Genomic DNA, 121,681 nt, shown 5'->3' with positions numbered 1-121,681 from the left:
GGTATCTCATTCCCTTTATATTGATTATTTATTTAATCCCACATGACAAAATCAACTATAAATGCCATTCTTCAATCTATCAGAAACTGTGTTCCCATCTAAATTTATGTTTCTCATTTTCAGTAATGCATACTGCAATAACATAATTATTTTATTTACCATATTTTCAATAATGTGAAAATTACAAATATTAATTTAAATTGTATTTGTTCAAAAGGAGACATGTTGTGGAGTTTCCTTCATATTTTGGATAAAATAGGGTTGATGTCGGAACGAAGAAGAGCCAATCAAGAGGGTTGATGTCGGAACGAAGAAGAGCCAACATCTTGATGACACGACACCTACATCATGACAAGAGGATTTTCCATGTCTCGACGACATGATGAAGGGCGCCTCGCATGCCACGTCACGACGTGACGACATATTCCATACTTAATCTGATTTCTTCTCTTAGTTAAACTTTGTTATATTTTTTCTATTTAACTCTGATTATTCCAGAGATATTTTAGTCATATTTGTACACGAAATTCAACCTATAAATAAGCCTATTAAGAATAACAACAACAAAATTAAGGGAGAATTTATGAGAATTTCGAGAAATTTTTGTATTTTGATTTTTGCTGTCAAGTTTTCTTTACCCGTGATTTGTTTTATCCAATAGATATTTATATCTAATTTTCTCGATTTTCGTTTGTGTTTGTTGCATAATTCGGGTTCGACTTAACACATGCTCTACTTGATTTTTTGGTATTATTTCTTTTAAAAGTACTTTCTATTTTAACACTTTTATTTTCGTCTTAAATAATATTCAATAAAATAGTAAAATAACTTCTAATTCAAAAACAAATATTTTCAAAAAATAACCACAAATAAATTTAAGAGTGTTAACGGTTGGACTTGAATTTTAAAATCTAAAAAGTAAAAAAAAACTATAATTCTTATAAATAAAAATATAAAAAACTAAATTTCAAATTTATGAATAGTACCCTATCATACAGGGGCAAAGCCAAACAAAATTTTTTGGGGGACACAACTAAATTGTATATTTTTACGATAGTAGAAATACAATTTTATCATTTTAATAACTTATATATTTATAAAATTTAAATGATTAAATCAATTTTTTATCATTTTTTGGAGTGCCTAAAGTTTAATTTTATCATTACTAATTTAAAATTTTTTAAACTGAAAACTTTCCATTTTAGAACTTAGTGGATTCGCCACTGCTCTCATACATGGATAATCTAAAAAAATTATACTTATTTCTTAAATAATATATTATTAAAAATGTATTAAACATTGATTAAAAAATCAATACCTTTTAAACATATTTTGATTTTTTTAATTATTGCTTTTATCATAGAACTCCAATTTATATTAGAACTATTAATTATTCATTCACAACCTCGCCATAATCTTATAAACATTTATTAAAAAATGAAATTAAATAAATATTAGTTAAAGACTCAAATTGCGTAAATGTTTATTAAAAATTTGATAATTTTAAGCACTTTTTAAAATTGTTAAATAACTATATTTACAAATATAAAATTAATTCATGTTTTAAAACTAACTTAAAATATTGTTTTATGTATTAATTTAAAATTATTTTAGTTATTAATTTCTTTTTGGTTTTTAATTTATATTGACAATGCATTTATATTGTTTTAAAAACTATCAAGATTCTACATACTATATATTTATATTGTTATGTTTTTAATTTCTCAATATCATAATATTTTTGAAAGGTTACAGTTTTTGTAACCATTTTTTGACAAATATATATAATATATTTTAATTAATATATATAACTAAAAGGACGAAATTACCAATTATAAAATATATTTTAAGATTACATGTTATAATTATACGAAATCTTATAATTAAAATTAATTATTACATTCATAAACAATAGCAATAATAGAAATTTAAATAATCTGATTTTCGATTGCATCTTAGCTTAGTTGATATTGACATTGTTGCTAGTGAAAAAGGATGGGGTTTGAGCATGTTAAAACACATTTATCCTCTTATTTAAGAGTTAGGAATTAATTATAGATAATTTTAGGCATTATATACTGCACTTTTAACAAGTGTGGGGGGCAATTTGATTTTGTTAAATCAAATACCATTTAGGAAAGCTATATAATGATTCGTCCTACAAAATTAAAAGTTCGGAAGTTGGTTCGGTTTAAGCTCCATTGAGTTTTAGTTTTAAGGGCAAACTATATTCAATCACTAAATTATTAGTCAGCTTACATTATGATTATTTAACTTTAAAAGTTACAAAATAACCATTAAATTATTCAAAAGTTTTCATTTAAGTCACTGGACTATTAAAAATCGTTGTTGTACAACCTTCTCCGTTCAATTGTCCGCACCAATTGAGAGCTCTTTTTCTTCTTCTCTTTTACAATAATTCGAGTCTTTTTTTTCATGAAATAGTTTTGAACATCATGAATCTCCGAGCTAAAATCCAAACAACTTTATTCTCCGATCTTTGACACCAATTGATGGGTTGACTTGGATTTAAAATATATTCTTTTACTCGTCAATAGGTATTGATCTATCGTACCAGTCATCGAATTATAGCTTGAAACTCACTAGCCGGACTTTAAAAAAAAATTAACAACTTAATGATTTAAATAAAAACTTTTGAGTAATTAAGTGATGATTTTGTAATTGTTTTAAATACTAATAATAGTTTATTTAATGTTGCCTTAGTTTCAATGCGTGAGATCAGTTGGGAATAAAGATTAAACTGCTTGATTATGTTGAATTAAACTCTTTAGTTAATAAAGAATGAATTTGGTTCCCATGATAGTGGGATACTCGAATGAGACTCCACTAATGCCCAACCTGAATTCAAATATTTTGCATAAATGTCTGGCTTACACCTGATCCATGTTATAGCATACTCCAATCATCTCCCTGCAGTTTTCATCTAATTCTCCATTTCAACTTTTTCGTCTTCTTCCAATAGCTTATATACATAGACTTTGGCAACACTGTGAAGTCAAGTTTCCAAGATGTTAATCTAGAAATTCCATGTATCCGCTTGCAATTTCCTGTATATTTCCAGACTTGAAGTATCACTCTCATTTACTTTAATAAAATAGTTTCAACACTGTAAGTTCACGCTTAATAATATATTATTGCCATGGTAGGCAACCTAAATTTCCTTTGACTGGCACTTAATGGTGGCATATAACAGAAGTTTCCTATAGAGAAATTTCAACTTTGAATTAGTCAAATACCGACTATTTGATCATGAAGATCAATCAATACCAATTCATTTTCAGATGCTCATTTTATATTCAACTACTCTCAGTTTCTTCCACTAATGCTCTCCATCCTCTCCGAAAATGCCATCCAAGTTTTTGTTCTTCATCAACATCATCATAAGCTTGGTCCTGATTCTTTCTCCAAAACCAGTGTTTTCGAATAATTATTTGAGCTGCAGTGTTCGGTCCAGTTGCGGAAATATTTCGGATATCGGTTACCCTTTCTGGGGATTGGATCGGCCGGAAAGTTGTGGATATCCTGGATTCAAGCTCAGCTGCAGTGAAAGTGAGCTAGAAATCACAATCAGCTCTGCAACATACCGAGTTCTTGCAATAAACAAGGAATCACAAACCCTTCATGTCTCTAGAACGGATTACAGTGAGAATCTTTGTCCCACTCATCTCATCAACTCCACTTTTGAAAGTGAAACCAGTCCTTTTCAACAAAACGGGGATAGTCAGGATATAAGGCTGTATTATGGTTGTCAGCCTCTCACAGCTCCACAAAATCTCACATCAATTCTCGGGATTTCCAATCAATTCGACTGCACAATAAACAATACAAATATCGTAGGTTATTATGTGACAAGGGAATTCGCGGGAACTGTCACCGGCAATTTCCTGAGATCTTGCAGTAACAGTGTGATTATTCCAGTCCCGAATTCCCAAGTTCCGTCACTGGAGGAAGGCCGGGATCCAGATGATTTGGAAGAAGCGGCTAAAATTGGGTTTCAGCTGTGGTGGTCTGCAGATGATACCCGTTGTAATAATTGTGTAAACAAAGGTGGGCAGTGCGGGCGTAACCTCGTCTCAGGTGGATTTGAATGTTACTGCTCAGATGGCGACGTTTGTTCCCCAGGTACAATCTTTGTTCTTTGCTGTACCTGTTCAAATATCTCTTGGAGTGGGATTTAAGTGGTACGATTTCGGTTCCCAGAACCCAGTGTTTTGGGGAAACCCCAAGCCAGAAACTTGGGAATTGGATGCCATTAAAGTTGACCCATTTCCCATTTGTTTTTCCCTACCCATTGACCTACTCCAAAAATACCACCTTCACTTCTTACTCATCAAGCTATATTTCATAAATGTTGTTTATTCATCAACCAATAATAAGTGTATTGCATATTTCATTTACAGACTCCAAATCCAAATTCAAATTCAAGTGGAAGCTATTCATAGGTATGAAACAATTTGCTGGATTTTTACTTTCTCTCTCTTACGTACACAAAACTTGAAATTACAAAAATATTACTAATTACATATAACAAACTTCAAGATTTTAATTGATGCGCTCTGAATAAAGAGATTTGTTAAAAAAAGGATGAGTGCATGCAACAGTTGTAATCAATACGTATTCTGTCCCCATATATTTTTATAGACACTCATGCTTTACTTACATTTGAATATTAGATAATTTTAGGATATTAAATTGAAAAATCAAAATAGAAGAAATGGATGAAACAATCTGGATGTTTTTAAATATCCATGCCATCATAGGGCGGAGGTTAATGACACAATCTCCCCTTCATTATCATTTCATATGTTAGCCATTATTAAAATTATAGGATTATTGTTTATTTTACTCTCTTTTTTTTTTTCAAAATTCCAAAGTAATCTTTTTCTTCGGATAATATTAACTCATTTTTACTATAGTTTAACTGGATTTCAAAGTAATAATGAAAATATGTATCATTGATTGAATAACTTATATTTTTCCTTATAAATTACTAGCGATTTTTTATTTGTTACAATTAGCATCTATTAATACTCGTTATTGTGGTTTTGAGTACCAAGGTTCGAGATTCATCATGTGTAATTGTATATGCGGGTATCTGAGTTTCATTACATGCGATTGCCATGTGTGTGTTTTAATTCAGTTTGTTAGCTTTAGTTTAAATTGTACAAGTTCTTAGTCCATTTGTACTTATAAATATTTGATTTAATTTTGTGGTTACTCGACAGTCTGTGTTGAAATAGTTTGATACTCATGATTACTTAGACATATATTTATATTGTACTTGTAACACTTTAAAAAAAAATTACCCTATTTGAATTTAGTATTATTTATCAAGTAACATTAGTTCAACAAAAAATAATACATAAAAACCCATTAAAACAAATAATAAATCTTTATGAGACTACTTTGGTGTTTTAGTTTTTTTTTTTAAATAATAATTTATCTAATTATTTATTAACATTTTTCTAGATTTCTAACAAACTATGCATGTTGTTATTATTTCAGTGTTTTCCACTGCTCTATTATTTTTCTCTTATCTTAAATGTTTCACTTACTTTCTCTATATATTATATCTCCAATTGATTGTTTATTTGACCCAATTCCATGAGCAGGATTGGCAGCGGCTATAACCATTGCCATATGCTTCGTTGTCTTGTGGCTCAAAAGAAAATGGTTACCGAATCAAGGAAACAAGAATCAGGATGGTAGGATTGAGGCATTCATCAAAAAGTTTGGTTCTCTTACACCAAGGCGGTATTCTTATGCAGAAATAAAAAAAATGACAAATAAGTTTAATGATAAACTAGGTCAAGGAGGATATGGCAGTGTATACAAAGGGAAATTGTCTGAAGATCGTTTTGTGGCAGTCAAAATTTTAAGTGAATCAAAAGGAAACGGGGAGGATTTCATGAATGAAGTGGCTAGCATTAGTAGAACTTCTCATGTTAATATCGTGAGTCTACTTGGCTTTTGTTTTGAGAGATCAAAGAGAGCTTTAGTTTATGAATTTATGCCCCATGGATCCTTAGACAGGTTTATTTATGATAGAAGATTGCATCATCAAAGTTGCCAATTGGAGTGGAGAACTTTGTATGACATTGCACTTGGCATCGCTAGAGGACTCGAATACTTGCATCAAGGTTGCAACACAAGGATCTTACATTTCGACATAAAACCTCACAACATCCTTTTAGATGAGAACTTTTGTCCCAAAATCTCTGATTTCGGTTTGTCTAAATTATGTGAAAGAAAGGAGAGTATCATTTCCATGACTTGTGCTAGGGGAACAATAGGTTATATTGCTCCAGAAGTGGTTTGTCGAAACTTTGGTGGAGTTTCTTATAAATCTGATGTCTATAGCTATGGAATGATGGTCCTTGAAATGGTGGGAGGAAGAAAAAATATTGATGTTGGAGTGTCTCAAACTAGTGAAGTATATTTTCCGTCTTGGATTTATAAGCATCTTGATCAGTCTATGAACTTGAATCTTAATGGAGTAATACTTGAAGAAGAAGAAGAAGAAATAGCAAGGAAGTTGATTATTGTGAGCCTTTGGTGCATTCAATCTTATCCATCTGATCGACCAATGATGACTAAAGTGATAGAAATGTTACAAGAAAATCTTCAATCATTGATAATTCCACCTAGACCTTTTGTATCTTCTCCTCTAAGATCTCCTAAAAGTTTAGAACATCAACAGTAATTTAGGCTTAGTAAAAAAGGTTGCAACAATTCAAAATGTGCTGACAATTTTAGATGATGAAATAATCCTCTCTTTTTTTTATCGTATGAATTAAATTGATTTTAATCAATACATTTTGTTTCATATAAAATTATATAAAGCATTATGATAGATTATCAGTTGGAACAATGATTATTGATAAATAAATAATAACGATGAATTTGAATAATTTTTTTGTATTAATTTGAGAGAGATTAAGAAATCATTGATTTGCTTGCTAGAGTGAGAAAAACGACAAAATAAAAAAGAGCATAATAAAATATGAAAGGAATATAAATTTTAAATAAAAAATGATTATTTCTAAAAAAATAATCACTTTAACTTAGAATAAAATAGGAGAGGAAACGATAAGGTAAAAGTTAAGTGTCTATTTTATAAAATTATGTATTTTTTTAAAACTTATTATTTCTCTTATTTTTCAATTTCACTAAACATTGAAAGGAAAAACAACATTTTTTTTTATTAGTTTTTCCTACGGAGCTAATATAGGAAAGAAATATGTAAAGATTCACAAAGTGGAATAAAGTTGAAATGCAAAAAAAATTCCCAAATTTAAGATCTTTGGATAAAAATTGCAACTTAGACCTGATAAATGTCTAGCAATAGCAAATGATAGCAATATCCATCAACATGAAAATTCATATATTGTCAATGTTTCAATTCTTCAAACTTCCTTGGAAGGACTTTGCAATCTATCATTGGATTTGAAAGGAGCCTGGGAAACAATGAAGGAAGGAGGATGTAGAAGTATATGGGGAGTGCATTTCTTCCTGCAAAGCCTATGGTTTTAAAGATCAAACATTCCTTTACTACTACCCACATGGATATTGGAGTTGGTCGGTGTAACATCCTAAAAATCATGTTAGAAGAAATTGAATTAGTGAAACCCAGAATGGTTACGTCCTGAGTTGAGTTAAAATATTGAAATTTATGACAAATGATTGTTTTGGTTGTGGCTTGGTGCTATGTTTGTATGTGTGAGGTTCTAGGTTCAAATCCTTTCTTTGAATTTTAGCAATTTTAGTCTAAACCCCTATTCTTGAACATCTGACATAAGTATTATTTTCGCTCAACTGTTGATAATGATGAGCCTAGTGGTTTAATGGTTATGCTTCTGTATACTCTCTGATCTTGTGTTTGAATCTTTGTGAAAGCAATATAAAAATGTTTTTATTTTGCTGACTCGTGAGATAGTTTCATTTTGTTTTTAAATTAATCAAAATTCTTTCAACTTCCCATTCGCATGTTGTGTTTCTTTCTGTTTCTTTTTATTTTTTACTACCATTTTTTTCATTTCTTTTTATTTGTTGAATCTCTGTAGCATTTGCTCTTCTAACTTCCTTGCACGGTTAATCTGTAATCAATTGTGTAAGTATTCTCTGTCCAATACTTGCATAAGTTTTGTTGTTGGGCGGGGTTATTTTTCGTTTTGTGTAACGTAAACGTTGACTTGTGAAAATCTTTGTTAGGTGAAGGTCTCATGTTTAACGTTCTCCTGACAACTTAAGGTCTACGTAATTTTTGTTTGGTTATTGCTAAGTGTGGTCTCATTTGGGGTTTTTGAGTTGAAGGTCTTTGACATAGTTTCGGTTGGTATGCTAGTTAGTAATTTGGTTTAATTATTTCGTCTAAATAGTCAATTGAATGTTGTTTTTAGGTTTCGAGATCATTTCGGTTACTTTTACGTCAAAACTGTATTATGTGGGTAATAAAAACCCAAATTTCTAAAATTTACGAATGTCAAAAAACATCGCTTTTGATGCTATACGACTGTGTGTCAGGCCGTGTGGTAGACCATGTAAGGCACTGTTTGGGTCACATGGGGTTCAGGCCGTGCTCGAAACTGTTTTACTTTAAAGTCACACGAGCTCGGGAAACGGACGTGTGTTCAGACCATGTGAGAGATATTTTTGGTCTTAGGTCATACGAGCGTGTATAAGGCTGTATGCTAGACCATGTAACTCATTATTTTGAGCCACACGACCATGTGCTAGACTATGTGATGTATCGTGTACGAAATTAAGAGGGTCACACAGGAATATGTTAGGTCGTGCAGGCCACATGGGCCAGACACCCAGGTCGTTTGGATCCACACGAGCGTGTGGGTCAACATTTTGAAATTTTCCCTAAGACCATGAACATTGTCCAGATCGAACGTAGGCTTTTTGTAGGGTCTGTATGATCTGTAATAAGCTATAAAACTCACTAATTATTAATCTATTAGTGTATAATTTGCTATTTGTACGTATGTATGTTTTGATATAAACTAAAGATGGATGTGTTAAGGTATGTGATTTATCCCGATACAACCTGTATTCTGTTAAGTTTGATGGTATGCCTCTGTGTTACTCTGTTGATTAAAAATATGTGATATCCGAATATGTTGAATTGATTGGTACTGATTTTGATTTGTAACTATGCATGTGTCTTCATGGCGAATTTGATATGACTTGTTGAGGTTTGATAACTTTATTTTACAAAGCATGGACTCCCATGCCTATTGATTCTGTTATTGTACGATAGCATGACCAACATGTTTATCACTCTGATTCAGTATATGTCTGACATGACGCATTGCATGAGATTTGGGATGATGTGAAAGGAGGAAGTTTCTAGTAGTTAATGATCTGTATTATCTGGTGGTTTATCCACAATTCTATTATGGTAGCTTGGCTACAATATAGTGGCTTAACCACATGAATCTAATTTGGCAGTTTAAACTGCAAATTCCAGTGAAACTGCCATAGTTATCTGCTGGTGTAATCTAGTTGGACGAGTGCTGAGAAACTCTATTTTGGTATGTAGCGAAATTGGGTAAGATATTTTTTGATAAATTTGCATTCTGATTTGTTTTGGAAAGTACTGCATTGACATAACATATACCCCCTGTTTTGTTTTGGTTTGTTCTATTGTATGATTGCTATAAGGGTTTTGTGATACTCCGATCTGTTCCGTTCTGGTTATATGATTGCTATTAAATTCTCTGTGTTACTCTGATTTATATAAATTGTATCATGTAAATTTGTACTTGAGGTTGGTTATACAAAGTGTTTTGTAGCTCACCCCTTTGTCTTATATTTATTTGTTTAGGTAAACCTCCGACTTAGGACCGAACGACGTGTGGGAGCTCAGATTATTTTTGCACTGATGTAAATATGTTTGATCTTTTGGGTTTGTAATTTGTTTCTGAACTCGTCTTGGTTTTTACTAAACTACAAAATCACTTAAGTCAACAAAATAGATTTCGGCTTTCAACACTAAAACTCTGAAAAAGTTTTTCACAGCAAGATAAGTAATTTCTTAAGTGTTTTCTGAAAGTGAACAAATAGTTTTCTATTGACTGTTGCGAAAATCGTATTTTCTAAATATTTACTGAATCAATTTTCATTACGTTGGTGTAACTCCTCCAGATTCGACTTAAACTTTTAGGCTGGGTGCGGGGTGTTACAGCTAGAAGGCAAAGAATATCATCCTCTACCAGATATGTATTATCCCTTTTTACAACTAAACAAAATTTTCTATTATTATTATTATTATTATTTTCCCATTGGATTAAAATTTTTTGAACTCAAAAGTTGACCTCTTAATTGATGAATAGAGCAAAGAAAAAAGACGAATAAATAAACCAACAACTAAAAAGAAAACACGAAAAAGAACCCTCAGCCATGGGATTCCGATCGGCAGTTGCTCAACAAAAACATTAACAATACTGAATATAGAGCAACCAAAACAAGAAATGGAGTTTTCAAAAAGTAAATCCTCACAACCCTTCAAAGCCGAAAGCCTTTACCATAAACTAAGAAAGGATACGGACTCAAATGATCTCCTTGCTTAAGACCCCGAGATGGCGTAAACTTATCCCCCACCCTTCTATTAACCACAACTAAGTAAGTAACTGACGTGATGAACAACATAATCTGTTCCATCCAATTGACCGAGAAAGCCATTTTTAATAACATCTCCTTAATGAACCGCCATTCAACACGATCATATACCTTGCTTATATCCAACTTAAGAGCAAATGACCCTTCTTTACCAAAATTTTTATTTTTCATAGAATGAAGAATCTCATAAATGACCACATTATAATCAGAAATAAGATGCCCTGATACAAATTGTCTTTGTGCCTCAGCAATGCAAAATCGAAGAACTTCTTGAAACCTATTCACTAAATTCTTTGAAGCAATCATATAAAGTACGTTGCAAAGGCTTATGGGACGAAAATTCATCATATTGCGAGGACTCTTTACTTTTGGAATTAAAACAATATGCGTATGATTAATAAGGTTTATAGGAACCTCACCGTTTAAAAGACCAATGAAATAATAGCCACAACATCTCCCAAAATATGCTAAAAACACTGATAGAAAATCGTTCCTAGACCATCCTCACCCGAAGCTTTTAGAGGCGACATTGACAACAAAGCACTGAAAATTTTCTCTTTAGTGAATGGTCTATCTAAATCGGCATTCATAGAGTCTGTAATTCACTTATCAACGCCCAAGAGAATATCCTCCTCATCAATGGCACATTGCATTGAACACAAATTAACAAAATAATCATGTGCAATCCTTCCCATTCTCACATCCCCTTCAACAATCTGGCCATCACTATCTTTAAGGCAATTAATTTGATTTAACCGCTTCCTGCAAACTTGTGAAAAAATATAGTATTCATGTCCTCATTTTTTTAACCAATTTGCTCGTGCCCGTTGTTTCCAATAGATTTCTTCTCTATCAACCTCCATATTTATCTGTAATTTAGCATTCACCACCTCTTTCAACACAGTATCTGACGAGGTTAATGAACCCAAATGAACAATACAAGAGCGCAAAAAGGACACCTTAATTCTTTTTTCTCTACAAACCCGTTTAAACCACTTATCAAGACTAAGACAAACATAGCTCAATCTTTTAGATGTGCCACCTCAGTTTCACATGTTTCCTCAAGAAGCCAAGCTGTCTCAAATTTGAAATGTTACATCTGATTTCTATGGCCATCATCCTCCGTATCTACAATAATTGGACAATGATCTGAAAAAGAATGTGTAAATTGAGATACCTTGTAAAGCTGGAAAGTTGTACTCCACACGCCATTAGCAATAGCCCTATCCAACCTCTCCATAATGTTATTGCTAGCAAACCACCCACGTTCCTATGTATACCATACACCCTCATACCCCATATCCTCAAGCTCACAATCCTCAGGGGCAGCACTGAAAGCTCTCATCTGTCTATCACTACGTAGCAAGCCACCTTTCTTTTCGAATGAAAATAATATTTCATTGAAATCCCTGAATACAAGCTACGGAATAGTAGGACAATCATTTAATTACCGTAATAGTTACCATGATTCTTCTCTACGAGTCTTTTGTGGCACTCCATACAATCCAGTGCATTGCCAACACTTCCCACTAGTATCTTCATTAATCAAGACATCAATATGACTATTAGAAAACGACCTCAAAGTAATATAAATACTCGATTTCCATCCAAGAGATAGCCCCCCACTGTTCCCCACCGAAGGCATATCAATACCATTCAAATAACCATGTGGTCTACAAACTTCCTCCATCCACCTACTCTGTAATTTCATTTCTACCAGAAAAATTACAAAGGGGTTAATGTCATTCAGCATGTGCCAAAGACAACGAACCGTCCTGGGGTTACCCAAGCCCTAGACGTTCCATCTAATGAGCCTTATTACTTTCGGCTGGCCCATTTAGCGAGACCTGTCGATATTTTATTTTAGTATTCATCACCATTTCCATTGTTATTTCCTTCACTATTAGCCAAGTAAAGGTGAGGCCGCTTCAAGCCTTCCCTATTAAATGTTGGATCCTCCTCCTCCATAGTATCATCAAAACCACCACCTAAAAGCCCATTTGATGGCCCATCTTACGCTATAACCAAATCTATTTTACTCATCCGAATTAAACCCCGATTCTGACCATTTAGATTCAAATTTTCCTCATCTACCTCCCCCAAGATTTGGCCTTAATTGCCCATTACTAGGTCACACCAGTCTCTCCTACATATTACCCATTACAAGGGTGTTCCCCCTAAATTCCTCCATTCTATACCTGGCGCACCAGCACCCTCCTCTCTCAACCACCTGCTGGAAAGGGCTGTCGCATGCCTAAATAGAGCCTTCAAAGAAACATCCTAGCCAAAAGAAAGCTCCTGATCATCCTGCAAAACATGTAGCAGACAAAAGCTCTCTCCGTGGCCTAATTTTCCACAAAGGAAACAAAATGGGGATAGCTTTTCATAAACAAATTTCACATATCTCATCGTTCCATTCAATAAAACTATTTTCTTTTTATGTTTTAGCGATTTCTCTACATCCACCCTAACCCTTACCCTCAAAACCCCGATATAGCCAAGATTAATAGCTTTACAATCATAATTGATAAACTGCCCAATGAAATTCCCCATTTGTCTAGCCACCAATTTCGAACTAAATCCATGAGGAAGATCTTGCACTAGAACCTAAAAATCAACAGTGTTTAATGGAATAGTCTTAGGATCATCTCTATCATGTAGCCTTCGTAGAATCAAAAGATGTGAATTAAAATTCCATGGTCCTTCCGCTTCTATACGATCAGCATCTACCTTAAGAAATAGTTTATACAGAAATCTCCCATCAAATAAATCAAAAATCATGATCCCTCCTATAAGATGCCAAACATTCACCAAAGTGGCTCTCATTGACGGAAAATTAATCACGTTATATGTTAGAAATGTTCCGATGAGGCAAGTCTCCAACGATTCTTTGGTACTAAAAACAGATGCTTCCAATCTAACAGCTTCCTCTTCTTCAGCATCTTCCAGCGATTGCCCTTGAAAGTCCCCTTCCACATCAACCATCTAAGAACCCAAAACCCAGACCACCAATAATAAAAAAAACAAAACAAAACCCTAGAAAACGTGCTATAGTAGCAGAGGACTCTTGTGAATTAAATCAATAATTAATTTTCCATTGGATTAAACTTGAATACATAATTAAAATCTAACATCAGTTTTTTAAAATAACTTTTAAACAAAATAAGCATTTGATAGATGTAGACTTGCATTGCAGACATGTCTATTATTTTGATGGAATATTTAATATATATCAGACCAAATACCTGTGCTTATCTTAGTATTAGTAAAGTATATATTACGTTGTTTTAAAATTAAAGTAATTTTTATACTTTTTTAAATATTAATATTTTAGAATTTCAATTGATAAATCTAATAGCATAATCATATTTACAATACATGTATAAATTTTTAATCAATTTAATATCTCTATTTAACATCTTTATTATATCTAACAAAAATATCGTATTCAAGCAACATCATTTTCAAATTTAATAAAGAAAATCACGTGAGTTTGGAGTTGAGTGAAATTAAGAAATCTTTTGTTGAAACCTACACACCCTAACAAAGAATGAGTAAGATGATGAGTTTGTATATAAGTATAGAAGAAATGGAGTTTGGGAAAGTTTTTAATGGAAAATAGTTGAAGTGAATGGGTTAATTTGATGTATCATGTTATCTTTTTTAGATAAGAATTGGATAACAGCATCACTCTAATACTCTCATCCTTTTATTATTATTATTATTATTATTATTATTATTAAGAGTAGCATACATTTTATGGATAACTTTTATTATCTAAATAAAACAATTTCACAGCTTTAAACAAAATATTTCTGCTCCAATTTAGTTTTATTATTGTTCACTCAACTCAAACCACAAATAATTAAAAGCTTGAATTTAGGAGTTTACTTTAACAATTGAGTTCAATTACATTTTCAACAAACTTTTGAGATTTTGAAGATTATAATATTAATTAAGATTCACAATATTTTTTATAATCTCTCTATCCTTATAATTGACATTTTTTAGGTCAAGATTTTTAAACTTTGAGATCAATTATTTTAAATTATATATATAACTATTTCATTGAAATTTTTTTATAATATATTTTTTGAAATTTTATCTATAAAAAATTTTAGAGAATAATAGCTCAATTATTTTTTCACTATAAGTCAAAATTATAAATTTAGTCACTATGTATAGTTTAAAAAAAATACATTTTGGTCACTAAATTTGAAAAAAAAAATTATGATAGGATTACTAATGTTATCAATATGTTACATTTTAGTTATTGAGTTATTAATTACTGTTAATGGTGTAACGATAACTTATATGACATGTTATATCATCATTTCAGACGAAAATTTTAGGTCAAATTATGCAATTTATCTCTATTCTTTTTTATTTGAAAAAAATAAAATTAAAAATAATTAAATTTGCTCTAAAAAAAAGTATAGAGATTAGTTGTTTAGTTTGGTGTAATTTTTTTTTGTCTAAAATGACAATATAATGTGCCATATTAGCTTGCTGCTACAATGTTAATGATAGTGACTGAATGACCAAAATGTAATTTTTTTTTAAAATACAAAAAATTAAAGCATATATTTTTAAAAAAAAATCACTTTTAAACCCTACTACAAACAAGGCCTATGAGTGGCGTATCGACACAGCAATTTCCAAGTGATGAGAAAGTTGAGGGCAAGGAGCGAAAGCTTGTTAAAGTGTCTCCATCTCTTGTTTCTATTTTGAACTCTTGCATTTCCATTTACTCACTGCTACACCCACACCCACACGACACGACACGACTTATGGATGCTCAAAGTCTTTGCAAGTCAACTCTCCTACTCTATATTCCAAGTCTTTCTTTCAGCTTGGTTTTAATTGTATTTCATTAGAGCTGAGGCAGGCAATCAACCCTTTCTTCCTCCATCTCTCTGCCCTCAAAATGATTTCTCCTTCTTTCTCATCATCTCTGCCTCTGCCTCTGCCTCTTCCTCTTCCTCTTCCTCTGTTTTGTTTATTATTTATCATGCTTGGGACCCCTGTTTCACTAACCACTGCCTGGTTTGAGCCTGAGTTCGAGAACTGCCGTGATAGCAAGTTCAAATGTGGGAATATCACTGCTGGATTTCCTTTCCATGGAGGTGATCGAGAAAAGAATGCGGACATCCAGATTTAGAGCTTGAGTGTGGCGGTGACATTACCACGATGAAAATTCGCGATGTACGGTATCGCGTGCTTGAGATCCTACCTGATCGTCAAATCCTAAGAATTTTGAGTGAGAAGGTGATCAACAAAGGCATTTGTCCGCCTCCATTTCCAGATGAAGATTGGATCCAAGATTCTCCGGTGTTTACTCCTGGTCCCGGCTTTGCCAGTGTTACACTGTTTTATGACTGCCTCTCTCGCATCTCACCAGATCTTCTATTCTTTACTTGCAATAAAAATTATGATCATAGTAATGTTTCGGTAGCAATAGCAAATAATACTAATATCCATCCAGAGGCATGCTTATATCGTGCCAATGTTATGATTCCTGAAACTTCCTTGGAAAGCCTCCGCAATCATTCCCCGGATTGGAAAGGAGCCTTGGAAACAGGATTCGAGGTGCAATGGAGGAAGAACTATGCAGATGAATGCTGGAAATGCAATTCTTCCGGTGGAGCCTGCGGCTTCATCTACGATGATGAATGCTGGAAATGCAATTCTTCCGGTGGAGCCTGCGGCTTCATCTACGATCAAGCCTACTGCTACTGCCCACCTGGAAAATGGAGTGGGCCGGAAGGCAAAGAATGTCGGCCCCATACAGGTAAGTACTATCCCTTTTTACAACTAAACAAAGCTTTCTATTATTAGTAGTAGTATGATTTCCCAGTGGATTAAACTTCAATACATAATTAAAATAACTGAAGTTGAGGATTTGATAGTTGTAGACTTGCATTGCAGTAAAACCCAGACACCAAAACAAATACATAGAAATGAGGTGACTAACAAACTGGGATAGGGCTTATGAATTATGAGATTGAAGAAATGGAGGTTGGGAAACTCTCTTGTTTTGAGTTAATAGAAAATAGGTTAATTTGATGTATAGAAGCTACAAGCATGAGTATCATGTTATCTTTTTTAGGTAAGAATTGGATAACAGCATCACTCTAATACTCTCATCTTTTTTATTATCTAATTTATATATTAATAAAACAATTTCACAATATTGATTTAGTTTTATTATTCTTTAACTCAACTCAAACCACCAATAATTAATTTCAAACATGAATTTAAGTGGTTGGTAATAGAGTTTAATCAATTTCAACTTTTAACAATTGAGTTCAATTAGATTTTTAATAATTTATAAGATTTCGAGGGTTATAATCTTAATTCAGATTTACAATATTCTTTATAATCTCTCTATAGTTATGGATGACAATTTTTAAGTTAAAATTTTTAAATTTTGAGGTCAATTATTTTAAATATTTAAATTCTTTAAATTTATAAAAAATATAAAAAAAATATTTCATTGAAACTTTTTTATAATATATATTTTTTTTAAATTTTATCTATAATAAATTTTAGAGAATAATAGCTCAAATTTTTTCACTAAAAGTCAAAATTATAAATTTAGTCACTTCGTACAGTTTAAATTACATTTTATATAGTTTAAATTATATAGAAGTCAGGTTCCATTTCATTGCTTTGATCTCCATTTAGTCCAACATAAAGAAATTTCTTAATAGAAGTGGGGACTTGGCACCCAATTTCCAAATTATTTTGGTTTAAGTCTCCACTGATTCTTAATTTCAGTTCTTGGATTTGGAATTAGGGTGTTTTTAATGTTGTCAATTTATGTTATATCCAAAGCATTTCCTGCCAGTTTCCTTCAAATTCTGCCATCGAAGCTTTGGTCTTCTTCCCCGTCATAGATGCCTCCATAGACTTCTGCAGCACTCTAGAACCAATTTTCCAACTCCTGACGTAATTTCCAGATTAGAAAAGGATTAAACGTGTATACTAATATTGTAGAATTCAACATTGACCATTCCATAATTCATAAATATATTCAACCCATCATCCTTGTAACATCAACAAGATGTCTTCGCTTTCTCTTCCGATATCTTCCCTTCTGGCCCTCTTCTTTCTCGTTTTCTTAACCAGAGTTCTGACGATTTTATCCGAGAACGATCCGCGGGCCTGCAGGGAAACGCTAACATGCGGAAGCGTATCAAGTATCGGTTACCCTTTCTGGGGAATGAACCGTCCGAGTTATTGTGGGCAACCAGGATTTGAACTGAGGTGCGAGAATAATGTAACGGAAATCCTGATGAATGAAAACACCTTACGAGTTCTTGACATAAACCCTGAACGACAGGTTCTTAAGGTAGCTAGGGAGGATTACTGGAATGGTTATTGTTCCACGGAATTTATCAACACTTCAATCGACTTCGACCACTTCAATTACGGCTCAAACCTTAGGAACCTCACCCTATTCTACGGATGCTACCCGCTGGCAACCTCGACATTTCTTCCTAACTGCACCATAAATAGTACACTTATTGATGTGTCATATGCTGTTACAAACATGTTGGGTGATCCTCGCTATGGCATATGCCGTGAAATTGTCGTAGTTCCGGTTTATGAAGCTGCAGCAAAGGAGCTGGAGGTGAATCCTATGAGTATGCAGGCTGCTTTAAGTGGAGGTTTCAAATTGCAATGGGGAGCGGATAATGATCAGTGCAGAAGATGCAGAGATTCAGATGGGATTTGTGGATATAATCACACTTCAAATAGTTTCATTTGCTTTTGCAGCGATAAACCTAGTTTAACCACATGTTTTCCAAGAACTGAAGGTACGTTATAGCTCTTCTTCCGTATAAGTTTGCTCAGCTGTTTGTTGTTGCAGAACTTACTGTTTCATTGAATATCTCTAGTCTTAACTCTTTAAGTAACCTTCACGGTTTGACGCATTCTGATGTTCAATCTTCATTAGCAGTAGCAGCAAATTGGCCTTTGTTACTTCAGATCGAATACTAATCTCCCCAAGAAGCCAATGGCTTCATTAACTCTAACCATTTTGATTGGTAAAAACCAGTTCATCTTCAAATTCCATGGTCGCTTGTTCTCTTTCCCATCACAGCTGCATCAGCTAGCAGATAAAACGTAGGGTCTTACCAGTTGTTTATAGATTCGACCTAGAAATACTTTCAGCCAAAGTAGTACTATTATTGATTTATTCAATCATTAAAATCAGATGATATTTTCCAGTTACAGCTTTCTTCAAGTTTTCACCAAACTCGAACTGAGTTTATACCTTTATGAGTTGCGAGTCCTGAGAGCCCTATTATAATGAACTGGGTTATTCACACTTAATAATATATTATTGCCATGGTAGGCTACCTAAATTTCCTTTGACTGGCACTTAATGGTGGCATATAACTGAAGCTGAGAAATTTCAACTTTGAATTAGCCAAATACCGACTATTTTTTTTGGTAAATAAAGTCCCAAAAAGATTACATTATTGTTTCAGTGTCATCATCCATAAACCTACTATCAAACGTAAATGATCAATTATCGCTTCCGGGGTTCTTGGAAAACTATCGGGACATAAGAGAACGCCTTCATCTTTCCCGTCAATGTATGTGCAGTTGCATTAACTTCTCTTAGAATCTTCCTAATGGTCACCCTCCATTGCCTTCTACAAAGCTCTTGAATTCTTGAAATTAGGTCCCTGTACAATTGCCCACAAGACCAACCTAAAATGACTTCCACAGCTTGTGCACAGTCTGTTTCAACTATAATATTGATCCAATTATTATCTCACGCCAAATAGAGTCCATCATAGATTGCCCAAAGTTCTGCCTGCATAACACTGCATTTCTCAATGTTTCTTCAACTCCATACCATAAACCAATATCATCTCTAGTCACAGCCGCTGCTGAAGCATCCCCCGAAGCAGGATCCCTTGCTCCATCTATATTTAACTTAATGAACCCCACTGGAGGAGGATTCCAAGCTTGATCGCTTCGTTGCTTCATAATACCACCCACGGATATTGCAGGATGATATTTAATGGAATTCACCCAACACCACGTTAAATGAAGAATGTGGAAGCTATTTGAGCTTACCCTTTGAAACACCCACAAATTCCTTTGCTTCCAAAGATTCCAGCAAATAATTCCAAAGAAAGACTGCCATTTAACTTCCGTAAAGGCCAAGCCAGAGTCATTTTTTAAATTCAACAAGGTCCACTCCACCAATGGAGCAAAACGAAAATCTCCCCAAATCCTTGAAGGGATTACCTGCCTCCACACTTCTTGTGCAAAGACACAATCTCGCAGGACATGAATAGTAGGCTCTTCAACCTTTCCTTAAGAACCAACCAAAGAAATCGTCTTACTCTTTGCTAGTAAAGGACCAAACGAGCTTCCATCAGTTGTCTTCTGGATTGAGAGACTCATGCGTAAGAAAGTGATAAGCAGATTTGATAGTAAGTTGACCATGGTCAGACCATCTACAGATCAGTTCATCATTGCCTACTAAATGATTAGGAGGTTGAATGACCGCAATATAGGACAATATGCTATTATCCATAAAAAAGCTTAGAAAATTCCAATCCCAACTACAGTCAGTTAATGGAATCTCTTTTAAGGTTGTATTCAAATCAATATTCTCCATATCGTGACGAAATTTATTAATGGCCTAATCTCTGGGACACAATTATCAGTGCAAACCCTTATAAGACTTCCATCCTCTCAACTGACCAAGCCAGGTTTTGACAAAGGATTGACCATACTTTGGACAAAGATTTCCAAACAAAAGAGCACGATCTTCTCGAAAAATCTTCAGGGCAAACCTCCATTACCTTTTATTTGGCTCTAAGGATCTTAACCCACAATGCTTGCTTACTAGTGAGAAAATTAAATCCCAGCTTAAGCAAAAATGATTCATTTTGCTCCTTAAGATTCCGAATGCTAAGACCACCGTTGATGAGAGGTTGACAGTAGTCTGACCATTTAACAAAAGATATCCTATGCCTTCCTGTGTCTCTTCCCCAAATAAAATCCTATGCAATTCTTTCAATCTTGGCACAAATACTAACAGGAATTTTGACAGTTTGCATAAAGTAATTGGGTATCGCCATAAGAACCAAACGTGCCAGAGTAACTCTCCCTGCCATGGACAACATTTTAGCATTCCAATTGTCCAACTTCCTCCTGATTTTTCCTACTATAAACTTGAACGTGCTAGTTGTAACCCTTTGATGCAACAATGGCATGCCCAAAAAAAGCCCAAATCATTCGTCTCAATAAATCTCAGGATACTACAAATACCATCTTTTTCAAGTGGCCGAACATTTTTAGAGAATAAAACCTCTATCTTGTTAGCATTCACTTTGTGACCCGAAACTGCTCCGAAAACATCAAGAACTTTCCTCACCATTCGTGTTTGATTCACATCCACTTCCATAAACAAGAAAAGGTCATTAGCAAAGAACAGATGCAATGAGGACGGGCCATTTTTTGTAATCGATATAGGCCTCTAAGAATTATCCTCGACTTCTTTGTGAACAAGATGACCCAATCTCTCCATGCATGGAACAAAAAGATACGGGGAGAGAGGGCACCCTTGACGAATTCCTCTCCTCGGCTTAAACCCCTCTGTAAGGCTTCCATTCCAAACAATCTACATCAAAACAATAGAAATACATTCCATGATGATTCTAGCAAAAGAGAAAGGGATACCTGCATCAACCAATGTGTCTTCGATGAAGTCCCATCTCAGTCTATCGTAAGCCTTTTCTAAATCCACTTTGATTGCCATTCACCCTTTCCTATCCCTCTTGTTTCTCATTGAATGATTGACCTCTTGGGCAATAATAATATTGTTAGTAATTTGCCTCCTTACAACAAAACTGACTTGGTTCTGAGCAATGAGTCTAGGACACACAAGCTTAAAATGTTTTGCAATGATCTTTGTAATAATATTATACAAAATATTGCAAAGGCTTATGGGTCGAAATTGGGATAAGGACTCTGGACTTTTGACTTTAGGGATAAAGACCAACAAGGTTTTGTTGACATTACAATCAACCGAACCACCTGCAACTATTTCCTTAATCCAAGAGCACACATCTTGGCCAACCGTCTTTCACTGGTTCTGGTAGAATAAGGCATGAAAACCATCTGATCTCAGGGCCTTTAGCGGACCCATACTAAAAAGAGGAATACGAATCTCATCAACGGTTACAACCCTAGCCATATCCTCCAACCCCTCCATATCTAACCTTGGAAAAATCTCACGCATAGCAAACAACACATTCCTTTGGTCAATTAGAGAGTACAATGATTTGAAAAATGAAATAGCTTCATGTTGAAGAACTTCGTCATCAAAACACCAATCACCATCAACCTTTAAAGCATAAATTTTATTGAAGTTCCTCCTTCTCAAAGTCTTGGTGTGAAAATATTTCATATCACGATCCCTTTGTTGGATCCATTCTATTCTAGATTTCTGTCATCATAAAGATTCTTCTTCATCAAGGACCTTTTCATACTCAATTCTCAGCTTCAATTCTAGATCCAAAAGAAATCTAGAAGTAGAACACTTTCTATTAAGCGCGGCTTGGATTTTCCCAATATGACGGGCTAGGCCCATACACTTCCTTATTCCATTTTTGAAGCTCCACGGAAAGATTGCCGACACAGGTAGAGATCTCCTGTCCACAATTCCAATTCTCACGAACAAAATTTCTGAATGATGGATGTTGAACCCAATAGGCCAAAAAGCGGAAAGGCCGACTTGGCCTATTGACCATAGAGGAATCCTTTGAAAGCAAAAGCGACTTGTGATCTGATTTCAAACGAGGAAGGTGAAAGACTAAAATATCTGGAAAATTTCGAAGCCAATCAAAGTTTCCAATAGCCGTATCCAATCTCTCAAATGTAGTCCCCCTTCTCCAAGTAAATTGAGGCCCCTTAAATCCAAGATCTTTAAGACCATCCACCTGGATAAAACTTTGGAACATTTTACGTCCCGAAGACACTGATCGACCCCCTCTTTTTTCACCCGAAGATAAGTAGGCATTAAAGTCTTCCACCAATAACCAAGGGCGATTAACAGGACGAGCAATTAAAATTAAACAATTCTACAAATCCCTACGCTTTCGCTTATCCGGACTACCATATACGAAAGTCACAAAAGCACCCTGAACCTCCATTTCCTTCTTAATGTAACTATGAATAAATTGGGGGTTATTGTTCAGCACTTGAATCTGAATTCCACTCTTCCAACAGACCCAAACTCCCCCAGAAAATCCCTCAGGACTCTGTGAGAAAAGTCAAGACCAAGCTTGGGAATAATTTTTTCCGCCTTAGGACCACTAACCCAAGTTTCAAGGAAAACTGCTATCACAACTTCATGTTCCACAAAATAGTCATTAACCACCTTGACGAATTTGGGACTTGCACAATCTTGGCAGTTCCAAACAAAAATCTTAGGCAATAACATAGAGAAGAATGGTAAGAAAAGCAACCCCACCTCACAGAGTGGTTATATACCATCCATTACCAGCTTGCTACCCCCCTTTGCCTCCGAAATGGAATTGGTAGCCACTCTTTCAATATTATCAACAATACGGCTCATTGCCTCCGAAATAGGTAGTCGCCCAGACCCTCGGCTCTTAAATTTGTTGCTCTTGCCCCTTAAGGAGATTGGAAATTTTTTACCACATTTGGGTATCCCATCCATATTAAGAGTTATCCCAGACACGCTCCCCGACACCACCTCCAGCTTATTATTATTCCTCCATGCATCTTCGAGTCAGTTAGGGTCTTGATTTTCAACAAAAATCACAGCCAAATGATTATCCATGTTGAGCTTGGTTTTCAAAGCTTTTTCCACCAGCAAATTAAAACCCCCACTTAATGTCGATGGATTGCGCTGGTCGGTAGACTTATCCTATGGAAGTTCAATAGCAGCAGGTTGTGTGAACGATTCCAAGTTAATCATGGGAATCGAGTCATTCCTATTAGAACCCATTTCACCATCTAAACTTGAGGCTCTTATGGGCCCACCAGAATTAGTTGAAGAAATACCCATGACCGAGCCTCCCAATTGACAAACCCTGACCCTTTAACTATTCCACGCGGCCCAGCATCTTTCCCAGTCCCCATGATCCAAAATTAAATTATCAACACCTAAAGGGTTATCGTAAATGGTCAGTCCCTTTCCCTTTGATTTAGCATTGAAACCTGATATAATATTTTGCACAGCATCTATCCATTGTTCCTTAAATTAAGCAGAACATTAAAATGAGATCCCTTAAGGTTAGCACTTTCCTTAAAACCCTTGCCAGAACCTTTACTCCGATCAGCCTCTTTAACCGTCGGTCAACTAACATCCAAGGGCCAAATTCCTTAGCTTCTTCGTGATTAACCTTAGAACCACTGGAGCGTGTACCCAAATTCAAGTCAACATAATCTCCTATTTTTTTCCTGAACATGCAATGTCGGGCATGACTCTTTCATATGTCCATAGTGGCCACACGCAAAGCAAACATTTGGAAGGGATTCATACTCTACCCTCTACACCCAACCATCCACTTTAATTTTAGAGACTAAAGGTTTATAGAGGTCAACCATAACAGCCAGGCGAACAAACCTACCCCGTAGCTCACTTCCTGTGTTATCATCCAACTTGATGACTCTACCCACCTTCTCCCCAATGATTTTGATAACACTTTTCCTATGGATAGACCCTGGCACACTTGGGAAAACACTATGCATAGATTTTATTAAATTTTTAATGAAGAGTAGCATAGATTTTATGCATAATTTTATTATCTAATTAATATAAATAAAATAAATTCAGAATATTGATTTAGGGTTTAAACAAAATATTTGTATTTGAATTTGGTTTTATTATTGTTGACTCAACTCAAACTTAAATTATTCTTTACTTGGTAAACGAGTTTAATATGTAAATTTGAGCAGTTCAATTTTTATCTTAAAGCTTAAACTTTTTTTTTTTTTAAATAGAATGGTTGGATTTTAATCAAAATAAAACAGAGCCCAAAGATCTGTAAAGGTCCAAAACACACAACAATAAACTTTAGACATTAAATTTTAATCAGATTATAATCTTAGTTTGAGTTTTTCGATTTGGAATTAGGGTGTTTTTAGTGTTGTCAATTTATGTTATATCCAAAGCATTTCCTGCCAGTTTCCTTCAAGTTCTGCCATTGAAGCTTTGGTCTTCTTCCCCATAATAGATGCCTCCATAGAGTTCTGGAGCAGTCTAGAACCAATTTTCCAACTCCTGATGTAATTTCCAGATTAGAAAAGGATTAAACGTGTACACTAATATTGTAGAATTCAACATTGACCATTCAATATTTCATAAATATATTCAACCTTTCATCCTTGTAACATCAACAAGATGTCTTCGCATTCTCTTCCGATATCTTCCCTTCTGGCCTCTTCTTTCTCGTTGTCTTAACTAGAGTTCCGACGGTTTTATCCGTCGACGATCTGCAGTACTGGGCATGCAGGAACCTCACCCTATGCTACGGAATAACTAAATGTTTATTTATTTTTATTTGTTTTAGGGTAGCATAGATAGTCAATGTATATATTCTTCTTCTAAACCTCATAATCTTGGTTTCAGTTGAATATTTTAACTTCAAAAAACAGATTTAATGATTAAAATTGAAGAGTATCCTCTTTATTGATTTTTGCTGTATATTGTATTCACAGGGTCGAATTCCAAGTTGCAGCTGAACCTAATCATAGGTATGAAACAATTTAATGGGTCATAATTAACAAAAGGAAATTTTTAAAAAAATCGCAAGTAATGGGGTTATTATATAATTTATTAACAACGTGCAAATTTTATTCACTAACAACATATGAAATATAAATATAATTATATTAATTGATTTTTGTTTTTGTGAAATTAATTGATGTGGAGACTGTATTAATCTGCATTCATATATATAACAGGATTGACAGTTGGTGTAACCGTTGCTACTATTGTATTAGTAAGCTTCATTGTCTTGAGGTTCAAAAGAAAATCATTGTCAAATCATCCCCGCCAAGGAGACAAAGCAACAATTGAGGCCTTTATAAAAAATTTTGGTTCATCTGCACCAAAGCGATATTCTTATAGAGAAATCAAGAAAATAACAAATAAATTTCAGGATAATTTAGGTCAAGGAGGATTTGGCAAAGTATACAAAGGAAAAATGTCTGATGGTCGTTTCGTGGCGGTTAAAGTCCTAAATGAATTTAAGGGAAATGGAGAAGATTTCATGAATGAAGTAGCTAGTATTAGTAGAACTTCTCACGTTAATATAGTGACTTTACTTGGTTTTTGTTTCGAGAGATCGAAGAGAGCTTTGATTTATGAATTCATGCCTCATGGATCTTTGGACAAGTTCATTTATAGTCAAGGATCAAATAATCAAAGTCGTCGATTGGAGTGGAAAACTTTGTACGACATTGTACTCGGCATTGCTAGAGGGCTCGAATACTTGCATCAAGGTTGCAACACAAGGATCTTGCACTTCGACATAAAACCTCACAATATCCTTTTAGACAAGAACTTTTGTCCCAAAATATCAGATTTCGGTCTATCTAAATTATGTGAAAGAAAGGAGAGTATAATTTCCATGGCTTGTCCAAGGGGAACAGTTGGATATATTGCTCCAGAAGTGTATTGTCGAAACTTTGGCGGAGTTTCTAATAAATCTGATGTCTATAGCTATGGAATGATGGTCCTTGAAATGGTGGGAGGAAGAAAAAATATTGATGTTGGAGTGTCTCAAACTAGTGAAGTGTATTTTCCGTCATGGATTTATGAGCATATTGATCAATCTATGAACTTGAATCTCAAAAGAGTAATAGCTAAAGAAGAAGAAGAAATAACAAGGAAGTTGATTATAGTGAGCCTTTGGTGCATTCAGCATGACCCATGTGATCGGCCTTCAATGACTAAAGTGCTAGAAATGTTGCAAGGAAGCCTTCAATCATTGGTAATTCCACCTAAACCTTTTGTATCTTCTCTTTTACGATCCCCTGTAATCAATGAATAAAAAGAGACTTGGACTAGATTGGTTGAATCAAAATCTAATGATTAGTATGATGGATATAGAAAAGTGACTGTTAGGATCGTCCCGATTAAGCAACGAACAAGTAAAAATAGTAGAAGAAATTGTGAAGATGAACACACAAATTTAACGTGGAAAAACCCCTCCAAAGAGGATAAAAAATCACGGGCTAAGATAATTTTACTATAATGGCAAAAGAACGAAAAGTACAAAAGATGGAGATAACAACTAAACCTCAAAAACCCGAAAACAAAGAACCCTCAAAACGTAAACACAAAATTCTCTGAATGTGTTATGAGTTCTAATCTAATGGGTGTGTTTACTAAGGTTGTAAAAAAGCCTATTTATAGGCTAAATTCATATGTCAAATAATAATAAAATAATCTAAACTAATCAGTGTTTGACTGAAACAAATAAACAGAGTTTAACTAAAAGATTATTTCTCAAATTTGACTGAAAATAGGAGTCATACTTAACAAATCTCCATCTTGACTCATATTTCTACAACGCCATCTTTGCCAAAGCTCGCCATGAGCCTATCTTGAACTATGCAGGGAATTAACTGAGTCGAATCTGTGCTTAGAAACTGGAAGACTTCTAGCCTTCGACTTGTACACTGCCAAATCAAAACTAACCCGGGTCTGATTTTCACGAACACAGTGCCCTAACTTTTGAAAACCTGCATCCAAAAGAGAACCTCTCTTCATCGAAACGGTCATACATTTTTCCCTCCTATGACCAAGTTACCTCCGCTCCAAACGAGTTGACTTCGACTCTGTAACGGACGAGGGACGTCTGATTTCACCGGTCACTGTAGAACCTTCCAGAATATAAAGACTGTCATTTTTTTACCTTTTAACAAAACGAGAGCTCTATGAGATACTTTAACACCGCTCGACTTGATGTTGATTTTGCATCCTTTCAAGTCTAAAATACTCAAGGAGATGAGATTCTTTCGTAAATCAGGTACATACCTGACATCTAAGAGTGTCCTAATTGTCCCATCGTGTGTCCTGATTTTAACAGTTCTAATACCAACTACCTTACTAGATGAATCGTTTCCCATGCGCACAACTCCACCTGTAACACCCCATAACCCGAATTCGTCGCCAGATTAGAGTTACAAGGCATTACCGATCAAAACCTAACTCAGAATTTTTTTTTACCTAATCAACTCAAGATAGACAGCATATAAAACACTTATATATATTTTATACATATACAAAGCACCACTTAGCATATAAATTACAGCCTGATACGTACAAACTTCATAAATTTTATTACATCTAAAATCATATATCATACCAATCAAAATGAATCAAGTACAAAGCTGTATAAGTATAATTACAAACATCATATTATACAAATTGTTAACAAAAGCATAAAGATTATGTATAACTAGTATAGATGTGCCATTATTAATAACTAGAACGAAATCATAAAAATGGATTATTTTCGTATGATTACTTAGGTTCATAACTTTTAAACTAATCAAAATTACAAGCAACCTAAAACACATTTAATTTAATAACATTAAATTCATGTACCATACACATTCGAATATATATATAACATGCTCTTTTTATAGTCTTAACATTAAACCAAATCCATTTGTATCACATTGTATTATCTATCACAAGTTTCTACCATATCCGAATACACATAGCCTACTATACAAATCTAAAATCAAACATGCATTAATCAAATTTCATATACTAATCATATTTCAAAAATCCAACTATATATTTATCATTTACCAAATCAAATCTTAATATCATAACTCAAGCATATATCCAACATTTATTTCATTTCAATTTACTAACAATACTAAATATTACAACATAGGTAATCTACCCTATTTGGACAGCTTTTATTCATGAATTTGGTCAGCATATATAAAACAGTTTGGGCAGCATTTAAGCATTAAAATTGGACAGCATATATGTAACAAATTGGGCAGCATTTAAGCATCAAAATTGGACAGCATTATGTAACAAATTGGGCAGCTTTTATGCATCAAAATTGGACAGCATATATGTAATAAATTGGGCAGCATTTAAGCATCAAAATTGGACAGCATTATGTAACAAATTGGGCAGCTTTTATGCATCAAAATTGGACAGCATTATGTAACAAATTGGGCAGCATTTAAGCATCAAAATTGGACAACATTATGTAACAAATTGGGCAGCATTTATGCATCAAAATTGGACAGCATTATGTAACAAATTGGTTCAACTCATAATCAAATCAATCCATCATCCAATGCATAACTATTATACATATACTAATCACTTAATCAAATTTAACATGTCCAAACTATATATATATATCACATTTATTATCATATCACAAACTTATACCATAATTCAATACGCAAAATTGTAAACCTCATTTTCATGACCATTAAAACCATATGCATAAACGCCAAACTCGATCAAAATAAGATGAGCCATTTTCACATGGCCATTTATATACATGTTCCAAAACTAACCAAAAACATAAGCAAGCCTATACATGCCATAATATCGAGTTTAAAAATTTATCAAAGTACCCAAAAAATGTCGATAGTGTGATAGACTTTGTTGACGGTCCCCGAGCTCATAACCAACCTCCAAAATCTAAAAAAAAATTGAAAAGCAATATACACACAGTAAGCTATTTAAGCTTAGTAAGTCATAAGCAAACCTTATTCATTTTCATTTTTACGTTAATATCAAACTACTTTACTAAGCCAACCAAATCAAATATAAGTAAACATTGAACTTTATAAAAACTCAAGGCACAAATACTCAAATTCTTGTATACTTAGCATTTTATAATTAAAAAATATGATAATAGGCCGATTTCCCTATACCACCAAATCACTTATAAATATGAACATGCTCACACATTATTCATATATCAATCAACTTTGAATCATCAATTCAATATACAACTTACCTTAAATTTCATAGCATGATATAAATACATACCTGAACATTATTAATTCGACTTCACATTCGGTCATCACTTAACATTGCCCGTTGAACCACTCGGAATTAAAAAGGATACACGGATAGTCGAAAACTCGTACAATGCCAACGTCCCAGACGTGGTCTTACATGTAATCACATATCGATGCCACTGTCCCAGACAGGGTCTTACACGTAAACACAAGTCGATGCCAACGTCCCAGACGTGGTCTTACACGATAACACATATCGGAAATCCTATGTCATGACATATGTATCCTATTTATTCCTAAGGTTCGTACGGGACTTTCGGACAATGTATCTCGATCGAATCAAACTCGAATATAGCTCATTTGCTCAATATACATTCGGCCATACACAAATATATTCACAAAAATTCCACCCAACATGTAACATATATATTATCAAATTTAATGACATTTATATGCTTATAGACTTACCTCGGATGTTGTCGACTGCTAAATCGGCTACTCGACCACTTTTGTCTTTCCCCGATCCAAATTCGATTTCTTTAATTCTTAATCTAAACATATTCAAATTAAGTTTATTTAAACACCATTCTATTCAATTTAGCCTAAAAACACATGAATGGGAAAATTACAATTTTGTCCCTAACATTTCACACTTTTTACAATTTAATCCTTTTTGCTCAAACACAAAATACACAAATTTTGACTACACTCCTTAAGGGCCGAATATTCCTATTGTCTATACAAGCTCATGCATTTCATTTATTTCATATTATAGTCCTTCAAAAATTTATTTTCACAATTTTACCCTAATTACTCAATTTCACCAAAAATTCAAAAACAAATCATGTTAATCTAACAAATATATTTCATATTTCACCTACTAACATCATAAAGCTCAAGCATTCATCAATGGCACATTTCAAAATCATCCACAATTCACAAAATTAAGACATGGGTTTTGAAGAACACGAAGCAACGATCTCAAAAACGTAAAAATTATCAAAAACTGAAGTAAAACATACCTTTAATCAAGCTAGTTTTGTGCTGAAACCTTAACAAGCATGGATGACTTCTTTCTTTGCTATATTCGGCCAAGAAAGATGAAAAATGACCCTTTTTTATGTTTTATTATAACATATATTAGCATAAATTTTAGTTTACAAATTTAACCTTAAATAAATAAATAAATTATAAAACATATAATATAAGGGCAATGTTGACCATTGCCACCCACTATAATCTAAATGGCTTAATTGTCATTTAAAACCCCCATTTTTGAAAGACAACAACAATTGGGTGCTTTTAGATTTGACCCCTAATTTTTTTATTTTACGCGATTAAGTTATTTTCTTTAGTCGGACACTCAAACGACAAAATTAAATCATGAAATTTTCACATAAGTAAATTCAAAAATAATAAACACAGAAAATAATATTAAAATATTTTTAAGACTCGGATTTGTGGTCCCGAAACCACTATTCCGATTAGGGTCAAAATCAGACTGTTACACCACCTTCAACCGAACTGTATGTAGAGAACCATTTTCTATTGGGACACATGTGGAAAGAACATCCCGAACCTAGGATCCACTTGGACGTGAGCTTGGAGTTATCACTCGTTGACACTAACAAGAAATCATCACCGGTTTCATCGGCCAAATTAGCACCAGCTACATCTTTCTCATTACTCTCAGCAGCTCTTTTATTTCGCAGTTTATAACAATCTGCTTTGACGTGACCTAACTTTTTACAATAGCGACACCTTTTGTCTCATTTCTTTGATTCTACTAAAACGGAAGCTTGCCTATCTGCCTTGTTATCCAAATGAAGCTCATTGTCGAGTTTGTCTCTACTCAACAAATGACCCTTCACATCTTCGAACGAGATTTTGTCTCTGCCATAAATCAGGGTCTCCCTGAAAGACTTGTATGAAGGGGGTAAAGAGCATAATAATAGCATAGCTTGATCTTCATCATCAATATGAACCTCAACGTTCTTTAAATCATTTAAAAGAGTAATGAATTGACTGATGTGATCTCTAAGAAGCTCACCTTCGTTCATGCGAAACGTAAATAGATGTTGTTTCAACACTAAACGGTTAGCCAAAGACTTAGTTGCATAAAGAGTTTCTAACCTTTTCCACAAGGCGGATGAGGTCTTCTCCATCAATACCTCCTGCAATACCGTATTCGCGAGGCACAACTGGATTGCAGTAACAGGCTTTTTCCCAGTAACAACCTTTTTCAAACCGGATTGAACTAGAATTGCCATCATTCAAACTTGCCACAGATTGAAATTTGTCTCACCATCGAACTTCTCAATTTCAAACCTTGTTGTTGACATATCTGAATGGGCTAATCTATGAAAATTAAACTAGCTCTTATACCACTTGTTAGGATCGTCCCGATTAAGCAACGAACAAGTAAAAATAGTAGAAGAAATTGAGAAGATGGACACACAAATTTAACGTGGAAAAACCCCTCCAAAGAGGATAAAAAACCACGGGCAAAGATAATTTTACTATAATGGCAAAAGAACAAAGAGTATAAAAGATGGAGATAACAACTAAACCCCGAAAACCCGAAAACAAAGAACCCTCAAAACATAAACACAAAATTCTCTGAATGTGTTATGAGTTCTAATCTAATGGGTGTGTTTACTAAGGTTGTAAAAGAGCCTATTTATAAGCTAAATTCATATGTCAAATAATAATAAAATAATCTAAACTAATCAGTGTTTGACTGAAACAAATAAACAAAGTTTAACTAAAAGATTATTTCTCAAATTTGACTAAAAATAGGAGTCATACTTAACAGTGACTAATCATTGAATCGATCAAAAAGCGATTCAACTGCTAAAACCTATATTGGACCAATAAAAATATTTTTTTTATATTTTCTTTTCAAAGGTGTGACCAACTTGATACTTGATTCAGTTAAACATAGTTCAATCCATTAAGTTCAACTTTTAACATTTATTATATATATTTGTATTCTTCATGTCTATTTTATGAACTATTTTTGGGAATTATAACTATCCCTTCCAACAATGTTGCCTTCAAGGTTTGAACATGTGTCTCTGTTGGTACGGAGGGATAAAAATAAACATATGAGAAATTAACAAAAGTTTTAAGATGTGTATCAGTGTCACTTTCTTTAAGGTTCTATCACCCACCTATATTATGGTATGCAAAACACATACTAACAAATAAACATCAATGATGCAATAAAGCCCAATGACTATCTACGTTTTGCACTGACGGAAACAGTCCACTAAGTAAAGCATAGCGAGGATATTAATGTTTGTAAAGAATTTCTACAGTAATTCTTTATAGAATAATCTAGAAATAAAAACAATGGTTGGAGAATAGGAAGAAACTTTGTTTTCTATGTTTTGGGTGTGTTATGCAAAAGAAATTTCGCTCCTATTTATAGGAGGTCTCATGTCTCTTCATATGGACATAATTACCCAAATAGATAGTCAATCTTTAGCAATAAACATAATTATTTAATAGATATTTACTTGAATAATTATAACTATTTATTAAAAACCAAGTGATATAACTTTTGGTTACTTATAATTTTTCATTTGCAACTACTGGAACACTATATATTTTAAAAATGTTCCAACAGTCTTCTCTTAAAATGTAATGTGTTTTACCATTACACCATCACTTATTGATATTGTCTTTATCATTTTCGTATGATTAAATAAAATTGACTTAATTTGGTTGATTTCCCTTAGTTTATTCGGAACTTTTACATAATGTATTGTCATGAGTTATAATTCGAATTTGATGGTTTGTAACAGAATGTTGAATTCAGAGGATTTTTTTTGCATTATTTTCAAAAAAAAAAGATTAAAGGATAAATTGGAGGGAAATATGAAAAGAAAACATTTTTAAAGAAAAGATTGGATATTATAATGGTTTCAAATGGATCAGTTAATCAAACAAATCGTATTAGGAACTGATCGAAATATCTATCTAGAGAGAGGCATCAAATTGATTGACTTACGAGTTAGCATCGATCAATTGAATCAATTTTTTTAAATTTTTATAATTTTTTAATAATTTATTTAATCGAATTAATTAAATAAGCGATTCATCTCACTTAAGGATTGGGTTAACAGATTAGCCTAATGACCTTAATTCACTTGGATCATAAGACAACTTCATCCACAATACAAGTTAATCTAAAACAAATTATTATTTTAGTAAATAAATAATATTTTATTTAAATTTAATTACAAAAATATGATTATAGATAAATATTTTTAATATCTTATCATTTTTTTAAAACGCTCACTTGAGCCAACACAAATGAATTTAAATAGAATTTTAAAAAATAGAGTTAGAACCCAATGGTAGAGAACTTGACTAAAGGTGGTGGCACCAGAGGAAATTTCCTAATTAAAGAGCTTTGCAGAAAAATTGCAACTAAAACTTGACTGAAAAGATAATCAAAATCAAGAGCCGGCAATGAAGAAAATGGCAAAGTTTTGGGTCCTCCGCATGTGTATTGACCAAACTTGATAATTTTAATTACTACGTCAAAAGAATTTGCAATATTACATAGATGTCCTTTTTCGTCAATAATAATGACATAGTCAAGTGTTGCATTTACACACTCCAAATCCAAATGGAAGCAAAATTTAGTATTCATTGGTATGAAACAATTTACTGGATATGTATGTCATCTCATTTAACAAGAAATTACAACAATTAAATGAAAAATATTACTAATTCCGTAATTAATATTAGTAAAATTTCTCATGAGTCTATTTAACTTTTCTCTAAAAAGTTAGAGAAAATTTTGGTTTAGATAAGTTGATTTATGATAGATGACTGCACCGTCAAAATTCTCAAGGTCTTGATATTGACTAATAAACTGCCTGTCAAAATCTAGTCATATTCCAAGGGCAGGTAACGAGGAAAACAACAAAGCAGACAATGAGCATAAAAATAATTAAAATATAACATAATTGTAGGAAATTGGATAATATTTTACATAATTCTAGTTTCAATATTGAACACCCAAATTAAAACTACTCATAAATGTAGCAAATAACACTACTAAAAATTAAAAAGAGATGGAAAATATATCAAGTGCAAATAAAACCAAGTCAAAATGTTTTCAAATTTTTTTTTATTTAATTAATCACACTCTTGTATTTTCTCCAATATATTATTTTTGTCCTATAAATAGATATTATTAAGTTAAGGCTCGAGGGATTGAAACTTAGTTATTTTTAGTTTCATTTTGTTCTTTATTTTATGGATTTTTAAACCCTCTTTTCTAGTCAAAAGTTTTGTCGAAGTTTGATTTAATAATTTGTGAGATTTATTTGCACTTTAAATATTCTTTGTTCTTTGGTATTCATGTATCTTCTATTTTAATTACACCTGCTTAGGTTGAATACTCAGTCGGTGTTTGATAGTTTAGTATGGTTGCCTTATCAATTAAAATAATTAAATCTATAATTGTTTAATCCATTCTAATGCTAGCGACAAACTGCATAACTTGTTTATGTTGTAATTTACGTTTATGTGGTGTGGATGTATGATCTAGCTTAAATAAACATTGTTGAGGTGAGTTTGATGGTTAAAATTAAATCTCTCATTCTTAATGTTGCCAGTAAGTTAAATCTTGAGTGTTGAGTTACAAGGTTATTTATCCATTAAGGAAGTAATTTCAAACAAGCAACCTCTTTGTTACCGAACAGGTAATGAGAGATTGGTTGCCCGATGCTGAGTCAATTACTAGAACTAATTTATCAAAGGCATTGAAATCATCATTGGGTCGATAATCGAATCTATGAATCAAATGGAGATTTTACCTTTGGCTAGAGTTTTTTGTTGTTGATTTTATTTTACTTCAAAAAAAACTATTTCATTGAAAAAAAATTATAATATATATTTTGAAAATTTACCTATAATAAATTTTAGAGAATAATAGCTCAATTTTTTTCACTAAAAGTCAAAATTATAAATTGAGTCACTATATATAGTTTAAAATACATTTTGGTCACTAAATTTTAAAAAGTTATAATATGGTCACTAATGTTATCAATATCTTACATTTGGATTACTAAGTTGTTAATTACTGTTGATGGTGTAATGGTAACTGACATGGCATATTATATCATCATTTCAGATGAAAATTTTAAGTCAAATTATACAGTTAAATTTCTATACTATTTTATTTGAAAAAATAAAATTAAAAAAAAATTAAATTCTCTCTAAAAGAAAATGTGTAGGGACTAGTTGTTCAAATTGATGCAAAGTTTTGTCTAAAATAACAATATAATGTGCCATATTAACTTATTGTTATAATGTTAATTAATGATAGTTAATAATTAAATGAGAAATATATTGTTTGTTATAGGTAGGTACAAATCAAGTTGAAGCTTACATTAATAGGTATGAAGCAATTGTTTGGATAATAAGGTGGTTTGATTTAACTATATATCTTCTAATCACACACAAAATACATAATTAAATTAATTAAATTAATTTTAAATAAATATATACACTCTTTGTATAACTTGTAATGCTTTTCTTTTAAATTAACAATCATACTTTTAACCAAACTTTTTTCTTTAATTTTATTCGCTGCTTTCTAATGTTTTTATTTTAATTGAATCTTTCCTATCGAGTTAGCAAAAATTGATTAATAATTCATAAACTGGATTTGTATTGGTTTCTACTATATGCTTCATTGTCCTAGGGTTTAACGAAAAATCATTATCTCTCCATCAAAAAATATGAATGACCATGCTAGGATTGAGTCATTCAACAAAAGTTTCATCATTTTGCTTCAAGGCGATACTCTTACAAAGAAATCAAGAAAATTACAAGTAAATTCAATGATTAATTAGGTCAAGGAGATTTCAGAAGCGTATATAAAAGAAAATTACCCGAAGGTACTTTTGTGGCAGTTAAATTCCTAAATGAAACCAAGGGAAATGGAGAGGATTTTATGAATGAAGTAGCTAGCATTAGCAGAATTTCCCATATTAATATAGTAACTTTATTTGGTTTTTGCTTTGAAAGATCAAAAAGAGTTTTGATTTATGAATTCATGCCGAAAGGATTATTGGAAAGGTTTATTTATAGTCATGGATCGGATAATCAAAATCGTCAATTGGAATGGATAACTCGACATCATTAGAGGACTCTAGTACTTGCATCAATGTTTGTAACACTAGGATCTCGCACTTTGACATAAAGCCTCACAATATCCTTTTAAATTAGATTTTTTGCCCAAAGATCTTCGATTTTGGCTTGTCTAAATTATGCAAAAGGAATAAGAGTATTGTATCAAGGATAGGTGCTAGAAGAACTGCTACATATATTGCTCCAAAAGTGTTTTTTCGAAATCCTGGAGGAGTTTCTCATAATTCAATGTCTATAGCTACAGAATGATAGTACTTGAAATGGTTGGAGCTAGAAAAAAATATTAATGTTTAAGCGTCCCGAACCAATGAAATATATTTCCCGTCATGAATTTATAATCATCTTGGTCAGTCTATGAACTTGAATATTAATGAAGAAATAACAGAAGAAGAAAAAGAAGAAGTATCAAAAAATTTGATTGCAATGAACCTTTGGCGCATTCAAACCAATCCATTAGAAAGGTCATCAATGACTAAAGTATTAGAAATGTTGTAAGGTAACCTTCAATCATTGGAACTTCCTCCACGGCCCACTTAAGATGTTACAAACATTTGTTAACTTGAATAATTTGTTCATGTTGAATCAATCATACGTAAATCTAACAAGTTATTTATAGTGATCGCATAACTTTTTTTAATATTTTTTTAAATATATCTTAAATGTTAATTGTGTAAACATAAATGTAACATAAATGATTAAACGTGTCAAAATTTTAAATATATATGTGTTTATTAATATTAACTTTGTGTTCATTAAATGTCTCATGTTTGGATATTTAATAGAGGGTAAAAGTATTATGGAGCTACCTATATTAAGAGTTGGGTTGTATTTTGTTTCTCTTATTCAAAAAATGGACAAACTAGTCCCTGTAAATTAGATTAAAAAGTAATTGGTCCTTCCTATTAAAAATTTTATTTATTTGTACAATTAAAAATTAGTATGGTTGATGGAATAATCAGACAATAGCATATGACATGTCACGTGTACCTCATGTTACAATTAATCTCGGATTCTATGTATCTAATAGTTATGCTACTATGAATTGCAATTAAGTTGGTTGAGACTTGGTTATTATATTATCATATTTTGATTTAATTAGGAGAAATTTAGCTAAGGAATGATAATCAGAAGTTATCTGATATGACTTTGTTTTATTCAGACATGAAATCAAGAAGTTCAAAAACAATTAATTGTGATGAAATTGTAGAAGTCTACTTCCATCCTGTTAACTTGATTTAAGAACTGCTTGATTAGGTTGAATTAAGCTCTTTTAGTCAATAAAAAATGAACTTGGTTCCCATGATAGTGGGATACTCGAATGAGACTCCACTAATGCCCAACCTGAATTCAAATATTTAGCATAAAGGTCTGGCTTACACCTGATCCATGTTATAGCATACTCCAATCATCTCCCTGCAGTTTCCATCTAATTCTCCATTTCAACTTTTTGTCTTCTTCCAATTTCCTGTACATATTTCCAGACTTGAAATATCACTATCATTTACTTTAATAAAATGGTTTCAACATAGACCAATGAAAGTTCCAAAATTCTATCTCTCTGATTGCAATTCACTGCAATACCCGCTTTGAACATCCTTTCATAAACTTACTCCACCCTGCATTTCTGTAACATCAACAACATGCCTCTCTTCTTCTTTCTTTTTGCAATACCTTTAGTTTCATACTTAGACATATATTTATATTGTACTTGTAACACTTTAAAAAAAAATTTATATCAAGTAACATTAATTCAACAAAAAATAATACATAAAAACCAAATAAAAACAAATAACAAATCTTTATGAGACTATTTTGGTGTTTTAATTTTTTAAAATAAAAATTTATCTAATTATTTATCTAACAAACTATGCATGTTGTTATTATTTCGGTGTTTTCCACTGCTCTATTATTTTACTTTCTCCAATTAATTGTTTATTTGACCCCATTCATACTCCATGAGCAGAATTGGCAGTAGCTATAATCATTGCCATATGCTTCCTTGGTTCATCAAAAAGTTCTGGGTTCCTATTGTGTTCTTACTTAAAACTTATATGTACCCTTAAATGGGTTAAGCTAGCCCAATTACTAAATTTTATTTAAATAGGATAAATATAAAATTATACATTATTTTTTATTTAATGTGTAATTTGATATTTGAACTTTGATTCGATACGATTATACACATGAAATTTTTAATTACAATTCAAGTGTATAAATGAAACTTTAATTTTAATTCAACTGTACACATTTGAAATAAATGAATACATCAATTTATTTTTATATTCAAATAAATATAATTATTTGTGTATGCAATATGTTAACTTATATTGATAATTGTGTTAGTACTTTTTGAAAATTGAATCAACTTGACATTTATGTATAAAATTATAAAATTTATAGATTTTCCCTTAGTGTAAATCCATTCACATCGGACGCTCAAGCTTCTCCCTTAAATGTGGATAATATTTTTTTGTCAAATTTAGGTGAATTCTTTTTATTATATATATTAGAAACTCTATCGCACATCTATACGTGTGGAAATAATATATTTAAAACACAAATATGTGTTTAAATTGTAAACAAAATTAAAATAAAATACATGAATACATCAAATTTATAAGAATATTAAATGGATACAATTATTTATCATAGTGTTGCCATCAATCCTAAGTAGATGTCGAGTTAATTCGTAATACTATCTCAAATCTCAATCAACAACATTATCAATATACACAACTGATAGAGGTAATAAAGTTTGCATAATAAATTTAAAATGTATAAATAATTAAAATAAAGTATTATTGAGTGGTAGTTTTAAATTTTTTTCCAATATAATTGGCATGGGTTCAAATCCCACCATATGTATATCTTTATTGTTTTTAAATTAAAACGATTAAAATACCCTCAAATAATATTATTTATTTTAAATACAAAAAGACATTTTCGTAATTTCTCTAATCGAGTTGGTGCTTGCCTGCCTGATTAGCCCATGACACCAATTCAGTCCAGAGTTTAAATAATAGTAAGTGTATATATATACAATTGATGGAGGCAATAAAGTATACATAATAAAATTAGAATATAAAAAAATAAAGAAAATAAAGTTTTAGTTGAGTTGTAAATTAAAATTTTTACTAATACAATTTGCATGTGTTCAAATCCTACCAAATACATAATTTTTTTGTTTGTTTTTTAAAGTAAAAATATTAAAATACCCTCAAAGAATATAACTTAATTTAATAATGAAAGGACATTTCTATAATTTTCCTAACCAAGTAGGTGCCCAGTTGACTTGTGATACTAACTCAGTCAAGAGTTTTAATTTTTAACGAAAACACTAACTAAAATATTCATTTTTAATGTTGTTGGCGTGACAACTCGCATGACAGTCCATGTACACATCATGCTGACATAGCGCCATTTATCTTATATGTCACACCAACAAATAATTCAAAAATTATAAAATTTAAAAATGTAAAAATTCAAAAAAAAAATTAGCATGAAGTACATGTGAACTGTCATACAAGCTGCTGTGCTTAAAAATTTAACATTTTAGTTAATATTTTCACTAAAAAAACATTATTTCAGCTTTTTTTCAAAAGGTTAATGATGAAATTTGATTTTATTTTTTTAAAGTTTAGGATCAAATTTAGCTAAAAGAAAGAAATAAAAGTCAAATTGATAAAAGATATAAAGATTAAGGATTAAATTTGATATTATGGATAATTTAAAAGTGAATTGGAAAGAGGATGAGTGATTATTGGTGAACAAATAACGTTGAATCCGGAGAATTTCTTTGTATAACTTTGAGGAAAGATTAAAGTATGATATGATTTGGAAACAGGATTTATGATACTAACAAATATAATAACTTTATGTCTCACTTTGTGGCTTCATTTTCAACACTCTTTAAAATATCAATACCAAAAATATATGCAAATAATTGATAAAATTGAAATAAAATAAAAAAAGTTTAAAGTATCAGTGGAAATTTCTTATAGCTTTGAGTTACTCAAGCTTATATTCTCGCTTCTACTTTGTCTATTCTCGCTTACACGGGTGCTTCCCCTTAAGGTGGAATGTTCCTCTACCGATGTATTTTTACATCCCACAACTTCGGCATATCACTTAGTCTCGTTCATCATTTGCTTAATTTTATTCATCGGAAATAAAAGAAAAAGAAAGAAATAATCTACATAACTCTGTAAAAGTTTGGAAATAGAAAAAAATTATTTTGAATATAAAGAATTCAATTTATGTTTAGATTTGATTAAGAATATGATTTTTTATATTGATTAGTTAGATCCAATTTAAGTTTCAAAATTAGGTTTTGTTTTTGTGAAATTAATCGATGTGGAGAAGTTAATTTACCCTATTAATCTTCATTCATGTATATAACAGGATTGACGGTTGGTGCAACCGTTGTTGCTATTGTATCACTAAGCTTCATTGTCTTGAGGTTCAAAACAAAATTATTGTCAAATCATTCCCAAGGAGACAAAGCAACAATTGAGGCATTTATGAAAATATTTGGTACATTTGCACCAAAGCCATATTCTTACAGAGAAATCAAGAAAATGACAAATAAATTTCTTGATAATTTAGGTCAAAGAAAGTATATAGAGGAAAAATGTCTGAACACCGTTTCGTCACGGTTAAACTCCTAAATGATTTTAGGGAAATGGAGAAGATTTTATGAATGAAATAGCTACTATTAGTAGAACTTCTCACGTTAATATAGTGACTTTACTTGGTTTTTGTTTCGAGAAATCGAAGAGAACTTTGATTTATGAATTCATGCCTCATGAATCTTTGGACAAGTTCATTTATAGTCAAGGATCAAATAATCAAAGTCGTCAATTGGAGTGGAAAACTTTGTACGGCATTGCACTTGGGATTGCTAGAGGGCTCGAATACTTGCATCAACGTTGCAACACAAGGATCTTGCACTTCGACATAAAACCCCACAATATCCTTTTAGACAAGAACTTTTGTCCTAAAATATCTGATTTCGGTTTGTCTAAATTATGTGAAAGAAAAGAGAGTATAATTTCCATGGCTTGTGCAAGAGGAACAATCGGATATATTGCTCCAAAAGTGTTTTGTCGAAACTTTGGCGGAGTTTTTTATAAATCAGATGTCTACTGCTATGAAATGATGGTCCTTGAAATGGTGGGAGGAAGAAAAAATATTGATGTTGGAGTGTCTCAAACCAGTGAAGTGTATTTTCCATCATGGATTTATGAGCATCTTGATCAATCTATAAACTTGAATCTCAAAGGGGTAATAGTTGAAGAGGAAGAAGAAATAACAAGGAAGTTGATTATAGTGAGCCTTTGGTGCATTCAATGTGACCCATCTGATTAACCTTCAATGACTAAAGTGCTAGAAATGTTGCACGGAAGCCTTCAATCATTGGTAATTCCACCTAAACCTTTTATATCTTCTCCTTTACGATCCCCTAAAATCAAGGAATAAAAAGAGACTTAGACTAGATTGGTTGAATAAAAATCTAGTGATTAGTCTGATAGATATAGAAAAGTGAATAAACATTGAATCAGTCAAAAAGCGATTCAACTGCATGAACTCATATTGGACCAATAAAAATCGCTTTTTTATATATATATATTTTTTCAAAGGTGCAACTAATTCGATCTTTGATTTTGTTCAACATAGTTCAATCTAGAGGTGTTCAAATTTCGATTAAAATTGAATTAACAGACCAAACTGATCTAATTTGGTTAATCGGTTGGTTAACCGATCTAATTCGGTCGGAGGTCGATTAATGATTTTTTGGAAGTTCGGTTGTTGGTTAATTCGGTTCGAAATCGGGTAATTTACTGAATTAATAATTAATAATGCAAATTATATGTAGTTTTAATTCGGATAATTTGGTCAAATGAACACTATCAATTTATTTTTTGATATATTTTATACTTGTTTTAATAAAAAATATATATAAATTTAAGTTAATTCGGTTAATCGATTGAATCAACCAAAATATTTCAATTCGGTTAATTTTTTAAAAAAATTTGGTTTCGGTTAATAGTTAAAGGATTAAAAAATACGGTTAATTCGATTAATACTAGTTCGGTTTGGTTAACCATTTGAACACCCCTAATTCAATCCATTAAGTTTAGCTTTAAACATTTATTATGTACTTTTTTATATTCTTCATGTCCGTTTTATAAACTATGTTTGAGATTTATAACTATCCCTCTCAACAATGTTATTTCCAAAGTGTACCATAACAACCATGATAACATTTATTATATACTTTGTTGGCTTATCATCTTCCTATGATTAAAAAAATTGACTTAATTTGGTTAATTGCCAATGCCCTGTCATGAGTTATAACTTGGATTTGATGGTTTATAACATAATGTTGAATTCAGAGGATTTTTTTGCATTACTTTCAAAAAGATTAAAGGATTAATTGGAGGGAAACATGAAAAACATTTTTAATGAAAGGAGAGGAAATTATAATTGTTTGAATCTAATTAATTAATTCGTCAACATGAAACAATTGAACTAATTTTTTTTATATTTTTTTATAAATTATTTAATTGAATTGATCAAATAGTAACCCGACCAATTAATTATTAATTTAGTTTTAAAAACTTAGAACATAATAAATTTTTAAATGATATTTGGGTTAACAGTTATCATAAGAAAATTTCATTCACAATACAAGTTCATCTAAAGCAAATTATTATTTTAATAAATAAATAATATTATAAAAATATATTCATAGGTATTTTTAATGTCTTATTCTTTTTTAAAATATTAAATTTGAGCTGACTCGAGCCAACGCAAATGAAATTAACTAGAATTTTCAAAAATCGAGTTACAACCCAGTGGTGGACCTGATAACTCCAGAGGAAATTTCCTAATTTAAGAGCTGAGCAGAAAAAATTGCAACTTAAACTTGACTAAAAAGATATAATCAAAATTTAGTCATAATCCAAGAGCCGGCGATGAAGAAAATGGCTAAGTTTTGGGTCCTCGGCATTGTGTATTGACCAAACTTGATAATTTGAGTTACCACTCAAATATAATATCAAAAAATAATTAAAATATGATAGGATACTTTAAGAGCATGACTATAATATGTGAAAATATACATACAATATGAGTGTGAGTATGCGACTTCCCAAATCTAGCCTCCAACTAAAACTAGAGACTGAAACTTCGACTAACTGCTAAGGCTTGGAGTATTATTCCCAGTTATGGTTAGAAATATACAGAGCAAGAATGTGCAACAAAGACTAATAATAAATCATAAATATGGGAATTTTCTTCATATCAACAAATTCATACACCCATTTCTAGTAGGACCATAGCCGAAATGTTTGAGGTCTGTACCTGCAATTGTTTGTTAAACTCCGTGTTTTGTTGTTTTCCTTGCTCACTATTTGATGCCACTGAATGTTGACGTTGTACTCTTGCACTAAAGGCATCCCAAATTAGACATGTTTCAAAACTTTTGAAATAGTTTGCTGCAAATGATACCGTCATGACGACTTAGTGGCTTCCATCAAGGGGGCTTATGTGCTAGAGAACCTGAAAATCAGAAAAGGCCGAATACAGTCCTCTCAAGCATGGCATTATAACACAAACTATGCAATTCAAAACCTGCAAATCTACACATGCTCGTCCATAACAGTTATAGTTGAACCAAAGGATAACTTGGTGACATTAACCCAGTAAGAAAAACCTATTGGTTGGGTGACCTTCAAGGATACATGACTGATATTCAGGGCTCAAGAACTCCTGCCATGGATTCAGGATAATGTTGTAGGTCATCATCACAGTAGCATTCAGCACGGTTTTTCATGTGTAGCAACTAGCATCCCAAGCTTAAACTGTCTGAATCATACTTGCAGAAGTAATAAGCTATCTCATTTAAGTTTCCCCACATTGCAGTCAAAAGCTTGGATAACTTGCCATACAGTTCTGACATCAATGCACAAAGGGACGCTCATTCTTTTGGCTCGTGCAACTGCCTCATCTAGAATTCACTCCTTATTTTTGCCTGTATACATGGTAAACTTGAATCAAAACCCTAGCAATAGAAAGTTCCATGATTTCAAGATTTTCAGTTTGCAAGATACCATGAGCCACAGTCATATAATATGATGATTGACTAAAGAGGGAACTTCCAGGAGATCTCATGATCCATAGAACATAAGTCAGTGGCTTATCACCCTTGTGGACTAGCAACTCCTTGTTCCTCCAACTTGGCCTAAAGTTTCAATAAATCAGTTAGTCTAATAGGAAAACATATATAAGCTTTGCTTTAATGGAGTCTAGAGAGTATCACAAACTATTTTAAGAAAACATAGGCATATGACTGGTGAGAATAAAATTTGTTTGGAAGCCAGAGTTTAGCTAGGTTGGTTCATGCAGTTATCATTTACAGGTGCATCAAGCAGGTTTGGATTCAAATCGTGACATTTCTATCCCTTCCCTTACCCCCACTCTACGGCCTCCTTTATAGTTTATACCAAAAGAAAGGAACAAATATTATTTTCTTACCAGTTTGAGTTTCAAATCTAAGATTGCCTGTCGTCGCTGATATGCAAAAAACTTCAATGACTGTTAACCAAGAACACCGAAAAGAAATCATGGTTAAGCCTAGAAATATACAACAGAATAAAGTGGAAATTTTCAACAAAAGGGTAAGAACAGAAAAGTTGTGATTAGCAAGCAAAAACAAAGAGCTTACTCCGATTCTCTGTAATTCAATAGACCTTTGTAATGCTTCCCTCTTAGTTAGGAGATGATCAGTCATTAGCTTCGAAGGGCGTCGATAGTTTTTTCCTCGGTAGATGATTATGGCATGACCTTCTTTTAGCTTCTCCACTGAAACCAAAATCCCACCACTCTCCGCTACAAGCATTTTTGCAGTATAGATAACTCGTAGGAACGCTCTCTGCATTGTGATTACCTTGACAACTTCTCTGTGCTTCCAGTGTTGATGTACTCCTTCTATGACGCCATTAAAGACCCCACGCCTACCTGAACCATATTAAAACAAAAACAAAACAGAGATATTTAGATCCAGCCAAGGATGCTGAAGGAAAACCAGCAGAAAAGCTATCTAAAATTTGAAAAACCAAGGATCTGCAAGATAAAGGATTGATTGGGAACTAGGAGAGCTTCACAGTCTTTCCCTCACCAAGCAATAAGCAACTACTTAGCTTCAGTCCGATCTTCCGCAAGCATTCTCTCTCCTCTTCAGTAATGGTTTCGAGATCCAAATCTGGCTCAGCAGTTTGCCATGAAGAATTCAACTTTGCTAGCTTTGTAGCTGACTTCTCTATCTTTCCATTGAGCTGCAGAGAGAGAATTAAGATTGTGTCAACAAACGGCAGTCCAAAGGATATAATATGATCATACGCAGGAAATGATGCGTTTGAAACGATATGATGTTGGCCAACACCAATGCTAAACAAATGGTTTTGCGAAGGGATATTTGAAGGGAAATCCCTCCAAATACATGGAAATCTACCAAAATTTGAACATACCTTCGTCAGACTAACACCCGATTCTAACATGGGTTTAAAAACAGAAATATAATTGGAAAGGGATCTTACAATTGCAAGTTTGCGTTCTTGGTTTCTCAATTCCCTCTCTAAGTTTTCCTTTTGAGCTTCTATTTGAATTTCGAGTTCATTATTTTCTTTTTCCAGGACTCCATATTTGGTCTGAATATCCTGAAATTCTGCTAAAGTTCCTACAGTGCTAGTCTTCGCCAAAGGTTCATTAGCAACCTGAAAGGTTTCAGCTACTTTGACTCGAGCATCTTCTTCAATAAGTTGGCATCTCCTGAGTGCCATTTCTCTCTCCATTACAGAATTAGCAACACCTTGAGGAAGGAAGTCCTTCCCCCGGTAGAATATTATAAGGAACTTATTCCTTAGTAACAAAACTCCCCCCGTGAGATCCTGCAGAGTCAAGACTTATTAGTCATAGTAAATATACAGTTGTTGATAATCATAAACGCGCATGCATGTCATGCGGAAAAACGTATACAGAATTCCAGGCTTGGTAGGCTACGCAGTGATCCTTCTGAACTAAGTTAGTCGGACTAGAGTATGAGCAAGGTTGAAGCCGGAAATATTGATTTGGGAGCTGGACCAACTTCGAACAAGGTCTTTTCAAATTCCGAATAGTTTGACCCAACCCAAATTAATATTTAGAAAACAGAAAAATAAATTAAATACTCAATTTGGATTACATACCATAATTATTTAACTTCTTTATTTTTTTACCTTTTTAACTATAGAATAAAAAAGGCTTAACACAATTATTAGTAAAAATGTATTCATTTAATTGATTGAAAAGATTAATAGAGAGAATCAAGCTAATAATAATGAATGGATTTAACATAAAAGTGTTACCAAATTAGTTATATCAAACAAATTCTACAAATGAAATCAATTATTTTTTCAAAAAAAAAAGATAATTTTACTTTGTTTTAAAATGATAATGTAAAATATTTCAAATTACTTAAATTTAAGGGGAGCAAACATAATTTTTCCTTTTTTTACTTAATAGTATTTAGAATACTTAGAAATTTTGAAAGGGGGAAAGGTACCTGCCTGCCCCAGGTAGGAGTGACAGATGATTATATTCTAACACAGGTATGGTCTGATTATTAAGTTTTTCCATGTATTTGGAGGGCCTTGAAGGTCATATCCTTATATCTATGTGTTGGACACATGCGTAGAACATGGATACTTCAAGATAATTTTTTCCTTAAATCGAGTTAAGTGTAATGCTAACAACGAGGTGTCTCATGCTGTTCCCTTAGTTTAGACATTTATACAAGCCTGATACAACTTAGATATGTCATATATGATGCTTCTTGACAAAATAAAAACAGAACTACCCTATGTTTCTCCGACTCTTCATTTGTTTTGAAGTACCCATGTTTAACACCCATGCCTAGTACATATTCAAACATGAGGATAAAGATACGATTCTCCAAGAACCCTCCAAATAAATAGAAAAACTTGGAAATTTTTTAACATGCCCATGTCAGACACACATGTATCAGACACTCGCATCCAAGTCCGAGAAACCTAGGATCTGCCCATGGTTATAAACAGAGCAAATTTCAGCGCAATGTGTTCATAACAACTTAAAAGAATTACAGGCTTACCTTGAGCTCATTAGCCATTTGCTCATTGTCAGTATTTTGTGCCCCCCACTTTATAGCAATCTTTGCTATGAGACTCTTTTCCCATAATTTCAAGATAGCATTAGCCAAGCCTTGAAGGTTCCTATTCCTCCCTGCAGCAAGAAGAATAAACCGGTATCAAGAATTCTGAAAATTGCAAACACAAGTGGAACACAAAGCGACTAAGCATACCCCAGTATATGTTTTGTTATGCAAGATTTAGAACATCAAATTCTTCATGTTAATACTAATGTTGAATGCAGATTTACCCTTGAAATAATTTCTCAATAATTAACAAGCACATTTTTCAGTTAGACTAGAATAGATTACCTCCCTGTCCCTTAGTTACTTAAAATGGTAAGGATACTACATGCATATGCCACAAGCCTAAAGTACTGCACGTATGCCATGCAAATGTGTGTGTAAGTTCTAGCCGATAAGTTTATAATAGGTAAGGTGGTACCAAGAGCAAAGTGAAAAGGTAAAGGATGAGCGAGCTTCCTCAAATTCGTCAACTCCTCATCTGTCAATTTTGGTCTAGTTTTAGGAGGAGAAAGTCTTGCTGGAGGCCTAAAGCCAGGAACCACTTCTGGAAGCAAGTCAGCATCAACTGGTAATGGCTTTCGCATCCACCAGTCAATAAAGCGAGGTCCTAAACCATCCAATAATCTATCAGTTTCCCTCTCATACAGTGATCCAACTACTGGTTGGTTATTCTCATCTCTGTCTTCTCCATTCAAACTTCTCCCCCAAGTACTTGCATTAGATTTTTCTTGAGACATAGTAGTATTATTGTCTGAGACCAAGTTATTGAATACTCTTCGACCATTTGAAGTCAGCCAGTGGTTCTGTCCTCTATAAACAACAAGAACATCTTTCTTGCACCATACAACCAAGCCCCCAGTCTTCATCTGTCATGTAACGATATAACAGTCAGAAATTTCGACAAAGTTAAATCCTGAATGTGTTGATGTTCTAGACCTAACAAACAATAATGTTAAATGAATATTTATAATCTTTAACAACAACATCAAAAACAATATAATTTGTATACGAACAGAATAGCATGGAACCTTTCATCACACATTCCAAATATTATGAAATTGAATTCTATAGTTTAATAATTAGAAGGCCAAATATGAGAGTTCTTAAACGAATTCTACCCTGAAATCATTTGTCTGCATAAATTTATTCATAAAAATACAAAAACATGATTAACAATAAACATCCTTGAAACTTCTTATATAAAATGCAAAAGGAAATTAGCAGAAAAACAAACCTCAACAATTTCACTTGCTCTATCCATATTTCTACACAAAGGAACACCAAATTTAAGCATAACAAGCTCATTGTTCCTCCAAACCAACCTTATCTCATCAACAACAGCCTGAGTTACACCAGCTTTCATCACCTTAACCCATTTCCTCATCCTCATAGCCTTTTTTCTCAGTCTCTCAAGCAAATCGTTATCAAGAATAATCTCAGCCTGTGTCAAAACTTTCTCCTTTTTCATCCTCCTAAACACAACTTTCTCTTCTTCTCTCACCCACGGCATTTTCCTATCAAATTTTTTCACTTCCCCATCACTTCCAATTTCCTCCAACCAATTCCCGATCTCAAATTCTTCAAATTTCCCAATCTGGTTATCGTCTAAAACTCCATTCCCTTGTAGCTTTTCCACGTCTCTGATGATCTTTTTCATCACTTTCTTCCCTCTCACCCCGCTTTCCTTTCCAAACAATGCATTTTCAGGTGCCTTTGAATTGTTGTTTGAGCTCCTTTTAGTAGTGGGTTTTGAAGCATTTAGCACTTCATCGGGTTGGAGAAGGAGAGGACCCTTCATCCATGGAGGTGTAGGCATCTTAATGGGGCCATTCCTGTGGGTTTTTGAGACTGAGAATTTGGAATTTTTGTTGAAAGAGTGATTTCCTTTCTGGGTTTTGGAAGGGTTTTGGGTTGAGTTGAAGGAAGAAGAGAAAGGAATGGGAGATTTTAAGAGAGTGGTGAACATGAGTGGTGGATGGTGATTCAATAACAAGTTAGCAGAACTTGGACAGCTCTGTATTTTGGTTCATTGGTTCTGTTTTTTTATATCTTTAGAATTTCAATATATAAAAAAAAAAGTTAAACTACACTTAAAAAGTTCACTAAATTATTACTAAACTATTTAAATGTTATTATTTAAGTGACTGGGCTATTAAAATTATTATTGTATGGCTTAGACCAACTGATAACTCTCTTTTCCCTTCTCTTCTACAGTTTCCCCCTCTCTACTACAGGTCATTTTTTTATATAAAACAACTTTCATGAATATGTGAACCAAAATTCATATAGTCGTTTTCTTCGATCTCTAATATTAATCATCAAATTGACTTGAATTTATGGTATGTTCTTTAACTTACCAATGGGGATTGATCCGCCGTACCAATCATCAAGTTGCCGCTTGGAACTCAATAATCAAGACTTAAAAAAACAAACCTTAACAGCTTAATGACTTAAATGAAAATTTTCAAATGGTTCAATTACTATTTTATAACTTTTTGAAATTGAGTGACCAAAACATAAATTTCCTAACAGTTTAGTAATATTAAGTGTAATTTACCTAATAAAAAAAGCTTCAACTTGAGGCTGCTATATTTATTAAAAGGTTATATCCATATTTATCTGAATTTGTTAATTTATACTTATTTGATAATTGTTTTGTTGGTACTTAACTAACACTGTTAAAATATATTGATATGGCATTGATGATTAATAGTAAAGTGATTATGGTAACACCACATTTTAAACAATTTCTATAAAATTTAGTTGATGAATTTTTATTTTTAATTTTAGTATTTTAGGTGAAAAAATCACAACTAAAAGAAAAAGTACAAAAAAATTTAAATTATACAATATGTAAATATTGAAGGTTAGAAATTTTAAAATAAAAATTAAATTAACATAATATATTTTTAAATTATCACACAATTAAATTATTAAGTGATAATTTTATAATTTTTGATAGATAACTTTTCATAATTTGTGAGGAAAACATGTTTAGTGGTATATCAGCCCGAATTGAAGATTATATATTTTGTCCAAAAACCGGCCTGGACAAGCCGAGTTTCAACCCAAACGCCTTGCGGTTCTAATAGTTGGGCATAGCGGAAAGGCAGGAGAGAAGACATGGGAAATCAAAAGCAGGAAGAAGAAGACAATAGAAGAGAAACAGCGATCGCTTCTACCGGTTCTTTGCAACCCAACTTCAAGCCTGTTGGTGTTACTCCTCAACAGCTTTCTAAATTCCAAGTAATTTCTTAATATTGATTTTCACATGATTTTGCAGCAACCATTTATCTTTTAGCAGATTGTTTTTTTAATGGAATCGAGATTAGGGGTAGTGAAATCTTGGGTTTTGTTTATGATTGAAGGAACTGAACCCTAGACACTTCTCATGGATTTAAATTGCAGTGGCACGTTTTTAATCTTTCGAACTTATCTTAATTTGTTGCGGGTGTGATGAATTGTATTTCAGTAAATATTGGTAATGAATATCAGTGGCGGAAAGAAGCAAAACCTTGACCATTGTGCCTAATATTACATTACGATTGCTATACGAGTCCCCAACCCTTTTACCATCTTTGGCAGATACGTCATGCGTTTTTAGTTCATCTTGATTTCGGGTGTAATAAATGTAAATTTTGTAGATAGCAATGATAATCCATAAAAAGCAACCATAGAATTGCATTACGATTACTTTTCAAGTCCCTGTAACTTTTTATGGAATTTAGATGATGGGCAGTGAAATCTTTGGCTTACTTGAGATGATGGCTATATTGCTCTGACTCTTCGTTTTTCTTGTAGATGAAGACAGAACTTTGACATTGATAGGCTTTAAAACCTGTTAATTTGGTATGTTTGTTTAGGAGTTGAATGGGCAATGTTGTTTAAAGTTAATATGCTTTGGGATATGTTTGCTTCCTTTTCATGTCCGATACATATCCAGGATATAACCCTTTAAGAATTTCCTAAATACTTGGAAAAGCTTTTAAAAAGTTAAAACATTCGTATCGAACACTCATCCATACTCGACACTCACTCAAATCCGAGTAATCTAGGATAGAAGGATGTCTTCTGGTTTTTGAATGTTCCATTTATTAGTTATCTCTGATATTCTCTTAATCTTTCTTTCCACTGCATAAATTACTTCTAACCACCTGAACATTGCATGTAATAGGAGCTTCACAGGAGGCGTCTACAAATAAAAGCGAAATCAAAGATTCACAAGAAACCAAAAGGTACCCGTTGTTGTTTATATCATCCATGTTGCTTGTCTCCATTTTTCTTGGAAGTATTTGTATTCTACACCCATGTTCAATGGATATCTGAACATAGTCTCTAAGAACCCTGTAAATGCATGGAAAAACTTGAAATTTTTTTGAATAGATCTGTTTCAGATCCATACTTGTGTTCGACTCTTCTGTAATCACGAAAATAGTATACTATAATCAATAACTTTCTATTGTTGGATTTTTGGTTCATCACCCATAATCTCTTGTTCTATTCGTAGATCAAACCAAAAATTTTCATGCTGAATACCTGAATAACTCATCATCTGCAATTGTTTCTTCTAATTATAGATCAAGCCAAAAGATTTTGTGCCAAATACATGAATTCTGCATGTTCTCAAGAATCAGATTCAAACACCAAAGTTGAAGATGAAAGTGTTCCAAACTCAAAGAGCCATAGTGAAGATGATAATCCCTTTACACTGCAAGACAATGATGTTGTGCAACTTGCAACAAAAAAGCGGCAGAAACTGCATTGGGGGTATGTTTCAAACTTTCACCTTAGACTGATCCTTAGCATCAACTCATTCATTAATCAAAAAGCTATGTCACCTGGACATTCTTTTTAACTTTCTACTTTCCAAACATGAGTATAGGGGTATGATCCTCCAATTATATGAAAAAACTCAAAGTTGAGCATAGCGTGTTGGATGCATATCATATCTGATATTTAGGCCCCGAATCTAGACAACATTGCAGAGAAATATATTCATAAGCAAGAATTGCTGCTCCACCTAATGTGCTTATATCCTATTTACTTACCTGAATTAATTTTCAAAAATACTCGTGTTTGACGCTGCATCCAATATTTATTCAGATATGGATATGAATATAGAGATATGATCAAATATATAAAAAAAATGTAAATTAAGTACACTCGTGTCAGACATATGTCCATATCAAAAATTCATTCTTGAGTACGGATAACATAACTCTTATGTAGCATCATGAATTGCTACTCCATTTGACATATTGTCTAGTATATTAACAATTTCCTATGTTATGGTTTGTTCACAGGCTTGATACAAAGGAAAGATGGGAAAGGAAAGCCAACATGTAGATTTATTTCTGAAGAAAGTACAGCTTCTTTGAGTAATTATTGTTGCGACTCTTATTTCCTTTTCGGATTATGGCACCTCTGAGGCATATGATAGTTGTGCATCCGAAAATTCTTAATTTGATGAATGTAAATAGCGCTAGGACTATGAAACAAAGGATAACGTAGCACAAGTAAATCCTTTTATTCTAACTCAAGTAAAAGGTTAAAATCAAACTTGAAATATATCAAGTCTAATTTCAGAATGAATCAACCATCTCAAGATTTGAACGTGTTTTCTTGATTATTGAAAAGTTACTACAATGTGTATTATATTGCTTAAAATTGTAAGGAGCAGCAACCTTCAAAATATAGAGATATAACCTTGCAAGAATTTTCCAACTACATTAAAAAAATACTTCAAAATGGAACATTTACATACTCATATCCAACATTTCTGAAATCAAGTACTGAAATGAGATTAAAAGGGATGAAGATTTTACAAAGCAGGAAAATTAATCTCGACAACTTCTTGGAAATGACGATTTCTTGGAGGAAACTAAATAACATATGCTTGCATCTGAATTCAATTTATTTATATAATCAACCTTACGAGGTAAAGTCCAACAGGTTTCCCATTCTCTTATTCCCAAGTCAATACCACTTTTTGTAAAACAAAACCATAAGCTTGCATATTCTTATTACTGAGAGACCAAACCAAGAAAAATCCTGTTCCTAAATCTCAGTCAGCTTCTACCAAGCGCTAGAAGCCTAGAACACCAATGCAGGTTACTATCAGAGCGTACCCAAAGATCTGTGGAAAAAAAGTCTTACCAAGATAACGGAAACAATCCATGTGACTGCACTTCATGGGATGAACATTAACAAGTCGCGGAGATTATTCTCTGAATCAAGTTGTCGGATTAAGAGCAAGCTCAATTTCTTCCAATGATCGCCCCTTAGTTTCTACAACATTACCAGCCATAAACAAGACAGCAAGAAGACAGACGGCGGCGAATACCAAATACACTACACTGATTCCGAACCTGTCCACAACACTCAGGAAATACAGGCCGATGACAAAGTTTGATATCTGTTACATTAGAAAATAAAAAAAAGGTTCCAACATGAAAGCGAGAAATACCCAATTGAAAGATGAATGCAGCCATAACATCAAGAATACTTGATAAAATCGGCAAAAAATTTCATATCATGTTCTTTTAAAGGAAATCTATGCAATGGAGAAAGTCATATTTAGAAAGAACCATTGTCACATTATGATTATCGTCTCATATCAAAGTATCTATATGTGAATTTGCTTGCAGGGATATACATGCCAATGTACATATGTCTCAAAATGTTTGGGCCAATTTTTTATCGCAACTTACCCAATGCATGCAAAGCGATAAAGCCACTGCTTTTGCTCTAATTCTGGAAGCAAATATTTCCGGAAGAAGAAGAGCAGGCACAGGACCAGCGCCAAGTGAAAACGATAAGACATAACTGTGTAAAAGAAAAGGAAGCCAGCTTTAATTCTCGCTGGTCATTTGGAGGTATCAAAACAATTAGAAGCTTTGAGGAGATTCATTAATTGCAAGAAAAGGTGTTAACTCACAGAACAGTCCCAACAACGGCTAGAATGCCAGAGTAGGGGGCAAGAACCTTCCAAGTGAATGACAATGAAAGCAGCAACATTGAAGCACCCTTCACAAGCCAAATGGAAACCGAAGAACATGACAAGGAAAAAAGAAAAGATTTGTTAGTTATAAGAGAATCTGATGAGAAAACCATGCATCATATCATTTTGTAATTGTGAGCTTCACATTTCATCTCAACCAAATTAATATCCCCATCATGTTTTAAAATTTAATGCCATCAATATTGGCAGAAACAACATCAATAATAACAACACTGTGTGCTAGGATCTCTAGCCCAAAACTTGATTACATCAAGGTAAAATTACTTGCAGTTTAAGAAACTTGGTTATAATGTAGAAGAAAAAGAACCATAAGCAATTTAAGAGTTTAACAATAGAACCCATACTCTCCGATTTGAAAGAATGAACCTTTACAAAAAAATGAAAAGCCTACCATTCCAGAAAAACTTCTGATTAGAAGACTTTTCCTTCCTTGTCTGTCCATCAGAGAGGATGCAATAACTGTGCCTGCAAGAATTTCACATGTCCAGATATGTTTTAAATAGAGGTGTCAAACATGGGTACTTCAAGAGAATAAAGAGTCGAAGTGACATACATTAAATGTCCTACATGAATGTCGGTCCCCCCTCCCCCAAATAACATATGCTTTTTAAAATGTTAAAAGACTTACCAAAGACATTTGATGCACCAACAAGAGCACTTGCGGCAACATCAGATGCAATTCCAGCACTACGAAAGACAGCTGTAGAATAATAAACTACAGCATTTATCCCAGCAAACTGTTGGAAGAAGAAAAGTGCAGCGCCAACACTCACAACTGCAGCAGGAAATAAAGTTGAGAATGAAAATTACCACGATACAATAGAAAGTATATGAGCTGTGATTCAATAACCAGAAGAAATCCATACTATTTCAATTTAAGAAGACATAAGGTTCAAATAAAAGAAATTATATTACCTCCTCAGCCCTTAAGTTCATCATTATAAATCATCACGGCATTAAGACAACACTACGGTAGGACAAGGAAGGTGGTGATGATGATTAAACAGAACCTACGCCCATTAAGGCATTAAGACAAAACTATGGTAAGGCAAGGAAAGTGGTGATGGTGATTGAACAAAATCTATTATTTTTCAATAAAGTTTTAAACAAAACCCAAGCCCTGACATTAATTATTCATCATCATTCGGTAACCAAAAAGAACTAGATTGACTGGTGCTGTAACAACTCTTCAGAAACAAAGAGTATACTAATTGCCAGTATGTTTTGAGAACATAGACCCTTCAAGTTCATTTTTTATGTGCTACAATATTTTTAAAATGAAATACTATAATTTTCAGAGATTACCATCTGATCCTACTGGTAGTGTCCATTAGCAATACTATTAGGGACATAGTTATCTATGGGCCTTATAGCACTACAAATATTCGATATTCAGTTACAGTTAGCTTTCAATATTCACGCATACCTTTCCAGTATCGCTTACTAAATAGATCAATCCATCCTGCCTCTGGTTCTGTAGAACCCTGACCTGCAGTCCTTAACTCATACATAACCTCAGGAACTCTTTCTTTCCCATATAGTGTTCCTATAGATTTTTCTGCTTCAGAAATTTTCCCTTGCTGCAAAGTTGATGTATTTAATCAATAATAGTCGATATTATAAAAATATATATAGATATCAATGTGAGATGAACAAAATTGTAAAATAGACTGAATAGCTCAATAAGAAACCTGGAACAGCCACCGAGGACTTTCTGGGGAATATGTCATTCCTAGAGCCAATAAAATTGAAGGGATAACAGCAAGACCAAACATTCCCCTCCACCTATAGGAAAATAACTAAAAAAGATCAAAACAGTTATGGTAAATGCTTAAGCAGACACAAATTTTAATTGCAAAAGAAATCCAATGCACATAATACATAAAATTAATGCGTATAGTGATGAAGGCATTACGTTGACCTATTAACTCAATCTCATGAAGACAGAAACAGATAGAAAATAAAGATTGATCGGAAAGAATATGAAAAAACTAGACATTCCAACTAGTAGGATGGAGCTTTCTTTTATTACAACTTTTTTGGGGAAGGGGGATTTGGGCCAAGCAGTTTTGAGGTATGCACGCACCTATCATGGATACAAATGCTCAGGGTCGCACAACTATTATGGTATAATGACAGTAAATGATGGAAGACGAAGAAGCCTAATCCCACACCATAGACCACATGAATCATATTACACCATTGTGTTTTTTTTTTCCTTTTACCAGATTACCAAAAGAAATATTACTTTTTATCCTTTCCACCCATGACTTATTGGTCAGGCATCATGCCTTTGCACCAACAAAACATACGAAGGAAACAAATTTAATATATATATACATATATATATAAATGCAGCAAAGCAAGTAAATCCTCCATAATTTTCCATCAACAGGTGCAAATGATAGGGAGAAAGGTATTCAAGACTAGAAAGGGAAAATTTACAACCAAATATGGTTATGTAAAAGAAAGAACTTTCAAGTGTCTCTGCATTTGTACCAAATTGAAGCACGGATTTTAGACACTTCACTAAAATTCTTAATAAAAGTTAGAAGAGGCAATCTCTCAGGATGCACATGATATTGCATGCTCAGCAGTTTTTAGACATATAGTGAAAGAAACAATTTAACATAGCAAATGCCAAATGACATGATATGTTCATAGCAAACATGTTATAGAAGTGCTAGGATAATATACCATACTGGGCTCCGTGATAAAGGTAATCCAGCCACCAATGCTGCAAGAATCCCAATACATATAAAAAGTTGGTTTACAGATCCAAGTGCACCACGGATATCAGTTGGTGAGATCTGACAAATAGAAAGAATGTAAGCAGCTGTTTCCAGAAAGCTAGAAAATCAAAGCAATTAAGCAAACAATAAAGATCAGAAAATGTTACCTCAGATATGTAAAGTGGCACAATAGCAGATGTTATACCAATACCTATACCAGCCAGTAAGCGGCCAATTATCATAGTCTGGACATTCTGTGCTATAGCACTGAACATTCACGTCATTTTGAAATATTAGTTTGCAGCAAAGTTGTGAGAGTTAAGAAGCTAATAGTTAATGAAATGACACGAACGTAAGAACTGCTCCAATGATTAGTGGAATGGCATCTAATTGAAAAGTCCTTGTCCGGCCAAACTTATCTGCCAGTGCTCCTCCAGTAAATGAACCAACTGCAGCAGCAGCAAGGAGGGTGCTGACAACCCATCCTATCCAAATTAACGTAACAGCATTATATGCTAGTTGGTCATTACAAAAGTTGGACAACTTAAAGAGTAGGCATATAATCAAAATAATCAAAAGTGAAAAGAAGAGGGAAAAACAGCAAGCCAACAACTTGTGACATTGCATGAATGATTACATGTGAAGCCACTTCACTGTTATAAACAAAGGACACCAGAAGAGATGGATGGAATGTGTTAGTTGAATGACCTTTATTTCACTTAAATTTCACTAAATGATCTTCGGCACTAAATGTGCTATGGGAATTTGACTTATCAGACACCAGAATACACACGTAAAATATTTCAGGAAAAAAAAAACAACCAACAACAACAAAGAAATGTAACGGAAAAGAAAGCAGAGATTGAAGCATGGTAACTAAAGATCATGATGCATGCCTTGCATGACAGCATTTTGAGCAATTCCCAGATCCTTAGATAGATAATCAAGAGCACCATTTACCACCCTGTAGAAAGAAAAACAAAGGGGCAAGATTACACAAGTGTAGCATTATCAAAAGCCATGCACAAATCCACAAACATATAAGCATAAAAAATGTAGCGGGCCACCTGCCAAAATATTGATTATGAATTCTTTGCTTAAATTCCAGTACAAGTATTATTTTCTAGAATATAACCAATGGAAGGAGTCAACTGCAGTGTTCAAATATTTACAAAATACCGGAACATTCACAACCATCCATCATTGCAGGCACCACAGAGTTTTTGGGACTCGCATAAATAAACCATAATCAACCTCTGTGAAGCTTTGATATTTCTGGAGAGCATACTATATGTCTCCACAGCACAGATTGCTGAAGTATATCACTTAGATGCTAACAACAGTAAAATGACAAGTTTAGAACCCAAAAGAAAAAAGAGGATGTTCCTTCTCAATTTAACTGGAACATACCCTAGATGGTAACCAAATAATATAGCTCCCAAGCAAGCAACGCCAACAAATGGTAAAACCGTCCCAGTAGATGTCTCATGAGGGTTGATTGGTGCCAAATCCTCAACATCTCCACCTGCATTTTAGTGTTCCATTTGACATTTGTACAGATGCAGAGAAGCAATTGTAAAGACTAACTTCTTTTGCAATTATTATAAAGAGTCTCAGATGCATAGAAAATGACCCATGCATGGGTGATAAATTTTAATAGGAAGTACAGTACGTCTTCTTCCAACAACAGACAAACACGCCAGTTAATCATATCTAGCAGGAAGCATCTAACTAGTATACATCCATCAATACCAATATAACCAAGCACAGATTAATGTATTTTAGTGGAAAGAATAGCATTGGACATAAGAACAAGTCAGTTAATACATCTGCAAGATAAAAAAATCTAACTAGCTATCCCCTACAGGCCTACACCATCTTCATGGTGCTATAGAAAATATATGGCCACCTCCAACCTCATGAAATAAAAATTTGTACGATTTACTCATCACCAGCAAAAGAAACAAAATTCCCTTTGGCTTTTCTTTGGCCATTGTTTTTGCGACTTCAATTTTATGTTCCGAATCACCAAGCACTTTTTGATGCAAAACAAAGTAATACTCCAAAAATGTCAAAGTTAAAATTTGGCTAAATACTCAAAGGGGAGCCAAACCTTTTAGGGGTTGCTCAAATAAGGACCAAACTTGCGTCCAAAGTTCATTTTTCATATGCATAAAATATTTTGAATATGTGATTAATAACATTTTTTAAAATGTGGGGAATTCTCGGGAGCAAATTAGAATATTCTAAATATGTGATTAATAACATTATAAAAAAGAGAGAAAGAAACCTGAAGCTTGAGCTTTGACAGATCGAAATTTGATCAAAGAGCGAGCGACGGTTTCAACATTATCTCTAGCACGTGCGAGCTCAGCTCCCATTGAAACGGCACCAGAGGTTAAACCACTGCAAATAGAACCCCTTCGGATGCAAAGATTACGAGTCAAAGTTGACTTCCTTTCCTTAAATTCACGAAAACAAGGCAGATCTCTCCGTTTTGAAATCTTAACCTCTAAATTTCCTTTGATTAAATGTGTTGATGCCTGCATTCTGAATTAGCTAATTCACCAAACGATAAAGACTGTTCAACCGACAAGTAAAAAACAGTCCGAAAAGGCGAAAAGGAAGAGCATTAAATCCAGAAATAAATATAAAAAAAACCGAATAAGTGAGAAATGAGGATGAGATTTACCGAATCCAAAGACGAGCCAATTTCTGAGTTCTGTTTGGATGGTGGAATTCTGATGGAAACCCTCGGAAAAATCCGTCGAACAAATTTGGTGGAAAATTCAATTGATTATTATTCTCTTTCTTTTACTTTTCATTTTTTTCCTTTCCATTTCTAGAAAGCTAAATTAATTTGAATTTATATTCCAGAGAATCGAAGTGTAAAAATTGAAGAAAAGAAAAAAATGCAGATGGAAACTGAGATCAGTGGATGTTTGTTTGCTTCCATTGAACTGTGATTACGTGGCAGGGATTTTGGATTTAGATTTTCAGTTGCGTTGGCGACGGCTTTGGCGCACGTGGGGCCCCTTCCTTCGGTGACCGTCTATGTATTTTTTTTCTCTTTTATTTAACTTTAGAATAAATATTAAAACTACATATTTTTATTTAATATGTAATTTAATACTAAACTTTTATTTTATGTAATTATATACTTCAAACTTTAATTATGATTTAAATGTATATGTAAAATTTTAATTTTAATTTAATTTTATATAATTAAAGAAATAAATGCATTATATTTTGTATGTTGAATAAATATATTTATATATGCAATATATAAATATAAAATTATATTATATAAATATTTATTTTGATAATTAATGAAAATTAAATTAAATCAAAATATTATGTATAAAAAAAATTTATATATAATATTATACGTTTTTTTTCTAACTTTTCTTTATTTAAATTGAACTTAATTAAAAAAAAAATTTCAAACATGAAATTCCATAGATGAAACACAGAAAAATAAACACACATACAAAAGGGCATACGTTGGACGAAACACCAAATCAATCAACAAGACTCTAAGTGATATTGTAAATAAGAGTTAATATATATTTGGTCCTTGAATTGTTTATTTATATTTAGTTGGCTTTTTATTTTTTATTTTGGATCTAATTAATTCTTGAACTTGTATTCCATTAATTAAGTTAGTACTTTAACACTAATATTGTTAGTTGTGCTTACGTGATATTACCCAAAGGTCCATGTGACAAACATAAATTAAAATATATATATATTATGTTTGCCACGTTACATTTTAAGAGATTGTTATATGCCACAATCAGATTGACTAAAAATGTCACATCAATATAAATTAACGATGTTAGTGTGAATGGACCAACCTAGTTGACGAAATACAAGTTCACAGACTAACTAGATAAAAAAAAATTTAAAAACCAACTAGGTACAAATAAACAAATTCAAAGGCGAAATTATATATCATCCCTTTAAATAATAAGCCCCCAACCTATTCAATCGTGAAGGTGAACGAGAGAACGACGCCTTATAAGGGCTTGAACTATTAATGAATAAGTCTCGAAAATACACATAAACCCTTTACCAAGAATGTTTTCTAACTTTCAAATGGAAGAGAGAGCAAATGGGCAACACCAGTAGAGGCTTGAGTTCAATCCTCTTGTCTTCCTTACTTTCATATAAAGACTCGAACTATTTGAAATCCATGATGCAAAGTCTCACTTCCTTTCTCAAAATAAACTTGAACAATCCTTTCGTCTTCCTTATTTTCATACAAAAATTAGAACTATTTGGGATTCATGATGCAAAATCTCACTTCCTTTCTCAAAACAAAATTGAACAATAAAAGGACGAAGACCTCAAACCTATGTTTTATGTCAAATTAATATGTATATATATAAAAACTTCAAATTTGAATATAATGACAAACAAAAATTTGATTAAAAAAATTTATTTATTTACCCATGCGACAGCCAAATTGATTATATAATATGATATTGGAAATGTAAATATGATGAAAAAAACTAAAATAAAAAATTTATAATGTGAAATAATTTGAAATGTTTTTATTATCTGTAAAAATAAAATATATTATACTTATTAATTAATGAATAATAATATTGTATAAACGTAACTTTGTACGTAAGATTATCATACAATAACATAACCTTATATAAAGTTAATTTATAAAACAATACAACCCTCTGAAAGGGTATCTCGTTAAAAGATACATTATATTTTACAAAAAGATGCATCTATATGGTATTTATATAAATGATTTTTCTGATCTTCATTTTCACAATTCTACTTGGATTTCGTTGCATCTTGGAGGCATATTAAAGCTTTAAGGAATGTATTCTACACGTTTCAAAGGCATTCATATTTTACTAACATTATTTTCATTTGTCTTATTTTATTTTTTTTCTAACAGAAAAATGTCATATCATCAAAGAGGAATGTCATCTCGTCAAAGAGGGAATCGTCGACCAAGTTACTACAGACAAAGAATCACTCATCCCAAACCCGAACCATTGCCTACATGGGAGAAAAAATTCTACATAGAAGTGGGTGCAATGCCATGTGAAAGATTTGTTGAAGCAAAAAAGAACTTGTATGAAAATGACAAAGTGTTCGAATGGGAGGATTCGGCTGGTTTAACAGCTTTCCAAGAAGCTAAACAAAGATTTTGGGAAATTTATCATGGTTTTCCTTGCGAGAACAAGTTGCCAAGTAACGTAGCAGATTTGTATATAGATAATATTAACTGGAATTCTGAAATTGACTCTGAACTTTTCTCGGAAATAAAGTCCCTTACAGATAATGAAAATGAAGAAAAAGACAATACTAAGGAGATTGATTGGTTTTCGATTCCGCTAGAAGAAATCCAAGCCACTGGATGAGATGAATATGAAGAACCCTCACCCCGCTTACCTAGTATAGTTGGATCACCATAGTTGGATCAAAGAAGAATAAGATCACAATAAAATTGGCAAACTTTGGCTAAGAAATTTATTATTAATATTCAATATCTTCATCTTATTCTTAAGGACTTATTATTATTTTTGAAGCAGATACTTTTTTTTTTGAGTTTATTATGATTGATTGAATAATATTATGCATGGTGGTGACTAGTTTGAACACTAATGACCATTATCATGTGATTGAATAATATTATGCATGGTAAATCAATATATATTAATTTTAATTTGTTTTGGCCGGTAATACTATATATAAATATAAAATAGAAAAGTAAATATAAGATAAATAATAAATAAAAGGTCACTCCATTTCGGCAAAAGACCCACGCCCAAGTTCCATAGTATTGGGTCCGCTATCCCGATCATGATTTTCCTACCCCCAGAGGGAAAGGTCCTTCCCTTTTGGGCCGGTTGTGGGCGAGGAGGGATTCGAACCCCCGACACCGTGGTTCGTAGCCACGTGCTCTAATCCTTTGAGCTACAGGCGCCACCTCGTCTCCATTGGTTCTGTTCTCAGGAGTACCTTAAAAAAAAGGAACATTTCCTCGCGTTCCGAGGTGTGAAGTGGGAGAGAAGGGATTTCATAATTGGAGTTTTGAATAAGACGACCTTTTTATTTTTCATTCTTATGACTTAATGATCATTACCATGTGTATAAATTAGTTTTGTTTTACTTTGCTCATGCTTGGTGTTCCTCGTGCTCGACGGCTCTACAATGACAAGAAGGTATAAATTTAGTAGGTTGAAGAAGCACGGGAGACTATCATCGCATACATTCACCAGTTGATTAGAATGTTCTTGTTCCACGGCATTTTTCAGGTAACTTTGATTTTATAGTTGCATACTATGCCAGAGAGTTCTTTTGTACAATGATAGTATCAAATGATATCATTTGATGTAGGTTGCTTGTTTCCTGTGATTGAACATGCCGCAAGAACAACCAGAAACCTTTATGCGGTCTACATAGTACATACTGTATAGATTTTCTTTGTTGGATTAAAAGATCCGTCATTGTAAATAAAAGAAAATGATTCATTATAGAAAAGAAAAAAAGAAAAAACCAACAGGTGTTAGGCATGTATAAATGAAGCAATGAAATGTAACGGCTGATTAATATTCCCTAACCCCAATTGGGACCCACGTCAAAATCAGAACGTTGGAGACCATGTTAATAAAATCACTCTTAACATTACAATCAATAAATCCTCTTTGTTTTTCTTCCTTCTCTTTTTATTTGACCGTTGCAAACTCAAAATCTCTCTTCATTTCATTTCTGCAAAAAACAGGAGAAAGAAAAAACCTTCAAGTTCATCAAAAATGGCCGACACAATCGATTCTCTGCACCAAACCCATCTTTCAAATCCTTCTTTTCAACCAATTTTCTATTCCCTGGATCCTATTTCTCTCATTCACTCACTGAATCATGTTATGGAAAGAGGTCCCAGATACCAAGCATATGCAGATTTGAGAGAAAGCAAGCTCAGAATGAAGTTTGAGAAGCTACAAGAATGGGAAGAAATGGAAGTTAAACAAGCCCCAGTGAAGAAACAAGTGAAATTCAGTTCAAATTCGGGGGTTTCCACGAAAAGGTCCTCTGTTTTGATTCAATCGGTGCCTGATTTTTCATCCGCTTTACGAAAAGAAAACAGGAAGCCGCCGGTTAACGGTGGGGTTGAATCGACGCCGCCTAAAACGGAAAAGAGTTGGTCGAAAGCGAATGGGGTGTTTTCGAATTCGAAGCAACTACAATGGGAAGAAACTGAAATGAAGCGAACCCCAACGAAGAAACAAGTGAAGTTCAGTTCAAATTCAGGGGTTTCTAGTAAAGATCCCTCTTTTTTGGCTCAATCAGTGCCGGATTTTGCCGCCGTGTTAAGGAAAGAGAACCGGAAGCCGCCTGTTACCGGCGGGAATGAACTGACACCGCCGGCTAGTGGAAAGTATTGGTCAAATTCGAAAGGGAGTCAGTCTGCAAATGCAGGGGAGAAGAAGAAGGCACGGTTGGCGATGGCGAGGAAGAGTTATGCAAGTATTGAAGAATTGAACGCCATTAATGGCGTAAACAGGGGAGGGAAGAGTAGAGCCAGATTAATGTAGGGAAGAAAGGAAACAAGAAAAAAAGCTCTGAATTTCAAGGTTTATTGGTACTTAGTTTCCACGTTTTAGAGAGATTCGAGGTTAAAAAAAATTCTTTCATTGCTTGGTTTGTTATGTTTACATGTTGAGTGCAAATATAAGAATAGCTTTTCTATTCGGTATTATATTGCTGATATTTCTTTGTGGATTATTAAATCCGGGTTTAGTCCATTTGATTTATGTAATCTTTTTTTTTTTTTGAGAAATCCCGACAAGATATATACTTGAGGCTCGCAAGCTACTAAAATACCACACAAATCATATAGTCCTTAACAAATAGACCATTAAATGAAGGGATCTTTACCTTCCAATTTAGGCAACAACTATTAATGAGTAGTTCTTCAAGCTAATCATTTGTTACAGAAGAGTTATAAGTTACATTGAAGATGAAAGATTATACAGGTACAAATGCTCATACAATACTCTCCAATGGCCCCAAGCAAAAATACCATCCTCCATCCGTTCCTATGTTACTCGGACACAGATAATTCGTGGGAAATGAAAAAGTCAGAGTAACATGGTTCCCATCTATGACCCATTTTTACAAATTTACCAGCTTGTTTCTTTATCAGAAATGGAAAATATAATTCAGTGAGATAGCATGTCAACATGATTTACAAAAGATACTCACAGATCATGCGGCATGTATGCAATTCAAGAGGAAACCAGGTCGTCTACCATTCCATCAACTAAAGTTTGAACAATATCCCAGCCCATTTCAGCACCAGTTTCGTATGCCTCGATATCAAAATCTGTCCATTTCCCAAGTGAATAACTCATCTCCCATTCTATTAGTTCATCAGGTACCATCCCAGCCAGTTTTGTCCACCTTCTAACTTCATCTGCAACATCTCGAATCAGCTTTCCTGAGTTCATGCAATATGGAAGACTTCCCCATGCTCTGAATCCGGAGTTACAATAACGACTGTATTTGGAATCTATACACTCTATTGCACAGTCAAAAAGAAATCCTCTAAGCTGATAGTTTTCTTTGATCTGTTCAATACCAAGAACAGATTTAAAATCTACCCGCGTGGCAGCTACAAGAGTTTCAACTTCTTCGTGTATATAGGGTGCCAAGAAAAAATCATCTGTCCCATCCAAATCCCAGGGAGTCAAATTTCCGAACAACAGTTCAGCTTTTAAGATAACCTCCTTACAATGGATAAGCTTGTCATCGGATAATCCAAGAGCAAAGTTACTGACAACATGCATCAAAACAAATATTCGGTTGACAAGATCGATGATCATCTCACTAACATTTGTCACTTTGTCCAATGAAGTTGCAGAATCCAGAAGATCCACATCAGGTTCCATTAGTTGTGGTTCCATTGGTTGTGGTTCATTGTACAAGTAACCCATGGAATCTGGTTGTAACCTATGTCCTGGACCAAGAGGTAAAAATGAAAAGGCACTAACATGAATCATCTATGATTTTCGTAGAAGGGAACAGAAAAAACACAGTATTAAGGTGGTATGGAAAATAAATCATCAAGCCGATCTAATCAAAGAAGTGCATGAACTCATATTAGTCTGCATTTTCTACTACTACGATACCGAACAAGTTCCTTGAATAGCATACACATTTCTTGACAAACGAAAAATACAAGGGTGCGTTAAAGGCTTAGAATTTGGTTTTTTTCCTTACCTAAGCTTTCGTCAAGGCTGCTGGAAACACAACTATCATTCGAAAATGAAGCTTCAAGAACAGAACCAGGACTAAAATGATCACCATGGCTAGTATACCCGACTAAAGTCCCTTCAGCCTTTGCTTCAGTCTAAGACAAGAGAATAAATTTTAAAAAGAAATATAAATGGCAACAATAGCTGCTATCACATGCACAAACCCTCAAGCAAAACACAAAATAGGGGTCATCATATTTCTGGAATAATTGTCTATCAAGTAAATTAAAAACTAGATATATACAATATAAACTCTTTGACAGTTGCATGATACCTATCAAATATGAACATCCGTAAAGATTACAGGGAAGGACTCAAGTCAATGACCTTCAATCTGAAACAACTGTAGCTATGCTACATCAATCTTCTTTTATGGAGGAAATATGCTACACCAATCTTGCTTCAATTCAAATGGGTTGAATATGAGGTGAAGTTTTGAGTTAAATTGCGGAATTGACAGTTTTGAGTTAAATTGCGGAATTGACAAACTCCAATTAATCGAATTCATAAAGACAAAGCTAATTCTTAAATTAATTTTACCACCTCAGGAGCAACAGGTAGCTTATTTATCCAAATGTAATACCTTGAAAAAGGTCCTTCAAAATCTTAACTATCAGTACAAGACAACTTTGTTTTTGCTCTTCCTACGCAGGGTGGGGATATTATACCCTGGATCGGGGACACTGATCCTGCTCAAGGAATATAACTGCTGAGGTTCTTACATGCATTTTATTGGAAATATGCATTACCCCAGAATTATTGAGGCACTTTTCGCTGTAACAGACATAAAAATGCAAGTTGTGACCAAGAAAACATCAAATTCGAAAAGAGTATACATTTCATCGAGAACCACATAAACCAGTGGAAGGAGATTTAAGTGCCTCAGATATAAATACCAACCTTGGAACCAATATCTGAACTGAAAAGGTGACCATTCCGAGAGTTAGCCTTCCCTGAAGTTAAAGCAGAAATTAGCTCCTGCAGAATCATGGCAGTTGATCTCTTTGGTAGAGTACAGCCGGTTTTCTGCTCATCCTCCTCTTGAGAGGTCAATTCCTTCAACTTTTGTTCCAAAAGAACACTTAAAGCATCTCCTGTTAGCGGCATGTTCTTCGGCAAAGATGTTTCTCCATAATTGTTTTCCATCATTTCACTTCTTTGGAGGGCAATGCTTTCATTTTGGTCCTTTTTCAGTTTTGTGGAAATGCTGTGCTTTTGCTTTAATGGAGAACTGAATGTGAAAGAAATAATATCTGTATCATTTTTGTCCTTGGCTCCCTTACCAGTTTCTCGGCACGTTGATATGCTTTTAGAACATGTCTGATCTATACTACCAGCTCCATGTACCATTTCTCGTCTAGTCACCGGTTTACATTTACTGTTTCTTTCTTTTCCAATTGCTGGATTGATGAAACCTTCAGTTTCAGCTTGCCCATTAACAATATGTGTTTTCCTCTTTCTTACCGGAGACCTTAACTGAGACAAGGAATCATGTTGGCCACTGCAAGATTTTCTCTCGATGTCAACAGGAGAGCTATCCACTTTGACTGGCACTCTATGTCGGGTGTGACTACTTAAGCTTCTGTTCAGGGCAACAAAATCTTTGACCCCACCAACAGCATTTGCACCAGAAGCAGCTTTCCTACTTCGAAGAGTACTTAGTTTAGCCTTTGCTGGGATTCTATCCCTGTCTAACGATATATGATTCTGACTTTGATTCCTCGGCTTGAAACCAACAGGAGACTTTTCATTCTTTTGAAATTTGCCAGGTTGACTTGTTGAATGCCATTGAGCTTGAGCTCTAGCGTCCTTTCTAAATGTATCAGGTTCATTACCAGACTGAACAATGTCCTCTTCTTGACCAGTAAAAGATAATGGTTGGTCGTGGCTTCTCTGAAAAGCTACCTCTTTCCCTTGATCGAACAAGGTCGGGGAAGACCTTGGCCAACTCTTTTCTAATCCATGCAAAGAAGCATCTACAAAATTTGGCGCAGAGGACAGACAAACAAACTGCTGATCCTCCAACTTTCCTCTAGACTCCACGACATCGAGCAAATTGCCACAGTTCTTGCATGATGTTGGGCCAACCAAAGACTTACCAGCACTAACATTACAAGGCGATTGTTCCAACATATCTGGTGAAACAATTGCCTCAGTTACAACCTCATTCTTACTTGAATAAGAAGTAGGACTCGGATAAGCAAGAGTATATTTCGATCTACTAGTAGCTTGCAACCCTGGTTCCAAAATTTTTGCAGCTGCATCGATCAACCTCGATGTCCTAGAGGCATTGCGTGCAGAAGAAATCCTTGGACTCTTAATCGGAGAAACAAACTTTTGATGATGATGAGGATGCTTCTTCGATCGCAACAGAACACTCTTAATTTGCAACGCCTCAGCTCCAAATCTAGTGACCATCCGTCTATCATATGGCCCTATTTTCTGAATCTTCTGAGGTCGAGGCTCGATTTTTGAGCTACCCTTAGCTAAATCCAAATCTTTCCCACTGTTCCCACATTGAGAAATCACAATTTTCTCATCTTTAGCATCAGGATTACTACCTAAAATCTTGGATTTCTTATGGGACTTATCTCTATTCAAAGCTGGCATGGATTCTAATCCCATTAGCCTAGCAATCAAACCAGGAGCTTTCATTTCATGCTTTTGATCCACTTCACTAAAGTGTTTACCATTTTTCTTCACATTAGGAAAACCCCCACTGTTCTCATCAGCAATCTACCAAAATCCATCATTAACATCAAATTTTCCATCATTATATTAGCAAAATAAATGACTAATTTATGAACTAAAATACACAAAAAAAAATCTAATAAATTTCCAAGAACATACCAAATGCAGCTTGGATTTGGGCATTTTTTCATCTCCTCCAAAGCTCTTTGAAGCTTTGGTACGAGCTGAGAAACAACGACAGTTGGTTATAAATTCAATTAAAAAATATAATTTTTAAAAAAATAAAGAAAAAAAACTTACTAGGAGGGAGTAATTTTCTCGAGAAAAGTTTCTTCTTCGCAAATCTTTTGTTCCAATCAAAGAGTTGAAAGAAAATGCCAACACAACCACCAGACCTATGAGGCTTCTTCTCCGTTATAGCCAGAGATGACGGCGTTTTCCCCGTTTGTTCATTCATTTTTCTTACCACCGACACTCAAAAAATAAACACCTAGAAAATTATTAAAAATCCAAAAAAAAACCTAATAACCAGAAAAAAAAGTTTATGTTTTAATCATTTTGACAAACAATCAAAACCAACCCCATTCCAAATCCAACCTACTAAAGAAAAAGCTAAACCTACTGAAGAACAAAGAGAAATGGAAAGAGCCATTAAGTTTAACAAAGCAATGAAAAGGGTCCGAAAGTGACGAAAAAGGAGCAATGCAGGAAAAGAACAAGAGGAATCTACGAAGAAAAAACAGGAAAAAAAAGGCCGTACAATAATGGAGTGCCAAAGAAGAGCAGCGAGAAAATGACAGGAAAGAGATGAGCAGAGAAAAAGAGGAGGTTTTTTTTTCGCTTTCTAGTGTTACTATTTACATGTCTTGACGCAAAGGTAAAATGATTCGATTCAGAAAAAAAACGAGAAGGAATTATGGGATAGAAAAGGGGGGTGGATTATTGGATTTGAAAAGACCGAGGAAATGGAAGGGATTTTGGATGGAACTGATCAAAGTGTGGATTCGGCAGTGAAAAGAGAGAGCTCTGAAAGCGCCTAATCTGCGGTCGCTGCTGCAGATCAGGTTCACGCGCACTGCTAAAGGGTCTTCTGGTTTGTGGTCAATTTGTCTGTCAAATCCAACGACAAAAAGTGTTTTTTTAAGTAAAAAAATACACATAATTACCCTTAATGTCAATTTCAAGTATATGTAAATATATCCCAATACTATTTATAAGGCAAATAACTTTGTTTGTCCTCCAACTTTTAAAAAAATTCATTTTAACCCTTTTAGAAATACTAATTCCAAACCATTTTAAGAATTGTCAACATTTCCTTCTTTTTCAATCTTAGTACTTGTTTTCCTTTTCAAACCTTATTGAATGAACATCATAAATACTATCATCATTTAATTTGAAATGGACAGTGTGCTGTTGTATTCAATAATATTTTAATTTTATTATTAATTTTTCATTCTTGTAAAAATCCTTTTATTTAGATGATTGACCTTAGATTTTCACAAAAATCTCTTCATCATAAATTATACTTTCACTTTAATTTAAATTATTCAATTTTAAATCACATTTGTATTGGTATTTCAATAATAAAGTTGAAAATAGATGTGCTAAATTTTAATATATTTTATTTTCATTTGAAGTTTAATTAATGTTTGAATTTTTTTTTATTTTTTGTAATTACAAAATAGTTTATATAGTTTAACTATGACCAGCAAATTAGTTACACGAAATAAAATTCTATTATTTGTTTAATTGAAAAATATGCACATGAAATCAAATGCAACGTGAATGAATAATAAATTGAATATTATTATACAAAAATTTTCTAGTATCCCCATTTACAATTTTATTAAAAATAATATGATTTTTTTTTAAAATGAGAATTTAAATACAACATGATTAGATAATACACAAATACATAATAAGGGTAATACTACTTGGAGTCATGAATGACAAAAGACAAAAAAAAGGAAGGAAACAGAGGGGACAGGCTGTGTGTGATGTACAAAGTCTACGTCTCTCTGTCTCCCTACCTTCCGCTGTCTTTACGGATATCTATTTTCTTTACACGCATCTCTCCTAATCTTTCCCATTTTTCTATTTTCTTTTACTTTGTATTTTAGGCTTATTATAAAAAATAAATAATTCCTTCTCTCAACTTTGTCCAAATTTACGTGGAATTAGCAGCTTAAAATATTACATTGACAAAAAATAGAAATTAAAAAATTTTAAGTATAGAACACAGGTAACATGAAAAAGGTAAGTGAATCTACCAATGTTTTGAGTTAGCACTCAATCATATAAATCTACTTTATACTTATAATATCAAAACCAACGGGATGCATACACAATGTGAATGAAAACAACCATGTCAATGATATACAAATTCAAAATATCACTTTCACTCAAATGGTTTGATTGAAAGGATGTTTTAGATTTAATTTTTTTATTTTTTAATTTAATATAAAAAAAATAAATATATATATTCTCATTTACTGCTTTTGTGTGAATAATAATATAGATAATATAGATGCTCAATAAAGGACTTTACATTAATAACGCAAATCAATAATAATAATAATGGAGGTGTGAAAACGAAATGTTGCTTTACGGGCAATTTATCAAAAAAAGTTGTTTTTTTCAAAATTTATCAAAATGGACAGATTTTTTAATTATTTACCGGAATGGTCCATTTTTCGGGAAATCGCGTCCACGTCAGCGCGATGTCAAGGTACGTGTCAGGGCATCGCGTCCACGTCAGCAGGTCGCGCTGACGTGGACGCGATGCCCTGACACGTAACGCGTTCCGCGGGACGCGATTTTGACGTCGTTTTCACGTTTGGTTTTTTTGGCTTTTAGGGTTTAGGGTTCAGGCTTTTTAGGATTTTTAGGTCCCGAAATAAATTATTTCGAGTTGACGTTTCTGGTCAAATAATATAAAATCACTTCTACCAGGATGCTATTTGAGAAGAAATTGTGAAATCGCGCCCTCTTGGACGCGATTTTGCTACAGTAGGTCATGTAAGAAATAATTTTTTTTGACGTTTCTTAGCAAATAGTATAAAATCGCTTCTACCAGGATGCTATTTGAGAAGAAATTGTGAAATCGTGCCCTCGTGGACGCGATTTTGCTACAGTTGGTCATGTAAAAAATATTTTTTTTACATTTCTGAGCAAATAGTATAAAATCGCTTCTACCATAATGCTATTTGAGAAGGAATTGTGAAATCGCGCCCTCTTGGACGCGATTTTGCTACAATAGCAAGTTTGGGCTGAGGCTATAAATTAGGCAGAAAATATTCTTAGAATGCATAAGTCATAGCAGAAACAATTTAGAGAGGCTAAGAAAGTTAGAGTTTCAAAATGAGTGAACGTATTAGTGCTGTTATTTACTACGATAGTGAGGTTTGCCACACCGAGAATGGTGTTGTTTTTTTTGTCGGAGAATACGATGCGACTGTCATTTAACCAGAACATAGATTTGACAGAACTTCGTAAAAGAATTAGGCGTAAAATCTTCGGAACGATGCCAATGAAAGTTCTGTCAATCACATATCAATTTTGTTCTTGTGTTGATCCGGTGACATATGACTCGTTCGACATAAAAGGTGCTCGTAGCTTGGAGGCAATGGTTGAGACTCATCTTGCTAGTGGAGCAACTTATATTGAGTTATATGTACAATTTACGTCGCCAACCGATGTACTTCCGTTCGGTTTTCGAGATGTATACACGACCCCTGGCTGACACTCGGTTAGCGGGTTACAAAATACGGAACATCCAAAAACATTTTACCAAATCTAACATTATGTAAAATTATGTAAAATTATTAAGCCAAAAAAAATTTGTTAATGGTTAGTAAAATTATCAAATTATGTAAAATTATTAATTCCAAAAATTGTGTCAATGGTTAGTAAAATTATCAAATTATGTAAAATTATTAAGTCCAAAAATTGTGTTAATGGTTAGTAAAATTATCAAATTATGTAAAATTAGGTTAGGGTTAGGGTTTTTAATTAAATTAGGTTAGGGTTAGGATTTTTAATTAAGTTAGGTTATGGTTAGGGTTTTTAATTAAATTAGGTTAGGGTTAGGGTTTTTAATTAAGTTAGGTTATGGTTAGGGTTTTTAATTAAATTAGGGTTTTTATTACATCAAATAGAACTTCTATTTTATTATATCAAATAATATCAAAATAACTCGAAAAAATTTCTATGTGTATTACATCAAATAAACTTCTATTTTATTACATCAAATAATAAATTTAAATACGGCAATCAATGTCTATGCCCGGGGGATTCGGTTCCACATGGCGGCCATCGACGGTTACGCACTGGATTCCTCCTTCCTCTAGCTTACGACAGCGGTTGTTCTTCCTCCGGTGGTGATTGTGGTTCTTCCGGTTCGGCATCTGGTTGTCGGACTTGGGACGATGATCCACCTTCAAAGAATAGTGTATGTGGAGGTGTTTGCATCATGAATGGCGACGGTGTTTGAAAGCCATACGTTGGTGGCGATTGGTAAAAAGGAGAGCTCCCGAACGGCCCCCCTTGCGATCTCTCCTGTGCCGCTAGCCTAGCTATCGGCGGTCCGCTCAGCATAACAGGAAATGGAGCTGAACCGGGCATTTGGCTCCAACCTGCCATAGGATTCGGAAAAGGATACATGTAAGGGTTAGGGTACATATAAGGGCTAGGAAACACACTTGGCATCATAGGGAAAGGCGATTGCGTGGGTATCATCTGTTGAATTGCTGTGTCAGGTGACTGCGTCGGTGCTCTCGTTGGGAACGGTGATTGCATGGCCGCTGATGATAAGCCGGGTGACTGTCTGGGCCTCGTTGAGGGGCTGCCTTCGTAGTCTTGTCGTCTTGGATTTAGAGGCCCACGACTTTCCCTTCCGACACGCTGCCTCTCCTCTGGCGTAAGTAAATACGGCTTGCCATGGATCCTAAATCATGGCATGTATTCTGGAACGCACGCTAACTCCAGAACGATGATTTGTTCCCGAGTAGGTAGATATTCATGCCGATTTTCACACATTTCCGTGTACTCGAACCAGTATCTAGGCTAATCCGTACCTAATAGCCGAAGGTCGATTTTGTGGTGATCGTCAAACACCTCAAGGTCTGCAGGAATCGGTTGTCTACATCCAAACTGTTGTAGCACTCTATCTGTCTGGTGGGGCTCCACAGTTGCATAGTTGATCAACACCACTTTCGCGTGCCAAGCGTTTGGATTTTGTAAAAACTCTCCCGGGATTACTGTCCGAATTGTCGGATCCTCGTATGGTGTCCATTGAAACTATATGGACATGATAGAAATATTAGTTATATACATAATACTAAATACTAAATATCAATCGACTAGCGAATGTATGGAAATATCTATTTGCAATAATACTTACTTCTGCTTCCAACCGTTGCTCCAATAGAAGCCGTATATCTTTAAGTTCAGACGGTAATCCACGATAACTTGCTGGATGGTTCCACCTAATTAAATAAATTTTTAGCATACTTTTACTCTTACAAAATCTACATAATAATTCCAAAATGTAATATAAAATTTACCTCATTACGAGTGGGAATGTATATGCGTGGTTCACTCGAGGACGTAGAAATGGAAAGCGAAACAGTGCCCATGATTGCAGTAGTGATAGGCAACCTCCGATGTTTGCTCTCCTCGGTCGCGTCGCCCCGCACATCTCCCGATATAATGTTACCAAGATGGCAAACCCCCAACTAAATTCACCGGCTCCTCTAAAATCAACGAGTTTTAGCAGCCACCTTAGATGTACATGGCTCCGTGACGTGTCGGGCATCAGATAACCTCCAATTATTTGAAAAATGTATGATCGAGCATATCAGATTCTTTCAATTTAGGTTGAATTTGCATTCGAATCGGGGAAGATGGCACGTAACCAGCCCATCTTGACCTTACCTCCATCCATTTTATCCGGAATAGCGCCCAAAAGCTCGTAGCACACCACCTCCCAATTGCTAGATTGGGCAGACCCGGTGACTGGGTGCCCGTTCACTGGTAATCCCAACTGCAAACTGACATCTTCTAGAGTGATAGTGCACTCTCCACATGGAAGATAGAATGTGTGTGTCTCGGGTTTCCACCTCTCGATCAACGTACTGATCAGTTTCGGGTGTAACTTGCATCCCCGGCCTATCGTCGCCACGTACCAAAAACTCGCTTCCCGTAAGTAGTTCTCTACTAACGGTGATGGAGGAGCATGCATATTCCGGATATTGCATTCCAATAACCGATCTGTAGAATTTTATAACAAATAATAAATTAATAATTATTTAAAAATACATAAATAAAAAAATCTTAAATAATATTTAAAAATTAAATTTAATACTTACCATTTTTATTTGCTCCACCGATATGTGATTCCTATCAAGACGAATCAATGATCCGGCCATTGATAAAAATATAAAAAAAATATAAAATTATTTTAAAAAATATAAAAAAATTTAAAATTATTTTAAAAAATGAAATTGAGGGGAAATTGAAATTAAATATGAATTTGAGAGAATTTTGGAAGGAAATTGAGAGGAAATTGAAATTAAATATGGGTTTAAGAGAATTTTGGAAGGAAATTGAGAGGATTAAAGAGGAAATATTAGATAGGATTTGTTTGTGAAAAAAAAAGGGTGGAGGGTATATATAGTTTTTTGTCTTTTGACCGTTGGGGGGGACAACGGTCAAATTTTTTACCGTTGGGGTACAGTTCATGCGCGGCCGACATCGCGTCCACGTCAGCGCGATCTACTGACGTGAAAGGAAATCACGTCCTTGAGGGCGCAATTTCCTTTTACGTCAACAGGTCGCACTGACGTGGACGCGATGTCCTGACATGTACCCTGATATCGCGCTGACGTGGACGCGATTTCCAGAAAGTGGACCATTCCGGTAAATAATAAAAAAAATCGGCCCATTCCGGTAAATTTTGAAAAAAACGGCTTTTATTGGTAATTTCCCCTTGCTTTACTAGCAAATATCATCATCATTATTTTTATTTGAGTTGTATTATTACAATCTATTTTAAAAATGGTGAACCCGAACATTCTCTCATTCGGTGATAATGGTGGAAGATCTTTCAAAAAAGTTTATCATAGATCAGATGAATCTCTTGACTCGGACGACCCCATCATGGATGATAAGAGGATAAAATTGATTGATGAGAATGCAACCAAAGGTTCATGGATGGATATGTTATTGGGAAACTCTTTAGGATCGATGGAAACATAACAAGAATAAGACTTTGAGTTGGTTGATGGGGACGGTAAGAATGAGGTCATTGATGGTATTCTGAATATTTCCTTCTCGGATCGGGTACATAGTTTCATTGCCAAGTGCATGGTGTGGATGGTGATTGTGAAATTACTTAGGAGGATATCGTCGTTTCTATCTATGTCGAATAGGTTATAGATACTACGGAAGACAAATCCTTGATTTAGAGAACGATTATTTCTCAGTGAAGTTCCAAGACAAAAATGATTATCTTTAAGCCTTGTTTGGAGGCCCTTAGACGATCCTTCGTCATTATCTTAATGTGAGGCCATGGACACCTTCTTTCTCGACTGATCAAGCTCTGGCTCATATCCTTTTAGTTTGGATTCAACTACTGGGATTACCTAGAGGAATGTACGCCAAAAGTTTGTGAAGGTTCATTGGCGATGCTATTGGACCGATGGCTAAAATTGACCGGAACACTGAGAACAATTCAAGAGGTCAATTTGCGAGGCTTGTGGTGTATGTAGAATTGGGGAAACTACTAGTTTTAAAAGTTAAAATCAATGGTGGATGTAACAGCCCGTTTCTGAGTTTGATCGGAACAGTAGTTTCAGGACCACTTAACCGAGTCAAAATATTTATTTTATTATTTTAATAAGTTTTATAGCATGAACAAATTATTGTTTGAAAATTTCATAAAGAAATTTTACCGATTAAATGGTTAATTCGGTAAAAAAGGACTAAATTGCATAACGCATAAAATATGAGTTCTATTAGTAGTACAATGGCTTAAATGATTATGGAATTAATTATATGAGTCCTTTCATGGTAAATATACCATTAGTTGCTTGGGTGGACAAATATGGGCTTAGTGGAAATTATTTTTATCGTTTATAATAAAGGTAAATTTGGTAAAATGGTTATTAATATTAGAATTAAAGTAAAAACAAAACAAAATTTGGAGCGTTCATCTTCACTCCACCGATTTTGAAGCTTAGAAAGCCAAAGTTAGGGCTTTTACATTCGGCCAAGCTTAGATCCTCAATTAAGGTACGGTTTTTATTCCATTTTTAATGAGTTCTACGTTTTTGAGCTCATTGCAGCTCAATCTAGCTAGCACATGCTTTATTTTCTAAAATTATTGATTATTTTTGAGTTAAGCCATTGTTGAATGCTTGGTTGTTTGGATGTTTAATGGTAGAATATTGATGGTTGTTAATAGATATACAAGTTTTATAAAGTGATCTTTGACAAAAATGTAAAAAAAATGGATTAATTTGTAAAAGATAGAAATATGGTGGTTCCAAATGTGAATAAAATGAAAATATGGGCTGCTATGAGGTTAAGTGAAATTCGGCTATAATGGGTTTTGGTTTAATTGTGTAAAATTGCCATTTTGTGTGAAAAAACTAAATTGCATAGTAGTTAAAAGTATAGGGGCAAATGTGTAATTTGCCAAATATTTGTGAATTGGGTTAAATTGAATTGAATAATTACTGAAAATATTTAATTGATACTATATAGATCAAGATAAGCAAATATTGGAACTTGATCGGGGGAAACAAAAGTTAGACAGGTAGACGAAAGTATCCGAACAAATACAAGGTAAGCCCATATAGCTAGAATCGAACTATTAAACAATTGAATGTATGATTTGAGAAACTATTGATTATTTGTATATGATTTGAGAAAGTATGCGAATTGAGTAATTAAATGTATGTATTTAATTGAATTGATTATATGTATGTGATTTGAGAAAATATGCGAATTGAGTAATTAAATGTATGTATTTAATTGAATTGATTATATGTATGTGATTTGAGAAAGTATGTGAATTGAGTAATTAAATGTATATATTTAATTGCATGGATTATATGTATATGATTTGAGAAAGTATGCGAATTGAGTATTTAAATGTATGTATTTAATTAAATCGATTATATGTATGTGATTTGAGAAAGTATGTGAATTGAGTATTTAAATGTATGTATTTAATTAAATCGATTATATGCATTTGTTTTGAGAAGGTATGCGAATTGAGTATTTAAATGTATGTATTTAATTGAATAGATTATATATATGTGATTTGAGAAATTGAATTATTGATCATTGAATACTTAAATGATGAATTTGAATAGTTACCGAGTCCCGTTTGGACCGTAGGAAGTTGTTAGATACGAGTGACATGTCACTAGGGTTACCGTTTTGGTCGAGCTCTTGCATTTGTTGCGGACTCACCACAGCTCGTATGAGCTTACCGATATTTCAGCTCGTAAGAGCCTACTGTTTTCAGCTCATTAGAGTTTACAAATTTCAACTCGTATGAGCTTACTGTTCAGCTCATTAGAGCTTACCGTTTCAGCTTAATAGAGCCTACTATTTATCAGCTCAGGAGGAGTTTATCGTTCATGGCTCGAAAGAGCGGAAAAGGATAATGGATTGATAGATTACCGATAAATACACTTAGTTTGAATCACCCGAGTATCTATCAATATTTTATAAGTTCAACGGGCATAATTACTATTAATGGTCATATAAATAAGATATGTGTTTATATGGATGAATTATTATTTATACGGATAAACTACTGGTTATATGAATGAATTACAGTTTATACGAATAGAAATGAATTGCTATAATTTTATGTGAATTACATGGTATGAATGATTTTATAGGCTTATGCATTTGGCAAGAAAAAAAATTTTGGTTGGATTGTACTAAAATGGTAATATAGTTTATAATGACGTACGAACGAATGTCATATATGTGAATAGGCTTTATGGACAAATGAGTTGGTTTTAATTGCTTTAATGATTTATGTTAAATTGGTAATTTTAATTTTACATTATATGGTCTTACTAAGCTTAATGGTTACTTCGTTCTTTTCTTACGCCCTATAGATTTCAAAAGCTAGCTCGATTTTGGACGAGGTCGGAGATTTGCTGTCACACTATCCAAACGATATTCGGTACTTTTGGATCTTATGTAAATAATGTAAATATGGCATGTATAAGCTAGTTTATGGATTGAATTATATGGTCACTTATGTTGATATAAGTTTTGGGGTTTGATTAAGTTATATGATATGGCTTGAGTTGGAAATGTTTGGTTTGGTATGTCTTACTTGTGAATTTGGTAAGATTTTGATATGGTTTAACAAGGTTTTTGGTATGCTTTATAATGTATTGAAATGAGATATGAACATATGTTTGGATATGAAATTATTATATGAAATTAACATTGAATTTGGTATGTTTGAAATGATATTTAGTAAATATTTAATGTTTTACTGTTCCGAATTGAAATAAAGGTCCTGTAATGCCCTTACCTATTCCCGTAACGGTTACGGGATAGGGGTATTACAGTAGAACACAACGGGTAGAGTACGAATCCTTACCTCTCGTATGTTTTAAAGGTGGACAATGGGGGCATACTCGTGAAAATTGTTCTTATACACAGGAACATGAAAATACATTAGAGATGGAGAAAAGTCAGAAATCTGAGCAAACATCGGGGTTACAGAGGCATGTAGAAATGGAAGATTTTGGTCATTGGATGATTGTTAAGCAAAGGCAGAGGAGGAAAAATCGTCTGTTAGAAGGGCAGAATGGAGGTAATGATGGTGGCACTATCGGTGGTTCAAGATTTGATGTCTTAAGCGATAATCATGGCGAAGATTCTGGGATTTTAGAGTTAGAAATGATAGTGGATTTGGTAGGGGTGCAAACTGTGGAACTACAATCACAACAAAATTTATTAGGATGGTGGAGGCTGTTAATAAACCTAGAATTAATAGAAATGGGACGTTGAAATCTAAAGTGAAGGGATTCTCTTAGAAAAAAGGTCGAAAGCTATAGTTAATGAACTCAAGCCGATTAATAATGTGGGGGCATCTACATCGAGCCCATAAGGAAATCCCTTTGATGATGGGTTTAAAATGGGCACAATTATTTTGGATGATTCTTTGTTTCCCATACAATTCCTAGCTATTAGCCCAAATCTAAATAATAAGAAAAATATGGTTGTTAAACTAAGAAACAAAACGAGGACTCTAAACATAAGTGATGCAGGTGGCTGTGAACCAACAATTAATTTGAATCAGGGAGTGGAGATTGCCATAAATCAACAGATACGAGAAGTTACATGAGATAGATTAGGTGGAAATTCGAGGCAAGATTCGTCAAAGTTTATGGGAGACGACCCTTCATCGATATCGATAACTCTTGTTATGGAAACCATTCTCCATGGACCGAATAAGGAGGTTGAGAACGATATCTCCATGTCAGGTGAATCAAAATTGGCGATTGAAGTGGCGGATGGTTCTATAATGGCTGTCAAAGCTGCCTAATAGTTTGATTTCTGTTCGTATCTAATCTTTTTTTATGGTTACGGATTTGAATCTAATGTTTTGGAATTGTTAAAGGTGTGGGCATCCGCAATTTCATAGTTTTTTTAAAGGAATATAGATGAGAGTTTTGTCCTAATTTTGTTGTTTTGTTTAAAACTAGAATCAGCGAAGGTAAGGCAGATTTGGCTATCTCTAAGTCGGGTTTTGATAACTCATCTTGTGTTGAAGTGAACGGATTCTCGGGTGGCATTTGGATTTTTATGGTAGGATGATGTTAGTATGGAAGTTCTTAAAGTTCATAACCAATGTATTCATATGCGTATTAAGAATTAGGGTATTCAGTTACTGTTCCTTTACTCTACTGTCTATGCTAGCCCAAAACATATTCAAATAGTACAATTATGGAATTTACTAAGTCAATTTGTGGAATGGGTGAAAAAACCTTTGCTATTGGCAAGGGATTTTAACACAATTATGTATAGCGAGAAACAAAAAAAAGGTTTTAAATTTCAACAAGAAGGGTTGTAATCGATTTTGTTTACTCGTTTTCGAGAATGGGTTGCATAATATGGGTTTTAAAGGTCTGTGTCTTACTTGGAACAAGGGAACTCTTTATCAGAGACTTGATTGAGGACTTTGTAATGATCTTTGGCTTTCTTTTTGCACCTGGTTCAATTGTGAGACATCTTCATAAACTAAAATCAGACCACCACTCGATTCTTGTTACGACCAATAAGGTGATTGCGGAGAGAGTTGTACAACCCTTTCGTTTTCTTACTAGTTGGTTGATGCATCCAGAATTTAAGGACGTGGTCAAGGAATTATGGCGAATGAGTGACGAGGTTGTTGGTAATTTTAAGTCTTTGACTCAGTCGGTATAAGCGTGGAACAAATTGGTGTTTGCAAATATTTTCTCTTTAAAAAATCGTGCTACATGAGAATTGAAGAAAACCCAATGTACATTAAAGAGAAGGAGTACAAGGAGACTTAGGGAACACGAAGCAGTGGTTTGTTTGGAAATAAAAAATATCATGAATCAAGAATAAATGTGATGCTTCCAAAAGTTTAGGAGTGAATGGCTTTTAAATGGTGATAGGAAAACAAATTTTTTTTCTTAGTTTGACTTTGAAGCAGCTGAATCAGAATAGAATTGAGGCATTGAATATTGATGATATCCGATGGTGCTATGACGAGGAGACATTGAAGAATCATGCAGTTGGATTTTTTAAAAGTCTATGCTCCGTGGAGAAGTATGCGATTGGAAATTCATTGTCAGGGGACAGTTTCCAAAAATTACACATTTGTTTATCCAAATTCTTAAGTCCGAGGTTTCAATGAAGGAACTTACAACTTTATGTATAGTATGGTGCCTTTTAAAGCACCAGGAACAGATGGGTTTTATGCGAAATTCTTTCAAGAAAATTGGGACATAGTTGGAAGTAGTATGTACAGGATGGTACGTGATGTCTTTAGTTAAAACGCTGGTATCCCCATGGCGCAGCAAAAATTATTAAAAATATAATTTTGGCGATCCAACCCATGGATCCATGTACGGGGAATGAATCAGGATGAAATAATGGTTTAGAAATTACCGAAACTTCAATTTGAGTAGACAGCGACGCCTCGGTAACGAGAATTTTGATCTACTTTCGAACTAAGTCGCAACCTTTTTATGATTCCGACCTCTACGTAATCCACCCAGTTTGACAATGAACGGAAGAAATCTCCAAAACTATTTTTGGAGAATTCTTTGCTTGACGGCTGTTAGACCTCACAAGTAAAGATTTTAAGGTTTTATTATCTGCACACAAAAAAAACTCTATATCTCACCCTTTTATAATTGGTATATATATAATAACTTTAACCGAAAATTATAATTACATTAATTATAACAAAGATTTCGGTAAACTATATTTATTTAAATTTATATACGAACCAGATTCATATATTAATAGAACTATGTTCTCATTATGTGTACAACATCCTTGTACATATAATATGTTCGATATTCGATTGTTCATGTGACAACCAAACACAATACCAACTATGTTTTATTCCGTTCATTTCAACCATAGGGTGTGACCCTGTAGGTTCTTGTAACGTTAGCAGTAATACTAGAACGATTCTAATGTTACAAACAATGAGTGGCATCTAGCAATGCATCATTGCTACCTAAGTTACAAGAAGTCATGATTCGACAACCTTTTTGTGATTAACCTTTCATGTATTAATCCTTAAGTCATTTATCTCTGGAATGGATACAAGTCATGGAATAGTCACACTTGCATAGTCCATCCCATGTTCCTTCAAATCTTGAGTAGACTATGATATACAAATAAGTATGACATCTCATATCAACTTATTTGAGCATGGCCATGCATTTCTAGTCTCACTCAATCAAGTGGCCTAAGATATTACTCCTATTATGTTGGAGGGACTTATCCTATATTGATCAATCATATCCCTCTACATATTTGTGGTATCTACAACATCAACCTTACATATTTGTGGTATCTACAACATCAGCCTTTATAGAATAACCAGTTACAGTGTACGTTTGACTATATCAAAATATACAACTCACGATGTTAGGATAATGATTATCTCAAGTCTGAGGATCATATACATATTAATCACTATGAGTAATGTTGTGACAATTACATAATAATCCAATAAACATACTCATAGAGGCTCAGCCCAATAAGTTGTTCTCCAACACACATATTCATGCATTGATTTTGACACTCCATATCAATGACAACTCTTTATCATCAATCAACTACATGTTAGTCTTAATGCATTACTGTTGTCCTAGTCAATAATAATACTTGACTAAGGATCTTTTAAGAATAATCATATTATTCTCAGGACAATATTATAAAACATTTTATTTATACACACAGAAAATAAACTGAAATTATAATGGCAACACCTTATATTAATAAACATGGTAAATCAAGTATGTTATTACAACCATCTCATGATTGATCTTTGGGCATACTCTTACATCTTTTTGGGGTAGCAATTTGATCCCAATATTAATCGTACTCTCTTGGTACTTACACTAAAGAAATTTGATGCAGAGTCCATCCAACAATTCATACCAATCAACTTATGCAATGTCTTGTACAAGGTGATTACAAAAACAATCGTCATCCGTTTTCGATAAGTATACAAACTCTAGTAAAGTAAAATCAATCAAGCTTCATATTTTCACGTAATATTTTCTATAATACTATTATCGCACAGAAAGCAATTCATACTATGAAAACCACTAAGAGTAAAAAGGGATGGTTAGCGGTTAAAGTGGATTTAGAGAAAACGTATGATAGGGTTCGATAGGATTTCTTAGAAGACACATTGCAAGATACATGTCTACCTATTACTCTTATTCATACAATAATGCACTGCGTAACTTCTTCATCCATGCAGTTACTTTAGAATGGAACACTCACTGATAGTTTCAAACCGACAAGAGGGGTTAGACAAGGGGACCCATTATCATCGTATCTCTTTGTTTCGGGAATGGAGCCCCTTGATCACTTGATTAAAGTTGAGTTGAGGATGAGAGTTTGGAGCCTTTGTTTTTATCACGCCTAGGGTCTGGCATATCACACTTATTTTTCATTAATGACCTCATCCTTTTTTTTTGTAAAGCTAACAAGAAAAATGTGGAATGTCTTCAACATGTCTTCAACTCCTTTTGTCATTTCTCTAAACATCGTGTGAACCGTAAAAAAAACTTAGGTATTGTTCTTGAATAATGTTTCAAATGATGTCTCCGTTATGCTTTGCAACATTCTTAGTTTCACAAAAGTGAATGACCTAGGGAACTATTTAAAGGTTCCATTGTTTCACAATTGTGTTGGGGTTGGAACTTTTCATTTTATTTTGGATAAGGTTTGTAATAGACTTAATGGTTGGGAGGCAAGAAAACTCACTCGCGGGTCGTCTTACGTTGGTTAAATCGGTGCTACTCACTATTCCAAATTATTTCATGTCAATGGCCAAAATATCTATATTAGTGTATAATGAAATCGAAAAATTAGCTCGTGGTTTTCTGTAGGGTTCAATTCAGTTTGGTAGAAAACCATCTCTAGTTAATTGAGAAACTTGTTGCAAATCCTAAACAAATGGTGGTTTGGGTATTCGAAGATTGCAATACCAGAATAAACTATTCCTTATGAACTTGGGTAATAGGCTATTGGTTAACACGAAAAAATTTTAGTTTCAGATATTGAGAAACAAATACAAAGCCTATGGTTTGTTTCCGGACGTGATACACTGGAGTAATTGTTCGTATATTTGGCGCTCTGTAGCTAATATATGGGATAAGGTTAAAAATGAAATTTTCTGGGCAGTGGGTAATGGCAACTTGATTAATTTTTAGAATGACATTTGACTTAAGGAAGTGGGCATCATTCAAAATCACTGCATGGACATTGTAGCCATTTAAGATTCCATTCGTGTTTGTGATGTCGTGGTAGAAGGGATATGGAAGGTTCAATGGCTTGTTTCGGTTCTCTCAAAAGAGATAATAGATTGGCTATTAGCATATAATACTTCTTGGTTGGAAGTAGGGGAGGACCACTTATCATGGAGATGGCTATCCAAAGGAAAATTCTTTTTATCAGAATCATATAAAAATTTAAATAGTATAAGTGGCCTAGTTGGAATGGCAAACGATGAATTCACATGGAGAATTTAGGCACCGCAAATGGTTTAAATATTCTGTTGGTTATTAGCCAAAGACCAACTCTTGACGAATGAAGAACAAACCAGACGAGATATGTCCCATTTTCCTTACTTTGATTGATGTGGATTGGATGTTGACTTAAGTTTACATGTTGTTAGGGACTGTGGTCTCTCGAGATTGGTTTGGAAATCTGTTGTACCTAGAAGCAAATGGGACGTCTTTTTTAGATTACTGATTGAGCAATGGATTATTTGGAATATTGTTAATATATATAGTATTGGTTCCCAATATGGTGAGTGTCCCACTTTCTTCTCTATCACGACTTGGTTTCTATGGAAGAGTTGAAATGATTCTATTTTCAATCAAATGAGTCATAACAACCATTCAATCGTATCTTCTGCTAGAACTTGGACGAGGTCTATTTTTATTAAAAAGGTGGCTGGAAATTGGGCATGTAATTCCATGACAAAGGGTCATTGGCAATTCCCATCTCAAGGATGGGTAAAAGTAAACATTGATGGTTTAGTGTCAACTTTTAAACCAAGAGCAGCCATAGGTGGAGTGGCAAGAGGGTTGGATGGTAGCTAGATAGGGGGTTTTGAAATGGTGGTGGGTTTATCGAATATCTTTCAGATTGAAGCCCGAACACTACTTGAAGGCTTAAAGTTTGCTTGGACAAAGGGGTACCGTAGAGTGGAGATTGAGAGTGATAATTCAATATTGGTAACCATTATTCAAAATGGTCAAGCAAGAAATAAGAACTACAGTGAAGTTAAAGTCATTCAAGATTGGTGCCTTAAGAGTTGGGAAGTGAAGTTTTGACGGATACTGAAAGAGAGTGATAGGATGGCAAATTGTCTCAGAAAAAATACCAGAAGCGAAATGGAGTAATTGATTATTCATGAAGAACCATCGATGAGTGTGAGGAGTTTATTAAACAATGATAACCATTGCGCTTCATATCCTTTGTTTGAAGTTGTCTAGTTTAATTTGATGTAATTTTAACTTAATGCTTTTCCTTTTTCACCAAATAATAATAATAATAATAATAATAAAATAATAAAGGCGATTGCATTTTAAGAAGTAATTTTTTATTTTGTCATAACATTTTCATGTTTGATTCATGAAAATGATATTATGTTAGTAATATTGCATTTCTAATAATGCAAAAAAAATTTAAATACAGGGGATAATAATATCACTTTATCCTAATTTTATTTGAATTCTTTTATATGAATCATCTTTTAAATTTATTATAATATGATGTTTTAAGTATCGATTAGCATGTTTAAAATGTTTTAAAAATTGATATGAAATAATAAAATAAAAGAAATGGAGATTAATGTATCCAACTAATGGGTAAAGTTGATACTTAATAACACCAGGCTTTTGTAACAAAAACCATACTTTCAAAGGAAGTAAATTTATTTTTTAAAATATAGTATAATGCTCTCATAATTTATCATTTAAATAATAAAATAATTTATGTGCTAAATAATACCACATTCTTGAAATCTATGAATAAATAATGAAATATTAAAATAATCATGGGAAGTGTATGGTTGTTTAATTTATAAAATCATGAATGTGAGAGTTCCTAGGTTTTTATGTCTCCTAAACGACAGCAGCAGAAATTGAAAATCCAAGGCACGTGACTCTACAAACTATTCAACTTAGAATCTCAACAATTCACCTAATCTCTGCATTCAATTTCAAATAAGTCGGTCCATTTTATAACTTTATATAACTTCAACTTCCAAACTATATTCTAAATTTTTAAATATAAGACACATGAAATTTTAAATTTTACTATATAGACATTTTATAAATTAAATATAAAAATAAGAAAACATTTTTTAATCATTTACTATAAATATAGATTTAAAGAGGCCCATAGATGGGTTGAAGTTGAAGCCCAAGTTTTAATATAAAACTGCTTCTCAAGTCTTATTGAAGGACATGGTTTTTAATAAATTTGGAATGGGCTAAAGAAAAGGTAAAAAGAAGTTGGGCCACGACCTCTATTTCATTTTGGGTTTCTGAACTTCATTTTTAAAAACTTAAATTTCTCTCTCTATATGTAATGTAATATTTTTTAATTTAGAGTGTTTTTGATAAACTAAAAAACTTATATTGTAAAATCTTACTAAAAATTAAGCATAGGATATAATTGCTTTTCTTAATTGATTTTATTTTTTTAAAAATCATTGTTTCACAATTTTAATTTTATTAATATGGTATATATTTTTTTATTTTGAATAATTTTGGATAAAAATTAAAACATACTAATTTAAATATTTTAATTTTTAATAAAATGGAAAAAACATTTTACTTCAAAAATAATATTTTAAAAAAATTTGATCACATTTATTATATTTTTCTAGATTTACTAAAATATTAAAAGAATTAAATAGCCTCAAAAGAATATTTGTTCCTTTCTAAAAGGAATATACTTTTGGTAAAATCATAATTAAGATAATATCGGGTTAATGAGTGACACCAACTCATACAATCCCTTAATATCTACTAGATTATGGTAAACTCATGATGTGAGTGAACATATTTATGTAGCAAATTCATTAAAAAAACATATATATAAATCAAATGGGACTTTAATTGAAAAGATAAAGTTAAGACGGTGAAGACCAAATTATTTTGAGTTCAAATATTATAATTCTCATAATGTGTATATATATATATTTAGATTTATTAAAATAATATATATATTTATAAATACTCTCAAAATAATATTTTTTATTTTGTAAAATGAATGATCTTTTGACAATTTCACACTAAATTAAGACCTAGTTGATAGATGACACCAACTCGATCAAAACCTTATTATATAGTGTAAATACTATATATAAGGATTGAACTCAAGCTTAAAAAACATTTATTCATATGCATTTTACCATTTTATTTATAGCCAATTGTTAATTAATTATCTATAAATATAAATTTAATATTACGTTTTTCATCCACTCACATCGTGAATGTAACAAATTTAAAATAGTATAGATCTACATAAAATATGGATAAGCAGGAATGAATTCAAAAAATTGCTTTAGGGAACCAAAGATGAATCATAAATTAAGGGCCAAAGTACAATTTTATCATTATTAATATGTAATTTTATAAGAACTTAAGGGTCTAAATGACAAATCTATCACATTTTCGGGGGCCAAGGCCACTACCTATCCCCTTCGTCTTCGTTGCTGTGGATGAGAAACACAAGAGGTTGATACAATTACTTTTGTAGTGGTGAGGGTTATATAAGTTATTTACACTATTATTTAAAGTTTGACTGAATTGGTATCACCTTGGTGAGGGTTATATAATTTATTTATACTATTATTTAAAGTTTTGATTGAATTGGTATCACCTTTTACTCAATTTAGTTGTGAAATTATTGAAACCTCAATATTTTATAAGTAAAAAATATAATTTGAAAGGATAAAAAAAATGCTTAAGGGGTAAAAAAACTCTCAAACTTAAAAAAAAAATTAAGCCCTTACTTTTTTTTTGCACTCAATTAGGTACTAGAACTTTCAACATGCATCAAAAAGACCTTTAAACTTTTTCAAAAAATAAAAAATTAAGCGCCTGTTTTTTTTTTGCACTCTATTAAGTATTTGAATTGTTAAAATGCATCAAAAAGACATTTTGACTGTTAACTTTAACAGTTGACGGTTAAAGTTAATTGTCCCGAATTTTTTTTCAATTAAAGTCACCTTGTGCCACAACCATGACGTGACATGTGGCAAAAAAAATTAAAAAATAGAAATAAATAAAAGTTATAAAAAATATTTAAAATCTATTAAAATTAGAAAATTTTTTATAAAAATCATAAAAAGAATTATAAAATGCATAAAAAAGCCCTTTAATTATTAACTTTAATCGTTGACTGTTAAAGTTAACGATCCCTATTTTTTTCAGTTAAAGTCATCACAAGTCGCAACACAGTGAGACATGTGGCGAAAAATGATAAAAATAAAAAATAAAAATAAATAAAAGTTATAGAAAAATTATAAAATACTTCTTTTTGTACGATAATTTTTATAACCTTTTTACGAATTTTATATTTCTTTACATTTTTTATAATTTTATTATGATTTTATAAAATTTTACAATTTTTTTTCTATATTTTATAAATTTTTTTTCTAATTTTTAATAAATTTTTATATTTTTATTAAAATTTAATAATATTTATAATATTTATTGATTTTTATTTTTATCATTTTTTTGCCACATGTTACGTCGTGGTTGTGACATGTAGTGACTTTAATTGAAAAGAATTAGGGGCGGTTAACTTTAGTGATCAACTGTTAAAGTTAACGGTCAAATGACCTTTTTGAAGCATTTTAAAAGTTTAAGTACTCAACTGAATGCAAAAAAAGTAAAAAAAAAAAATAGAAGCTTAATTGCATGCTTTGAAAAAGTTTAAGGACCTTTTTAATATATTTTAAAAGTTCAAGTGCTCAATTGAATAAAAAAACAAAAGTTTAATTATTAAATTAAATGGCTTTAAAATATAAATTTCTATAAGAAAACATCAGATTTGAATCCAGTAGTTGAAAATAGTGTTGCTGGATTTGATGATTTCATAATCGCATTATCATTAATTTGGTGGGAGTGAGATGTCTTGATTGCAGCACATGGGTTGCCATGCACGTTTTGTCTCAAGTTTCATAAATTTGGTCTGCCATGCACATGCATTATAAATTCGAAAATGTGATTTTAAATTTAGTTTGCATGCATTGTATGTTTGAAATCAAAGTCAATATTTACTTTCATGCCATTGCCATCAATCATTTCAGCATAAGGATGGAAAATTTGTATTCTTCAGTATATGCCTTCATTTTTCTCATGTATAGTTGTTAGTTGTTAGGGGTAATTTTATATGGTATTAATTTAATTTAATTTAGTTTTCTAATTATTCGAATATATATTCATAATTATACTCTATTTATAATTGTCTTATATTTATACTTATAAACACTAAAAAAAAATTATCTTTTTAAAATAATTAGATACATTTGTTACCAAACAACATAGATTTTGCAGGTATGAAACTGAAAATCTTTAAAAAGGAAAAAGAAAACATGGTCTAAACTAGAGGTGTTTAGGGTGGGATAGTTGCTCAAAGTTTTTAAAAATTAATTCTATAAATCTAATTCGATCCAATTTGGAAGCTTACTTTATTACTAGAAGTGTTTATGGTTGGGTCGGGTTTAAACATTATATTAATACACTATATGCTTACTCAAACCTGGCTCAATTCAAAATATGAACTTAAAATTTAGTCTAAACTATTTTAGTTTTATCCAAAAATACTATATTATATTCGTAAATAGTTAATCCAAACTTATTTCAGGTTTTTTTTTTTAATTTTTAAAAAGTATTTATATTATTTTAGACTTAATAATTTTCATTTATTAAAATTATATATAAGCATCTTGACAATTTTTATCTTTACATTATAGTATTATATATTACTATAAATTTAGTTTTTATGTGTTATTAATTACAATATATATAACATAATATAAGATATTATAAACATTGAAAATGGATCAGGCGTATGCCTTAAATATTTGAGCCTGATCTGATTCTATATTTTAAACAAATCTAGGTTTTTTGCCAAAGCCTATTTTTTAGATCTAATATTTTTGTCCAAACTTTTTCAAACGTTGGATTTCAATAGATAACCTGACCCACAAATAAATTTATTTATTCCTATAAAAAATTGAATAATATTTTTATACTTAAATATAATAGTAAATTGTAATTTAGGCGAAAGCACATCCAGTTGAATCAAAATTACCAAATTTTCCAAGTACACATGAAGACACACAGCTCATGGCCAATTGGCTATGCATATATATGCGAAATTGCATAAAATTGATCTATTTGTTATTTTTTAAATTATAATAGTACACATTAATTATATACTTTTTAAAATGAAACAAACGCATTAATTTATTTTCATTTATTTTTTTAATTTTAATAGAAAATAATATTCCTTTTTTAAATCAGTGAAAAGAAATTAAAAAAAATACTACATAAACTTTTTCCTTCCATTTAAAAAATTGATAAACCAAAACCAGTAGAATTCAGTTGAAATTGGTTCAATTATTTATGACATTTGGTTAGATTTCAATTCCTTTTTCTAAGAAATAAAAATAATACTAAGTTAATTGTTTTTGGTTAAACTACTTAACAAGTCCCTGTACCTAGGTTGAAGAGAAAATTAATCTCTCTATATTAAAAATATGAGAATTTTTATCCTTGCATATTTAATTTTGAAGTAAATAGATAACATAAAACGGCTAATTTAGCCATATATGTCATTTTTTTAATTGGTCTTTTAGGTCTTTTTTTTTTAAATTAAGAAAATAAGTTGATTTTTGAGAGAGTGTGTGAAAGTGTGTCTAACTCAGTCTTCTTTTTAAAATTTTTTTTTGGTTAGGGTTAGGGTTTTAAGAGTGAAACCGTGAATGTTTATAAGTAGATTTGAGAGGTCGGGGATACGATAACGCGTTTTAGAACAAATACATATCATATGTCATACCAGGATAGAAACATTACCTTAGAAACCCATCCTATGGAAGTCAGGTTTCGAGGTGGTAGTGCTTGATGCAGTCATAGGTCGAAGCCTAAGTGGAGGTCCCAGTCGGCAGTCGTAATGCGGTCACGGGTTTGAGTATAATCGGGGGTCAGTTCACGGTCGTTATGCAGTCACAATTTCAAGCTTTTTGGATACCCGCAAATGATGCCTTATATATACCATACATAAGATTGATGTCATAGTCAAAGGGAAAAATGGAGGGGTTTCTAGTGTAAATTCTATTGTGTACGGAATTTTAAATTACAAATTATTGCATAATTATTATAGGTTTGAAAAAAATCGGTAACTAACCTCGGCTTCTAAGCATTGATCTAACAACAGTCGGATATCTTCGAACTGCTCCAGTAGTAGTCCCACCTAACTCTGTCCATGGTTCCACCTATTCAAGCGATATGTTAATTGAAACATATAATAAATAAACAACATTTACTATATTAACTACATATTATTATCAAATGATTTTTACCTTATCATCAATGGGAATGTATAAGGGTCGTTCACTCGAGAACATAGAAATGGTAGTCGCCACCTTGCCCATGATTGCAGCAAAAGTATACAATCACTGATTGACATCATATTTGGTTTCGTCGCCCAACACAACTCCCCAACTCAGTCGTCTGCATTATTTAAAGTCGACTAGATGTAGTATGTAACGATCGCATTTTGACTTGGAGTTAGGTATAGTGATGGATCAGGTCAGGAAATAATGGAGAATTTTTGAAACAGACTAAATAGGGATTTTTAGTATTAAAGTAGGAAGTATTTAGACCTAATAGGGATTAGAAAATATTTCTGAGATAGAAAAGATTTAAATAGAAGCTTAGACTAAATTGAAAGAGTATAAAAATTGTTGTGGTAGAAGTAGGAATTTAGAAAGTTAGGAGATACATAGTAGTAGTAGAAAGGAAGGAAGGATTAAGAATAAATTTAACCAAAGTAGAGTATGAGTCATCCTAGGAATTATAAAAGATGAGTTGGGGTAAAATGGTAAATAGCCAAGTAGATATTTTAAGGTGTAATATGATGGGTAAAAGTGTAAAGATGGATGACTTGAGGACTTATTAGCAAATTGACCATTTAATAAAAATGCGAGATATTTTTAGTGGAAATGTGTAGAAAAGTGGAGAAAAGATTATCATCTTTTCCCAACGCACCAAACCATCACTCACTAGGGGTGTTCATTCGGTTAACTGACCCGAAATAACATTAACCGAATTAACCGACCTTTCAAAATTTTTAACTGTTAACCGAACCGAAATTTTTTCGGTTAATTCGGTTGGTTAACCAAATTAACCGAAAATTATATGTTTTTTATTTTTGGTTAAAAATTAACCAAATTAACTAAATTAACCGAATTACTCGAATTAACCGAATTACCCGAATTAACCTAATTCAATCATACATAATTAAATTATTTTTAGACTTTTATACTTTAGTTTTAGTTTTAGTTTTAGAATTTTATTTTTATTTATTAAATTATTTGTAATTTTTATGATTGGGTTAGGTTGGGTAATTAGATTGGGTAATTGGATTGAATTGAATACTTGGGTTTGGATTGGGTTTAGGTGAATAGTGGGCCTATTTATATATTATATTTTTATTTATTAATTTTTTCGGTTAACCGAAAAAATTTGGTTAACCGACCGGTTTCGAACCGAATTAACCGTTAACTGAAAAATTAAAAAGTAATTAACTGACTCCTGACCGAAAAAATTCGGTTAACTGACCGATTAACCGAATTCGGTCGGTTAACTGAATTTTTTCGGTTTTACCCGAATTTTGCACACCCCTATCACTCACCCCCCAAATCCATCCAACTTTTATTTTATTTTCTTCCATGTCCTTCCTCCATTGTTGAATCATCCAAGCTTCAAACCTTCCTTTTTCTTTGGAATTTCTTTAGTAAAAGCTAAAAAGAAGACTAGTGAGCAACTTTATTTCATGAGGAGACTTCCATGGATGGGTTAAAAGAGGGAAATACATGAGTTAGGGTTTTGAGTTTTGAAAGAGTTAAGGTAAGAATGATGGAAACTCTCATAACATACATGTTTATTTTCATAATCTAGCATAGAAAAGTTATTTGATTTTAGTTTTAACTTATAAATGTTATATGTTGTTATGAAATTGAAGAAAAGAGAAGAAGTTTGAGGACAAAAGTGAAGGGAAATGAAAAGAAGTGGCCAAGGAGTAGAAGAGAAGAAAAACTCATCATCCAAATTTTGGATGTAAGTACTTCAAGTAGTAATTTCGTTTAAGTTATGTTAGTTAGATAATTATGTTAATTAAGTAGTTTAATCACTAAATTAATGATATCATAATAAGTATTTAGTAGGGGTAAATAATGTAAATGTTATGAATTTTGACTTTGGTGTACCATTATAGGATGTATTGTGGTGATAATGAAAAAGGACTAAATTGAAAGAAATTAAAATATGTTATGATATTATGAATATGTGGAAAGTGAGTTTAAATGAAGGGATGTAAAAATTATAGTGTTGTGTGTGGTAAAAGTGAAGAGAATTTACAAGTTTTAGTGTTATTATTGTGATAAGAGCTAAATCATGAAAAACACAAAGTTATATTATTTTCCATCAAGTGAATGAATGAAAAGATTTAATAATAAGAAAAGCCCATGTAGACGAGTCCAAACTATTAGGATATTGATGGCATGCCATTAAGGAAAATTAGCGCGCTTATCGTATTATTTCGCACTTTGGTGCTTATCGTTATTTGCACTTTGCACTTTGTGCTTAGTGATATATGATATGCATTAACAATGCATTATCGATTTATTTCCGTATATCCTAAGTGTTCAGCTAGTCTACATTGGGCTACAGTATTGTAATTCGGCTATTATCAATTAATGAGTTACGGTAAGTAATGGTAAGTGTGATTTAAAAAAATATATATTAAACTTTAGGGACTAATTTGATACATCAAATTATATGTCTATAATTTTATTTTATATTATTATTAATAGTAGATTTTTAAAAAAATATTGAAGTACTTACTAAGTCTTCACAGGCTTACCGCGTTAATTCTCTAACGCGTAGGTGCAGTAGATCCCGTTGGGCTAATATCGAGGTCGAGTGCATCCCATCTCATCACCATTCCAAGAGGCAAGGTTGTATGTATGAATTTTGGGGTTAGTATGGCATGTACATAGGTTCTTGGTATAGGTGAATGTTAGATGGACTAAAATGCAAACTTTGGACACCTTATTATTTGGTGATCTAATGACATATTTTGTTAGCTTTTGAAAGGAATTTATAATAGCTTAACATAAGCATGCATATATGATGTTATTATATGGATTTTGTGGTGAATTTTAATGAGTTTGAGGGTAATTGAATTGGTTTGGAAGTGTTTGAATGTTTTGAATTAGTGCAGGAGGCTTTTTAGCAAAATTTCCAACTGTTTTTGTGTCATTATAACCCAAGGTACCGATACCTGAGGGTAAGGTATCGATAGATTGACCCAAAAATCAAAATTTTGAGAAACAAAGAGCAATTTCGGTATCATTTTTGAGGTGTGTATCGATATTAAAGCCTAGGTATCGATACCTTCATCAAAACTTGAATTTTTAGAGTTCCAGAATGCTATTTTGGTATCGATTTTGTGCAGTGGTATTGATACCTTTCATAAAATATTGATACCTTTTTGTTTAAATATCGATACTTTACCCCTATTTTGAGTAAAAACAATTTTTAAATCATTTACAAACGCAAACAAATATCTATTAATAACCTCAGATGTTTATATTAATAATTTTTGGGTTAAATAAGTTAATACACTATGTATGAATGACTGAATTATACAATGTCTAGCCAAAACCGCTTTGGCACAAAATGTAATAGTCTTATACCAGGTCCATATAGTCGGACCAGGTATAGGGGTGTTACATAGTAGCCACCTTATGTGTACCAAATTTAGAGATTTATCGAGCATTAAAATGCCCCTGATTAACCTCAGGATGAATGCCTGGGCGTATTGTTCTTTGACAACGTTGGACACGTTCGAAGGAAGTTTTTTTAAATTAGTTTCCAACCACTTCATATCTATCTTACCACTTTGAAACTTGTTCGACACCTTCCCAAAAAATGCCTCGCAAATGTCCTCTTTACCGAGAACAACTGTTGACCCCATAATGACTGGACTATCTATTGGTAAACTGAGTTATAAAGCTACATCATTAATCAAAATGAATAAACGAAATAATTAAATAAAATTATAGTAATTTTAAACAAAGTGTATAGGAACATTTCGAACAAAAATTGAGAGAATAGAGAGTTTAGAGAGAATATAAAGAGTTGGATTTGAGTGGGAAGAATGAAAAATGAGTTGATATTTATAGGGAAAAAAATAATGTTGGCCCTTTTAAAAAATTTTACTATTGCCAACGTTAAAAAAGTCATTAGAGAAAATGACTTAACTGGACGCGCTTTTACATACTCTTTAAATATATATATATCTTACTAAGTTAGCTATATGAAACGTTAAAAAAAATGAAGACTTATCAATCAAAATAAATAAAAAGTCACGAAATGACTAAATTGCTTAAGTTTTAAAGTCATATTTTATTTTGAGTGACATTATAAAGTAATTTTAAACCATGACAAATTAAACTTTATTATTTATCACCATTTATAATACTGACGTAACATCTCATCTGCCTTTTGGTGTGTTGTGTTCTGAAGAAGATATCGTACTCTTCACATAATAAAAAATTTCCTCTCCAATTTCAACAAAATTACCTAATGCAATCATCGTAGAAAAGAAAAGAACTTTTGGTTGTAAAATGAGAGCTCATCTCTAATTCATAAGACATGTAAGACTGAGCAACAGTGCAGCGCTCAACTACTTGCTCCGTCTAACAAGTAACGTAAAAGTAGGGGTCCTTTTCCAACATTAAGAATAATAATGTATACGTTTCCATATCCACAAATGGAGGATCATCTGACGTTTTGATTTTTTCAGAATCAAATTCGATATTGACATTTCATTTTTTAATACAAGCATGGAGGTGACGTGAATACCATTTTATAACTTCTTCTTTTTTGCCATTCAACATAAATATTTCTAAAAATATTTTTTTATTTATATAAAATAATATAATTGTATACCACACATGTTTATTTTAAATATAAACTTAGATTTGAATAGGCTAAAGTGGTATATTTCAAGTCTTGCCACAAAAAAAATCCATTCAATTAAGTCTTCAATTTCTCAAATTGTATTAATTAAGCCTTTTGACCAATGTTTTTCACCTTTATCCGTTAAAGCTCCATGTCAGCGATTGTTGATAACGTGGAAAAATAAAAATAAATTCAATTTTTTTTATTTTTTATTTTTTCCATGTCAGCAATTATCATTGGCATGGAGCGTCATGTCAACACTATAAAGGTCAAAGGGCCTGATTGATGCGATTTGAGAGTTTGAGGACTTAATTAATCAATACTTGTAGAGTCTAAAAACTCTATTGACAATGAACCGAATATTTTTTCATATATATATCTCACTTTTGAATTAATCAATACATTTAGAAGTGGAAACTTTCCACATTGACACTTTTAAGTAGAGATCAACAAGTTAATGAGTTATACAAACATTGCAACTTCAACACATTTCAACTTGAAAACTGAAAGAGTTGAGAAAGAAACGTATATCATTGGTAAAACTATTGTGAAGAAGTCATAACATCAAGGAAGTCACTTAAGATTCGGAAGTGATGATGCATATCTATTACCCTCATCTCTTTCTAGATGAAATTTATTAAAGTAAAGAATAAATGTAATGACCCGATTTTCGTTGATGTCAAAAAAATTAATTTCAAGGCCGAATTTAATAAATCGAGTCAAACAGAATATTGATCCAAAAAATTCTTGGGACGAAGACGATATTAAAAAGTGATATCAAAGCATGTATGCCCGATCAACACTTATGTGCGTATTGTAAAGTGTTAGATATTTAATTCATGTATCCGTCCTCGAGTTTGCATCTAATTAATAAGATTTAAATTTATAAAAATGAAATATGATCAAGAATGTGATAAATAAATATCTCAATGACATGATTCATTATTGCCTTGATTAATGATACCAGATGAGTAATAAAAATGAAATATGTTGTTAAACACCTTAAGGATAGAATGAGAATATGATACAATGAAATATGGTCACTAATGCACGTTCCGGAAATAGATTTAATGACATGTATGTATGTATCTATATATTTAATGTTAATGTATTTCATTTTTTTAGTTATTGATCTATGTATTAAATTTAGATTATGTTAGCATTAATGAACTTTTAATGTTTAGTGTGCGGATGGGTTTATTTTCATGTGTAAATGTTAATTTGATTGGTGATTAATTCGTGAGGCTTTCGAGACATCCAAAAATCTACACTTAGCTGGATAATGTTTGGGTCTCTCTTTGAATGTAGTTAGTAGAAGGGCACGTATATAAGTTAAGTAAAATTTGGGTCTTAGGTGCTACTTGGGGGCAAAATTTGCAATTAGGCCAAGACCAAGCTAGTATTTTAGTTATAGTTTAGGGGATAAATTAGATATTAACCCTCATCATCATTTTGTCAAAGGGTTAGCTGCGGCTGAAAGACGAGGGACCAAAATGCTACAAATCGATAAATTTAGTGATCAAATTGTAAATAGTCATAGTTCAATGAGCAAATCCTAAAGTTAGCAATAACTGGGTGATTCCTGGTGTAATGGACCTAATTCATCAGTGCTTTAGATGTATAACACGTGGAAATGTGGGCTCCAGACTCCAAACACAGCAACACGGGATAACCATTGACAAGGGTGTGTCTTGTTTAGTTGGTTGCCGTTTCGTCTCCGGAGTTGGTGCTACCAGAATATCAATCCCTTCTTTTTTGACAATATTTTCCTCGGTTTTTTCACATTCTCTTGATAATACGTGGACTTCCATTATTATTATTAAAAAGAAAATAAAAAAGGCGTAGAAATTTCGTGGGGAGATAACAAGGAAACTGCAAATAAATCAAAGTAGTTACAGTTAAAAAGAGTCCCCACCTCTTCTTTTTCTTCTTCTTCCCCCCATCTCATCGCGCCAACATGCTTAAACTGTACCGCACTTTGTCCGTAATATGCATAACTGCCAGCTCAAGAAGTTTCCCTTTTATTCTTCCCATCCCATCTCCATGACTTTGAATTCCCATATTACTCCTCTCAATATCTTTGTCCGCAATATAACTTGGTTTTTTTTCCCTCGATTCCTTTTCCTGTCATCCGAATTAGTATTTTATGTCGGTTCTCTATCTTATTACCCTTTCATACTCTTTAAATACCACCAAACACTCCCAATTCCCTTGATCCTCATTGTTCTCTTCTATTTTTAAAAAAATATTTTCTCGGTTTTTTTTTGGCTTCAACGATGGCGGGAGTGAATGGTGAGAAGTTGAAGAGGCTAAGAGCATGGGTTCAAAATTATGAGTGGGGAAGAAGCGGGGCGGAGGCAGAGGTGGCGAGGCTGTTGGCTTTGAATACCGGGGCAGAGATAGAGCCAAACAAGCCTTATGCTGAGTTTTGGATGGGAACCCATGAATCCGGGCCAAACGTTTTGGTTGAGGAGGAAGGAGAAGAAGAAGAAGAAGAAGAAAAAGAGCAACAAGATGTGGGATTGAAACAGTGGATTGAGAAGAACCCAAAAGTGCTGGGTCATAAGGTTTTGGAAAAATGGGGCTCTGATCTTCCTTTCTTGTTCAAGGTTTCTTCATTCTCTCCATTTTTTACACTTTTTCTTTATTTGGCACGAAACTTTGGTTTTGGTAATCCCATTAAATTCCGATTCATCAAAAAGTAAGTCGAGTCACACCTAAAATTTGAAAAAAGAACAAGAACAACTCTTATCACTCACTTTCGATTCAAAAATTTTGGTTAACTCGTATCATTTGATGAGTCAATAGGGGATCAGTTTTTGTTTTAAGTAGAAAATTTTAAAAATAAATTTTAATATTATATGATCAGAAAAAAAAAGTGTGTGAAAGTGAAGCAGTGTGATGAATAAAATGAAATAAAAGCAGAAATGGTGTAAAAATAGGTACTGTCAGTGGGGAAAGCACTGTCAATACAGGCGCATCCGGATAAAGAATTGGCCAAAGAATTGCATAAGATGAAGCCCAATCTGTACAAAGATGCTAATCACAAACCTGAGATGGCTTTGGCTATAACTGAGTTCAGGGCACTTTGTGGCTTCATTACTCTCCAGGTGAATCCTTCTCTTTTAACTTATAATAATTTGATTTTAAAAAGTTTTTATTTAATTCATTCAATTATTAAGTCTGTTTTTAAAAATATTCTATTAACGAGCTCCGAGGAGTAGGTGTAAGCAATATGAACAGAGAAAATCATATAACTTCGATTTTAATAGTGTTGTGAAAAACTTTTAAATAATTTAGTAATAAAAAAATGTAAACTTAGATATAATTTAGTGAGTGATAATGTAGTTTATTATTATTAATTTTTTATGATCATTGGTGTTAAAATATGATTTGGACGAGTGCTGAAATTGGGCTACCTAACCACTGCTCTTATTTCTCGTTGGAGCAAGAACCTATTGTTGGTAAAAGCACACCCTCCGGTGGATTATACACACACTTCACATGCCTTAAAAATAAGTACAGACATGAATTATTATAAAATTTTAGTTATTTATCAATAAAATTATTATTTAGCATAAATGCAATTTAAATATATAAAATTATATTACCAAGGATTTATTTTATATCTACATAAAATTTAACTTAAATTTCTTTAATACGTATTCTCTATTTTTACCATGATTATGTTTAAATTTAAATACATATCCCACCACTAATTTTAAATTTATTATTACATTAACTAATCTCACTCACGGAAAGCAATCTTTTTGTCTTGTCACTCTGGTCAAAGAAGTAACATGCTCAAACTATGCTTCATTTTCTGATGATTCTGTCAACTATATTCATCTATTTGAGGCAAATGTCTATCCATATGGGTTCTTTTTTCCTCGCAGGAGCTTAAGGAAGTGCTTGAAGATGTTCCGGAGATAGTAGAATTGGTCGGCACTGCATCGGCGAAGCAAGTCATGGATATTGACGAGCGAGGTGGCGATACTGCCGACAAAGCTAAAACTGCTCTGCGGTCGGTTTTTACGCAACTTATGTCTGCAAGCAAGGAGATGACCACGAAAGCTATATCCAAACTTAAAAGTCGGCTACTCCTACAAAGTCAGGTCTGCACTAATTTCATCATTATCAATCACTTCTTTTTAAAACTGACAAAGAGTTCAATTTCCATGCTCAACTTAAACATTGATTATTGGTGCTTGATTAGGACCGCAAGCTATTCAAATTAGGCATTAAGATAACTGCTACTTGAAGCTATATTGTTGCTCATATGCCGTTTATTTCTTTGTGCTTTATGGGCAACAGTTGAGGAGTCTGACGGAGAAAGAAGAGTTGGTGTTGCTGTTGGAAAAGCAATACCCCGGAGACATAGGTGTGTTATCGGCTTTCTTCTTCAATTACGTGAAACTTAAGCCAGGGGAAGCTTTGTATCTGGCGGCCAATGAGCCCCACGCTTATTTAAGTGGCGACTGCGTTGAATGCATGGCAACCTCCGACAATGTCGTCCGAGCTGGTCTCACTCCCAAGCATCGTGATATCCAAACCCTCTGTTCTATGCTCACCTATAACCAGGTACAATGACTACCCAACACATCTAAATATGAATGTCAGAATATAACTCTTAATTACCTTCAAGTAGACATGTCCAAAAAACTAAACTTAGAAAAGGTGATTTTTTTAATTGGAATTAAAAATATAATATAAAACTAATAAAAATCAGAACATAATATCGTTTATGTTGCAGGGCTACCCTGAAATCCTTTCGGGACTTGCATTGAGTCCTTACATAACAAGGTACCTCCCACCGTTTGATGAGTTTGAGGTCGATCGTTGCGTTCTTCCGAAAGGGTCGTCAGTGGTTTTCCCGGCCGTCCCGGGTCCTTCAATCTTCCTCGCATTTGTTGGGGAAGGAACAATGAAAACTGGATGTTGGGAAGGCATTGTTACCGAAGGAGATGTGGTGTTCGAACCAGCCAACACAGAGCTCGTCATTACTGCGGCTACATCTGAGCTGCAACTTTATAGGGCGGGGATCAACAGCAGGTTCTTTCATGGTCTATGAATTTATGAACACTGCCGGCGCCTACTGCCATTATCATTCAGCAGCCTTAGTGAGTAAAATAAATTATTTATTTTCATTTATTTATGCTTTCTTTTGCTGCCATTTTATGGTTATAATGTAATTTTAGGACCTGCATATATATTCTGTTAATATATAAATAAATAACTGAAATCACTCCCAATATTGAGTTGTATTTTTTAATACTATTTTTATGGTATGATATATAGCTTTAAAAATTAAACCGGTTAGATCCCAATGACGCAACCGTGAAAAATAAAAAGAATTAAGTGCCTGATTATAATATCATACGTATTGATTTTTCAAATGGAAAAGAGGCATTTTTTTTCTTTCAAAAAAGTTAAATTATTCATATAACTCTAATAATATTTATTTATTTTATAACGAGTTTTTAGTTAAATTCTAATACCAATTTCTGGGGAAGGTAGAGTGCGAGGGGTTATGCGGAATACTTATAAGAATATTACAAAAGTAAAGGAAATGAAAGTTTTACAAAGAAAAGCTAAAAAGGAAAAAAAATACTATAAAAGATTGATGCCTATACAATTGATTTCCTTCCTTTATTTATAGTTGAATTTCTTAATTCTATACAATTGTTTTTTGAATCCTACATAGTGTTCCTGCTAAGGATCCTATCTTTTTGTGATTGTGGTTACTTCCATGTTGTACTTCTTTAATTTCATGCACCTGGTTGCTTCCAGGTTGTATGGTTGAATTGATTGTAATCTGACATCAATAATGGTTGTTTCCATCATTGATTGCGTCATAGCTGCTTTGTTGTGTCCATCTTACAAACTTTTTTTTGTTTGTTTGTGGTTGTCACATCATAGATTTTATGTTGCCAAACTTTTTGTTTGTTAGTGGATGCCCTTCTTTTTGAGTTGCTTTCTTTCTTGGTATCAGCCTTTTTTGGCTTTATCCTTCTTTGATGTTGTCTAGATTCATTTCTTCAATTTCATCCAAATTTAATGAATCAAATGAAAGTCTTGGTGAATTCCAATTCTCCCATGTGCTTTTGATTTTTTCTAGAATGTGAGATGGAAAATCTTCAATTTCTATGTCGGCTATCTTTTTTAATAGTCTCATGAATTCTTCATCTCTTTCTTCAGAATGATATGCCAATATTCTTCTGCCATCGGTCCAGAGTCTATAATCTTTTTGTTAAAGAAGATATTTGGTTTTAGCTATTAAATCAATCCCAGCTTGGGTTTGATAATAATCTAAATCATTGTGACACATGTCAATTGTTGTTGCTAAGTGTTCTTTATTTTCTTTAACAGCAGATAACTGAGGGCTTGCAATTATCTTCTAAATAATCCATATTTGATAAGGCTGATAAAACTTTTCTTTTTCAGCAATACCAATAAGACTGCATATTTGAATATAAAAATAATAGAAAAAGTCATCATTTTGTATGATGCTTGATAATGTCGTTTTAACAACTGCAGGAAAATCTTTTAAAAGATGAAAAGAAAAGTTTTGTACTATTATTTCTTATATAAAACCCATTAAATACTAGTTATATCGAACGGTTCATGATCTAATCTAAATTTGATAGTAGGAATCTTTTCTCCTATATCATTAGTAAAAATATAAACTTGTAGAAAATATTCTGAAAATACTTTTTTAAATAGAGCTTGCTGTTTGCAAAGGTCTCCATTTATTTTGTTAAATATTTTTATAGGTAAAATATTTCTAACTTTATTGTATAAGCATATTCTAAATACTTTATTCATAATGGGACTATTTTTCGCTTTATCAATAAAATATTAAAATATATCAAGAAGATTGCTTATCTCCTTAATTTTCATAAAATATATTTGGAATTCATCCCAATCCCTATATAAAATAGATTTTAATAGTAAATCTTCAGGTTTATTTTCTTTAGTTGTTTTTTCAACTAAAAATAATGAATGCTTACTAAGAGCTCTTCTGAAATTTGCTCTTTGGTCAGAAACATGGGTTTTCCATATTTCATTAGTAAACTTGTGATAAACTAGGATTATAAAAATCTTTTATCTCTTGAATTTGTTGTTGTTTCAACAGCTTCAACAAATTCTCTGCTCCCTTAATCATATCAGTATAGCTGGCTTAAAATGCCGAATTTGGATCTTGGGACCATTGTGATTGACTTACCATTTTTGGTGTCAATGATAAAAAAGTTTCAATAGGTTGATTTACCATTGGATAAGGCACAAAATATCATTGATTAGGATAAAATGATACTTGTGCAAGTACAAATCCTTGTTTGGAATTTGTTGTTATTTTTCCTTTGTTGGGCTTTTTATGAACAGTCGTCTATTCTCCAACTATTTCTTTTATTAGAGATTTTTTTTACTTTTATACATAAGGCCTGCTAAGATAATCAACAAATTATTAGTACTTTATAAAAGTACATGATTTATTCTTTTAATGGTGTAAAAGTTTTATTACACACAATTTTATTATCTACTAATGGTATTTCTATAGAAGATTTTTTTTATAGTTAATCTAATTGATTTTTTATCAATAGTAAATGGTAAATATTGACATATAAAGTTATTATCTAATAATATGTCTCCTTGCATTTTAGGGAAACATTGAATTTTTTTGTATTACAAATCTAACATTATTTATGTAGATTGGTATATTTTTAGCTTTATAATTAATTATGATATTATTACCGTCTATTCCTACTATTTTTATAGCATGCTTCATTAATTTCTAATTTTTTATCGGAATAACATTTTTTCTACAACTACAAATTGTAGCTCCAGTATCTAATAAAGCATGTAAAGAATATTTTTTATATTCTCTAAATTGAAATGTAATTTCAATATATATTCCAACATTAATTGGTTTAACAATTGCTGAAGTTTGAATTTCTTCCATTCTAGTATTTCTATAATTTTTACTTGGTTCTGTAAGGAAATAGGAATATGTACTATTTTTCCTATTGGTGTAGAATTATTACTAATATTATCCTCATCTTCCTCTATTGGATTATTTGAGGGTAACATTAAATTTTCATCTGTATTTGTTATAGTATTATTTTTAAAATATAATCTATTTCCAGATGACATATATTCTATAGTACTTACTGGTGTAGAAGTACTTGCACTACTAATTTTTTCTATCATCTAGTCTTTTGGTATTGATAGATCTCTTAAATGAAATAGTTTTGACTGTATCTCGATAGTAAATTTATTAGGTTCAAAAAGTTCAATAATTTTGTTATTAATTTCTTTTATTTGTACTTCAGTTGTATTTGTATATTCATTAATAGAAGTCCAACTTATTGCTAGATCTTCTGCTAAATCATTAATATCAGAATTTTTTGTCTGAATTCTAAGGCATAGACACTCTTCTATTAGAGGATCTGTAATGGATATAAAGTAATTTGGTTTAACCTTAAATCCTATTACACCTGTATGTAAATTAGACTGAATTCCTCCAATAAGTGTTTTTATTGAATTTTCAAATCTTTTATCTAAAAGAACAACTATTATAATATCAGAGGTGCCGGTTTAACGATTTCTTGGAGAAATAATATCATAGTATTCATTGTAAGTTTTTATCTTTAATTTATAGTGTTGTTTATTTTATGCTTATTTGTCTCAAAAACCATATATGTGTTATTTTGTCTTTTTGTTGCCGTTGAGCCCAAGGAGGACGTGTAGGCCTTTGAGAGAAGACATTATAGATAACAGACGGTTTTAGGTACTTGAGATAAATAATATAAAGGAAATTGACTGTTTATATAAAGATAAAACTTGTAATCATACTATGCATATAGACTCTAAGAATGAAAATAACATTTCATCTCTGAGTAAGGGTTTTAATAGTTTAGTAGATATAACTTCTGTATATTTTCATAAATTATTTAATAAGGTTAGTAATAGAGAACAAAAAGTAATATTTTAGGAGAAGTAAAAAATTTAGATTTGAATAGCAAATCTAAAGAAATATTATCTAGTGTTAATAATAACATAGAAAAAGTTAATAATAATAATAATAATAATAATAATAATAATATAAATCAAGAAGTAGATTTAGGTCCTTTATATTATGGTAATAGTAACATAATAGTAACTTTATCTGAAGAAGAAGAAACTTCATCAAATGAATCGTCATCTAATCATAAAAAACATAAAAATCATAAAAAAAGAAAATATACAAAACAATAAAAATATGATTTCTAGTCCTATAAAGAACTTATAGAACATTGGAAATATAAATTTACTAATAGTAAAGATAAATTAGAAAGAGTAGAATATTTAAAACTTATTGAACAACTTTATGAAGAACATAAAGATTTGTTTACTTTGTTTAATTATCATTTTATTATGAACTATGACACTACAGTCAGTAGTAGTTCTAGTAATTCTGAATTAACTTTAGAAACAAATCTAGAAAATTTAAAAGTTACTAGTTATAAATCAGATGAAGAAAACACTTCAATTGATGAGGATGAAAATATAGATATCCCAGAACTTATGGATACTGAACAAATAGATCCTTCTGGAAAAAGAAAAATAGAATCAGATCTTCAAAAAGATGATTATATGATAACTTTTAATAAAGATTTTGAAAAAGTAAAAAATACAACTAGGATTTTTTATAATAAAATCGAAAATATAGCTACAAATGATGTAAAACCTGAATATCCAGGAGAAACGTCTAGTCAACATATTCATCAAAGAATAGATAATTTAAATAAAAAAATGTGGCTCAATGAGGAATATATTTAGACTTAACCAATACTCCTATATCGGACTATGAAAAAATCATAGATGATTGGGCACAGTCTATGACTATTGTAGTAAACAACAATACATGGTCAAAAGAAAATTTTTTAAACTACTTTGTAGAAACATTTCAAAGAGATGTTCTACAGAAGAATCTGAGAAAGGAAAAGAACAAAAAAGCCAGTTAATCAACCAAATAGAAACTCTCAACGACCTTTTAAAAGGATTAACTCTTATTCTAAAAACAGAATTTTGTGGTTATACTGATAAAAAAACTAATATTTATCCAAAAATTTTGTAGTTATTTTGATAAAATAAGAGTAAAAGAAAAATTAGATAAAAAATCTAGAAAAACTAGATTGGAAGAAATACAAACTTCAACAATTATTAAACAACTAAAAGTTGAAAAAAAATGATATAATTACATTCTCAAGTTTTCAATCAAAGAAATATTATACATATATTGAAATTATATTTCAATTTAGAGAATATAAAACATATTCTTTAGATGCTTTATTAGATATTAGAGCTACAACCAGTAGTTGTAGAAAAAATGTTATTCTTGTAGAAAAATGGAAACCTATAAGACATCCTATAAAGGCAATAGGGATAGATGGTAATGAAACCATAATTGAATATAAAGCTAAAAATATACCAATCTACATAAATAATGTAATGTTACATTTGTAATATCAAAAATTTTATGTTCCCCTGAAATGCATGGAGACATATTATTAGGAAATAATTTTATATATCAATATTTACCATTTTCTATTGATAAAAAATCGGTTAGATTAACTATAGAAAAATCTTCTATAGAAATACCATTGGTAGAAAACCATAAGTTTGTGTGTGATAAAAATTTTACACCACAAGAAAAGAGCAGATTAAACAACTAGAAAGAAATCATTGGTTGTTTAAAATTTTAGAGGATAATTTTAGTGAAGAACCATTAAAATTATGGCAAAATAGTCCTAGATACTATGAAATTAAATTGAAAAATCTCAATAAAATTATTAGAGTTAAACCTACGATCTATACTAAACAAGATATAGATGAATTTGACATTCAAATTAATGAATTATTAGAAAAATATTTAATAAAAAAACTAATAGTCCGCATTCTGGTCCATCTTTTATGGTAAGAAACCATGCTAAAATAAAAAGAGGAAAAGTTAGAATGGTTATTAATTATAAAAGAATAAATCAAAATATTATTTTTGATGGATATTTTATTCCAAAAAAAGATATTTTAATAAATCAATCTAAACAAGTAAAATATTTTAGTAAATTTAATTATAAATTGGGATTTTAGCAAATAATGCTAACTGAAGAATCAAAACCTTTAACAGCTTTTAGTGCTCTTAATGGACATTATCAATGGAGAGTAATGCCATCTGAGTTATGTAATGCACCACAAATCTTCCAAAGATGGATGGATTCTATATTTAATAAATATAAAAAAATTTGTGTAGTTTATATAGATGATATTTTAATTTTCTCTGATACATTAGAGAAACATAGAAAAGATTTAAATATTATATCTCAAGAATTCATAAAATATGGAATTATTTTAAACCCTAAAAAGATAGAGCTAGAAAAAACAAAAATAGAAATTTTAGGATTAAGACTATCTGTAAATGGTCTTCAACTACAAGACCATATTATAATAAAAATAAAAGAATTTCCTGAAAATATTGAAGACAAAAAACAACTTCAATTTTTAGGAATTATTAACTACGGAAGAAATTTCTTTTCTAATTTAGCTGAAAAAATAGGTAAGTTATATGATAAATAAAAAAAGGAAAAACCTTTCATTTGATCTAAAAAAACTCAGAAATTGTAAAAAATCTAAAATCTGAGATAAATAAAATTCTAAATTTATATTTACCTAAACAATGAGATAAATTAATTCTAGAAACAGACGCATCACAAAATTATTGGGGATGTGTTTTAATAGCTAAAACAGTCAATAATGACGAATTAATATGTGGATATAGTTTTAGAAAATTTAAAGCAAATGAAATTAATTATATTATATAGAAAAAGAATTATTAGCAATAAAAAAAGGAATAAAAAATTACCTTATATATTTGGCACCTGAAAATTTTATTATAAAAATTGATAATCAAGCAGTCAAACAATTCCTTACTAATAAAAGTTTGCAAACTGTACCTAAAAAAATTAGGTGGTGTAATGAATTATTTACTTTTAATTTTGGAGTTTTATATGTAAAAAGTACTGATAAAATTATTGCTGATTATCTTAGCAGGCCTTATGAATAGAGGTAAAAAACCTCTAATAAAAGAAATAGTTGGAGAATGGACGACTGTTCATTAAAACCCAACAAAGGGAAAATAACAACAAATTCCAAACAATGATTTGTACCTGCACAAGTACCATTTTATCCTAATCAAGGATATTGTGTGACTTATCCAATGGTAAATCAACCTATTGGAACTTCTTTATCATTTACACAAAAAATGGTAAGTCAATCACAATGATCCTAAAATCCAAATTCGGCATTTCAAGCCAACTATGCTGATATGATTAAGGGAGCAGAGAATTTGTTGAAACAATAACAAATTCAAGAGATAAAAGATTTTTATAATCCTAGTTTATCACAAGTTTACTATAAAATATGGAAAACTCATGTTTCTGACCAAAGAGCAAATTTCAGAAGAGCTCTTAGTAAGCATTCATTATTTTTAGTTAAAAAACAACTAAAGAAAATAAAGCTGAAGATTTACTATTAAAATCTATTTTATATAGGGATTAGGATGAATTCCAAATATATTTTATGGAAATTAAAGAATAAACAATCTTCTTGATATATTTTAATATTTTATTGATAAAACGAAAAATAGTCTCATTATGAATAAAGTATTTAGAATATGCTTATACAATAAAGCTAGAAATATTTTACCTATAAAAATATTTAACAAAATAAATGGAGACCTTTGCAAATAGCAAGCTCTATTTAAAAATGTATTTTCAAAATATTTTCTACAAGCTTATATTTTTACTAATGATATAGGAGAAGAGATTCCTACTATCAAATTTAGATTAGATCATAAATCGTTCGATATAACCAGTATTGAATGGAATTTTATAAAAGAAATAATAGTACAAAACTTTTCTTTTCATCTTTTAAAAGATTTTCCAGTTGTTAAAACGGCATTATCAAGCATCATACAAAATGATGACTTTTTTTACTATTTTTATATTCAAATATGCAGTCTTATTGGTATTGCTGAAAAAAAAATTTATCAGCCTTATCAAATATGGATTATTTAGAAGATAATTGCAAGCCCTCAGTTATCTGCTGTTAAAGAAAATAAAGAACACTTGGCAACAACAATTGACAGGTGTCACAATGATTTAGATTATTATCAAACCCAAACCGAGATTGATTTAATAGCTAAAGTCAAATATCTCCTTCAATAAAAAGATTATAGACTCTGGACCGATGGTAGAAGAATATTGGCATATCATTCTTTAGCATATCATTCTGAAGAAAGAGATGAAGAATTCATAAGACTTTTAAAAAAGATAGCCGACATAGAAATTGAAGATTTTCCATCTCACATTCTAAAAAAAAATCAGAAGCACATTGGAGAATTGGAATTCACCAAGACTTTCATTTGATTCATTAAATTTGGATGAAATTGAAGAAATGAATCTAGACAACATCAAAGAAGGATAAAACCAAAAAAGACTGATACCAAGAAAGGAAGCAACTCAAAAAGAAGGGCATCCACTAGCAAACAAAAAGTTTGACAACATAAAATTTATGATGTGACAACCACAAACAAACAAAAAAGTTTGTAAGATGGACACAACAAAGCAACTATGACGCAATCAATGATGAAAGCAACTATTAATGATGTCAGATTACAATCAATTCAACCATGCAACCTGAAAGCAACCAAGTGCAGGCAATTAAAGAAGTACAACGTGAAAATAACCACATCCACGAAAAGATAGGATCTTTATCAGGAACACTGTGTGGGATTCAAAAAACAATTGTATAGAATTAAGAAATTCAACTATAAATAAAGGAAGGAAATCAATTGCATAGGCATCAATCTTTTATAGTATCTTTTTCCTTTTTAGCTTTTCTTTGTAAAACTTTCCTTTACTTGTGTAATATCCTTATAAGTCTTCCGCATAAACCCTCGAATTAACCCAACGAATTAACCCAACGAGGGAAATGTTAACCAATGTTTAAACATCACCTAAAAGGTGGGTTTATAAACCAAATGGGCTAAACATTGGGTTAGTTATAAAAAGGCATTTTCTTTTTGCTGCTCAAATAAATTATTGCAAAAAATCTTTCAAAAAGAATAAAAAAAAATGCCTGAAATGAACCCTAATATTGTGTAACATAAAATTTGAATATACCCTAACAATGACCAAACTGCAAAAAAAAAAAAAAAACTTGGTGATGAGAATGGATAATACAAATTTGGATATTTTAGATTGTTATCTGTTCAAACCATTTAGCCATGATAGTATGACATTAGCACCTTCCCCCCACGAACAATCCAACATCATGTCATGCGCAACTCCTTCGATACATATCGGTTTCACATTGTAAAATCTCCCAGTCTCATTGAGTCCTTCTGCGTCCTACATTTACATATATGATATATCCATCTATAAACAAGGAGAAGGGGTCCTAAAATGATCTAAAGTAATAATCTCATACTATGATACTCCGACTGTTCATTTTATTTTTTGAAATACCCGTGTTGGACTCCATATTCAATGCATATTCGGGTATGGTAAGGAGAATTGTACATAATCATGTCAGACACATACTAGTATCTGATAGGTCCAAGTAACAGAGATCCCAGGCACGACCACGTAACTTTTCTTATATGCACAATATTCTCATATATTTGCAGCCTTTGATATAAGATACGAGAAAAAGGAAAGCATGATGGAAAATCAGAAATGCATAAATTAATTTAGACAGGATTTACCACAATGAAGTCATCTTTTGCACCCAACACAAGAATTTCAGTTGAACAGTCAGTCATTTTAGGCACAGGAAGTGACTCATTCAACTTCCGTAGATCAAACAATGGCACCCTCGAGCCTTCTTTCATTAGCTCCTGATAACTGAAAGAGGGAAAAAAAGTCAAAAGGCTGAGTCAACAATTTCAGTTGATTTGCAATACAATTTTTGGTACATTGGAATAAGCATGTAGAGTGAAAACAATATTAACCTTTTCTTTAGTAAGTGTGAAATGTTATTCTGATAAGAAGATTTATATCCTTCTATCAAGCTATTCTGCTCAGACTCGTTATTTTTTTGAAGCATCCGTGCCTTTATGTCACTCGACCTTGGATGTAAAGTGTTAGATACAGATATATGTCTAACAGGATTATGTTCAATTTTCTTTCCTGGTTTTTCCATATAATTGAAAGGTCCTTGGATGTTCATATCTCCACATGCCCATGTCCTATGTTCAACTATGTATTGAACGTGAGTGTCAAACAAGGGTACTTCAAGAATAATGAAGAGTTAAAGCAATGTAACCATATGTGATGCAAATTTGAATGAGTATGGAGATATCACTCTCCAAAGACTCCCCAAATTTTAAACAATTGAATATACTTGAGTTCAAAACATACCGTATCTGACACTAAAACCCAAATCTGAGCAACATAGCTTTCAAGAAATTAGGTAGATATTCTTGAGGTTCTAGACATCTTTCTCTAGATATTACCAATATATATTTTTGGTTGATAGATATCACCAATAGTTATCCATGGGATCACTTAGCTATGCATTACTAATAGGTGGTTGCACAATTGATTTTCAATGAGATTTTATCAATTATGAACAGAAAAATTGCAACTTCACAATTCCATTTAATATCTTATTCATTTATGTGAGAGAGACAGAGATGAAAGTTCATATATATGATTAGGAGGTTCATGAAACAAACCGTAGCACCAAATTATCCTCCATTGTAGCTGAGAAGAAGGTCTCCCTACAAAGGGACAGCGAAGTTTGAAAAGCTTTAGCAGCTAGGCTACGAGTCACCTGCATAGGGGATGGAACAAAAATTAAAAATAAATTGTATGACATCATGAAAAACTTGACTACTTGAATTCAATTTGTTTGATAGTTCGGGTTCTGCTAGACAATGGCCAAGCTGAATTCAAATTTTCCTAACTGAACCCAAATAATTTGAGAACTCAAATTTCTTGTTCACACTCCTAGTCCACACAGAGAGTGAAAGGCATGTTTTCAGATTGATGTACTCAAAATCCAAAAGCTTACCTTAAAAGCGGCAATGGGTTTGGAAAAGAGATAGCGCCACACTAAGCCACTGAATAAAATTGTAAAAGTTAGCATTGGAAAGTTACTTCGATGAAAAATAAGAGTTAGATTGCAAGAAAAATCACCTATTACCCGAAGGAGGAGCAGAGCAGATTAACGCAGCACCTGTAAGTTTGGGGTACAAATTTTGCATTTCTAGAAACATTTCGATCAGCATAAGAAGAAACACAGTGTAAGAAAATGCTCTCTTTTTCTAGGATCACTAAATATGTTATTCAGACTCGGTTGTGTCAGATACGGATATGTGTTTGACATGGGTCTTGTTAGATTCTTTTTAAACTTTTCCGAACTCGTATTCCCATACCTATGTGTTGGTGAGAGTGTCAAACTTGAATACTTTCAAATATATATATTTAAGGGTAAACTATCTAGTAGGTCACTCAACTTTTATGACGCTTTTATTTTAGTCCCCTAAAATAAAGTTCTTGCAATTTCGTCACTCAACTTTTAGGGTGTTTTCATTTTAGTCACCCAACCGTTAAATCTCTAACGGCAGTTACCCGGTACACACCACGTTCACACTTTCATTTTGGTCACCTAACTTCTAAGTTGCTTTCATTTTGGTCACCTAGAAAATATCATTCTTTTTAATATTGATCAGGTAAAAATCATTACGGATTAAAGTGAAAAAATGGTACAAACTAAAATAATGCTTTAAAAATTCTACTTGTTTATCCTCTTGCCGTAAGTTCTAAATTTTTTTCAACATTGAAATTTTAAATTTCGAAACATCAAAATCAATTAAATAAGTTATTGAAAATTTTTTAACCCTTGATAGTGTCAACTCAAATAAATCATCTTTAATAATTGTATATGAAACCCAAATTTCTTTTGATTATATGATCTTGAGTCTTTCATACTAAACTAAAAACAAAGAAAAATCATTACAATTACTTAAATTAATTAATTTTATATTCCATACCAAACGAAACCCAAAATTTTTTTTATTACTTCTTTACGTAAATGAAGAATGAACATTTAATTTAATTAATTGCAATTATTTTTCTTTACTTTTAGCTTGGTATAAAAGATTAAAGATTATACAATCAAAAGAAATTTAAGTTTTGTAAACAATTATTAAATATGAGTTATCGAGTTGATTTCATTAAGAATAATATGAAAACATAAAATAAAAATTTAAAATTTAGGAGATTAATTTAATTTACTTCAATATCATAGTAACAAACCTATTAATATGATCAAGGGATAAAAAAATTTCAACAATTTATTTAATTGATTTTTATGTTTTGAAATTTAAGATTTCAATATTGAAAGAAAAATTAGAATTTTCAGCAATATGATAAACAAGTACAATTTGACAAATTTTTAATATTTTATTTTAGTTTCTACCATTTTTTCACTTTAATCCTCAACTTTTTTTTTTTGCCCCAATCAATACTTGAAAAAAAAAAGATGTTTTTTTGGGTGACCTAAAAGTTGAGAGACCAAAACGAAAGTGTGATCATGATATAGCATATGCAGTTAACCGCCATTAGAGATTTAACGGTTGGGTGACTAAAATGAAAGCACCCTAAAAGTTGCGTGACGAATTGCAAGGATTTCACTTTGGGTGACCAAAATGAAAACGCCCTAAAAGTTGGGTGACCAACTAAGTAGTTTACCCTATATAAAAATAAGAATTTGTGCGACATAGACTGAATCAATCAAGACCAATTTGATGAAATGAAGACTTTTAGTGTTCCAAAGCACACTGCACACTTCAGAAGGCCATGGTGAAGTTGGAAACTCATGTATCAGTTCAAGTTTCAAAGCGGGTGCATACAATGTCCCTTGTGGCACATAACTAGATTTCATATATGACTTATAACTATGTTTCTTCGACTTTTCAATTTTCTTAAGTATTCGTGTTCAAAATGTGGCTTACACTTATTAGGATGAGTATGATATAACTCTACAAATACATTTAAAAAAATGTTCAAAAATTGAATATACCCTTGTCAGACACATACCTATATCCAACAATAACATGATTTACAATCAATCAAAAGATTTCTAGAGAAAAGTGTAGATATCATAAAGGATTCTCAACTATGAAACAGTAGGAATTGATGATTCTTATCTGTTCAGGATGTGAATCCAATGCAATCACTATTTTGAAAGTTTCTCAACCGAAAAAAGGGAAAAAGAAATGATGGCTCGTATCTTTGGAAAGGTAAATCTAGCTTAAGAAATGCTTATACACTACACAAACTTTCACTTATGCCTTGTTATTCATCAGTATAAACCACCATATCACTCAAAACCGGAGATGAATGTTGAAATTAGATATGCGTCTATTACAGAATGGTAAATTTTTCTGTTTTTTCACATATTTGAAAAACCATACTCTGTACTTGTAGATGAATATGTGTTGGATATTAGTGTCAAAAATGAATACTTAAGAAAGATAATAGAACCAGATGCATAGGAATTTACCATAATGTAGTTCATTTCTCATATTTGCAAGGTAATACTGGATAATAAGGCCTCCAAATGAATGTCCGAGTAAAACCGGTGGCAAGCTGAGGTTCCTCTCGATAAAATCCGCAACATCACCTGCATGTGTCTATGGATTATGAGTGAACAGCGAATTAGAGGAGGAACCTTTAATATAATCAATTGCTTTTAGAAAGAGTTAAAAAAAAAAAGAAAAGAAAAAGCATTATCATGTCAAAGGAATTATTTTTCAATAGGGAGACAAGAAGTTAGATATCTGCAAATTTTGTAAAAACTGAATCCATAAAATTGCTTTAAGACTCTAACCTGTTTATAATCCACATTAAATCCGATTATTAGTATTACCATCCTATCTGAATTCAATTTAGATAACATTACTTGCCTAATACTCGAATCCACTAAATATTCAAATTTACCAAGTCAAAACAACTTTTTAATTAAAAAAATCGAAAAGAAAAGCGGATAATGATTCGGATATTCAAATCCGAATCCATTATTCCATTATTCACTACAGTATAACAGTTTTGGAGATCTGAATCCGTTATCTGCAAAAGTAAAGCAGATCCAAATAACAAAGATTTGACTATTGATATCCGCATCAGCTCTGAATCTATTGTAGATAGTGCTGAATTCGCACAACATCTAAATACACAAACAACAAGATCGGACATCCGCAAATGTTCGAAACTGCATTATACATTGTCATTTCTATTTTCCAGCCAAACGACAATTACCTGAAGAGAACCAGCAACAGTTCCGGAAGGCGTATCGCTTTCACCCTACCCATAACACAGAAACAGTGTTGAAATCAGTGCAGCATTTTCGAATAAAAGTTTCATGCAAGTGAAACTTCATAAATATTCTAATATGTTTAAATATAAGGCGAGAAAATTGCCAGTCAAGCTTACACCTTAAGGTTCCGAATTTTAAAGGCAGATGAAATATGATCCAAGAGGATCAAACTGAGAAAATGCCCTTGCTCTGATTGGTACAATTACGTGTCCTCAAAATTCACAGGAGAAGTTTTGGGGGCATTTGAGAAATGCCAACCATGTACTTAAAGATAGAATAAATTTAACTCGAAATAGAGCTTCAAAGAGAAAAGAGAAAGTAAAATGTTAAAGAGCGGGAAGAGAAAGAAGAAGATTATATAACCTGACCAAGCAAGCTAAGGGCAAAGCAATCAAACCCAGAATTTGAGAAGAAAGGCAACCAATGTTCAGCCCAACACCAAGCTGAATGGTAACTTCCATGAACGAAAACCAGAGGTGGACCCTTTCTCGAATCTGGGTTTTTCTCTTTGACACTCTTTTGAACGATAACCTCCATGTTTAAACCAGAGGGGAGCTGATGGAAAACACGTGACTGCCCTTGTTTGAGCTCATAGGGAACTCTCGTTTTGCGAGGTTCGCTGAGGACAGCGATGGGATTTAGGGTCATTTTAGGAAGGTGTTGAATCGAGAGAACAATCGCCATGGCTGTGCTGGGAAAGCTGAGCTCCCTCTTCACTGTATTTGTTAGTGCTGCCTTTAATCTGATTGGAATTTTGTTTCTTTATTTTACCCACTTCTTATTCGGTTAGAGAGATGTTGATGAGTCCCGTTAAGTTGGGTTTGGACCTGCTCATGATCATCGGTACAGGCCCGTTCGAATAAGGCTTGGCTTTGTACAAAATATATGTTCTCAAAGATGAATTTGGATAAGATTTGAAGCTTTGTCTTTTATATTGGTTGAGTTTAGGAGAGAATTTTTTGGTCCGATTTGACTTGGTTAGAATATATATTGTTATAAAAAATATTATATTAGTTATATATATATATGTTAAATAATAATTATATATTTATATTAAATCAGTAATTCAATAATATTTAATTTTATTACTCAAAAATTTAAAAAAAACTTATCCAATTAAATAACATAACTTAAAATATAAAATTTTAAAAATTATATTTAATACAATAAAATATTTATTATATTTATTTATGTTTTTAATATAATAAAATATTTATTATATTCACATTAGTTTTTTTTAATATAAATATTTTTAATGCATTTTTAATGTTATAGAAAATTTTTATTTTAGTTTTTTAGTACATTTAGTGTATTATATTTTTAAAAATTTATTTTTTAAATAAAAACTAATCTAAAAAGTTTATATATGGTCGAGTCAGACATGGATTTATTTTTCTTAAATTGAGTCGGGCTTGAGCAGAAAAACATGCCTATTTTTTGGGTCGGGTTGAGCTTGGGCTTGGAAAATTGGTTTAGGTGCCTTGCCTGAACCTGAGCCATAAGCATTTCTAAACCTGATTATGGGTAGGACACCCGCCTAGGCACAAAGGCTCGTTTGAAATCTAGGAGGGTTTAGGCAAAAATATATACTTGAAAACTGAATTTGGACAAAAATTAAGACTTGTTTTTTAAATGGGCCGGATCTCAGGTAAGATTTTTTTGCCCGAGCCTAGTTCAGCCTAAATGCATTACATTATGAAAACAATTATATTAATTGCATATAGTTATATATATTAAAGACTTTTTTTAATGTATTTTCAATATATTGAGAAACATTTATTTTAATAATTTTAGTGTATTTAATGTATTATATTTTTTTAAAAATAATATGAAAAATAATTTTAAAAAGTTAATATAGGTGGGCCAAGTCAAGCTCGAATTTAGCATTTTTTTATTCGGGCCGAGCTTGGGCGAAATTTTTTGCCCATTTTTGGGGCTGGACCAAGCCTAGAAAATGAACTTAAACACCTTAAATCAGCCCATCCTGACTCGACGCATGATCAGGTCTAGTTAAGTTCAACCAAATTTATGTAAGACGTAACTCATAAGCTCTTTATGTGATATATCTATTATATATAAAAAAGGTTCACAAATCAATTTTGGTTATGAAATTATTAAAACATCCTTATTTTAAAGGGCTATTAATATTACTGTAAGAGTATTTTTGTTATTTCATATTTTCATACTTTTATATGACATATAAAATAAAACAACTAAATAACATTATTGTAAGAGTATTTTTGTTATTTCATACCTTTATATAACATATAAAATAAAACAACTAAATAACATTATTTAGGAATCAAACACTAGATCAACAAGTTTAAATAGAAAATTCTTACCACTCCACTTTTAATTATTTGTTGAAATAATTTTATAAATATATTTTTAATATAAAATTATTTTCGTTATGATAAAATTTAGTTTTATAAAATATTTTTATTTTATATGGAAATGGACACTAAACTTAGTTGAAATTAAGATATATATGCGAGTTGTGGTATATGGTAGGTTTACAAGCGAGAGGTATGATCTAGTGATAAGTCAATAATTATTTCACTAATAATTTGAATACTCACTTTTAAAAGATTTAATGTATCCCATTTTTATGTGATCACTATACTTGAGATACTTTTAATTAAATAATTCGTTGTAAAAAAATCTATACAATAATTTGACCCATGTACTGAACTATGATAATAGTTTGGCGGGTTGTTGAAGATAGGGAAATTGACGTATTGGAGGAATGGATAGATTTAAAGGGAATTGAGGAAGTTTGGTGAGATAAATGGTTACCGGCTCTATGTAGGCGTGAGCATTTGATCGAATCGAATCGAAAATTTTTGAGTTAATCGAGTTTTCGAATCTCATTTCATCATCCTAACTTTATTTGAAGTTTTCTCGAATCGAGTCGAGTGAGATGGAATTCGAATCGAATCGAATCGAATATATTTGTTCGAGTTAAATTTTAAAAAATAATTTTGGGTCCTTGTAACCACTGTCACCCATTGTAATAAAATTTGTCCACCTTAATCAATTTTTTTATTAACTTTCATCACCTCATAATTTATTTATTAATTTTTTATATATTGGTTAGCTTCTTTGCTTGCTTAGTTGTTTCAATTATCTTCAGATTCTTGTCACTATGTATTTTGGAATTAAAAAATATATTAAATGTAAAAATATGATTTTTTTAATAAAAGTTTTTTTAAAAATAAAATGTGAAATTGATACCAATATAAAATTTTAACACGAATATTTTATGGCATAATTAATAATTCAATTTTAATATAAATCTTCAATATGACTAAACAATTCAATAATATAAATAATATAAATAATATAAAATGTGAAATTTAATTTAATAATATAAATAGTAGATATAAATAAAATTATTACTATTTATGTTTATGTTTAGTGAATTTTTTTTGGATAATTTTGATTTTTTATTTGAGGGTAAAGAGTGAGAAGTAAAAGTTTAGGGGGAAAATAAAAAGTTTTGGAGAATAAAAGTTTGAGGGAAAGTAAATAGGGGGAGTAAAATTTTGGAGGGAAAATATTAAAAAAATTGGAGGGGGGACGGTTTGGGGTAGATGGGAGGTGGGATGGGAATGGAATAAAAGTTTTAGGGGAAAAGTGGGAGGGAGTAAAAATTTTGGGAGAAAATAAAAGGTTTTGAGGGTTTTTTGGGAGTAAAATTTTGAGAAAAAATAAATGGGAGAGTAAAATTTTGGTGGGAAATGGATTTTGGGTAGATTGGGGGGTTGAGAGGGGAGGGGAGTAAAAGTTTTGGGGGAAAAGTGGAAAGGAGTAAAAGTTTTGAGGGAAAAGTAAAAAGGTTTGGGAGTTTAGGGTAAAAATGTAAAATATTATAGTTTTATATTCGAATTATTCAAATTATTTGAGTTATTCGAATTTGAAAACTCAACTCGATTCGAACTCGAAATTCGAAAAAAAATTCGAGTTGATTCGAATAACTCGATTAACTCGAATAACTCGATTCATTTAACTCGAAATTCAAATTTTTTTCGAATTTTTCGAGTCGAATCAAGTTTTACTCACCCCTAGCTCTATGGAACGACACTATGAAAGTAATTATCTATTGGCTTTACGAAGCAAAACCATGAGAATGATTATTTACTAGCTGTTGACATCATTTTTTGACAAAAACGGGGTCGACTTGGGTTTTGACAAATGAAAACGAAAATGAGAGTCGCCACCGATCCTTTTTGATGAGGTGTGAGCAGATCACCTCGAAAAGTGGTTGTTTTAATAAATGATTTGATTTTATTAAAACAACAAGTTTGGTCCACGAAATTCAGAAAAACGGGTTCGGGAGTCAGTTACGTACGAGGAAGGATTAGCACCCTCGTAACGCTCAAAATTGGTACCTAGTT

The 121,681-nt window shown here is 32.3% G+C and overlaps 10 protein-coding genes and 1 pseudogene across 22 annotated transcripts; 7 read left to right on the top strand and 4 right to left on the bottom strand.

The window, feature by feature from the left end:
* Positions 1-3,291: 3,291 nt before the first annotated feature.
* On the top strand, positions 3,292-6,780 carry LOC107916694 (LEAF RUST 10 DISEASE-RESISTANCE LOCUS RECEPTOR-LIKE PROTEIN KINASE-like 2.8). The gene is made up of 3 exons (XM_016846032.2): positions 3,292-4,143; positions 4,422-4,463; positions 5,634-6,780. Exons 1-3 carry the CDS (start codon positions 3,366-3,368, stop codon positions 6,722-6,724), a joined length of 1,911 nt encoding a protein of 636 aa, XP_016701521.1. The 5' UTR covers positions 3,292-3,365; the 3' UTR covers positions 6,725-6,780.
* An 8,352-nt stretch (positions 6,781-15,132) lies between these two features.
* Positions 15,133-26,774, top strand: LOC107916690 (LEAF RUST 10 DISEASE-RESISTANCE LOCUS RECEPTOR-LIKE PROTEIN KINASE-like 2.4). 3 transcript variants are annotated; one of them, XM_016846028.2, is made up of 3 exons: positions 15,134-16,438; positions 25,375-25,410; positions 25,621-26,774. In XM_016846028.2, the coding sequence occupies exons 1-3, from the start codon at positions 15,838-15,840 to the stop codon at positions 26,709-26,711; spliced, it is 1,728 nt and encodes a 575-aa protein (XP_016701517.2). In that variant the 5' UTR covers positions 15,134-15,837; the 3' UTR covers positions 26,712-26,774. The 3 variants fall into 3 exon arrangements, with proteins under 3 accessions (XP_040962307.1, XP_016701517.2, XP_016701518.2); XM_016846029.2 differs by lacking the exon at positions 15,134-16,438 and adding an exon at positions 17,305-18,470; XM_041106373.1 differs by lacking the exon at positions 25,375-25,410 and having other exon boundaries at positions 15,133-16,438.
* A 14,463-nt stretch (positions 26,775-41,237) lies between these two features.
* LOC107917487 (PR5-like receptor kinase) lies at positions 41,238-42,327 on the top strand (annotated as a pseudogene).
* A 1,609-nt stretch (positions 42,328-43,936) lies between these two features.
* On the bottom strand, positions 43,937-50,120 carry LOC107916688 (chloroplastic group IIA intron splicing facilitator CRS1, chloroplastic). 4 transcript variants are annotated; one of them, XR_001689562.2, is made up of 10 exons: positions 49,317-50,120; positions 48,501-48,948; positions 48,020-48,150; positions 46,449-46,799; positions 46,031-46,187; positions 45,578-45,870; positions 45,388-45,447; positions 44,964-45,094; positions 44,567-44,884; positions 43,937-44,412 (listed from the first exon to the last, which is right to left on the bottom strand). XR_001689562.2 is itself a non-coding variant. In XM_016846026.2 (8 exons), the coding sequence occupies exons 1-8, from the start codon at positions 50,046-50,048 to the stop codon at positions 45,053-45,055; spliced, it is 2,214 nt and encodes a 737-aa protein (XP_016701515.2). In that variant the 5' UTR covers positions 50,049-50,120; the 3' UTR covers positions 44,963-45,052. The 4 variants fall into 4 exon arrangements, 1 of the variants encoding a protein (XP_016701515.2); XR_001689563.2 differs by having other exon boundaries at positions 44,583-44,884; XR_001689561.2 differs by having other exon boundaries at positions 43,937-44,884.
* Positions 50,121-51,077: 957 nt separating this feature from the next.
* LOC107916687 (uncharacterized) lies at positions 51,078-53,689 on the top strand. The gene is made up of 4 exons (XM_016846025.2): positions 51,078-51,328; positions 52,257-52,317; positions 52,660-52,849; positions 53,386-53,689. Exons 1-4 carry the CDS (start codon positions 51,206-51,208, stop codon positions 53,426-53,428), a joined length of 417 nt encoding a protein of 138 aa, XP_016701514.1. The 5' UTR covers positions 51,078-51,205; the 3' UTR covers positions 53,429-53,689.
* A 100-nt stretch (positions 53,690-53,789) lies between these two features.
* LOC107916686 (plastidic glucose transporter 4) lies at positions 53,790-60,804 on the bottom strand. 8 transcript variants are annotated; one of them, XM_016846023.2, is made up of 15 exons: positions 60,528-60,804; positions 60,126-60,416; positions 59,246-59,360; positions 58,732-58,799; positions 58,188-58,320; positions 58,003-58,102; positions 57,801-57,913; positions 56,795-56,888; positions 56,530-56,683; positions 55,732-55,878; positions 55,495-55,568; positions 55,020-55,108; positions 54,793-54,907; positions 54,451-54,497; positions 53,790-54,370 (listed from the first exon to the last, which is right to left on the bottom strand). In XM_016846023.2, the coding sequence occupies exons 2-15, from the start codon at positions 60,382-60,384 to the stop codon at positions 54,364-54,366; spliced, it is 1,515 nt and encodes a 504-aa protein (XP_016701512.1). In that variant the 5' UTR covers positions 60,385-60,416; positions 60,528-60,804; the 3' UTR covers positions 53,790-54,363. The 8 variants fall into 8 exon arrangements, with proteins under 8 accessions (XP_016701512.1, XP_016701511.1, XP_040962299.1 ...); XM_016846022.2 differs by lacking the exon at positions 54,451-54,497 and having other exon boundaries at positions 53,790-54,450; XM_041106365.1 differs by lacking the exon at positions 54,451-54,497 and having other exon boundaries at positions 53,790-54,450; positions 60,126-60,394.
* Positions 60,805-62,760: 1,956 nt separating this feature from the next.
* Positions 62,761-63,225, top strand: LOC107917486 (uncharacterized). Its single transcript, XM_016846835.1, has one exon. It carries the CDS (start codon positions 62,761-62,763, stop codon positions 63,223-63,225), a length of 465 nt encoding a protein of 154 aa, XP_016702324.1.
* A 1,278-nt stretch (positions 63,226-64,503) lies between these two features.
* LOC107916684 (uncharacterized) lies at positions 64,504-65,564 on the top strand. Its single transcript, XM_016846018.2, has one exon. It carries the CDS (start codon positions 64,621-64,623, stop codon positions 65,398-65,400), a length of 780 nt encoding a protein of 259 aa, XP_016701507.1. The 5' UTR covers positions 64,504-64,620; the 3' UTR covers positions 65,401-65,564.
* Positions 65,565-65,765: 201 nt separating this feature from the next.
* LOC107917485 (uncharacterized) lies at positions 65,766-70,929 on the bottom strand. Its single transcript, XM_041106364.1, has 5 exons — positions 70,114-70,929; positions 69,973-70,037; positions 68,023-69,858; positions 67,088-67,217; positions 65,766-66,824 (listed from the first exon to the last, which is right to left on the bottom strand). Exons 1-5 carry the CDS (start codon positions 70,268-70,270, stop codon positions 66,094-66,096), a joined length of 2,919 nt encoding a protein of 972 aa, XP_040962298.1. The 5' UTR covers positions 70,271-70,929; the 3' UTR covers positions 65,766-66,093.
* Positions 70,930-99,644: 28,715 nt separating this feature from the next.
* Positions 99,645-103,114, top strand: LOC107916682 (mannose-6-phosphate isomerase 2). The gene is made up of 5 exons (XM_016846016.2): positions 99,645-100,471; positions 100,805-100,972; positions 101,759-101,977; positions 102,177-102,443; positions 102,616-103,114. The coding sequence occupies exons 1-5, from the start codon at positions 100,139-100,141 to the stop codon at positions 102,931-102,933; spliced, it is 1,305 nt and encodes a 434-aa protein (XP_016701505.2). The 5' UTR covers positions 99,645-100,138; the 3' UTR covers positions 102,934-103,114.
* Positions 103,115-112,043: 8,929 nt separating this feature from the next.
* Positions 112,044-118,052, bottom strand: LOC107916680 (uncharacterized). Its single transcript, XM_016846014.2, has 8 exons — positions 117,648-118,052; positions 117,227-117,271; positions 116,472-116,601; positions 114,101-114,170; positions 113,976-114,024; positions 113,638-113,735; positions 112,666-112,804; positions 112,044-112,309 (listed from the first exon to the last, which is right to left on the bottom strand). The coding sequence occupies exons 1-8, from the start codon at positions 117,966-117,968 to the stop codon at positions 112,163-112,165; spliced, it is 999 nt and encodes a 332-aa protein (XP_016701503.2). The 5' UTR covers positions 117,969-118,052; the 3' UTR covers positions 112,044-112,162.
* Positions 118,053-121,681: the final 3,629 nt, after the last annotated feature.

Source organism: Gossypium hirsutum, chromosome D11 (genome assembly GCF_007990345.1).
Source record: "Gossypium hirsutum isolate 1008001.06 chromosome D11, Gossypium_hirsutum_v2.1, whole genome shotgun sequence".
NCBI lineage: Eukaryota > Viridiplantae > Streptophyta > Magnoliopsida > Malvales > Malvaceae > Gossypium > Gossypium hirsutum.
This window is presented reverse-complemented; position numbering and strand designations above follow the sequence as displayed.

What these genes read in the sequence shown, in the direction of transcription:
- LOC107916687 (XM_016846025.2), top strand. Translation starts at nt 51,206, where the DNA reads ATGGGAAATCAAAAGCAGGAAGAAGAAGACAATAGAAGAGAAACAGCG. An exon ending in AACAGCTTTCTAAATTCCAA is followed by an intron (nt 51,329 to 52,256) that starts GTAATTTCTTAA and finishes TGCATGTAATAG; the next exon opens with GAGCTTCACAGGAGGCGTCT. An exon ending in CGGCAGAAACTGCATTGGGG is followed by an intron (nt 52,850 to 53,385) that starts GTATGTTTCAAA and finishes GTTTGTTCACAG; the next exon opens with GCTTGATACAAAGGAAAGAT.
- LOC107917486 (XM_016846835.1), top strand. Translation starts at nt 62,761, where the DNA reads ATGTCATATCATCAAAGAGGAATGTCATCTCGTCAAAGAGGGAATCGT.
- LOC107916686 (XM_016846019.2), bottom strand. Translation starts at nt 60,384, where the DNA reads ATGCAGGCATCAACACATTTAATCAAAGGAAATTTAGAGGTTAAGATT. An exon ending in TTATCACGGAGCCCAGTATG is followed by an intron (nt 56,889 to 57,800) that starts GTATATTATCCT and finishes ATTTTCCTATAG; the next exon opens with GTGGAGGGGAATGTTTGGTC. An exon ending in TGGTGCATCAAATGTCTTTG is followed by an intron (nt 55,569 to 55,731) that starts GTAAGTCTTTTA and finishes AAATTCTTGCAG; the next exon opens with GCACAGTTATTGCATCCTCT.
- LOC107916680 (XM_016846014.2), bottom strand. Translation starts at nt 117,968, where the DNA reads ATGGCGATTGTTCTCTCGATTCAACACCTTCCTAAAATGACCCTAAAT. An exon ending in AACCCATTGCCGCTTTTAAG is followed by an intron (nt 113,736 to 113,975) that starts GTAAGCTTTTGG and finishes TCCCCTATGCAG; the next exon opens with GTGACTCGTAGCCTAGCTGC. An exon ending in GAGGATAATTTGGTGCTACG is followed by an intron (nt 112,805 to 113,637) that starts GTTTGTTTCATG and finishes TCCCTCTTTCAG; the next exon opens with TTATCAGGAGCTAATGAAAG.
- LOC107916690 (XM_016846029.2), top strand. Translation starts at nt 17,714, where the DNA reads ATGTCTTCGCTTTCTCTTCCGATATCTTCCCTTCTGGCCCTCTTCTTT. An exon ending in ATGTTTTCCAAGAACTGAAG is followed by an intron (nt 18,471 to 25,374) that starts GTACGTTATAGC and finishes TTGTATTCACAG; the next exon opens with GGTCGAATTCCAAGTTGCAG. An exon ending in GCAGCTGAACCTAATCATAG is followed by an intron (nt 25,411 to 25,620) that starts GTATGAAACAAT and finishes TATATATAACAG; the next exon opens with GATTGACAGTTGGTGTAACC.
- LOC107916682 (XM_016846016.2), top strand. Translation starts at nt 100,139, where the DNA reads ATGGCGGGAGTGAATGGTGAGAAGTTGAAGAGGCTAAGAGCATGGGTT. An exon ending in GTGGCTTCATTACTCTCCAG is followed by an intron (nt 100,973 to 101,758) that starts GTGAATCCTTCT and finishes TTTTCCTCGCAG; the next exon opens with GAGCTTAAGGAAGTGCTTGA. An exon ending in GGCTACTCCTACAAAGTCAG is followed by an intron (nt 101,978 to 102,176) that starts GTCTGCACTAAT and finishes TATGGGCAACAG; the next exon opens with TTGAGGAGTCTGACGGAGAA.
- LOC107916684 (XM_016846018.2), top strand. Translation starts at nt 64,621, where the DNA reads ATGGCCGACACAATCGATTCTCTGCACCAAACCCATCTTTCAAATCCT.
- LOC107916688 (XM_016846026.2), bottom strand. Translation starts at nt 50,048, where the DNA reads ATGTTCACCACTCTCTTAAAATCTCCCATTCCTTTCTCTTCTTCCTTC. An exon ending in GAGCAAGTGAAATTGTTGAG is followed by an intron (nt 48,949 to 49,316) that starts GTTTGTTTTTCT and finishes GTTACATGACAG; the next exon opens with ATGAAGACTGGGGGCTTGGT. An exon ending in ACCTTTTCACTTTGCTCTTG is followed by an intron (nt 48,151 to 48,500) that starts GTACCACCTTAC and finishes TTCTTGCTGCAG; the next exon opens with GGAGGAATAGGAACCTTCAA.
- LOC107917485 (XM_041106364.1), bottom strand. Translation starts at nt 70,270, where the DNA reads ATGAATGAACAAACGGGGAAAACGCCGTCATCTCTGGCTATAACGGAG. An exon ending in CCAAATCCAAGCTGCATTTG is followed by an intron (nt 69,859 to 69,972) that starts GTATGTTCTTGG and finishes GGATTTTGGTAG; the next exon opens with ATTGCTGATGAGAACAGTGG. An exon ending in GTTCAGATATTGGTTCCAAG is followed by an intron (nt 67,218 to 68,022) that starts GTTGGTATTTAT and finishes CTCTTGTCTTAG; the next exon opens with ACTGAAGCAAAGGCTGAAGG.
- LOC107916694 (XM_016846032.2), top strand. Translation starts at nt 3,366, where the DNA reads ATGCCATCCAAGTTTTTGTTCTTCATCAACATCATCATAAGCTTGGTC. An exon ending in TGGCGACGTTTGTTCCCCAG is followed by an intron (nt 4,144 to 4,421) that starts GTACAATCTTTG and finishes TTTCATTTACAG; the next exon opens with ACTCCAAATCCAAATTCAAA. An exon ending in CAAGTGGAAGCTATTCATAG is followed by an intron (nt 4,464 to 5,633) that starts GTATGAAACAAT and finishes TTCCATGAGCAG; the next exon opens with GATTGGCAGCGGCTATAACC.